This window comes from Vitis vinifera, chromosome 5 (genome assembly GCF_030704535.1).
Source record: "Vitis vinifera cultivar Pinot Noir 40024 chromosome 5, ASM3070453v1".
Taxonomy (NCBI): domain Eukaryota; kingdom Viridiplantae; phylum Streptophyta; class Magnoliopsida; order Vitales; family Vitaceae; genus Vitis; species Vitis vinifera.
In genome coordinates this window covers 17,059,246-17,203,424 of record NC_081809.1, presented here as the reverse complement: position 1 = coordinate 17,203,424, position 144,179 = coordinate 17,059,246, and the positions used below count along the sequence as shown (strand labels likewise).

At 37.1% G+C, this 144,179-nt stretch overlaps 2 protein-coding genes and 1 pseudogene across 4 annotated transcripts in view; all 3 read right to left on the bottom strand.

The window, feature by feature from the left end:
- Nucleotides 1–48,354: 48,354 nt before the first annotated feature.
- LOC100255444 (uncharacterized) lies at nucleotides 48,355–119,950 on the bottom strand. The gene is made up of 31 exons (XM_010652025.3): nucleotides 119,622–119,950; nucleotides 119,098–119,220; nucleotides 117,538–117,695; nucleotides 116,570–116,614; nucleotides 109,512–109,590; nucleotides 109,342–109,415; nucleotides 93,576–93,682; nucleotides 88,948–89,130; nucleotides 78,611–78,814; nucleotides 78,269–78,485; nucleotides 78,103–78,177; nucleotides 77,630–77,979; nucleotides 77,125–77,317; nucleotides 76,683–76,929; nucleotides 76,001–76,340; nucleotides 75,021–75,201; nucleotides 74,756–74,896; nucleotides 73,652–73,913; nucleotides 73,052–73,513; nucleotides 72,030–72,493; nucleotides 67,969–68,105; nucleotides 67,699–67,880; nucleotides 67,164–67,559; nucleotides 66,357–66,482; nucleotides 65,900–65,965; nucleotides 63,990–65,809; nucleotides 63,636–63,915; nucleotides 61,839–62,072; nucleotides 51,012–51,539; nucleotides 50,654–50,786; nucleotides 48,355–48,968 (listed from the first exon to the last, which is right to left on the bottom strand). The coding sequence occupies exons 1-31, from the start codon at nucleotides 119,688–119,690 to the stop codon at nucleotides 48,712–48,714; spliced, it is 8,133 nt and encodes a 2,710-aa protein (XP_010650327.1). The 5' UTR covers nucleotides 119,691–119,950; the 3' UTR covers nucleotides 48,355–48,711.
- A 16,741-nt stretch (nucleotides 119,951–136,691) lies between these two features.
- Nucleotides 136,692–144,179, bottom strand: part of LOC100855002 (uncharacterized) — a 10,627-nt gene continuing 3,139 nt past the window's right edge. For all 3 annotated transcript variants that reach the window (XM_019219710.2, XM_019219711.2, XM_010652079.3), the window contains one exon: nucleotides 136,692–140,357. In XM_019219710.2, coding sequence (XP_019075255.1) covers nucleotides 136,694–138,943 — 2,250 coding nt within the window. In that variant the 5' untranslated portion in view covers nucleotides 138,944–140,357 and the 3' untranslated portion in view covers nucleotides 136,692–136,693. The remainder of the gene's footprint in view (nucleotides 140,358–144,179) is intronic.
- The window catches only part of LOC100258903 (aquaporin PIP1-2-like), a 5,605-nt pseudogene continuing 3,670 nt past the window's right edge, over nucleotides 142,245–144,179 (bottom strand).

Here is a 144,179-nt window from a genome sequence, read left to right as displayed (position 1 = left end):
TAGCGTCGTCCTAACCCAAAACCAGGTAGAAATGACATGCCTCTCATCATATCAAGAACAAGGGTACCACTATGCTGGTCAAATGACATGGCCACGAAATCTCTACAAAAGTCCTGAATCTCAAGGGTCTGTACCTCATCAAATGTGAATCCTATCAGAAAAAAATCATCATCACTATGACTGATCTGCAATACTGGCTCAGAGGATGAAATCATGTCTCTAGTAGACTGCACTGTAATAACCTGTCCGTCATGGATAAACTTCACCTTCTGATGAAGGGAAGATGGAATAGCTCCAGCCTGGTGAATCCAAGGTCGACCCAAAAGCAGGTTAAAGGAAGTAGGAATCCTTAAAACCTGGAATAATATAGAGAATGTGGTCGGGCCGATGAGCAAATCTATAGTCAAGGTGCCCATGACCTCCCTCTGAGTGCTGTTATAAGCCCTCACTGTCTGTGTGGAGGGACCAAAATCTGAGGGTGCAAAGTCGAGGGCTATAGCAGTGGCTAATGGGCAAACATTCAGGGCAGAGCCATTGTCCAACAAGATGGATGGGACTTTGTGGCCTGAACAAACAACTGTAATATAGAGAGGGCGAGTATGGTCAGAACCCTCCGGTGGTAGATCATCAGCAGAAAACACAATGCAAGTGGCCCTATCATCTGTCATCATATGAATCAATCCCTCTGGAGTAGTAGAGGTCTCAACACATATCTGACTCAAAGCTCGAATAAGTGCATCTCTATGGATGCTAGAAGTAGCCAACAAACTCCAAATGGATATCCGAGCCTGGGTGCTCTGCAACTGTCTCAATATCTCATCATCCTCCCTCCTGACCTCCTCACGAGATTCCGTACCACCAAATGGTCTGGTAACCGGAGGTGCAACCTGGGCTATCCTCTTGATTACTACTCAAAAAGTGTTATTTGATAGCTTGTAATTAACTCTTTTAAACACTTTTGAGTAGTAGTTATTGCCTTTTAACCCAATTAACATGTTAAGGACCCTTGCAATCAATTCTAATCAAATTGTGTTAAGTTTTGGTGTTTTGATAGCTTTTTGATCACCAAAGTAATCCAAGAATGAGGGAGAGCTGTATATAGTTCATGGCAAAGCTTTTGGAAGCTCAAATTCATGAATAACAAAGCTTTGGAGCTCCATAGCCCTTTGCCAAAGTCGTTCAAAGTATGCAAGGAAAGAACAATGGAGAGAGGAAAAACAGAGTGAAGAAAACAGAGGACAGCAGCTGCAGTCTTCTTGCGTACTTTTGGAGTACTTCCCGAAGTTCATTTTGTACATGCTATATATCATTTCAAAGCTCAGGAAGTCAACAATCCAATGCTTCAAACAGTGCACAATTTGGAGTTGAAACGAAGAAGTTACAGCCACTGCAAGTCAATCACTCTAAGCTGAAGAAAGCATTTTGCAAAAGTGTTGCGGAATCACCCTTTTGTTGCGAAATGATTTCGCAGCCTTTTTGTACAGTGTTGTGGATTCCCTCCTGAAGTTGCCCGATATATGCCGCAAGTTGGAAGCTGAGCACCTCAAGATGAAAGCCAACTTCGCAGCCCTGCGAGAATAACCTTTTGCTGCGAAGTGATTTCGTAGCCCTTTTTGTGCGTCTGCAAAATCTCGCAGACCTCGTTTTCACCTGCGAAATGGTCCTTAGTGCTTCCCGATATTTGAGACCGACACTTTGGGATATTTTTCTTCAGATATTTTTGTATGAATTTCCATTCTTCTCCTTGTAATCCACCAACCATAAGATTTCTTAGTTAGGAAGGTTGGAAAAACGTCTCTATATATATTCCCTTGTATCCACTGTAAGAGAATCATGTAATATAGATAAATCATAGAAATATAGAAAGATAAATAGATATATCATATATAGAATCAACGAACAGAGCACTTGCTCTGTTTTTCATATATATTCTTATTTTCTTGTTAGTTTTCTTGCTAGCCAAACAAACTCGGAGGATTTTTCCTCAGAGGATGAGAGGCTAGACTCTTTGTCTCTTGGAGTGAGGAAAGCCGGGTAAGTTTCCACATGCATAATTTGGAATTTTTGTTGTTTTAGTTTTTAATGAAGAGAAAGTGTGACCCGTTAATGGTTTTTATCTTTGTAGTTAACTTAAAACGCCTTTAAATCACCTGGGCCAACACTTGGTAAGGCAAGTGATCTCCAACCATAGAGATGCACTAGTTTACCCCTTGCGAGCCTTTGGGAGGTGGTTTGAAGGTAGGATTTTCTAGAATAGCCAACACTTGGTAAGCTTTTGGACTCCAAGGAGACATCCATTAGTTATCTCTTGCGAGCTTTTGACGAGTAATCCAAGGTTAAAGATCACCTTGAATGGCAAGTGCTAGGTGAGAGGTATGAGTCATTGCAAGGTGCATCAGTGAGAGGGATTTAGTGTTTGAACCCATTAATGGGAAGCATCTATACAACACCGGTTGGAGAAGGAACTACATGTTAATTCTCTAATGCGAGGAAAAGAAACAAGTGACCGGAACTCCCTTTTTGTATGAGGAACCTGAGCCTAGTGATCTAAACTCCAAGAAACATTTTTCTTTGTAAGTAAAATCAGTTACTATTTTTGGTTAGTTTAAAACCAAACCTTTTCCAGCTCATCTTTATGTTTTCTTTTAAAGCTAACCTTGAAATGAAAAGGCACCAATTCAGCTTTGAATTAATATCAGTTGCAAAGTGAAAACCCATCCCAGTGAACGATCCTAGAGCCACTATGCTATAGTAGCTTTGTCTTTGCTACCCTAGTAAATGGTGTAATAGGTTATAAATTTTGTTGATTACTCCCTCAACCAAGGAGCACCAGCTGGACACGAATCAGCTGAGACACCAACTGGGCATGAATCACCTCCCACTACGGGTCATAACCTGTACATCAACATCCTCAGGCCATAGAATAAACGGAGCAAACATGTCCCTATGCTTGACATATGATGGTGTAAAAGAAATCAACTGTAACGGGGCTCTATCCGGGATCAAACTGAATGGTGCAGGGATTGAAGAATCTGATGTGGCTCCTACAATCTCATAGCCATCGTTTGGAACAATCATCTCAGGCAATCCATCATCCCAACTCAACATGTGTATGACATCGTCCTGAACAAAATCCATGTGATGAATACCACCAGTAGGCGGAGGCACCAAATGTGTGGTATGAGCAGGTAAAGGGTTCGTGGTCACACTTGGCTGTCCCAAGTTAACCAAACCCTGATCTATCAAGTCCTGAATAGCATGTCTCAGAGTAGAGCAGCAGTCAGTGTCATGTCCTGGACCCTGATGGTAAGCACAGTGTAGGTCCATCCTGAACTGAGGTGGCAAAGGCTGAGGTGGTGGTCTCGGTGCTAGTGCAGTCAACAATTCCCCCTCTATGAGCTTCTGGAAAGCTCTACTCAAAGGCATTCCCAACTGGGAAAACTGCCGCATCGGTCTCGGTGCAGGTGGAGCCCTAGGCTGAGGATAATGAGCAAGTGGCCTCTGTGTGGTCTAAGTAGCATAAACTGGCTGTGGAGCTGAGTGTAGATATGTGGGAAACATAGGTCTAAAAGGAACAGGTGACCTATACTGCATATGGGGTGATGGTGGATAATAAACTCCAGAAGTCTGTCCAATTGTCTGATAATATCTGGGAAGCCTCGGTCTGACGACGTTGATGGCGTTGACGTCCCCTAGTCTCTGTCCAATAGTGGGTTTCTTCCCCTTCGAGTCTGAAGGGGAAGAATCAGGCCACAATCCTCTAGCAATACCCTCCTCAATACCATATAATGCCTGTACCAAAGATCCAAAATCCACGTGTGGGAACCCCATCAAATGTCTAGCAAATCGAGGTTGCAAGCTCTTCATAATCATACTGATCTGATCTCTCTCAGATGGCCTATCAATGATCTGGGCAATCTTCTCCCTCCAACGGGAGATGAATGATGTGACTGTCTCATCGGGCCTCTGCCTCAAGGCCTCCAACTCCCTCCGTGAGACATCTATGACAGTGTTAAATGCAAACTATCGTAGAAACTCCTGGGCTAAATCATCCCATGTACGACGACGTGATACATCTAAAGAAGCAAACCAACGCTAGGCCGCCCCACTCAAGGACATGGGGAATAGCATAATCATCTGAGCCTCATCCAAGCCGTGGGCCCTCATAATAGTACTATATAGTCTCAAATGAATGCGCGGACATCCAATCCCTGTGTATCGCTCGATCTCTAGCATCCTAAACTTGGCCAGTAGACTGGCCACTGGTAGTCCATCAAAATCATCCCATCCCATACCTCCATCTGATACTCTCATCTGTCTCATCTTCTGCTTAAGCCTGTCCATGCGTGCATGGGTATCCTCCGAGGTTGGAACAACCACCATGGCAGGTGGTGGGGTAACCTCAGTTTGACTCTATAAAGTAAATGGTGTAGGCTGTGGAACTGTCTGACCAAGTGGGGGAGGTGGTGGCATCTGAGTGTCCTGTGGAGCTATCTGACTAGGCGGGAGAGGGGGCGGAATAGTGGGATCATACTGCACACTCTCCTGAACTGGAACCTGTTGGGCCTACTGCCCATCCATCCTCTGACCAAGGCTAGTTATGGCCTCCTAGATCGAAGCCATAGTAGCAGCAAACTGATCAACTGTAACCACCTGCGAATCCATATCTGACTGATCTGATTGGTCTGACACTCTAATCAATCTCCCTTTAACTCTGATCCAAGAAGCTGAACCCAGATCGAACGTATCAATACTCCTACAATAGTGGAAATACTAGATAAGATACGGTGTAAAGAAAACTCTACAAGGAATGTCTATCAACTATACAAGGTAACCTGGAAGTACTCAGACTAATATCCAATTCTAAGTGAATATAGAAGAGACTACTACAAAGGTAACTAAACCTATTACTACTAACCCGGCTCTGAAGGACCACAAATGCACCCACGTGTAGGAAAGGAATCATAATAGGGCCTAAGCTTAACCTAAAAGGACAAGGTGGCTCTAAAAATAACAAGGTGGGTTAAAGGATCCCTAGTAGAAGCGATCATACCCTCCAGCGGTATGCAACCCTCTGCACGCCTCCGAAGAGACGGGGCGCTTCCATGCAAGGTGGTCATCACCTCCACACATGCACTACCTCGACATCCTAGGGGGTTTCCTATGGCGAAAGCTCTCACAATTTTCAGCACTCAGTAGTCAACTAAAGTGCACAGTGAGTGGTGTGGGTGCATCCGAAAATCCTATGAATCTAAAATAGAAAAAAAAAAAAAAACACACTGGTCACACAAATATCCATAAAACCTAGCTCTGGGCTATACATGTCTTCAAAGATCGGACTTCAATCAGTATTAGTGTGTCGGCTTTCTCTAGAATGCTCCCAAACATCAATATAGCCCGTCGCTAGACCTACTCCTAACCACTAGCTCGGTCAGAGAAACAAACACACACAAGGTCTCACACTTGCAAATGTAAGAACCGAAAGGAAGGAAATGACCGAAACCAGAGGATTGGATGTAAGGGGATATATGTGCGACCCACACAGACAAGCAACATGCAATCACACAAGAGAAGAGCAGTCATGCAACAGGCAGTCAAGCAAAGCGCAAATACATCATCCATGTCTGCACACAAGCTAAATGAGAATATGAAAATCAAGACAAATAGCGACAAAGACAACATGCTAAAAGATGATCAAGATAATATACAAGCGAGAGAATCAACAGATCCAGTCAAAATATATACAACAATGAGTCCATACAAGTGAGGTGAGCAGAACAATCATGGCAAGATCAAAGTCACTATGCTAAGACAGACAAGATAAACAATTAATGTCATCAGCACGTTAATGTCCCAAATGAATATGACAATCAAGCATAGGAAATCATCACATCAAACTCTCAATGTGCTATGAACACTCGATCATAGAAAAACACAAAAAGAAGGTATCCATCAATCGACTAATTAAACACCATATTTGCCTCAACTTAAGTTCAAGCTTGATCTTCTATGAAACCAGAGATTCTGGGTTCGATCCCCAGCGGAGTCACCAATTTGTGGACCCCGTATTTTTAAATGATGCGTTCCCACTCGATCGACGAGACTCACTTTTCGTTTATTTGGGTGAAAAATATGTTTCTTAAAAAAGACTTGGAGTCGCCACTTACTTTTATTTATCTTTAAAGGGGAAAACAAGTAAGAACAAAACCCCTAGATGGACTCCTGATTTTGTTTTTGGAAAAGCTATCTACGAAAAAACAGAGTTTGGGTCCGGGGATTAGGTTACTTATTGGGAATGTACGATAAAGACCGTAGCACCCTTCTAAGCCCCTAAAAAAGGGTCTCTACTAAATAAGGTGAAGCAAACATGACAATTAACTAGGAGATCAATGCATACCAAAATGATCATAGTTCAAAAATAAGTCATAATAACGAAATAATAAACAAAGTGAGAGTGAGAGTGTACCTTATTAGCAGGTAATAAAGCGTTGTCATGAAAACAAGGTTAGTGTACAATGACAAGTGTAAAAACAATCTCATACAGAACTAAATCAAAATCAAACAGAATGGAGAGCACAACTTACTTGAATTATTTTCGAAAAAAATGTTATGAATGTCGGGCCCCCACCAAAGCCCAATTTATTTTTGCTATGAATTAATTCTCATAAATTCCATTATTTTGGAATTATGAAAACTTATTCATTTTTAAATAAAAAAAATTTGAAAAGAGGAATTTTGAAAATTAAATTTGAAATTTCGGAAGTGTGGAATTTTATTTTATAAAAAAAATGAGTTTGAAAATTTTGGAAATCTCTTTGAGAATTGTATTTCAAAATAAATAAATAAATAAATAATTTAAAATGGAATTAAATAAAAAAAACGAATAAATAAATAAATTTTGAATTTTGGAAAATGGGAATTTTGAGAAAGGAATTTTGAAAAATTAAATTAAAAAATTGAAAATTTGGAAGGATTATTTTTTAAAAATGAAAATTCGAAAAATTAAATTTAAAAATCGGAAATTTGGAAAATTGAAATTTCGGGAATGGAATTTCGGAAAATTAAACTTAAAAAAATGAAATTTTGGAAAATTATTTCGAAAATAGAAATTTTTGGAAAATTGGAATTTTTGAAAATCGAAACATGAAGATCAAAGTTTTGAAAATTATATTTTTTGATGTATGAGAATAAAAATAAAAAATATAATAAATAAAAAGATGGTACGTAGTCGGTGGGACTCGCATCCCGAAAGTGGCCATGCAAAGCATGGGCCTGGGATGGAATATCTTATAACATAATAATAATAATAATAATAATAATAATAATAATAATAATAATAATAATAAAACAATCTCAACCTCACATACTTTAATACTATTTACACATGAAATATTGAAAACTAACAACTGAATATCAGAACATGAGAAAATTAGTTAAGGGAAACTAACCCTAAAATTATTAAGAGTATATACTAACATGAAACATTAAAATAAATTGACAACTAGGGATACTAAAAACCTAAATTAATGAGGAACAACCAAACTAATGCTAGAGATAATAAAAAAAAACATGAACTAATTTAGGTTCAACAAGAATGAATAATTGGAAAATAATAAATACTAACATCTAAGGATATTTAAATCCCAAACTAATAAGAGGTAAATAAATACTAAAACCTTTAATATTTAAAGAAAACTATTGAACAACAATGGATCAACCGAAATATCAATTAATCATTCAAAGAGCAATATATGCCAACATGGATCAGTCCAAACCAAAGACTAAAAATTCAAGAAGTAATATATACTAACATGAGTTATTAAAATCAACAATTAAAAACTCCCAGGTATATACAAATTATCATAGGCCATCAAATCAAAAACTAAAAAAATTCAAAGGACTACAAAGAATTAACATGGGTCAACCAAAATAACAATTAATAATTTTAATGACAATGCAAATTAATGTAGATTGACCAAAAATAAGAATAAAAATTTAAGGAGCAATATAAATTAACATAGATATTTAAAAATTAACAACAAATGATTTTATGAAAATGAAGAAAAATAATAATAATAATAATAATAATAAATAAACAAACGAAATTTCATGAATATTATAAAGCTACATGGATATTAGTTTTCATTTATTTCATTTTAAATTTATAACAATGTAAACCAATAACACATGATCCACCATATTCACTTGAATTTTTAATTCAATGAAACAAACCACTAACATGAAACATCTCATGGCCGGCCATTAATCTTACTTTGAATTTTTTATATTAAAAAAAACAATGCTCAAGCTTCCCCTATTATTCGAAATTAGCCAAAATTAAGAAAGAAAAAAAATCCTATTTTATAGTATTATTTTTTAAAAAAAATCTAATTTTCCATTATTATTAAAATTGATCAAAACTAAATTTATTTTTTTTAAAAAAAAATTCCAATTTTCTACTATTATTCAAAATTTGACCAAAACTAAAATTAATTAAAAGAGAGAATTTATGAGGAATAAAACAAAAATTCTTATGCCGTGAGATCAAACCGAACACTTAAAATAAAATGATAAACACGCAATAGCTTAGAACCTAAAATACAAGAGCCTATAAAAATAATAAACATTGTTCATGAACTAAGCACCTCATTGTTTCATGCATATTATAATACAAGTCTACACGCAATGCTATATCCACTATGCATCAACAATTCTTTAAACAATAAAAGTTAGTGGACTTTGAATGTCATGCAATACCATAATAATTAATAAACATTGACAATGGTCATTTGATGCATGCTGGAAAACTTTCTTGTGCCTGTTGCCAAAAAAACTTTAAAACACTATTTGGGCCAGAAAAGTAAATAAAATATATGGTTTAATAGTTTTTTCTTTTCTTTCTTTTTGTTTCCTTTTGACTTTGACAGAGGAGCAAAGTGAATGGATTGCATAAAGACGAGCTCTTGCAGGCGACGCTGGAAAGCAGTCAGTTTGCTACCGCCAGCGAGACTCACATCTAAAGACTACCCAAACAATCCTATGTATTCCGGCGAGGGCAAAGGAAGTCACTACAACCGCTAGCAGGGCTGCAACCAAGGTCGGCCACCAGAAAAATAAGCTGCAACCCCCTCCATGCGCAGATGAAGCGAGCACCTGGAGAGGGTTTCATCTCCAGCTTTCAGCCGCTGTCACCAACAATACAGCCACCTCGTTCAGACACCATATGGCTGGTTTGAAGAACATGAACCTGCCTAGCCCCAACAAAGAAGAAAATGGTGCCTAGCTCTTAACGTTTAGACATCCTGTTCAAACACTACATAGATATCATCTCATGATCATCCACGACTTCTCGACATCCCATATTCACAGGGCCCAACTCTCCATGGCCAGACATCCGGAAACAAAGGTCAAACACCCAAAAAATAAAGCACATAACGAAAGGGATGGAATGAACTACCCATAATAGCGTTTCATGTCATAGCCAGGGAGCTCAGATTGGTGGGATTGAAGCAGGTGAGTCCAAGGTCAAATAGAGACACAAACTAGAAAATGTCCAACAACCAAATTAAGACTGCATATTCATATTATATTTCTGAGCAAGACGGTGAAAGTAAAAACAAACATTCAACAATGGTAAATAGAAATATCAGAACTAGATTCCCACGGACAACAAGAATTCTTCATTGTCTATTCTCAAGCAATTTAAAATATCCAGGAATCATGAAAGAGAAAGGAGAGTGACATGGCATGCAAATTAAACAACAGGAATAATAAAATCCATACCTCGGAAGTCCTCTCTGGCTGTATGAAATATCAGTTTCCAGCTACCCCCCTTTTTTCTCAGATTCCTCCTGTCAGCTCTCTCTTTTACTTTTCTTTCTTTCTCTCTCAAAACCTTCCCTCTTACTCCTCTCAGACTTCTCTCAGACTTCTCTCAAACTCCTATTTTCTTTCTTTCTTTCTTCTTTTCCCGTTCTCTCTTTTTATCCTCTCTTGAGAAACTCTTCATTCCCTCTAGAAAATGGCCCCTACCTCTTTCCCATGCAGACTCCTCGAAAACCTCCTATCTCAGTTTCTTTTTTCCTTCTTTTGATTTCCCTTTTTCTTCCCTACTAAGGTTCTCAATCGACTCCCATTTTTTATTTCTTGTAATCTCCCTCTCATCTTTTCCTGATCAAAGCCTCTTCATTTTCAGAAAATTACTATTCCACATCAAAACCTCTCCTCCTAGTCCACCTGTTCTCCTTTTTTCCTCTTTATCTTTTTTTTTTTTTTTTTTTTATAAATAAACTAAAAGAATAAAAATAAAAGTAAAGGTAAACAAGTCTATATATAAAAAAAATGAAAACTAAAATAAGAAGAATGTAATAATAACAAAACAAACATACAATGAGTGCATTCTACTAATGATATTAATAATACTAATAATGATGATACTAATAATTAATAATAACACTAATAATAATAATAATACTAATAATAATAATAATAACTAATAATAATAGTAATAATAATGATAATAATACAAGATCCCTGACCATCTACAATTTTCTAAAAATAAATACGTGGATGAATAAATAAATAAAATAGGAAAAATAAATAAATGTCGCATGCACGTAACAATAGTCTAAATATTAAACTAAAACACAAATAAAAAATAAAAATAAAATACCAAGCTGATACAAATAAACATCGAAAATTCATCTCAAGCAATCTAAATAAAACAATAAAAATATAAATACTCACCTACTCTCAAAAATCCATCAATCAAGAAACTAATCTTATGGAATTAAGCTCACAAAAAATATCTAAGTGACCTATGTGGAAAGTGTCAAGGTGAATTAAGTGGAAACTAAACCAAAGAGATGTCCAAGTGATAAAAAAACATGCCAAGTAACCTTGAAGGTTTTAAAAATAAATGCCCAAGTGATGTAAGGTGATTAAAATGTGTCAAGTGATCTAGGAGTGTACCTAATGGGCCAAGTGCATCTAAATGGGCCTAGGGTGCAAAAGTGGGCCTAAGATGGTGCACAATGGGTCATCAGAGAATTATTGTAAAGTATCAAACAGACACGCAATAGAACATGTGCTAGTAGGACAAAATAGAAGGTCTACAGGGATCAACCCCCAATCATTTCCTTATGTGTTCCAAAATGAAATAATGGGCCATCTATGTTCGAATGGGAGTCCAAGAAGCAATTGGATCGGATGTACCAAATTTTATAAATGATGTACCAAATTTTGTGAACGATGTACCAAGGGTTCCAAAGTGGGTTTCGAGGTGGGCATTGACCTCCAATAACTTCTTTATGGGTTCCAAAATGAAATCATTGACCATCCATGTTTAGATGGGGGTCCTGGAAGCAATAGGATCAAATGTACCAAATTTTATGAAGGATGTACTTAATTTTGTGAATGATGTAACAAGGGTTCCAAACTGTGTTCGGAAGTGGGGATTGACCCACAATCACTTCCTTATGGGTTCCAAAATTAAATCATGGACCATTCATGTTCAGATGGGGGTCTCGAAAGCAATAGGATTGGATGTACCAAATTTTGTTAAAGATGTACCAAGGGTTGCAAACTGCATTCGAAGGTGGGGATCGCCGCCCAATCACTTGCTTATGGGTTCCAAAATGAAATCATGGACCGTCCATGTTCAGATGGGGGTCCTAGAAGCAATAGGATCGGATGTACCAAATTTCATAAAGGATGTACCAAATTTTGTGAAGGATGTACCAAAATTTGCGAAGGATGTACCAAGGGTTCCAAACTGCATTCCAAGGTGGGGTCAACTATGAATACCTTCTTTATGGGTTGCCAAATCTTGTGATGGTTGTGCCAAATTTTATAGAAACGCATAGACACTATTTAAAAATATGCTTTGATTAAAATGATAAGCATGACCACTAAAATAGAAATTCTGGCATCATATGGTGATAGTTGACTTCTATGTCAGATGGAATTCTATTGTTATCCTTGGTGTTTGTTGTGGCAACATTGAAGATGTAATATAATGCCTTTCAAATTAGCATACAATTGTTCTATTCTCTTATTTGTAAAACACTTGCCACATATTCCATTATGTTACGACGAGCCATTGTTAGTGAATGCCTTTGCACTCTATATAATTGTACTATTCCAAAAAGGTTATGTTTAAATTGTGTTACATTATGCTAGGAATGATTGTCCTAATATATTCTTCTGATAGAACATCACATGTATATATTTCAATATTAATAATGGTTGGAATGTATTCTTCCTGCAACATTACATTAGGTATATGTACATAGGGTTCCATATATTGTGGGAATCTGAAGAGAAATATATTCCCAACCTACACTATGTAGGTCTAATGTACCAAACAGTTGTGCATGGAAACCTATTTGGAAGGAATAGATTCCCCCTATGTGTATGATGACATCCCATTGTCTCATTAGTAGGAAGGATAAGGTTGTGGATGTACATATGGATGTGAAAGGATTGAGAGGAAGATACCACCTCCAACGACATTGTCACGGGTAAATTAAACCAGATGAATAATCAATTATATGCATGATAGAGATGTATAAAATGGGTGAGCCAACAAATAATTCATTCCATATGTAAAACATTTACAGAGCACCGCACATTTAGAGGCAAAATTTGGAGTGTTGCTTGACCAAATCCACACCGAAAAATAGTTCGGTTTGGTAGGGTAAGTGGTGGTTGAATGTGTTTAAAAATTTTGTTCGAACGTTTGTTTTATGTCAATATTATAACATATGATTCGTAGGTCTTGCAATCATGTCAATCCACTTTGTTCATGCCAATACCCTAATTTGAAATGAATTATTCTTATTTTGCAGTTATTACGGATGGCCAATGATGTATATTATGTAGTTTTCACTGGTAAAAAAAGAGGTATTTACAATGGTCAGAATGTTAAGAACAAGTCGTTGGATACAAAGGAAATGTGTATAAGTTGTACAAAACTTTCGAAAAGGCTAGACGGGCTTGGGTGTTCTATGAACCACGTTGGAACCGTACAGAAAGCACACCTACGCCAAACCTTGGAGAGAAGGTGAATCTCCCAATTCTTATGGAACATAAAGGGGATAAGGGAATGCATTGGCCAAAACATCAACATTTCATAACTCCTTTCATCATGGGTTGTCTTTGCACTATTGTTTTTATGTGGATAATATCAAAATTTTGAAAAATAAAAATTAATTTTAGGTCCTTTATGTAATATAGATGTACTACTAAAAAAACTTGTGTGCCAAAAAAGGTTCAGTATGTTGTATATCATCTTTATCAAAATTGTAAAAATTGAAGTCAAAACTAGGTGATTAATCATGTATACATGATTGGGACTAATACTGATAATATAAACCAATGGATGACAAAGTGTTAGGTAATGACAACGTTTTTGTAGGAATCGGCCTAAAAGAAAACTAGGACCACATCCTTCATGTCATACCCATCCCCAATGGTATGATAACATTGGAATCTTATGTTATATGCAATACACAAATTAAGGGCCCAACCTTTATTTCACAAGCATGCCTATGTGTCAAAGCAATATATTCATATGCCATGTACAATAGGCAAATTAGGGCACACCTTTTCTATGAGATGCATGCAAGTGGGATAAAATGTAATTGTAGTTATTCCTTGTGCAGTAGCAAAAAAATAGGCATACCCCTTGTGCAAGTGGCATGCCTTCATAGTGAGTTTATTTGACATGTGGGTTGGCCAATATGGTCAGAGGAGACGAGCCCAACGCATGAAGGGTTAGCCCTAAACGTTCATATTGTAATAAAATGCATGGACAATTGTTTCATATGTGTTGAAGCCTAAAATATAGAGCCACTACCTACTAAGATTGGAAAAATGGCAAAATTTCATCCACACCTTCAAAATAACTTAAACCAACATCATAACTAGCATCACAATTACAGATAAATATTGCATAGACTATTGACAATTGTTGCAAGAGAGTAAAAATTTTAGTGATGATTAATGAAAGCATGCATATAGATAAGCATTGGAAAGCATTAAAGTAAAATGAGCTAAGCAATTGTCTAAGAACGAGAATTTTAAAACTTATTACAGAATCCATGAAAATGTTTTACGCACACATACACATTCGGTTGTAAGACCGCCAGAAACTAACTCTTCTCCATCAGTCGATGCATCTTCGTCTTCTTCATCTCCACCATCATCATCACCATCTTCTTCGTCATCTGTCTGTCATGACGTAAGAGGCAAAGCATCAGGGTGCAATGCTTTCCATGCTGCAATGGAACGATCGCATTGTTGACACACAATCTTCAATTGATTGTTCATTGATTTGCACATTGCGTAAATATCCCCAAGCTGGGAACTTTTACTTGACCTACGTGAAGAAGAGGCTTCCGTTTGTTTGTCCATCGACTGTTTCATGCACATAGGTTGCATGCACAACATTAACTCATAAGGCAATGAGTTGAAATCCAACTCTGCATTTTTTAAAAGCAAACAAACAGTTGAACCATATGGTAATGCATGTGTGCTCACATTACTACATCGTGCCTTAATCATGTTATGGCAAATAAGTACGGGCAAATTAATTTTTGGGCGACATGCCATGTGGAACAAAATGTGCAAAACATATAGTGTAAGCTCATTAAGATGACCCTTCTTATTCAAGATGGTATGAAATAATATCAAACTTAGAATCCTATATTTTAGCAAAAGGGATCTGCGTTCAACGCTTGTACCCAACTGAAAAGAATGGTCGCATAATTCCTTTGTTATTCTGTCTGACATTGCCTTTATATCAATCTCTGGAATACAAAAGTTAATTGATTTCTTAGGTGTTTCCAAAGAGAAGGTGCATGCAATAAGGGATGGAGATACTCGCACACCAACCCCATTGAACGAAGAGTCAAACGAATATTTCTCCTCATCAACATTTCTAACATTGCTATAGAATGTTTACACAAGAGTTGGATAACATTCTTGCGTTAGTTGTATAAATGGTCTCAACTCGTAAAAGTCAAGTAACTTAATGACACCATGTTCTTGATACCCAGCAATCATTATGACACGCTCTACGATAATTAGGCATTTTGCTATGAGCTTATCACATTCGTTCTCATCTGGTGGGTGGTGAGGCATGAAAGGGTCATGTGGAACTTCCTCAGGTGCAATTGATGTTGATCCATGTCTAACCTTCTTTTTAGGAGGCATGATGTTTGCTGCTTGTAATGATACTACATGTCAAAGATTAATTAAAAATTCAGTGATGCAAGTTAGAGATGAAAACTATCGAATCATTGCATCCAACCCAACCAAAAATAGCTTAAAAAGAAATTCATGAAACTCCCAAAAGAGTGGTAGAAACGTCCAAGATAAAATATGTGTAGAATGGGAATGAAGTTAAAAAGATAATGCAATGGAGTATGAAAAACAAACCTTATTAGTGTTGTAGCGATAGTAACTGTTAACGATTATGGTAGTGAAATTCTGAGAGTGAATGGGTAGGTTAACTACAATGGAGGAATGAGTGGGTGGAAGATAATTGTTATGATTTGCAACGTGTATAGGTGGTAGAATATGAGGTGTAAATGGGAATGAATGAGAGTTGTTGGGGATGTGATGTTAACCAAACTAAGTAAATGGTTGAAGTTGGAATGGAGGTTAGCCTATGCAAGAGATGTAGCTAGTACATACATGCATTTAATGTTCCATAATGAGTGCATAGTTACAAGTCACCAAAGTTGGATGAGATGACACAACATGAATGGAATCTTCTACCACCCTACCATTTGGGACTATGATTATGTGCAATGAATGTGAAGTTATTATGTGGTAGGTGCATCATAAATATTGGTAATAGATTGGCCTCTAGTTATTAATGGTCCGCTGTGGTACAATCAAATCAAATCCAACAAAAGTTTTCCAAGCTTTTTTCTCTTGGACATAAAATGGCCAAATTCGGGATGGGTTGTTGTACACAAGGTATAGTTATTTTGTAAGTGTAATTTAATTTATATAAGTACGATTACAGATAATATTTATCAAATTTTTATAAATAAAAAAATTAGCATAAATTCATTTAATATATTTAAGAGATTTATTTTAAAATTATAAAAATACTTTTATTAAAACATATTTTATTACATTTTAAATAAAAAATTAAATTGATTTATATAAAATATTTTATTTGAGATATGATTTCCAAAAATTTATTAAAAATATGTGGTGACAATTTTTCTATTAACATTAATTTATTTAAATAATTAAAATTATTAATAATTTATCGTATCAAATTAATTTTAAGTTATAAAATATTAGGATTTCATTACTTTTTTTTTAATATTGTAGCAATTTTTGAGTGAAACTATATTTTTAATATTTAAAAATACAAACATTTAAAATTAAATAAAAATAAATGGATAAATAAAAGAAATTAATAATGAAGTGAGTCATTTTTTTAAAATAGTATTAATGAGATAAATATAAAAAGTAGTTAAAAATAAAAAGATAATATAAAAGAAAATGATAATATAGATTGAAAATAAACAATAAATTAAAAATGAAAAAATAAAATTTTTTAAAAATGATAAATATTTTTTTAAAAAAAAAACTTTCAAAAAAATCTCTGATTTTAAATCAATAAGAAATCATTTCCATCGCTTATTTGATATGAACGTCATGGGCTAACCTTTCAAGCTATCAACATGCCTCCATTTGCCTTATTGCCCAACCCACACCTCTAATCTAGTCATCTTGAAGGCATGCCTCTGATAAAGAGTCATGCCTATCTTTTTCCTATTGCACATAGCTTAACAAAAATAAGTTTTTCACCTACATTCATGCGGCTTCCATGAAAATTGTGCTCTTAGGTTGACTAGTGCACATAGCCTGCCAATATAATGGTTTCACCAATAGGTATGCCTCTAAAATCAAGGGTGTGCCCCTAGTTTGCATACTACATATACTATACCAAAATAATGTTATCATACCCATTGATTCTAAGGGTACAATGTAAAGGTTCCAATGCCTTCCCATGGTGTTAATGGGTCAACGTCCCTTTCACCGACTCCTCACATAACACAAAGCCAATTTTAAATAAGAAAAATGATAGAACTGTCTATGATCTAATAGGGAACCCTTATTTTGGCTACTACTCACTTCACACAAAACTAAATAATATGATTAAGGGTCATCAGCCAAAAAGCAGTAGTCCCTACATGTAAAGGTTGGCCACGATTATGGCCATTGGTTAACAATCTGTATTTTTTTTATTTTTTTTATATATATTTTGCCAAGGCTGCCATGTGAATCTATGTGGCTTCAATGGTCTCTTTGAACTATAATGACCAAGGTACAGATTTTTCTATTACACTTACATTATCATGTAACATATCCTATAATATTGAAAAACAAAATACAATCACAATACATTTACACCAGAAAATTACTGCATTTACAAACCCATTAAACACAAACCCATTAAACACAAACCCAGAAAATGACACCACCACAGACCATCCATGCCAAGAATAAATTACATTATACCCCCAATCCTGCTAAAAGGCCTCACAATGTTGAATTGTAGGCCATGCTCTACCCCCTTGCCTGTAAAGAATGAAACAAAATTTCAATTCAAGCCTATACAATACACATGTATGGTAAGAAACATCCACATTGATGGAAAAGTTAAGTCACCATAAATCAACCTCTAAATCAATTGCTTCGCACAGGCATAAGACCACATTTGCATCTCAATTGGACAAAAAATGCAGATGGGGAAATATTTTTTAAGGACATATTTAGTGGGATCCTAATATCAGATGATAATATAGAAATGTAATTCATTTGAACAATAACACAAGAAGAAAGAAACAAAAAATAGCATATGATGGCTTCAAAAGCAATTTCTATTTCTCATTATGCAAATAAAAATAATAAAGCAATGGAATGTCCATGATGATCAAGACTAAAGAAAAACCCCTTTGCAGTCGAGGTAAAAAATTGTATCAATTACTCTAAATCTATTAACCAAAGAAGAAAAAAATTTAAATGCAAGATAATCAGAGAGAAAAATAGTTCATGAAGAGTCGTCTGATTTTTCATACCTAATTATCAAAAGATAGTAACTATCTTCATTAAGGTGATTGTGAAAATCCTAGAAGCACTTTTTGATTGTAATAGACCATAGATGTTCAAGTTTGAACCACTTGTTGAAAAGCCTCAATCACAATTGGACCTGCTATAAATGTTGCATCTATTTACAAATGAAGTTGAGATGACTAAGATTACTGTCTTGCAAGGTGCTTATATGTATTATCCATTGGTCTACTAGTACAGAAGATTGAGAGGATTTTAAATATTGTCAATTTAGCTTTTCATATAAGTCTTGTATGGAAGTTTCAATTACAAAGAGTGAGTACAACACAACTATACTCCTAATAAACACTAATTTATGGAAGCATAAAGAAATTGTCAATAATATAACCTGAAAAAATAAATATGTCATTCACTATAGTTTTATATGTATAGAGAGGGGATATCAGCTAACCTGGTAGTAAAATGAACCATGCATGCACTAGAAGTAGAGATATTGATAACTTATCCCTTCTATTGTATCATAAAGAAGACATGACATAGCCTCAAATTCTATTATTCACTACCAATGACCAAGTAAGAGTTTAAATTAGAATGTACAGTTAAAGAATTGAATGAAATATAACAAAATAAATTAATTGTGAAGGTTTCCCAATACTATTATGCATAGTTGGTTGACCAAATATTAGCTGCAACCATTTCACCAAATTCATTTTCGCTATCAAGAACCATATGAATTGCAAATTTCAATTTTTCAAGGCTCATGTGTTCCTACACATTAAACTTATGTTAGGCCCTACATCCCGGTAACATTTAACATGTAGATTTGAAAATAAAAACATAACATCATATTTAACAACTTACAGAATTAATGGCTCTATTAAAACCATTTCCATCTCAATGTTGCATATAGAGAATAGCATACATCCTAGTATGACATCTGTAATAACAAGTATGATTTGTGACATGCTATTAACGTAGGACCCAGTTAGGATTGAAAATGAATACATGAAAAAAAAAAATTAACTGATATTTTTGGATTGCCTACAATATCTGCATACTGTGGATGTAAATTCTTTATATTCACATCATTCTGTTTGAAAGGATTTTTTAATAACTATGACATAAATTCAACAACTTTGAAAGCTTCATTTTCAAAGTGAATCCGTTGCATGCTATGATATGATGAAAGTAAATCCACCTTTTTAGCCTCCAAATTGATTACCATGATCACCTTTCATTAAATTGGAATAAGGGGATATAAAACTACAAAACACACAATCATCATAACAACAATGAAGACTTAAATATTTGAAGTATAAATTTGAAATTACAAAAAAGTTGTCATCAATCTATGTAATCAATACAATAGCCAAGCATTACCTAGTTGCAACATTCAAGATCAAAACAATAGCCACCTAATATTTTCTTTAGTGTTGATTTTGAGGTTGACTTGCTCATTGAACCACATATTTCTTGTAAAAAGTTGTTTAGATCATAGTAACAATGTATGACTAAAACTATACATGCATCTTATATTAGGGACAAGATTTGGGGTACTCGGGGAAAAACCTCATCCCAAAGTATGAAGAAAAAAAGTGTTTGTTAGAAGGATTTTCTTCTTTTGCATTCATGTATCGACAGAACATGGAAATCACCTACATAATGCATTTTCATTAGTTAAAATGATCAATGGAAAGATGAGGGTATTTTTTCTTATTTATCATAAACCTTACTGGAATATCAATGAAGTTCTCCCCTACTAAGCATTGAAATTGTTCCTGTGTCACTCCATAGCCACTGTATGCACAAAGCACCTCACTATTAATTATATGAAACATAAGACGTGAGTAATTTTATTTTTTTTAGACAAATCCATAATCATAGTATTTTAAGAAAAATACTTGATAAACTTGTGATTTGGGACTAACCTAAGATTTTTTTACTCATCAAACACATAGTCGGCAACATGTGTCTCTTCCTCAGTCAACATTTTGTATTTTGATACACATAATTGTACAAAAGGTGACTTGCATGCAACTGCTCGTTGCCTATGACGATGTGCTTTCATTTTTACTCTTTGTGGTCTTATTTCTTCTGAGGCTTGTGGTTCTACATCCGCATTTTTGTCAATGCATGATTGCACTAACACCAACATATTGTGTGGCCTAGGGTGAAGGTGATCCTCGTTTGCAAAGAACACACCCTTTTCTACATTGGGTCTTTCCAACACCCTTTCATTTGTACATCCAAGGCCATCTTCAGAAGATATTCTTTGACCATAAGAATGAACAGGTGAATGTTGTGCATTATTTGTATCAAATGGTGCACCACTTTCATTCACATTTTCATGAGAATTCGACGGTTGGGCTTCATTTGTGTGATAGTGTGAAGAGGTAAAACGAGTCCTCAACACATTCATGTCACAATTGTATGATTTAATAAGAATATTAAGATGACTTTGTGCAATGGTGATTTAACGTCATGTTGCCTCCATGCGAGCACAAATAACCTAAGTCAAACACAATGAAGGAACATTAAATGACATATATTTAAACCGAGACTTAATATAAGCTACTATTCATAGTCATTAGGTATGAAGGATTTGTGAAACCAAGGTTTGGTTAATCTCAATTTTGATGATAACAAAACAAGGTTTAGAACTAATGATTGTATTTCAAGTGTGTTTAGGCAAGACAATCTCCAAAATGGCAATCACAAAGACAAATCAAGCCAAAGAGAAATCATGAAGAAGAAGACCACCTCGAAGAGAAGTGTTTTTCAAGACCCAAGCTTCATAAGATTTCTTTGTAAGGTTGTTGGTGCACTAGGATTTTCATGCATTATATTCTTTACTTATGCATCGAAATCATCCAAGAGTTATTTTGTTTTAAATATTTTTAAAATTGAATGATTTCATGTTTTCAACTAAAACCTTGTGTCAAATGTTTTTCAAACTTGTTTAAAAAAGGTTTTAAGTTGAAAAAACTAGTTGTCAGGGCCAAAATGTTGAATCGGTCAAGGCATTGGGCTAACCGGCTCAACCGGCCAGGGTACCGATCGACTGGTTCCCCTTGTCCGATCGAGGAGTACTAAAAAACTCTCTCTCATCTAGTATCCTTCCCTTCCCGATTGAGGTTTCCTCTTTCCCGGTTGACCTTTGGTCGAGGTCCGATCAAGGCAACAGTAACCTGCCAAAGCATTAAATGCTCCAAGTTGCTAGTGAACCGGTCGACTCCCAGCTCAACCGGTCGAACCCCCAACAATTAGTTTGGTCATTTTCTTCTATAAAAAGGCTCCAAATCTTCATTGTTTCATGAACTTAACCTTCCCAAACCTTTCTTGAATATATTTGAGCCTTGGAAGAGTGTTTTTTAGTGCACCATTCAATCCTAGTTTTCTTGTATCATTTGAGCTTAAAGTTTTTGTACTAGGATTTTGTGAAATCATTTATTTGTAAGTCTTTGAGAAGAGGTTTCTCAAGTGTGGGGTATCACTTGAGTGGTTGTTCAAGAGTAGGTATCTCTTGAGAAGTGTAAAAGGTGTTTGGAGCCAAAAGTCCAAGAAGGTGAATTGGAACCATAATCCAATTGTATTGCTTGAAGGCTTGGTTTAGAAGCCTTGACTTAGTGGAACCTCAAGCTTGGGATTGAAGCTAGAGAAGAGTGGATGTAGGTCAGCTTGCGCCAAACCACTATAAAATCTTGTGTTTGCATTCTCTCTTCCCCACTTTTTTAATTTATATGCAATTGTCTTTATATTGTTTATTATATACTTGCATATAATTGTTTCTTACATTCACATAGTTTAAATTTTCAAAAAGAGACCATCACCCTATTCACTCCCCCCCCCCCCCCCCCCCCCTCTAGGGTGATTACCATAGGTTGGATTAGCCTAATTTTTCTAACAGGATTACATCAAAGTCTTCAGTCTCATCTAGGTCATCAACTGCAAGAGCCTTATTTTTTTCTGTTTGATCTTGCTCCGCCGATGTGCTAACCAACTATCATTGCAAAACATGTAAATTGTCATCCTAATAATCCAATTACAATGTTAATCAACTATCTTAATATAACTAAAAGCTAATTATACCTTAACTTTTCCAAATCCTCCAAGCATTTCCAACTCCAACTTTATGCGTTACTTCACCAAAAAATCATTTCATGCAGCAATGCGAGGAGTGGTAAGTTCCACATACATGGCTAGAAAATTAGATATTGAAAAGTAGAATTTCTATTGCATTATATAAGACATAATTAGTGGTAACATCATGGCCAACATAGTGTATAACCATTATTAAATATCAAATACTTGGACATATACTTATAAATAAGACAAATAGTTACTTGAAGAAACATCAAACACCCTCTAATCCAAACACTTTCCTTCCTCCTATGTTCATGTATAGCTTGAATAAAAAATTCTAAGACAAATTCTCCCCAATTTATGTTCCCAAGCAACTGCTCTCGGGGTGTATACCATAACGAGTGACTACCTTCCAAACAAGATGTGGGTGCCAATAAGGTTGCACATGCGAAAATCAAGAAGACCCGCTTAAATTCCTCAATATCATCGATGTCAACCATCTTTATATCCTACAAACTCGGCATTTGACTAGCTTTAACAGTTCCCTTGTCAACAATTAACTTCTTTCCCCTATGTGGAATGTCCATCGTGATCCCGACATCATAACATGTCAAAGGGACCTTCTTACCCCCAAATAACTCGAGTTGGGAATAAGCAATGTTTGTATTTTTTTTATCAACCAAAAACATAAATCTAAATTAACCTCCTTACAACCTAATTGAAATAGCCCACCAAAACCAAGTTCTCTTATTACATCCTTCTTCACTTCTTAGAGCAAATGTATTCCAAAGAGGAATCTACGGCCAGAACAACAACACCATTTGTTCATATTATCACTGCATTAAACAACCATAATTCATTAATAAATTAATCAAATGTTAAAGACATGTGAATGTGAATATAGTGTTCCTATATAGATTCATCATAATTATTACACAAATATAACATATATTAACAAATAAATGGGAAACATTTTGTTACATCATGTAAATGAAAATCATTGAGATTAGTTTCCCCCAACCTCTCAATAATATGGTTATCAATAAGGGTCAACTTGTTATATATAGGGCCACCCACTATGATACCCACTACCCAAATAAAAACACACAATGTGCATTTCAGTGGGTTAGCCAATTAAACAAATGGTATGCCTCAAATTTACATACTCATCTAACAAAATCAATATAGTTTACAGTATTACAATTTAGAAATAATAGTCGAAAGTAAAAACTAATGATTATTAAAGTGGAAACCAAATCAATATAGAGATTCTTTTTATTCATTATTTATAATTATTAAGTGTCTTGGATGTAATTTCTTAAATTTATTATTAAAAAATTATAAAGTAGTAGTAAATTTTGTATAACATTGAAAAGGTTATATATATATATAACAGTTCATGTAAATTTTGATTTTTTTTTGTAAATTAAAATATAATGTTTTCTTTATATTGATAAATAAAAGCCATATAATTTTAAATGTTTAAAACAATGTTTTAAGAACAAAGTCCGTGAAATTGGAACAACTTAAAAGGTCAATTCTCAATTGAGACCAAAGAACAAAAGGTTAGTTATGAATTTAGAAGAAAATACAGATAGATTATGTAGGAGGATAGGGCGACCTCAATGGTCTGGGAGCTTAATAGCTTTTTGTCTTCTTAGAAACTCAAATATAGAAATTAAAGACCATATTTTGGTTCATGTTATGGGATGCTATACAAAGCAACCTAAAAAATCATTGCGGTATGAGAACAATTTCTCCACATAAGAATGATGAGAAACAATGAAGAAAAAATGAAATGACTATATAAAATTTTAATTTCTCATACCAAATTAATAATATATGTTGATTCAATTATTGTACCTAAACTTGTTACCATGGTATGAATTATGTGTGTATCACCAAAATGAGATAATGTTTTAAACTATATTTAATACTTGAATCCTTAATTAATATATTCATATAGTCCATTACTTTTAGGTTGCTAATCAATAACTGAGAGCTCTATCCACCAACTTGAAAGGCACATTATTGTGCCCCTAATATGACTCAAATCCATATTTATTGGTTATTGTATTAATATTTAGATCAAGTTTTAATCATTTCAAATTAAAATCAATTATTATTCATTGAGAATAAGTTGAATCTCTTATGATACTTAAAATCACATTTTATAGTTCTGTTTCAAGAATATGACTCTTATTTACAATAATAATATTTGGATCGAGTTTTAATCATTTCATCTTAAAATCAATTGATGTTCAGTAAAGATAAATCAAACATTTTATGATATTTAAGATCATGTCTTATAGGTCTATTCTAAGAATTAGTCATCTTTAACTCAAACTTAAAAAAAAAGAAGTCATCCATATAACTCCAAATTCCAAGAAGTTCTTTTGAGGAGAGGTGAAGAAATATGCTAGCTAGTTTCCTGTAATGGGAATCCCATATCTGACTAAATATGATAAAGGAATCTAAGAGAATGACTAAACTTCACACTAAGATATAACTAATTCCACTATCTTTTATTAGGTCCCATTTCATCACTAATTTTTTGGATTGCTTCAATAATTTAAGAAAAAAATTTCCCTAATCAAACTGATTTTCTATAATCCCATACCAATGATGGAACTTTATCAATCTAACACACTCCTAATTTTCTAAGTTTCTCACTATTCAAAATAAAGACATGTTCTCAAAATGACCCCTTAGTTCATGATTGTGACTCCAAAATGATACAAAATATATTACAAATAAGCCAAACACACCATAATGTGGGTAACCAATTTTGAAGCAATGGATCCCAAGTTTGTCATCTTTTGGTGATCATATCAACTCACCATCCAAGAATTCATCACTAATTTAAAAAATAATTGATATGTGAATCCCATCATTGTCTGATTCCTCCTCAAACCCCTTCATGCATATTTGTCCTATAAAGACAATCCCACAATACGGAAAATGATGCCATTTTCCATGACTAATGAACAACCTTTTTAAATCGTTCCATAGTATTTTAATAAAGTGCCTAACACATGATCGAACTTTTTTTCATATGGACCCAGCTCATTTTCTCACACCTGAGATCAACAAATTATTGAAAAATAAATGAATTTTCTTGATAAAAAAAAACCCTAAGTCATAGCTTTTTTTTTATTTTCTAAAAAAAAATACTATTAGTTAATTAGCTAAAAAAAATTATTCAACCAATGGATTTTTAAAAAATATAGAATAATTACTTTTCCATCAATGTCCCATTAAAAAGAAACTCATTTAAATATATATATTAGAAAAGTCGGTATAAGGTAACTAGACAAAGGAGAGAGGCATGTCATAACATTTGGAGTTGAATAATTGATGATAGTAAGATGGATTCCTACACTCACTTTAATTGACAACAAAATAACAAATTAAAGGGCATGTTTTAAATGTATTATGCTGTAGAATCATTTAGGAGCTGATGATAGAGTTCAAACAAAGCTAATACAAAAGTTTAAGTATATGATTAATGGCTCATAAATGGAAAAAAAAAACATGTTGTTTGGCCACATTAGCTTCTTACCTAATAGAAAAAATGACAAATTAAAGACCAATTACATTATATAGCACATATAAATGCCTTGATCTGATAGACTGGATTTATTTCTAGATTAATTAGAGTTGACATGTTAGAAGATAATGGTCTCTCTTTATGATGTGGTCAAAGTATATCTTGTGTTTTTATGACACCTCATTAATGTTCTTTTTTGTTATGCTGCTACATAAAATTAGGTCTCCATCTATCATGTTCTAATATTATACAAAATCCTGATTCTATCCCATAATGCCCTTAATATTCTAGCCCATGGATGATGTACCTTCCATCTCATTAGCAATTCGAATTTCCACGAGTTATTGAATAAAATAATTATTTTAGAGTCTATAAAATATAAGTCACATCATCAAATAAGAGATTAAAAATTATATATTTCAAAGTCATAAAATGAATAATTAGTTACTAATTCAACATAGCTAATTATTCATAAAATTAATTTTTGACTATAAAAAAAATTTAGCAATTATAGAAAAAAATAAACTTAATACTTGAATATAATTAAAAACTAAAAATGTTAAATTTTGTCTTATCATTTTCATTTTTTCATAATTAAAAATAAATAAATAAATAATATATCAATTCATATTTTGATAGGTTAAGCAAACCTTCAAAGACGTCATAACCCTAATAGTTTCATTCAAACATTGTCAATGTCAATTCAAACACCGAATTAAGTACAACTTACATGGGTTGGAACCACCCAAGTTGCAACCCTATTTTTCACTTGTTATTTTCTACACTACCAACATTGTTATAGACTTTACACCTCAAACCAAACATAGCATAAAGGAAACTCAATGGATATATCAAATTGGTAATATCTTTTCCTTATTAATGTTAACTCCAAATTAGAATTGTTTTAATAATTTCCTTTTGATATACATTAAGTATTTAGTTTAATAAAATAAGGTGAAATAAAATACATAAAGAAGCACTTATTTAATCATGACAATTTTAAAGTTTTTTCCCAATAGTCATTAAGTAATAGAAGGGTCCACACCCATGATGATTAAAGGCATTCCACCACCAGACATGAGAGAAACAAATATTGCTTCAAATGCTCATGCAATAGGAAAATGAAAATCACTTATTTTTGGGGAAAAAAAGGTTCCCCCCTATAACCCACAATTTTATTTAATAGGGGGTTGTTTGGATGAGTCAAGGAAAAGAAATCACGTATTTGTCTCTCGTTTTCCGTTTTAGTTTCCTTTACTTTCTAGAATAGGAGCAATGTGCCAAACAACATATGGTAACTAGGGCTACATGATAACCCGACTCTTGGTAGCTTGGCATGTAAGGGTATCAACAAAATTTATACCTAAGGTCCTTACACTAAAGTAGCAAAGCTACTATAGCATAGTGGCTCTAGGATGGAACACTGGGAAGGGTTTTTACTTTAACTGGTGAAGTTCGGAGGATGGAGTGAACTTTTCTTAATAAAAATTAGGTTAAGATGAAAACATAAAAAGATGAAGGTGTGTAAACTAAACTAACATGAAAATAGGTTAAAAGATGGAAAAAGAAGTTTCTCAAAGCTTTGGATAGCCATGCTTAACTCACTGTGTAAAAATGGAGATTTTGGAACTTTTCACCTCGAGTTGGGGAAGCAACTAAGGTGATGCTTACTTCCCGAACCGGTATGTGTTTAACAACTGAGTTTTAGTCCTTGAAAACTTACAAAAAGGGTAGCTGAACCTCATAAATGCTCTTTTAATGATATAGGTCATCTCCTCGACTTGCAATACAATGGCTCGTAGGAGATAACTAATGAACGTTAGTGGATCTAACAATAAGAATCCACTGAGACCAAAAGGTTATCATGTATTGGCCATTCAGAGCAAGTCAGAGGGATTAAAAGCTTTACTTTGAATGAAAACATTTATGACGCTCAGCTACTTACATTCATGGCTTGGAAATCTCCATCCTGACACATGGCATCCATTACTTCAAGAAACTAAAAGGTTTTAGCCTCTCATCCTTGTGGATTTCATCCTCCAAGGGTGTTTGGCTACTAAGAAAATGAGAAAGAAAAGAGAAAAGAAGCTTCTGAACAAAAGTGCTCTTATAACTTATAAAGTTACAGGTTACAAGATTAGATGCCCATTGTCTGAGGCTCTTCACCTCTATTTAAAGACAATAACAAGCTAAATTACAAGAGCTATTACAAAAGCAACCTATTCATTGGTTGATTACAAGGGTAAAATAGGTATTTACAAAGCTAAAAATCAAGCAAAATATCTTGGAGAACCGGTAGTGGAATAACATCAACAACGTCTCAAAACAGGGGATTCAAAGGAATTTTGCAATGTGCCTAAATCCTCCTTGCGAAATTTTCGCAAGGTGTTTCTTCATGGTGCGAAGTGGCAAAATTTCGCACCATGAAGAAAATCTCCTTGCGAAATTGGTCATTTGACATGATGCAGTTGCCTTCCAAAGGCCATATCTTCCTCATTTCAGCTCCAAATCATACACGGTTTGAAGAGTTGGATTCTTGACTTCCTAAGCTTTCAAATGGTATATAGCATGCAAAAAATGGACTTCGGGAAGTGCTCCAAAAGTTCAAAGGAAGACTGCAGCTGTTTTCTTCACTCTGTTTTCCTCTTCTCCATTGCTTGTGCTCGTGTTTCCACTTGAAATTCAAGCCTATAAACGTACAAAATCCTTGCTTAACTCGCCCAAGTAGCTCCTCCATCAATTGGCATGCTTGAATCGATTCATAAGCTGATAAAAACATGTCAACTTTGCCACAAAAAGGTTAAAACCAATTACTAAGGACCTTAATGAATTAATTGGGTTAAATGAATATGATTACTACTCAAAGGTGCTTAAAACCATTATAATTAGGTCTACAAAATAGCACTTTTTGGTAGTAATCACACCCCCCAACCGACTCATTGCTAGTCCCTTAGCAATGGAGGAGATAAAAACTAAGTAAATTATAATAATATACATAAAAGGGATCATGCAAATCACTCCAAAAAATAATTGAGTGGCATGACTGAAATCAAAACACATCTCACATGGTGAACTAAAGATACGAAGATTCAAAATGCAATAGGAGTTGTCAAAGCTAAAACTTAAACAAAAAGTACAAAGAGTGGAGATTATGCAATTAAGTATCAAAAGAATCTCTACTCTCAAGGTTCCGGATCAAACTCTTCCATAATGAGCTAAGTGTTAATGAGATTAGCTTCCGGATATAGTATGCACAACTATCCTCTCCCCCCAACCTAAGCTTTTCTCGGACATTGGCAAAATTAACCAACTCTTAATAGGTTAGGAACGCACCTTCTTATTCACAATTCTTTTTACTCACTAAACTTAACCAATTCACCTATGTAGCAAGCAGAGGATCGATGACTCCCAACCAATCAAGGTTTAGGGCATCGGGTTTTAAAGGCTTTCGCCACCCCTTCGGATCATGCTTAGGTTTCAAGGAAAGAATAGAAGCTTATTCTCTTTTTCTTTTTCTTTTTCTCTTTTCCTTTTTCTTTTTCTTTTTTTCTTTTTCTAAGACTCATTGGTCTTTTTGAGGTGTCCCAACACTATTAAAAAGAGGTTAAGTAATAAACCAAGTCAAAATTTTCCTAAGCTTAGAGGGTGAGAAAGTTTTACATCGTAAATCCGGGATCTAATGTGCATGGTGTGTGTAAAGCTTGAAATGGAAGAAATAAGTTCGAAATCAAAGAGGGCTTCAATAGATTATCAACTTTGAAAGCATAAAACAAACTCTAAGACTTAAGTAATTAAGTTAAAACTCGACTTATCCTATTTTATTTTGAGAAATTATCTTTAACAACCATAGAGAATGAAACAAAAAATTTTGAAAAAAGGCAAAAACTACTAAATCAACAAAATAACTAACTAGAATAGGAAATACTTACTTCCTCAACTCTCCCCCCAACCGAGATGAACATTGTCCCCAATGTTTCTATCGAAAAATACGAGGAAGGAATGATATACCTTATGGTGATGTGGTATTCAAGGCGTGTGAGTGCATCCACATGATTCAAAAACCATAAGAAACGTGAGAGAGGAAATAAGATACAAAAAATGATGCTTATATAAACTGAGAGAGTTGAGTACAAGATATAAGCATGAGGTACATACAATCTCAGAATATAAAACATGTACATATACAAAAAAACATATACAAAATGGAGATAGAAATATCCAATCATGGATGTGGCTCCTGAGGTGGAGGAGGTGATATGCCCAAGTGATGGTGGATCTGAGAGAGCATGGCGGAGTGCTGGAAATTTCGCAAGGTGAAAATTCACCTTGCCAAATTTTCGCACTGGCTACTCCCCTTAAAAACCAATCCCAAGAGGTTGCATTTTGATATTTGCTTTGAAAACAATTTCGCAATGTGAAAAATGACTTGCGAAAATTTTCGCACTGGTTACTCCTTGCGAAAGTGCAATCCCGAGAGGTTGCATTTTGCATCTTGCCAAAATGTGCATTTCGCAACTCACTTTTTGAGTTGCGAAATGGGCTTTTAAGCTTGGACTTAGATATATTTCTCCCCTATTTCACCTTTCTATCCACATTTGTGAGCTTTTGAGCTTTCATACTTGCTATTGGACATCAAAGCTCCATTAAAAACATAAAAAAAATCAAAATCAAAACTAGGAAACCTAAACAAAATATGTGCAAAAGTATTAAAAATGCAAAGTAAACAAGAATGTAATACTAAAACTAAAACAAAAAGAGATGAGCACTTAGCTTTTCATGCTAAGCTCATCAACTTACCACACTTTCTCAAGGATGTGATAGGTCATGGAGGATGAGTACCTCCTTGTCACGGGAAAATGGCTCGATGTAGGGCTTGAGTCTTTGCCCATTTACCTTGAAGGTCTTTGCACTATTTGAGTTGACTAACTCAATTACTCCATGTGAGTGTACTTGGTGGATGACAAAAGGCCCTACCCACCTTGATTTGAGCTTTCCCGGAAATAGGTGAAGCTTAGAGTCATATAGCAAGACTCTTTGTCCCTTGAAAAATTCTTTCTTGGTCACCAACTGATCATGCCATCTCTTTAGCTTTTCCTTAGCTATTTTTGAGTTGAGATAGGCATCATTTCTCAATTCCTCAAGCTCATTTAAATCCAAACTCCTCTTTAGCCCAGCCTTAGTTAAATCCATGTTGAGCTTTTTAATGGCCCACCATGCTTTGAACTCGATCTCAACGGGAAGATGGCAAGCTTTGCCATAAACAAGATGGTATGGTGACATCCTAAGGATAGTCTTATAAGCCGTCCTATACGCCCATAGGGAATCAAGGAGCCTAACAGACCAATCTTTCCTATTGGTGTTCACCACCTTCATCAAGATGTTCTTAATTTCCCGGTTGGCTAGCTCTACTTGGCCACTCGTCTGAGGATGATAAGGTGTAGCTACCTTATGCTTAACTCCGTACTTGGCCAAAAGAGCTTCAAAGGGCTTGTTGCAAAAGTGAGTGCCTCCATCACTGATGATTGCTTTAGGCACTCCAAACCTCGAGAAGATGTTTTCTTTTAGGAATTTGAGAACCACTTTGTGATCATTGGTTCTACAGGGTATAGCTTCAACCCACTTTGAAACATAATCAACTCCTACCAAGATGTAGGAGTGGCCAAAAGACATAGGGAAAGGTCCCATGAAGTCTATGCCCCAAACATCAAAAAGATCCACTATCAAGATGGGGTTCAAAGGCATCATGTTTCTCCTTGAAAGCTTGCCTAGTCTTTGGCACTTATCACATCCTTTACTTACCTCATAGGCATCCTTAAAAAGTGAGGGCCACCAAAAGCCCGATTGAAGAACTCTCATTGCCGTCTTTTGAGAGGCAAAGTGGCCTCCACATGCATTCCCATGGCAATGAGATAGGATCCCATGCTTCTCTTGTTCAGGCACACACTTCCTTATAATTTGGTCCGCACAATACTTGAAGAGAAAAGGCTCCTCCCAATAATATGCATGGACCTTGGCAAAGAAATTCTTCTTGTCCTGAGAGCTCCATTCACTTGGTATTTCTCCCGTGACCAAGTAATTGGCAATGTGTGCAAACCATGGCACTTCCTCCACAAGCATCAAGGATTCCTCAGGGAAATCATCATTTATGGGAAGTCCATGGGTGTCATGAGCAATGTTGAGCCTTGACAAGTGGTCAGCTACCACATTCTCAACACCTTTCTTATCTCTGATCTGGAGGTTGAACTCTTGAAGCAAAAGTATCCACCTAATCAACCTAGCCTTGGCATCTTGCTTGGTTAGCAAATACTTCAAAGCTGAATGATCCGTGAATACCACAATGGAAGACCCTATCAAATAAGCTCTGAACTTATCCAAAGCATACACCACAGCAAGTAATTCCTTCTCAGTGGTGGTGTAATTCTTTTGAGCATCATTCAAAGACTTGCTTGCATAGTAGATCACATAAGGTTTGCCATCTTCTCTTTGTCCCAAAACAGCCCCAATAGCATAATCACTTGAGTCACACATCACTTCAAATGGCAACTCCCAATTTGGTGCTCTCACAATGGGCGCTGATGTCAAGAATTGCTTAAGAAGCTCAAAACTCCTTTGACATTTATCATCCCACTCAAACTTGGCATCCTTCACCAATAATTCACAAAGAGGTTTGGCAATCTTGGAAAAATCCTTTATAAACCTCCTATAGAACCCGGCATGCCCAAGGAATTGCCTTATTCCTTTTACATTGGTGGGAGGTGGCAACTTCACAATTAGTTCCACCTTAGCTCTATCTACCTCTATACCCTTCTTTGAGATTACGTGCCCAAGAACAATACCTTGATTTACCATAAAATGGCACTTCTCCCAATTGAGTACGAGGTCTTTCTCTATGCATCTTTTCAAAACATCTTCAAGATGTGACAAACAATCCTCAAAAGAAGTCCCATACACAATTATGTCATCCATGAAGACTTCCATGATTCGTTCAACCATGTCACTGAAGATGCTAAGCATGCATCTTTGGAAGGTAGCAGGAGCGTTGCATAATCCAAAAGGCATCCGCCTATAAGCATAGGTGCCGAATGGACAAGTGAAGGTAGTCTTCTCCTGGTCCTCCACATCAATCTCTATTTGAAAATACCCGGAATACCCATCCAAGAAGCAATAAAAAGGATGCCCAGATACTCTCTCAAGGACTTGATCCATGAAAGGTAAAGGGAAGTGATCATTTCTCGTTACTGCGTTCAGCTTCTTGTAGTCAATGCACACCCTCCAACCAGTTGTGAGGCGTGTGGACACTTCATCTCCATTTTCCCCCTTGACTACGGTTATCCCGGACTTCTTTGGAACAACTTGGGTTGGACTCACCCAAGTGCTATCCGAAATGGGGTAAATGATGCCCGCTTGAAGAAGCTTCAACACTTCAGCCCTTACTACCTCTTGCATATGAGGATTCAATCTTCTCTGTGGCTGACGAGTTGGCTTAGCTCCCTCCTCCATATAAATATGGTGCGTGCAAATCAATGGGCTTATCCCCTTCAAATCAGAAATTTGCCATCCGATGGCCTTCTTGTGCTTTCTAAGGATTCTTAGAAGATTGTCCTCTTGTGAAACGGTTAAAGAAGAAGAAATTACCACCGGGGCTTTATTGCCTTCCTCCAAGTAAGCATACTTCAACTCGGCAGGAAGGGTCTTCAATTCAAGCTTAAGGATTGCATCCTTAGCTTCTTTCATCTCTTCCTCATCCTTGAACAAAGGGAGGATCACTGGCTTTTGTCTCCAGTTTGACATAACGACATTCATTCCCATGGGTTCAGCTAACCCATCATCAAGATCTTCATGGCTTTCATCTGAATTCTCTTCAAACTGATCAAGGATACTCTGATTACAATGCTCCTCCACCAGGGTATCTATCATACACACTTCTTCCGGGCCCTCATCTTCTTCAGGATGGATGTGCTTTTGACATAGATGGAAGATGTTGAGTTCCAATGTCATATTCCCAAAAGTGAGTTGCATGACCCTATTCCTACAATTGATGATTGCATTGGATGTTGCAAGGAATGGTCTTCCAAGGATGATTGGAACATAGTTGATCCCTTTGACAATGGGATCCGTATCAAGCACCACAAAATCTACTGGATAGTAGAATTTGTCAACTTGAACCAATACATCCTCTATTACCCCCCTAGGGATTTTCACTGATCGGTCAGCTAAGGATAGGGTGATTGATGTTGGCTTGAGTTCTCCCAACCCCAGCTCCTTGTATATAGAGTATGGAAGCAAGTTAACACTTGCCCCCAAATCAAGCAATGCTTTCTCCACTTGGGTTCCTCCAATATTGACTGAGATTGTAGGACACCCCGGATCTTTGTATTTGATTGGAGACTTGCATTGGATTATAGCACTCACTTGCTCGGTTAGGAAGGCTTGCTTTGTAACATTAAGTCCTCTTTTCACAGTGCACAAGTCCTTCAAAAACTTTGCATATGTGGGTACTTGCTTGATCATATCAAGTAAAGGAATATTCACCTTCACTTGTCTTAGCACATCAAGAATCTCAGAAGCATTCTTGATCGGTTTCTTCACACGCAAGGCTTGAGGAAATGGAGGAGGCATGTGTTTCTTCATCATGCCTTCCTTTAAAAGAATTTGAGGTTCCTCATCCATGCTAGGAATGATGCTTTCTTTCATCTGAACTTCCTTTTCCTTTTGTTCATTCTTCTTTTCTTCTTTTCTATCAGCCTTATCTTCTTTGGCTTTCCTCTGATCATGCTCCGGCTGATGCACTTCCTTACCACTTCTCAAATTGATAATAGCTTGCACGTCCCTCACCTTTGAAGAATCCTCATCTTTGGATTCCACTTCATGTATCCCCTTAGGATTTTGGTGAGGCTGAGAGGGAAACTTCCCTTTCTCATTGACAGTGTTCAAATTTGTGAGCCTTGAGATGGAATATTGGATGTTGTCAATTTTCTGAGACAACTCATTATGCATCCCATCTATCTTCTTGTTCAATGTACTCTCTACGTTGTCAATCTTCTGATTTAGTTGAGAGTTGATGGATTTTTGCTCACTCACAAAGTCACCCATAACCTTGCTAAGGCTTACGAGTGCTTGCTCAACTGAGGATTGACCTTGACTCTGTTGGCTTGATTGGGCTGGTGACTGATATGGGTTTGGCCTTGGCTTCCATGCAAAGTTTGGGTGGTTCCTCCAGCTAGAGTTGTACGTGTTGCCATAGGGAGCATTTGGATTTGGCTTCCATTGGCCAATCAGGTTAGCTTGTTCCCCGAACATTTCTCTTGCTGCCGGAATGGTGGGACATTCTTCCACCATATGTTCAAATGACTGACATATGGAGCAAGGATTGGCTTGTTGTTGAGGTTCTGAAATAGCTTGGACTTCGTGAACTTTTCTCAACTCCATTTCCTCTATTTTTCTAGCCATGGCAGCTACCTTGGCTTTCATCTCCATGTCTTCACTCAGACTGTACATCCCTCCTCTTGACATTTGCTGAACTGGCCTCTTCCCCATTTCTCTACTATTGGGCTCATCCCATCCACGGGAAACCTCTGAGACATAACTTAGGAAGTCCATAGCCTCCTCAGGGTTCTTGCTCATGAAATCACCCCCACACATTGTCTCCAATATCTGCTTCATTGAAGATGACATGCCATCATAAAAATAGCTCACCAAAAGCCATGTATCAAAGCCGTGGTGAGGACATGCATTGATGGCCTCCATATACCTCTCCCAGCATTCATAAAATTTTTCATTTTCACGTGCTGAGAAGTTGGAGATTTGTCTCTTCAATCCATTTGTTCTGTGAGTAGGGAAAAACTTCTTCAAAAAATCAGCTTGAAGTTCTGTCCATGTTCTTATGCTTCTCGGCCTCAAGGAATTGAGCCATATCTTAGCTTTGTCCTTTAATGTGAATGGAAAGAGCTTCAACCTCATAAGCTCAATAGCTGTTCCCCCTTCTTGAAAAGTATTGCACACATCTTCGAATTCCTTTATGTGCGCATATGGATTTTCACTTTCCATCCCATGGAAAGTAGGAAGCAGAGGCACGATGTGTGGCCTGATAATCAATTGCTCTGTAGGAGGAATGATGCAAGATGGTGCACTCATCCTCGGAGGGTGCATCCTGTCCCTCATGGACCTATACAAGTTCGGATCATTCCCCTGCCCGTGTTGTGAATGTTGATCCTCTGTCTGATTCTCCATGACTTCCAAAATAATTTCTAATTCAGTAGCTCGTGGAGTCTCTATCCGCACTAACCTTCCCTCTTGGTCTCTAATCCAATAGGGCATGCACGGATTCAGCTGGAACAAAACAAATAAACAAAACAAAGAAAAAGAAGAAAAAACAGAGCATGCGGAAGGAAAAACAGAGTATGAAAAATAAACTAAAAATGAAAGTTAAAAGCTAAAAGAAACTTATCTAAACTAAGTTAAAAATGTTCTAAAACTAAAATAAAAAGTTAGTAAATGAAAAATGAGATAGAATTCACCTCACTCATGAGAAGTCTCACAAGTTACCTCCGGCTGATTTATTCACAGTGAAGTAGCACCCTCCCCGGCAACGGCGCCATTTGATAACCCGACTCTTGGTAGCTTGGCATGTAAGGGTATCAACAAAATTTATACCTAAGGTCCTTACACTAAAGTAGCAAAGCTACTATAGCATAGTGGCTCTAGGATGGAACACTGGGAAGGGTTTTTACTTTAACTGGTGAAGTTCGGAGGATGGAGTGAACTTTTCTTAATAAAAATTAGGTTAAGATGAAAACATAAAAAGATGAAGGTGTGTAAACTAAACTAACATGAAAATAGGTTAAAAGATGGAAAAAAAAAGTTTCTCAAAGCTTTGGATAGCCATGCTTAACTCACTGTGTAAAAATGGAGATTTTGGAACTTTTCACCTCGAGTTGGGGAAGCAACTAAGGTGATGCTTACTTCCCGAACCGGTATGTGTTTAACAACTGAGTTTTAGTCCTTGAAAACTTACAAAAAGGGTAGCTGAACCTCATAAATGCTCTTTTAATGATATAGGTCATCTCCTCGACTTGCAATACAATGGCTCGTAGGAGATAACTAATGAACGTCAGTGGATCTAACAATAAGAATCCACTGAGACCAAAAGGTTATCAAGTATTGGCCATTCAAAGCAAGTCAGAGGGATTAAAAGCTTTACTTTGAATGAAAACATTTATGACGCTCAGCTACTTACATTCATGGCTTGGAAATCTCCATCCTGACACATGGCATCCATTACTTCAAGAAACTAAAAGGTTTTAGCCTCTCATCCTTGTGGATTTCATCCTCCAAGGGTGTTTGGCTACTAAGAAAATGAGAAAGAAAAGAGAAAAGAAGCTTCTGAACAAAAGTGCTCTTATAACTTATAAAGTTACAGGTTACAAGATTAGATGCCCATTGTCTGAGGCTCTTCACCTCTATTTAAAGACAATAACAAGCTAAATTACAAGAGCTATTACAAAAGCAACCTATTCATTGGTTGATTACAAGGGTAAAATAGGTATTTACAAAGCTAAAAATCAAGCAAAATATCTTGGAGAACTGGTAGTGGAATAACATCAACAACGTCTCAAAACAGGGGATTCAAAGGAATTTTGCAATGTGCCTAAATCCTCCTTGCGAAATTTTCGCAAGGTGTTTCTTCATGGTGCGAAGTGGCAAAATTTCGCACCATGAAGAAAATCTCCTTGCGAAATTGGTCATTTGACATGATGCAGTTGCCTTCCAAAGGCCATATCTTCCTCATTTCAGCTCCAAATCATACACGGTTTGAAGCGTTGGATTCTTGACTTCCTAAGCTTTCAAATGGTATATAGCATGAAAAAAATGGACTTCGGGAAGTGCTCCAAAAGTTCAAAGGAAGACTGCAGCTGTTTTCTTCACTCTGTTTTCCTCTTCTCCATTGCTTGTGCTCGTGTTTCCACTTGAAATTCAAGCCTATAAACGTACAAAATCCTTGCTTAACTCGCCCAAGTAGCTCCTCCATCAATTGGCATGCTTGAATCGATTCATAAGCTAATAAAAACATGTCAACTTTGCCACAAAAAGGTTAAAACCAATTACTAAGGACCTTAATGAATTAATTGGGTTAAATGAATATGATTACTACTCAAAGGTGCTTAAAACCATTATAATTAGGTCTACAAAATAGCACTTTTTGGTAGTAATCACTACAACCTAAATGGGTTAGGTTGAATTAGTGATTCATTCAACTTATAAATTAACATATTTGACACTGCAAATAATTTGTCATGGTGGAGACTTCACTTGGTGAATTGACATTGTTGGGTTACCTCAAATGGTTCTTAGGAAGGGATCATGAGGTCAAATCACACTCTCTCCCACCTCCTTACCCCCTCTTTTTCCTTTTTTCTTTTTCCCTTGATTTTCTCTCTCTCTCTCTCTCTCTCTCTCTCTCTACACACACACACATAGATATATATATATATATATATATCATTCATGAGTTCTATGATTTCCTTTATCAATTCTTTATCTTGCTCCTAGTTATATATATGTATGTACGTATATACGTATATTTGACCTTTAACCAAACCCAATAAAGCTTAATTCATTTCTTCTACTTTCCATATACAATCACAAACAACCTTTTACTATAGAGGAAAGGAACATCTTTGTTTAAAATTTATGTATAGAGATTCAGCTCCATCACCTAGTACAACCTTAAGGTTTTAAGATCCAGTCATTTTGCAAATCAATCCATCTATGCTACTAAAGCTTAATATTTCTTATATGTCAAAGGTTGACCAAGTATGAACTCACCCTCACATTTATAAATCAATTTTTTGTTTCAATTAAGTACTGGTGAGTAATATACCATTAGACTATGTAACATCTATGGAATGATGTAGAGTTTGAGTGAGGGTTGTTGTATTTGATTACTCTTGTAATAATAATAATAAAAAAAAAAAAAAAAGAGGTCTCCTCTTTTTGATAGAGAACAAGGGAATTGAGGCATGGGAAAAGCTAGGACCATTTAAGGGAAAAATGAAAAAACCCACACAGCCGAAAAGCTTCTTAAGCATGCTATAATTTTATGGATCTAGCAAATAATCGGACTGAGACGTTTGATTCCCCTAGAGAAAAGAGAAAATAAACAGTTGATGGAGCCTTTGATGATGAAAAAGATGAAGAAGAAGAAGCATAAGACTCTTCGATACTCAAAAAAAATACCAAGGTTAATTTTCTCATAAGTACACCCTCCTTCTTATACTGTAAATGAGTCATGTCATTGGCTTAAGTGGACAACTGATTTGGACCTTGCTTATGTGGCTTTTTCACGCAACTGATTCAACTAGGAGAGTTGTTAAAGTGTAGGAGGGTATTTTTGGAAGGGCTTCAACATCACTATTATAGTGTATGAAAAGTCATTTATTTTCCCCAAAATCCACTGATTTTGAAAAGTAAAAAAGCAAAGTTTCTAAAAGGCAAAATTTTGCCCCTTTGTGTATGGTTACATAAATTTCCCTTATTTTTTTCCTTTCTTTTCTCTCTCCTCTCTCATCTCTCTTCTCTCCTATCTCCTCTCTCTTCCTACCTTTCCCCAACTACCCCACCCACTTTCTCTCTCTCCTACCATATACCACATCTCACGGCCATAGCCCTATTTCCCCTATTGATTTTTTTTTTCCCTTTTGGTCTTCTTCTTCTTTCCCATTCTGCTTCTTTTTTTCTCCCTCCCCCAATTCACAACAACCGCCCATCTCTCCATTTCCTATATTCCATTTTTATTTCTTCTTCTTCCTCAACTCCCACAAAAACCGGCCCCCATATTTTCCGTTCTCCTTTTTCCCCAATTTTTTTTCTCACCCCTAAAACACCACTCTCGATACTCCATGACTCTCATTCCCAACCGGCTGCCCCCTATTCCACTTTTTTTTTTTTCTACTTCCCCTCCCAATTGACACAGGCCGATACTTTTTTTTTTTCCTTCCCTATTTTTTTTCTCCATCTTCTTCCTCCTCTACAGCACACACTTCACTCCAAACACCCACACAAGGCCAATCCTCATTTCCTCTTGTTTTTTTTTCTTCTTCTTCCTACAGCCCTAACACCCATTCCAACCGACGCATTTTTCAACGCCCCTCCATCCCCCTTTTCTTCCATCCCATGTTGGGTAACGAGGAAGCAATGTTGCCTCAACCTAAACATCACTGTTTCTTCATTGAAACAAGCTCTGAAGGAGATGACAAAGGATGCTATATAGAAAATAAAGTTCCTCTGACAATTCCTGAAGGTAGATAGACAATTTGAAGACATGGTTGAAATACATACTAAAAACATAGATGCTAGATGAAGGGGACTTGAGAGTTACAGAAATGAGGAAGGCTAGATCCGATCTCAACAAGCAACGATAAGAACCCAAATGAACTCATAAATCCATTACATTCGTACTTAGGAAAGCTCCTCTCAACTCAGGCCACTTCTTTCTGTTTTCACTGTCAGCTCCCCTTGCGAATTATGGCTGTGAAAGAAGGTGAAAGAATATGGGTTTTTGGAGTTAGGGTTTAGTTCAAAAGAGAAGAAGGGATTTGAGGGTTTTGTTCAAGAGATAAGGGATTTGGGGGGTTTGGTTCAAAAGAGAAGAAGGGATTTGAGGGTTTTGTTCAAGAAAGAAGGGATTTGGGGGGTTTGGTTCAAGAGAGAAAAAGAGATTTAGGGGGTTTGGTTCAAAAGAGAATAAAGGATTTGGGGGTTTGGTTCAAGAGAGAAGAAGAAATTTCGGAGTAAATCTCACTATCCATTTTGTTATATTTTAGTAAATATTTTTAAAAAAATCAATCCACGTGGAGTGACTAGTTGGACGGTGACATGTAAATAAGCCATGTCATTGGCTTAAGTGGACAACTTATTTGGACCTTGCTTATGTGGCTTTTCCAAGCAACTAATCCAACTAGAAGAGTTGTTAAAGTGTAGAAGGGTATTTTTGGAAGAGTCTCAATCACTATTATAATGTATGAAAGGTTATTTATTTTCCTCAAAATCCACTGAATTTGAAAAGTAAAAAGCAAAGTTTCTAAAAGGAAAAATTTTGCCCCTTTGTGTATGGTTACATAAATTTTCCTTCTTTTTTCCTTTCATTTCTCTCTCCTCTCTCCTGTCTCTTCCTACCTTTCCCCAACTACCCCACCCATTCTCTCTCTCTCCTCCCATATTCCTCATCTCACGACCATAGCCCTATTTCCCCTATTGATTTTTTTTCCCTTTTGGTCTTCTTCTTCTTCCCCATTCTGCTTATTTTTTTCTCTCTCCCCCAACTCACAGCAGTCACCCATCTCCCCATCTCCTCTCTTCCATTTTTCTTTTTTGTTCTTCCCCATCTCCCACAGAAGCCAGCCCCCATATTTTTCGTTGTCCATTTTCCCCCATTTTTCTTTTTCTCACCTCTAAAACACCACTCTCAATACTCCATGACTCTCATTCCCATCCGGCTACCCTCCCCTATTCCACTTTTTTTTTTCTACTTCCCCTCCCAACTGACACAGGCTGGTACTTTTTTTTTTCCTTCCCTATTTTTTTTTCTCCATCTTCTTCATCCTTCACAGCACACACTCCACTCTAAACACCCACACAGGGCTAATCCTCATTTCCTCTTTTTTTTTTCTTCTTCTTCTCCCTACACCTCTCCACTCTAACACCCATTCCTGCTGACGCCTTTTCCGACGCCCCTCCATCCCCATTTTCTTCCATCCCATATTGGGTAACAAGGAAGTAATGTTGCCTCAACCTAAACATCACCGTTTCTTCATTAAAACAAGCTCTAAAGGAGATGACAAAGGATGTTACACAGAAAATAAAGTTCCTCTGACAATTCCTGAAGCTAGATAGACAATTTGTGTGGCAAGGCATAGTTGAAATACATACTAAAAACATAGATGTCAATTAAAGGGGAGTTGATAGTTACAGAAATGAGGAAGGCTAGATCCGATCTCAACAAGCAACGATAAGAACCCAAATGAACTCATAAATCCATTACATTCGTAAATGGGAAAGCTCCTCTTAGCTCATGCCACTTCTCTCTATTTTCACTATCAGCTCCCCTCGCGAATTGTGGCTGTGAAATAAGGTGAAAGAATATGGGTTTTTTGGAGTTAGGGTTTGGTTCAAGAGAGAAGAAAGGATTTGAGGGTTTTGTTCAAGAGAGAAGGGATTTGGGGGGTTTGGTTCAAGAGAGAAGAAAGGATTTGGAGGTTTGGTTCAAGAGAGAAGAAGGAGTTTCGGGGTAAATCTCACTATCCATTTTGTTATATTTTAGTAAATATTTTAAAAAAAATCAATCCACGTGGAGTGACTAGTTGGATAGTGTCATTGGCTTAAGTGGACAACTAATTTGGACCTTACTTATGTAGCTTTTCTAAGCAACTGATCCAACTAGGAGAGTTGTTAAAGTGTAGGAGGGTATTTTTGGAAGGGCTTCAACATCACTATTATAGTGTATGAAAGGTCATTTATTTTCCCCAAAATCCATTGAATTTGAAAAGTAAAAAGTCAAGTTTCTAAAAGGCAAAATTTTATCCCTTTGTGTATGGTTACATAAATTTCCCTTCTTTTTTCATTTCTTTTCTCTCTTCTCTCTCCTCTCTATTCCTACTTTTCCCCAACTACTCCACCCACTCTCTATCTCTCCTCCCATATCCCTTATCCCACAGTCATAGCCATATTTCCCCTATTGATTTTTTTTTTTTTATTATTTCTTTCCCTTTTGGCATTCTTCTTCTTTCCCATTCTACTTCTTTTTGTCTATCTCCCCCAACTCACAACAGTCGCCCATCTCCCCATCTCCCCATCTCCTCTCTTCCATTTTTCTTTTTTCTTCTCTCCCAACTCCCACACTAGCCAGCCCCCATATTTTTCATTCTCCATTTTCCCCCCATTTTTCTTTTTCTCTTCCCCAAAACACCACTCCCGATACTCACGACTTTCATTCTCAGCCAGCTGTCCCCCCCCCCCTCCCCATTCCTTTTTTTTTTCTTTTTTCTTTTTCTACTTCCCCTCCCAACTGACACAAGCCAGTACCCAATTTTTTTTTCCTTCCCCATTTTTTTCTCTCCACCTTTTTTCTCCCCCACAGCACACATTCCATTCCAAACACCCACACAGGGCTAGTCCCCATTTCCTCTTGCTTTTTTTTTTTCTTCTCCATGCAGCTCTCAGCGCCAACACCCATTCCCATCAGTGCCTTTTCCGGCACCCCTCCATCCTCATTTTCTCCCATTTTCTTCAATCTCATGTTGGGTAACGAGGAAGCAATGTTGCCTCAACATAAACAACATTGCTTCTTCAATGAAACAAGCTTTGAAAGAGATGACAAAGAATGTTACAAAAAAAAAATAATAAAGTTCCTCTGACAATTCCTGAAGCTAGATAGACAATTTGTGCAGTAAGGCATGGTTGTAATACATACTAAAAACATAATGTCCGATGAAGGGGAGCTAACAGTTACAGAAATGAGGTAGGTTAGATCCGATCTCAACAAGCAACAATAAGAACCCATATGAACTCATAAATCCATTACATTTGTACTTGGAAAAGCTCCTCGCCACCTCTCTCTGTTTTCACTGTCAGCTTCTCTCGCAAATTATGGTTGTGAAAGAAAATGAAAGAATATGGGTTTTTGGAATTAGCGTTTGTTTCAAGAGAGAAGAAGGGATTTTGAGGTAAATCTCACTATCCATTTTGTTATATTTTAGTAAATATTTTTAAAAAAATCAATGCATGTAGAGTAACTAGTTAGACGGTGACATGTAAATGAGTCATGTCATTGGCTTAAGTGGACAACTGATTTGGACCTTGCTTATGTGGCTTTTCCAAACAACTAATCCAATTAGGAAAGTTGTTAAAGTGTAGGAGGGTATTTTTGGAAGGGCCTCAACATCACTATTATAATGTAAGAAAGGTCATTTATTTTCCCCAAAATCCATTGAATTTGAAAAGTAAAAAGCAAAGTTTCTAAAATGCAAAATTTTTCCCTTTGGTGTACGATTACATAAATTTCCCTTCTTTTTTTCTTTCTTTTCTCTCTTCTCTCTCCTTTCTCTTCCTACCTTTCCCCAACTACCCCATCCACAGCACACACTCCACTTCGAACACCCACACAAGGTCAGTCCTCATTTTCTCTTGCTTTTTTTTTCTTATTCTCCTTGCAGCTTTCTGCCCTAACACCCCTTCCCACCGGTGCCTTTTTCAGCACCCCTCCATCCTCATTTTCTTTTCTTCCACCCCATGTTAGGTAACGAGGAAGCAATGTTTCATCAACCTAAACATTACCGTTTCTTCATTGAAACAAGCTTTGAAAGAGATAACAAAGGATGTTACACAGAAAATAAAGTTCCTCTGACAATTCCTAAAGCTTGATAGACAATTTGTGTAGCAAGGCATGGTTGAAATACATACTAAAAATATAGATGTCAGATGAAGGGGAGCTGACAGTTATAGAAATGAGGAAGGTTAGATCCGATCTCAACAAGCAACGATAAGAACCCAAATGAACTCATAAATCCATTACATTCGTACTTGGAAAAGCTCCTCTTAGCTTGGGCCACCTCTCTCTGTTTTTACTGTTAGCTCCTCTCGCGAATTGTGGTTGTGAAAGAAGGTGAAAGAATATGGGTTTTTGGAGTTAGGGTTTGGTTCAAGAGAGAATAAGGGATTTGGGGGTTTGGTTCAAGAGAAAAGAAGGGATTTTGAGGTAAATCTCACTATCCATCTTGATATATTTTAGTAAATATTTTAAAAAAAATAATCCACGTGGAATGTAGTTGGACGATGACATATAAATTAGCCATGTCATTGACTTACATAGACAACTGATTTGGACCTTGTTTATGTGGCTTTTCTAAGCAACTGATCCAACTAGGAAATCTGTTAAATTGTAAGAGGGTATTTTTGGAAGGGTCTCAACAATCGTTATTACAGTGTATGAAAGGTCATTTATTTTCCTCAAAATCTATTGAATTTGAAAAGTAAAAAGCAAAGTTTCTAAAAGACAAAATTTTGCCCCTTGGTGTATGGTTACATAAATTTCCCTTCTTTTTTTCTTTCTTTTATCTTTCCTCTCTCCTCTCCCTTCCTACCCTCCCCCAACTACCCCACCCACTCTCTCTCTCTCTCTCTTTCCTCCCATATCCTTCATCCCACGGCCATAGCCCTATCTCCCTTATTGATTTTTTATTTATTTTTATTTTTTTTCCCATTTGGTCTTCTTCTTCTTCCCCATTCTGTTTCTTTTTTTTTTCTCTCCCCTGACTCATAGCACCGCCCATCTCCCCATCTCTTCTCTTCCATTTTTCTTTTTTCTTCTCCCCCAACTCCCACACAAGCCGACTCCCATATTTTTCCTTCTCCGGTTTTTCCCCTATTTTTCTTTTTCTCTTCCCCAAAACACCACTCCCGATACTCCACAACTCTCATTCCTAGCCAACTGCCCCCCTATTCCTCTCTTCTTTTTTTTCTTTTTCTTTTTTCCCTCCCAAGTCACACAAGCCGGTACCCATTGGTTTTTTCCTTCCCCATTTTTTTTTTCTTCATCTTCTTCCTCCCCCACAGCACACACTCCACTCCGAACACCCACATAGGGCCGGTCCCCATTTCCTCTCGTTTTTTTTTTTTTTTTTCTCGCAGCTCTCCGCCCCAACACCCATTCCCACTGGCGCCTTTTTAGGCGCCCCTCCATCCCCATTTTCTCCCATTTTCTTCTTCCCAATTTTTTTATTTTTATTTTATGATTATTATTTTCCCAAAAATCCATCAATCCTCATTGTCGCCGGTGCCACTATCGGTCGGCGACCCCCACCCATTTTCTCTCATTCTTTTACTTTCCCATCAATAATAATAATAATAATAATAATAATAATAATAATAATAATAATAATATTATTATTATTATTATTATTATTATTATTATTATTAATTAATATGGAATTTGGGTTAATTTGTTGTTGGTAAAATTAATATGATATTTAGAATAATTTATTGTTGGTGAATTAATTTGAAATTTGTTAATTTGGGTTAGATTAGTTGATAATTTATATGGTTGTACTCATTTGAATTATTTAATTTAGGTATGATATAATATTGTGCTATATTTTGGATGTGGGTTTGCATATTAAATTGGATTGATTTTGGTTGTGGATTTAGGTTTGCATATTAAATTGGGCTTGGATTGTGGGATATTAAATTTAGGCCTAATGAGATTTATTTTAATTTATCATGTTTTGGGTTTGATTAATGGAGCTTATATTTTGAGTATTAATTTGAAAATTTTGGATTAAAACCTATGACATGTGAGATATTTTTGTTGGGTTATATTTGTTAATTTGGGCCCATTTTTAATTGGTGAAATTTATTAGACTAATTTAAAGTTTGAATTTAGGCCTGAATATTTATTTTGGGACTTTGTACATTTTTGCATATTTATATTTGGGCTATTTTTGTTTTTGCATGAGCATATTCTACAATTTTGTTGGTTGAGTACAGATTTATGACACATGGTGTATGGAATTTCATGGAAGAAAGTGAAACTTAAAAAGTTGTAGGAAGACATTGAGCTTGTTGTAACCTTGTTTGGATACGCATTTTATTTTTCACTTTTATTTGGTTTTATTTTTATTGGTTTTTGTAAATATTTGTTTGTATATATTTATTGGGTGCGTACAGAATTGAAAAAGAACAAATCAAAAATTTTATTTAAATAATAGGAATAATTCAGTAAATATGTTTTAATAAAATAATAATTTTAAAATATTCTTCTTAATAAAAGAAAGTTTTTTTTTATCAAGAAAATTGCTTTTAGAAAAAAAAAACAAAATTGTTTTTAATAGAATTTGAAAAATTGTTTCTAATAATAATTGTCCAAAAAAATGTTTTTTTAAATGAATTCTTTTTCCTTGATTAAAATGGGATTAAAAGTATTTTTTAGAAATAGAGGATTTAATTTTTTTTAATTAAAAATTATTTTGAAAATAAAGTTATTTATTTATTTTTTATTTTTTAAATTTGTAAAAATCACTTTTTTAAAAAAGAAAAAAGAAAATGAATCAAAATACTTTTGTAAAAAAAATTGTAAAAATTCATTCTTTTCTAATAAAAGCAAGTAAAAATAATTCTTGTATCCAAATTAAAATTCTATAATAAATTCTTTTGATACAATAAGTGTAAATAACTTTTTTGAAAATTGAATACAAATGAAATTGAGAAAATAAATTGACTTTTTTTTTTTGTAAATAAATAAATTGAAATCATTAATTCAAAATCATTTTTAATAAAATCCTTTGAAATTTCTTGAAAACTTTTTTTAAATAATTTTTTTATTTGGTTCAACAAATTATTTTGCATAATTCTCTTGTCATTTATTTTGTATATTCTTGTAATTAGATTTCATCACTATTTTTTTGCATATTGATTTTCACTATGACTTGTACATACTCATTTGCATGATTATTTTTTTTGGTATCCATAATTAATTAATTAATTACCACAATTCCCTTAATTTGTTTAATAGAGGTCGTATGTATATGGGCTTAGAGGGGTGCTACGACTCATCACCGTACCTTCCCAAACCTAACCCCCAAACCCAAATTTGATTTTTGCAGACATGTCTTTTCTAAATAAAGAATAGTTTTCTTTCTTGTTTTGTTTTCCCTTTAAAAAAATAAAACAAAAATAAGTAGCGACTCCAAGTCTTTTTCAAAAAATCAAATTTTCAATAAATAACAAGCAAGTCTCGTCATTCGAGTGGGGACGCACATGAAAAACGCAAGTCCACAATATCTTATATCAATTTTAAGATATTATTTCCATTGCAATATGATTTTATTAAATATTATATTTAATAAAATAATATCTTAAGGTATTTATATCCAATGAGTTATCTTATGTTATGTTTCTATTTAATTTATTAAAATAATAAAAAATAAAACAAAATTTTAATATTAATTTTTTGAATATTAATTAAATTATACTTAAATTGTTGAATTAAAACTTATTCCTTAATTTTTAGTTTAAGTATTAAGATTGTTTGATAAAATTGATTTTAAATCATCAAATTGACAATTTTATCCTCATAAATTATAACTAGAGTAAAATTATGCCAAATAATAATAAAGATCATAGGGTAACGAAAGAGATCGGAAATAAAATTGGAACAAATAAGAGTAAAAAAATAAAATAAAAATACAGACTTAAAAATAAATTAATTGTTTTTACTTAATACTTAAAATTGTTTTTACCATTAAATTATCTTACCAAATATACTTAATTAAATTAAATTATTAAATCACTTTAAATTATTAAATTGATTTGCATAATAATATTTTACAAAACATACTTAACATACTTAATAACTTAAATTAAACCATTAAATCATAAAATTAATTTACAAACCCATCATTAATGGCTTAATAACTTAATTTAAGTTGCAGAACTTGTTAACTATATTTCACAAAATAAATTAATGGCATATATTGTTGTGTATGTAAACAGTAAACAAACATAAGGAAAAGAAAAATGAAGACTCAAAAACAAGAAGCATTAAAGCCTTGGACTTGAAATAATTAAAATAAGCAAAGCGAGGCACCTCAACCCTAACCTCTGTGTGAACTCTTACCAAAATTTTGATACACAAGAATATTCCTCAAAACTTGAATTTGAGTACATATTTTTGTATATTTACAGAAATTAACAACCAAAAAAGGGGGTATTGCAGCCAGCTCACACCATTTTGTAGGCTCCCTCTACTGGCAAAATGAGTGAATGCCTTCCATTGTGGATTTTTGTAGCCAATTGCTTCTGTACAGCAGGCAGAGTACTTGTGAAGGGTCATATATGCTACTCAAAAGACAGGGAAGGAGCCAGAAAAGAGCATCATCTGAGCACAAGCAACCTATAGACACAATCAAAAGGCTCTTTTCCGAGTTTTAACGAACCCATCTCCCCATCTTCATTGTCATTATTTTCCTTTTCTTGTGAGCTCGATGCTTGGCTGCAATCCTCAGCTTCCTCTTTGCGTTCCGCATTGGGTTGACCACAGCCATAAGCTTTTCTTCTTGTTTCCTCTTATCTCTCTTTGCCTTCAGCTTCTTCCTGATATGGCTGTAAACTTGTACAAAATTCTGGATTCCTAAGGTATCTCTTATACTTTCACTAACTTCCTGTGCTAATTGCTTCACCTCATCTGAAACACATGATAAACCACAAGAAAGCAACTGGTCAAATCAGATTGGGGAGAGAAGAGAAATATGAGAGAGACCATCATTGTAAAATGATACCTATGATTTAGAAGTATGTTCCCCAAAAGATAAAATCAAAATGAAAGGTGGAAACTAGAAAGTACAAAAAAAAAAAGAAGACATGATTAAGATTAAGATGGGAATAAGATTCAAGTCGTGCAACTACAACTAATTTTAAAATAAAAAGAACCATCTATTTTTTGTATCAAAGGAGAGATGGATACCACACATAGCATCATAAGTCAATAATGCATGTCCAAACAACAATACGACGTAAGAGTGTAATGCAAGGGGGACATAGAAACAAGTTAAACAACCATAACTATAAAGTTATTAAGTTCATCTCTGCCACGAAGGAAAAGAATTTATCATAATTGAAAAGCTCAAGAATCAGATTATGCAGTGATAAGTGTAACTTGATGAATGGCAATGATTATTACATGAGAAGGAGGAAATTTAGTTCCAACTGTCAAACCACTTTCCCTTCTTTAGGATTACCATAGGGCAGCTCTAAATAACTCACTTAGTCAAATACCACAGCTTGGTTCACAATCCTCTGAAACAAAATAGCGAGCAAGCTTTGTACAAAAGGTCAAAAACTGTTTAAGGGGATTAATGGCAAGGATTCACATAATGAGAATCTTATAATTTTTAAGCATATTCATCTTTCTATGAAGCATTGGCGTAGCCAGTAAAGCCTCAGGCCCTAAAAATTAGGAAACAATCCACCTTAGAAGATTTTCTTTTGCAAGCACAAAGATAAAGTCCAAAAAATGAAAAAAAATAAAAAATGCCAACCCTCGCTCCCTTAAAATTTAGCAAAAACACAATTTATTAAGAGATTGCCCCTCAAAAAATTCCAATAAAGAATATATTTCAAAATTAAAGGGAAAAAAATGCATCAATATTTTTTACACAAAAATCCCTATTTTTTTAACTTCTATCTGCTTCATCTTTTGTTTATTGTGAAAAAGAAAATATTTATAGAACTCTTGCCAACAAATATTCACTCAAACTCACCCGTTAGGGTAGCCCAGTTGGTCAAGGCGAACATTGGGAAATGAGGTGCCCATAAGTGGCACATGATCCTGGGTTCGAATCTTGCCATTGATGATACCTTGAATTTACCCAGTGTTGGTTGCTGCGGGACGATCAGCACCCCGAGGTTTGGGTCCCCATGGAGAGTCCTAAGGGCTTAGCCATGGAAGCTTCCTCGGTTATAATATATATATATATATATTCACTCAAACTTCTCAGATTATTATATTAGCCAATACTATTATTATTAACTACGAAAGGACAATTTTTTAAGGTGATATCATTTAACAGGGTGCAAAATCAAATATCACACTTCAAATAAAAAAAAAAAAAATCAACAGAAGGATTTGAATTAGAATTACTTGATATCCTTCACAAAATAAATGAGCAGAAAGCAAAAGATGAAACATAAAACAGGGATCAACTAATCCTTCTTTCAGACTTGCTTGAGAATAAAAGGTATCCAGGCAAACACCAAGCAATAAGGTTTGATTCAATCTAAGGCAATTCTATAATTATTTCATTCCTAAAAGAGAAAGTTTGTTGAGATAAATTAATTATAGTACAGCATACAACAGGAATATGAACTCACCTGAAATGACTTTCCCAGAAAATCCTTCACAAACTTTGTACAATGGTAGCAGCATTTGAAATGCATAATGCTGACACTCCTCTTGACCAATTGTTGTTGAAATTGTTCTAAAGCTATTGAAGACAATTTTCATCTGCAAGAAACGCTTGAAATATTATCAACAATATGACATTTAAAAAAGACAGAAGAACGAGAAAGAAGTTTCATTTAAACAAGTACTGACAAAGTAATGGCAAAAGAGGAATGCAAAATAAGTAGAAACTTTCACAGATATTGAGACGCGGAAATTTCACAGAAATCTTCAACAAACATTTGTGAATTAAAATAGTTTGTAATCCTACATCCTCTAGAAGTATACCTGAATTGCCTCCATTTGAAGGGCAATCTTTCCCATTCTTTTAAGCAAACTAGAGACAAGCAGATGTCGGAGATCCTCATTGTTTCCTTGGTCATTGAGATTGTGTATACGACTAGACATAAAAGATTCGAAAATGCTTCTTCCTTTTCTTGAATCAAGCAACTGAAAAGCTTTAAGAAAATGCTCTTGCTCGTGCTGTTCAATGGCACTCCAAAACTGGTGAGGATCCACATGTTCTTTTTGCCCCACGAAAGAATGCACACCACAAATTGCAAAGACGAGATTTTGTGTGATCAGGTTGCTGGCTGCATCATCAGCGAGTTGTGCCTTCAGTTGGCAGCAGAGGGAAACAGCTATCATGAAAAGTCTACTTGGTCTCACAAGAGAAAATGTTTCTATTGACTTTTCATTTTTTTCTCTGTTAGCCTCATTTACTGCAGTAAAGTAAAAGGCCACAAGGCGGCTGGAGATGTTTCGTAACCACATGTGTGGGTGCAACAGAAAATCACAGATCACTTCCCATATATCCTGAAAATAAGGGTGCAGGAAAAACATTTATTAAAAGAACAAAAGGATATCACAAGTATTCCTACTTTTTTCTCGGAGTTTGTATTTACCAAAGGATAATTCATCCTGTCAGCATTCTAATGCAATGAAATGAATCAATTGTTTCTGATTTAAGAAAATTTAAAGGAAACTGAAGATGAAAGAACCTTCCATGGAAAGAAGTTGAATTAGTGAATCATTTTCAGAGCAAACAGACAAAAAAAGGTCCATGGGCTGTAGGAAAACTTAAAAAATAAAAATACAAATAAAAATAAAAAATAAAAAAATAAAATGAAATAAACACAGAAGCTATAACTCCAGGTGATAAAGTTTGCAACTTAACGCCGCCTTATCCTAATAAATTAAATGAAGATGTTACCATTGCGGATGACAAAACTTATTTTATTAAATCCAATTCAATCATGAATAGAGTATAATACAAGTAAACAACATTTTAATGAGAATGGCTTGTAAAAGAACTTCAGAACTAAGAGAAAGCATAATAAATTCAATGAATTGTCTCAATCTATAAGAATAATGAGAACATGATCCACAATGCATATCAAGTTATCGGATGCAATAATTCCAAAGATACACCAAATTAATTTAGTGCAGAAAACTAGAATTATTTGTTACATAGACTGAAAAGCATCAATAGCACTGTTAAAGAATTTGACAATGATCTTAATCCAAAATCATAAGCTTTAAGTACCCTTTTCTAGCATCTGAAAAATGCTCAGTAAGCATAAAACCTTGAGCGATCCTCAGATAGTAGAACTGTGTGTAAAAATGATCAATAAGACATGTATGTGGTCATTTAACAAATCACACATACATACACACACACTCACCCACACACACACACATATATATATATATATATATATCCCTTGGGACAAAATAAGGCGTAAGCCTCAACTTAAGCAACAACAATAATAAAAACAACATCAAGAAGAATCATAATAATAATAAAGAGAAATAAAAAAAAAACTCAGAAATCAGAAAAATACTAATAAACTTGCATGAACATTAAAATAATAAGAACACCATGTAATTCATAATAATCAAATTAATTGCACATCATCATCACTGGTTTATAATTTAGTTCATTTTTCTCTCTTCTAAAATCCAACACTTTCTCATGGCTTCATCAAATATTCAACACTACCATCACCATCACTAGTAGGATCCTCCAATAGAGTTATAATTGGTAGACAGATAAGTCCTTCCTTTGTAAAATGTTTATCTTGAACACAAGACAAAACTTATAAATCTATACCAAACCCTCCACCCCCTCCCCCTCACAATTCGTTGAGACCATTGAATATTGAGGCTAAAACCTCTTGTAAAAAAGTACATAAAAATCCCATAAATGCCCTAAAACCATTAACACTTCTGAATATTTGAGGCTTAAGCCTTAATAGCCTCAAGGCTGTAAGCCTCAATTACCCTATATTGAAGCTATAGCATCAAGGCTAATTTCCTCAGCCCTGCCTTGAGGCTAGTCTCAAGGTAAGGTTCAATAACCTTTTAAAACACACACACATATAAAAAAAATACAATTCATAAAATTGCTAAAGTATATTTTATTAAAAAACATTTTCTTGAATTTTTGTTACACTCGACTCATTCATTCTGCTATGATTGCAAAAAATAAGGGTCTATTTAGAAACTTTTCTTGAAAATGGTTTTCTATTCTAAAGAATAGAAAACAGCTTTCCAGCCATAAAAAAACAGTTTTCCAACTTAAAAACCATGTTTGACAAATTTTGGACTGAGAATAGTTTTTTAGGAACCCATTATGAAAACATGGTGATTTTTCCGAATAAATTTGAGACACACGAAGAATAGGCTAGGAACTTTTTGCATTGTTCATAAATGAAGAGTGCCTTCATGGAAAATAGGCTGAGAAAATTACTTTTCATGTTTAAGTTCCTAAACAGAATTGAAGTTTAATAACTGAAAACATTTTTTAAAAGTTGTTCTCAAAAACTAATTTTTGAAAACTGTTTCCAAAAATATTGTTAAACATGTCCTAATTTATCACCACTCATCATTTAGTACTATATTCATTTATTGTATCATAATGCGAGTTCATGCTAAGCTGTAAGCTCACCTCTCTCCCCCTTCCAGTCAGTGATGATACAGGTGAGGATTACTAATCATGTGAAGGGAAGAGGTTTTTGTTTCCAGTCCAAGGCTTGGGAGCAGCTCCAGTTTCTTGTTTAATTTTATTTGATCTAGTCATTGAGAAGAGAGTTAGATTGTATGTGGTCAGTTTTGGAATTTAGGTGGTTGGACCTTTGAAAACTAGATTGTTCATCTAATGATTTTAGATTGTTGTCACCTAGGGTGAAAGAAAGTTGTCACCTCGGCAACTTGTTCCAACCCAATACAACCTTCAAGCTAGTTTGAAATGTTGGGCAGATTCATTGACAGGTCAGATTAGGCTCAGGTTGATTTTAGTCAATCTAAACCTCAATCTGGCTTGCGCTTGCCAAAGGGGTTTGGGTGAATAAATTCATGCAAAAGGTTTGAGTAAATTAGATCATTATTACCTTAATTTTAATTTTTGTATTATAAAAAAGTTGAACAAATATATCTACTCTCATTCTCTCCCACCAAAATGAACCCTAACATCTTTCTCTAACTCTCATTATCTACAACCAATGCTATGCCTCCAAGAAGCATTTTTGATCTTGCTGTTTGCATGTGCCCCTTCCACCTCCTGGACCAACAGCCAGAACTAGCTCCTCTTCTTCAGTTTTCTCTCTATATTGCTTCTCTTTTTTGTTTTGAACAGCTTTTACCAGATTGGTCTCTTCTTATTAATGCTGTTCAGATCTGAATTATAAAGTTTCCATTCAACCCTCATGGGTCTCAATGCTTTCCCATTCCAAGATCTCCATGTCTTTCATATGCCTTGGGGCCATTGAAAGGGCTTCAATAGGAGTACACTTAGAGCTGATGGAACACTTAGAACTGGTGAGGTCGCATCAGCAAAAGAAGGGTACCCATCAATCCAATTCCAGCTTCTGTCCAAGATGAAGTTGTTCTTTCTGGTATCAGTGGGGCTTGTAGACTTGTGACAGTGGGGCTTGTAGATTTGTGACACTGGGCCTTACTGACTTCAGAAAAATAAGCTTAGGTTAAGGGGCTGTAGACCCTCCATTTCATCCCTTTAGCACATGTCTTTAAGTTTACTTCTAGTGCTTCACAGTATTTCTTTGATGGCCCATTACTACTCATGTAGCTTATCTTTTCTGAGCCACTTTGGAGACTTGAGTTGAGGGGTTTATCCGGCTCCAAATTATGATCTTGACTGCCCTTCAAGTTTAGATTAGGCTTCACTTAGGTACACTTTAGGTTAGACTTAATTAGGCCCACCTAGTCTCATCCTAGACCCATATAGGTATACCCAACCCATTAGGCACCACCTTAAGCCCATTTAGACACCTTAAGTCCGTCTAGGTTCACTTAGGCTCACTTAGGCACACTTGGCTCATTAGACATTCTTAGCGTGACTTGTATGGTTGCATGACTCATTTATCTCATTTATTTATTTATTTTTATTTTTATTATTATTATCAATCACTTTTATTTAATCATTTATTATATTTTTACTTATTTATTTATTTTAATTTATTTTCATTGTTATCAATCACTTTTAGTTATTTAGTTATTTATTATTTATTATTTAATTGTTTATTATCTTGTTGTTTATTCATTTATTTATTATTATTATTTTATCATTCTCTAATTTATTTATTCATTTATTTATTTTATTCATTTATTTAATTTAATAATTTGATGTTTTTATAGGAAAATCTACCAACCGGAGGAAAAAGAACTTTGAAATTGGTAAGACTTGAAAAGGAAAGGAACTCTTCCAGAGAGTTAAAATAGGGATGAAGGAGTTTTTGGAAAAGACGGGACTCCTTATGTGATATGCATGGATTGGTTTTTTGAAATTTAAAAGGGATTTTTCTGGTAGATGAGACAGAATTCGGAGAGAGGAAGACTCTTGAGGTGGAACGGTTGCCAATTGCTATAAAAAGCACAAGCAGAGGGGTTTTTCTGGAAGCTAAGAGATATAGAAGAAAGGGAATTCTAAGATTGTCTTCGTAGGGAGAGGAAGGAAGCATGGCAAAGCAGAGTAAGAGATCTGAGCGGGATTTTGGGTTTTGTCTGGATGCTTGGGTGTAGAATGACAGAGGTTATATGTTTGTTTGCATTGGTACTTGATTGCTTCTATAGATGTTGATTCTCCCTTTGGAGTTCTCTAGTTTTGGTTTACGGCCAAAAAGGAAAACACAGAAAAGTTTTGGGAAAGAAGCTTGACTCCATGGAAAGGATACAGCGGGTGGGATAACCAACACGCATAGAAATTTTCAGGAGGCATTGTGGGAGGACGCACAGGTCTGGGCCGATGAGATTTTCAGCGTGAGAAAAAGGAGATTCAGTTCGGGTCTTTTGAGAAGAGATGGAGGTCAGGATTTGGAGGCGATACAGTCCGCGGTTTGGATATTGAGTGGAGCGTTTTTGAAAGAATATTCAAGCACGATTCTGGGGATTTGGGTTGGTTTTTGAACCATGTGCATGCCATATTTTGGGACTTTAATAATACACTTTTAGGGAGATTGAGACGCCACATCATAGATTGAGATTAGAATGACTTGAGAAATTGGAGAGGAAGAATTTTAGAGGACGGCTGCATAGGAGAGGAGATAGATTAGAGAGCGGGCTACTACATGGGAAAAAAGAGGACTTTTTGAGAGAGGATGATTCACGGTTTTGGGTATTCAAGGGAGGGATGACAGCCACTTAACACTTAGAAAACATGGATGATTGTGTGCTTGAACTTTGAAGATGCAGTCATCACTTTGGATTTTTTTTTTTTTTTCTTATGTCACTAGTGCTCGGATCCGTAGAGATGCCACCATGCTTTGACGCCACTTTCATGTTGAATGTTAGTAGAGATATGTACATTTGATGAAGAGATATAACAACCATATTTGAGAAGAATTGCAGCAGCCACTTTGCCATGCTTAATGGAGAAAAAAATTCATGGCATATGTGTGAGATAAGTGGCAATCACGTAGTGCTTGGTGTTGGGAGGAGGAAGAAGTTTTTTTATAAAAGAAATTTTCAGCTTGTGGAGGAGAGAGTAGATGGAATGGAGTGTTGCTCTTTCTAGTGATATCCAGCATTCTGAAGGGGTGAAGAAACAGTCCACCTAGTGTCCACATACAGCCAGTCCACATGTCGTTAGGAAAGGTAAGTTAAATCTTATATATTTTAGTGTTGATTCATTACTTTGGATTAAAAAATTAGGATTTTGTTTAGTGTAATTTTGGTTCATTATTTTGGATTAAAAAGTTGGAATTTTGTTTACCTTGGTTTCGATTCATTGTTTTAGATTAAAATTTTAGAATCTTGTTTAGTTTTGATTCTTTGTTTTAGTTTAAAAAATTAGAGATCTGCTTAGATTGACTTTGATAGTTTTGATTCTTTGTTTTAGTTTTAAAAGTCGGAATTTTGTTTAATTTATATGTTTTCATAATTTTAGTTTATTAATATAATGGATTCCATGTGATAAAGTTCATGTTTTAATATTTGCTTTGACTAACTTTTGATCCAACTTATTTATTCTATTTTGATTCACCCCTTTTAGTTCATGAGCTTTTAGAATTTAAGTTGATTAGTTTAATTGGTTCCATGTCTTTAGTTTCATCTTTTAAGTATATCAATTTTCATTCTTGCTTGATCATTAGTTTCGACCATGTGTTTTTCTAAAATTTTGATTAATTAGCTTAATTGATCTTATGTTAGTTCTTGATTGCTCATCTCAATATGTGCTTGATTGATCCTTGTTAATTCTTGATTAATATCTTGTTAGTTTTATCTTATCTACAGTCATTTAGTTTATTCCTTTGTTGATTGTTTGTTAAATTTGACTTTTAGAGGTTCTCAGAAAATAATGAAGATTAACCTCCATTCTCACCACTTTAGTCGGCTTGGTTGTCTAAAATTTTATTTTGTGATTTTGTTTTCTTTTGGATTGCCTATGTTTGATCCTTGAGTATTGTCGTTTGTAAATGATTTCTTTCCTTTTAAGAAGAACCTTTTCTCAAAATGTTCCTCATTTAAATGCATTTCAAAAGTTTATTTGGAGTCCTTAGAATCGAAATCTCATTTTTTTTTTTAAATAACATGCAACCATGTTTTGATCGGTTTGCATCTTTCTCAGTTTTCAATAAAAACTATGGTTTTGAGTAAGACATGAATCCAAGCTTGTGGTTCCAAACAAATGGGATAATTCTAAACTAGATTTGTGCATATCAATTGGGGAATTGGTGGAACCCCTACATAAGAAAATCTTTTCAGAACTCATCTTTGCTGCCACCTTTGCTACTTGTTGTAATCATATCTATATATTTTTTTATGAATTATATACAAGATGTATGTGATAATTGATTATTTCGTTTGCTTTGATAATTTTTGCTATGCTAATTAGATAACAAGCATGCTAAGATTTCTTTATTTTATTATTTATTATATAACCCCTTATGTCTTGTGGAAACATGTTACAAGTTACCTATGCTATTCAAGTACGCTTCTTACCTTTGTATCTTAATTCCATAAATTATGTATTGCTTTATACATGATCGTTATGTATTGCTTTGTATGCGATTGTTAACCTGTTCAACATATCTTTTTTATTGTTTGTTTAGCTTGTCATGTTTGATTAAGAGACTAGGGTAAAATACATATTGTGTGTTTTATTTTTCAAACTAACCATTGATGTCTTGTGATAACGCTTAAGAAGCGGTCCATGTACACCCTAAATCTTCTTTATGATTTGTGATTGGTTTTCTTGTTTGGCATACTATTTTTTGAAATCACCTAGCCTACCTAGGTATCTATAATCAACCAATTAATTGTCTCATTTCCCTCAACTTAGTCAGTAGAAACATTTGTAGGGCTTAAAGGGGTGCTACCTTTTAGAAGTACCTTCCCAATAGGTAACCTGATCCCCAGACCTAGACTCGGGTTTTTCAAAGACACACTTTTCCAAAAAACTATGGAGTCACTTCTTTAGGGTTTTCTTTCTTGTTTTATTTTCCCTTTTAAAGTAAAATAAGTGGCGACTCCGACTTTTCCAAAACTAATATTTCACCATATAAAAATGAGTCTCGCCATTGAGTGGGGACACATGTGAAAAATGCAAGTCCACAAGGACCTAAAGTTGGTCAAATTGGATCTGGCTCCAGGCAGAGGCTCTTAGAGATTGTAATGAGCTTCGGTCATTGTCAAAACTCCTAGAGGAGATAAATTAGAGGGGTCACCAAGAACTGGCTCCAAGATCACTAACTAGTCTCAATAAAAAACCAAAACAAAAACATCAAAAAGCAAGAAAAGGGTTTGCATTCTAAGGCAATCATGAAGGAAAAGAACCCTAGAGAGAACAAAATTCTTCAGAAGCTCGATAGTTTCCCCTAGAGAGAGAGAGAGAGAGCAAATAAAAGTAGGAAGGAAATTATGAAACTTTTAATAAATTAGTTCATTTTAATTTTCAACTTCAACATTGATAATACTAAGGAAAATTGACTCAAGTCTTAACAAAGTTTAGTTGGCCTTAGTTTTACAAAAGCAAAGTGGATTGGAAACATCCATTGAAGTGAAACACAACCTTCAGCCTTGAGCAGAAAGATGCTTTCAAGGGCAGCAGAACTGTACAAGTCCATATCCTCTCAGAATAACTACAAATTTATAACTATGTTTGTTTAAACAATTGAAAAGTAGTTTATTTAGGTTTATTTTTCTTTTCCTTGAGTGATTAATAATTAGTCAATGAGTATTTTTTTTATTTTAGGAAACTAAGAAGCTTAGATTGGTTATATGTGTAAACTGATTTCATATCGGATGGGCATTAACTTTATAGTCAAGAATAACCTATCAGGAAAAAAAAAGAAGTCAAAGATAAAGCATTGTCAGAGGCATTGACTGACTCTAACATCCCCGCTCAAGGTCTTAGGCTTATCCTTAAACAACTATAATTCCCAAGACTAATCAATATATCACACCAATCAATCCCCTTCAATGAGAAGATTAGAAAAGCTCTAAACTTTCAAGATAACTAATCTACAACATAAACGGCCAATAAATAGTCTTGTTCTCAATCAATTCGTTTCCTTTTTTTTTTTTTTTTTTTTTTTTGATAGGCATTCTTGATCAATTTGTTTATCAGTTGATAGAAACAGTAGGAACTGATTTAAGGAAATGAATGACAACTCTACTAATAAGACGGCATAAAATTTAGGGTGCAATTCGGGTGGGTCAGATCAGGTTGGCAATCAATCAATCCAAGCTCAATCTAAACATGAAGCTCATTTGTCTAAAACCAAAGTTGCCAAATCCAAGCCTCTTTTATGAACTCAGGTTTTAATTGAGTGAGGCTCATGTTATATCTTTGGGTTGCACAAGTTGATCAAGTTGGACTCATAAAATTGATTGGGGTCTAGTCGGGGTGAGCCTAAAAACAAGTAATTAAATTTTACGTCTATTCAACAAATTGACTATCAATTAACTTACATTTGATGCACATTTAATATTGATTTGACAACGAAATTTCAAAGCTTGAAATAAGAATGGATGCCCAAAATATAATCAAAATAAACCTACAAACAAATAACTATTTATAGAAACTTCACATCTCACTAAATCTTTTACCAATCAATCCACATTTGATAAATAAATAACATCTACTTAACTAAAAGTCTAAAACCTTTGCAAATCAATATGATAAATATAAATTTATAGCATTCATTTGCTCAATTAACCTAATAACTAGGGTTGCAACTTGGTAATCCAGCCCGTGCCTAGGTTTGACATGAGCAAGGTTTAAACAAGTTAGTATTGGACTTGGGTTAGAAAAATATCAATTGAAAAATAGTAGGGTTGGCCTGCACTGTAGGGACAAACAACTCATCGAAACCTAAACCTGCACATTGTTATTATTATTTTAATTATGAATAATATTATTTTATTTTAAATATATAAAAATAAAAATAAAAACAAAGAAATAAGGAAAGAGCTCTAACCTTTCTCATTTTTAAATTATATTAAACTAAGTGTCCACTTGGACACTACCTGTTTTATGTTTTAAAATAAAAAAATAGTAGCAACTTTTATATAAGATATAAGAACTCTTAGGGACTTGCATTGAAAAAGTAATCTTTTCACTAAAAATTGTCTAAAAAATCGAGGAATAAAGAACCTTTTACTACCTCATTTTTTAAAATTTCTGAAAGTGATTTTTAAAGACATAAGATAAATTTATGTTTTTTTTTACAAGATGCTTCACTTTCATAATGAATTTTTTTTATTTTTTATTTTTTATTTTTAAAAAAGGAAGTGTATCCAAAAGGACACTATTATGTCTATTTTCTTTTTTTTTTCTTTTTTTTGTTGGAGGCTTGGCATGGGTTGAGAAGTTGCAGCCCAATCCAGGGTTGGATTTGACATGGGTAAGACCCATTGATAGGTGGGTGTAGCACAGTTAGCCTTTTGAACCTACCCAACCCGCCCAAGTTGCAACCCCACTAATAACAACCCTATGCTATAACCAATAGAATTAATAAAAAAAATCCAAAATAAGAATAAAATAATAAAATAATATGGCACAGTTAGCCTTTTGACCTGCCCAACCTCCTATGTTGCAGCCCTACTAATAACAACCCTATGATATAATTAATAGAATAAATCAAAAAATCGAAAATAAGAATTAAAAAAATTCAAATAATACACATACATATATATAATTTTAAATTTATATGAACATATAATCAAGTTAGGGAATTTAATTTGAGTTGACATTTTTCTATCCCAGCCCAATCCAAATTGCAAATTAAGTTGCCCAAGTCAGTATAAAATCGGGTGGGGTTCAGGTTGAGTTGTACTGCCAAGTTGTAGCCTACATAAAATCAAGTTAATCACCAATCCCATCAGTTCTTAGCCTACAACCTCTCCTAGTTAAAAAACATTGTTAATTCTGAACCCCATTCTAGTTGTGCACATGCCTAATTAGTGTTCTCAACCCAATCAATGTGCTTTGGTACCAGGGCCTTCTAGCTACAACCACCCAGGCCTTATGTTGGCACTATTTGGTCACTGGTCCAGCTAAGAAGGGAAACATTAAACATAACTTCAATCTACATTAATTACTAAAAACATAAAAGATACATTTATGCATCCATGATATGAATGAATTGTTTGTACCTCAAGCTCCCTTTGCAAGCACAATTCATGGAACTGTTGTAGCATCTTTTCCAACATGACCAAAGAATAATATGCCTCCTTCCAGAGAGGAATTGCAACATCATTAGAAAGATCTAGTTGGTTATCAGTACCACATTTAACAGCCAACCGCAAAATGCTTCTCATCACCGGTAAAACACTCTCAATATGTCTTTGAAATCCTTTCTTCATGACCTCAATCATGAACCCCAAGACCTGAAGGAAAACATTCAGAGGTCATTAAACAAATAAATGAAACCACTATATTTATATAAAAAATTGGAATGGCACAGCCAGTGTGGAGCTTCGTTTTTCTGCATTTTCCTTACATCCTAGGTCTTATAGTTTCAAATTTTGAATCAGAGCATATGTCAGATTGACAGATTTGGAACTTTGTGTAGTTCCAAATCCTAACATGATACATACAAGGAAAATGAGGTTACAACTCTAATGACAATTAACTCATGGTTTTTTCATCCCATATTACTACTATTTGAACTCACTTTTCACTGTAACATATATGCTCCCCTTTAATGTCAAGGATGACTAATAATCAAATATAAGTAAATCAAAAAATAAATAAATAAATAAAAATACTTGGAGCATTAAATTCAACATTCCAAAAAACAAAAAAGTCCCCTCATTCGAACATTATTTCAAATTAGGTAAATTTAGGATGAGCATACAGTTCCACATTCTCTTATCATATTGGTCAGGTGTTCTTTTGAAAAATGCATTCCTTCTTTTCCATAATTTTCCAATTTTAATTTTATCTTATAATTTTTCTTTGAAATATTTGTTATCTTATACACCTAGTATTCCATCTGACAACTCAAATGATCTTTTTTTTTTTTTTCCTTCTTTTGATTCTTTAATTACCAATAACCAGTGTTATGGGTACCTTTTTATAGGGAACAGAGTTTTATTAGAATAAAGGATGAGAAACCCTTCATACTAAGGCAAAGATATTCAGAAAGGGAGAGAGACAGGAAAAGAAAAAAAAAAAAAAGGCACTCCACACTCCAATCCCTATCCTCCCCATGCATCACCCCACCCCCTCCACCCCGGGTCAAAATAAAAGGAAAAAAAAAAATCCACCTTAATCCCACGATGGTGGCAAATGTTTTACAATCAATCATTCTCATGCACATACTTTTGTTCCTGTGTAATTTTCCCCTCTCTATTATAATTCTTAATAAAATCTGCAACTTTCCCTTCTCTCAAACAACTTTATCCTTCACTACTATAATTTCTTTTCCCTTCTCTTAATAACTTTTGCCCTTATTATTATAGTTTATAATTAATTTTTTCCGTGTATCATGGATACTCTTTTATGGGAAACAGAAAGTTCTATTGTAAAGGGGTGAGTGTCTCTATACTGTATTTCTGTGGGTCGCTATTTTAGGGCCTCTTTGCAATACAATTCTTTTGCTTATTGATAAAAAAAAAAAAGGCTGACAAATCCTTCATACTAAAGCAAAGATGATTGAGGAGGTGAAGAGGGGGGAGGAGGGAAGGTTCCCCTCAAGTAAAACCCAAGCAAAAAATCAAATGCTTCTCATGTTGGACATACCATCTTCTCTTAATAACTTTTTTATTTACTATTATAATTTTAAAATAGAATTTGTATCTTTTTTCCCCTTCTCTTCATTTTTCTTTATATTTCCCCCCTTTTTCCATTTCTATCTGAAGCATAGGTTCATGAAATCAGCTGTAATCCTATACATGAACTCATACACTTACCATATAACTCTTACAAATACAATTTCAATATTTTACCTGTGCTGCAGCACTCCATAGTTGCTGCTTTTCACCCAAATACCAAGAGAGACTGTACTCAATAATGGGATGAAGTGAATGTGGGCTTATACGTCCAATCAAAAGCTTTATAGCTGCACCAATCATGGAGCGGACTTTATTGTCTTGATCATTAGTCAAGCAAACCACTAAATGGACAAATAATGTCTGGGACTGCTCATCCACAATGCTTTTTGGAAACTTGATTATAATCGTATGGATCATTTCAAGCACAGTTTCTCTTCCGGTTGAATGCTCATATCTGTAAAAAGAGAGAAATCATTATAAGATAGAAAACTAAATAAGCATAAACTTTGTGTACCATCAGATACTTGCCTGAGATTCGCAAGCAAGAAATCCAGATGTTGTTGCAAGCGTTTTTCAGAAAGATGATAATCAAGCAAGAATTGCAATAAAATTTGACTGCATTTCTTACGAATTGGCTCCACTTGACTTGTTACCATCAATTCTGCAACTCGAGTGACAACATCATATATCTCATGCACAACCAGCTTGCGGCTAATAATTGCCTTTAAGAGAGAGAGGGCAATAAAAGAAGGATTCCTTTCAAGATCAACAAACAGTGGAAATTGGATCAACAGATGTAATTGATCAGTGGAAAGGGTAATTTTAGTGCTCCGCAGAAGTGCTGTTAACAAACTTAGACATGACTGCATCAGAGGACTGTTTGCATTTACTGAACTTTGGGCAATATCCAGTAGAGCAGACTTTATTCCATCAGCTTGGGTTTCAAGAGCTGGCAAAGGCAGCCTAACCAATAAAGCAATGCATCTAAGAGCAGCAGATAATATATCTTCATACTTAGAACTTAGGCAGCTTCCCAGTTGTTTGACAAAAGGGTCCAACATTGATAAAAGTTGTCCATCCTTTTTGTTCAGTTTCATGTTCTTGATACGGTTGTGCAACAGCCCAAGGGCAAATACCGTAATCAGATGTGCATAGTGTGACTCAGAGCCCACAACCTTCCCTAGAGAAACTTTCTTCCTTGGCTCATCAGTCTTGCGTTTTTCATTTGTCTCCATGACTGCTGAATGTTCACCTCGACAATTTTCTTTAGAAATCCCATCTTCAACAAGGCCATATACAAAGATGAATAGATCAGTCTGGTCTACAGATGGATTGCATTCAATACCAGCAGCTATGTGATTTAACATAGTTTCCAAGTTCAACTTCACTTTTGGTGTCAGATGGTTCTGCAGATGAGCTATAACAGGTGAAAGGAGCTTCAGGGCATGGCTTTTGAACATGATGCTTTGAGCAATCAATTTCAAGGTCTCAAAAGATTTGCGCTTTCTTGTCTCTTTCATTTTTGAAGCTATCTTTTCAACCTCTTTTTCCTCAGCAACATCTCCAAGAATATCATTCTTTACTATAGAAAGGAGATCTTCCAAGCAGTAATCCAACTTTCCACTTATAGGAAGACACTTTGACAAAATGAAATGGAGAGTATATCCCAATACATGCAGCTCATATCCTCGCTTCAAGGTAGCTCGCAAGACACTGACAATGAACTGCAAGTATTCCAGCCCAAGCTCCTTCAAACATGCAGCCAAAGCAGACCTAGCATCATCACGAACACTTTCTAAGCGATTCCTTAGGAAGTTTGAAATGCGATGGATAATACTTGAAAGCTGTGATTCCATGATATCCCCTGGAAGCAACTTTAGCAATTTAAGTGCAGCAAGGCTGATATTTACATTAACCTTATCTGAATCAGAATTCAGCAATTTCTGTATCCTAGGGAACACAGTATCATGAAGGCATGTCTGTATCTCAGTGATTGTAACAGAACTGGTGCAACTGTGAAACATAGTTGAAGAACTAGCTTCAGCGGTGCAGGTACTTGAAACATGATCCATGGAATCTTTAGCTTCTTGACTTGAACAAGTTTCCAAAAAATGAAATTGGTCCAGAATAGAACAAATTAGACGCAATAACACCTTTTGTTTGTCCGGTTTAACAGTCATCTCCCGAAAGCACCTCATTAATAATGCATAATACGATTTCCATTCCAAGTGACCGCAAATAGAAGCAAGGGTCTCCAAGCATGCACTTCTGATATGTTCACCCTTCCCGTCTTGTACATTAAACAACATATTTAAGAAAAGCGGGACAAAAACTTTATTGGTGATGACCTGGAAAGTAATACCAACATAGCAAGATTCCCGTAAGTTGTAAGCACTATGAAAAGTAGAACAATAAGGGAACGGCAAAAGAAATAATACCTCTGGAAGACCCTCTACATTGATGGCATTCCTGAAGCGTGATAATGCCCTTGATCTCCTATGCTTCTGCAAGAAGGAATGTGAACACATGAGAGGAAACAAAGAGCACCTTCTCGTAATTATTCTTTAGGTTCCATCCATCTCAAAGAAACATATCATGGAAATTTTATTTGTTACATGAATATGGCAGGATGATAGCAAAAATATGACAGGGAAACTACAGCAGTCAACTTGCATCTTGTCATGGAGAAAAACATCAGACACCACTCAGGAGGGATTTTTACAGCGAGGAAAAATACTTCAGATGAAATGATGTGTAACTATTTGTAAAAAGAAAATATTTAAATATTGAAGTCCACAATGTTGCATCCTAACACTATGAATTGAATGTTTACCCAGGGAACGATATACACATTAACATATGGAGCCCCATGAGGAAATGATAAGAGAAACTCACCTGTAAGTGAAGAATATTATTGAAAAAATCTACTTCTGGGTCATCACTGCACAAAATCTTGAAGGAGTGAAGGTTTGGCACCTCTGGAAGCTTCAACACCATTTCTCTTAGTAAATCAATCCATTCCTGAGGACAGACCCAGCCATTTTTTAAAACCATGCCAATATTAATTAGTCATAAAATTTGAAGCTTTTTTACTACCAGAAACAAACCATCTTCATTCATCAATCAATTGATAAATACAAGAAGGATGATCTATCTTTGAAAAAGCTGGTTAAAAAGTTACCAAGAAGCCAGATCCACCATAAAATTTGAAACTCATGAAAGAATAATAGTTAAAATTCCAATAAACTTTCAGTACTTAGTAATACTCTTTATATCAATTTTCAACTCAACTCAAAAAAAGTCTTATACCGAACAACTTGTGGCAGGCTGCAATTTCTTTATCTGTATCAGCTATATGGACACTACTACTCCAAGAAAAAAGAAAGTTGTATTGAACTAAAATATTATTAAGAAACAATTTTATGCAACCTCTCTCTGTATCAGCAACATGAATATTCCTATTCTTTCACAACACCAACCCACACACCCACCCACACACACACACACATAAAAAAAATGGGGGAAAAAAATAAAAAAAACAATAGCTGTATTGAACTAATATATGGACATTCCCATTCGATTGATAAATAAATAGACTGCATTCTAATATTTTGTTCAGGAGTAAATTCATGCACACAAAAACACAGCTCTTTTGTAATTCAAATTAATAAGTACTAATCACAGGCAAAAGAAACAATATACCTTCTGAACAGAAGTTTCCTTGCCCATTGCATCTGCCATATGCTTCAAAAGGAATTTGTTTATCATGCGCTGAATGCATGCTTCAGTCCAACAACCATCAGCTATGGATGTTACCATTGCTTCAGGCATTTCATGGCCACTCTTCACTTCAAGTCTAAGAATTTGGATGGAGAATTCAACAAAAGAAACCAGTAACCTATATGCACTGTGCCTTAAGATCAGTTCATTGGATGACATATCATATACACAATGCGACAAAATGACCAGTGCCTGATTCTCTGGGATAGTATAAAAGAACTCCATGCTCATCTTTTCATAAGCATGAACTATGGTGTCATAATCCAGGCCACCCATTTCCATAACAGAGGTCGCATTCAATTCACTAATGAGTTTTGCCTGCATTAACAAGAAGGACTATGAAGACAGCTACAATTGCTGAGTTTAAAAATCAAAGAAATGCATACCAGTGGAATACAGAAATGAAGAATTAAAAGTATAATAAAATAATTAAAGAAACAAAAACAAAAATTATTACCACAGAGAGTACCGAAGGGTCGGTTTCAGCAAGAACACCAAGAAGATCACAAATAGCCAAACGCATATCCAGTCCAGCAGAAATTAGAAGAGGAGAAACAGCATTCAAAATTTTTGGAGAAGTTTCACTCCCTGAAACTGGTATAATATCTCGAATAACTTGCAAAGCTTCCACACATGCATCTGTAAGAAAAAAAAACAGGTTTTCATGGACATAACAAATGCTTATACAACAAGTACCAAGATAGAAATTGATGAGCCATTGTCTTACCAGAATTCTGAGCTTTCTTTCCTAAAAAGGGGAGCAAGTTATCAATGAATTTCCTTGCTTGCAATGGATCCTTTATATATTTTGACAACAATTTGAAAATTCTAAGCTCTGTTTCTCCAGGATATTTGACCAATTTCCTATTACCATCAAGAAAGGTTAGCCACAAAGAGAGTTCATTCAACCACAAGATCATAATTCCGTATGCACAAGATATATCACTGAGAATAGAAAACTAAATTGTTTCAGCACTTGTAAGGACTTACTAAAAACCTTTTTGAAGTGAGCCACAAAACAATGGATATTGACACTTAAGAGTAGTCTACCTAAGGTATGAAAAATCCAAAGAATGAATACTACTGAAAATTTGCTAAAAAAATCCAAGGCACAAAAAATTTGCTTTATGACTCCTAAAACAGTGAATCTATTTCATAATCATAAAAGTTAAAGTCAGACTGCAAGAAAAGGATACATGATTACAATTCCATATTCTTTTTATTAACCTTACAAGTAATTCAACAGAAAAAGAATGTTACTCTTTCAAAACAAGACATACATGTTGAAACAAGAGGAATTTTGTTTTCTTCATTATAAAAATCAAACCATAGGAAAAGAGTTTTTCTGTTAGAAAGGAGAATATGGCTTATTTCTAATAAGAGAGAATGAAAGCTTACACGGCTTTATATTAAACAAAAAAATAATAATAAAGCTAAGCCAAGACTATTTCATCTAAACTAAATCCCAAAAGGAAGTTAAACAGTCACATCCACCTGAAGACAATTCAACCATTACCCAATCACAATTTATATACATCATTCTACACTTTCCAAGTACAATCTGTCCATATCAATATAAAATAATAAGCTCAGGACCATGACATTTAAGTGGTTAAGGGAATGAAAATCAAGTTCATTCAGATTTGGTGAGCCTGACCAATCAAAAGTCTTTTCCATCATCCCAAAGCTGTCACCGATAGAATGACTAAAATTATCCGATGAATCATCTCTCTCTAGGTAAACTTAATCTACTTATGGTACCCATCAATTGTTGACCGATAGAATGACTAAAATTATCAGATGAATCATCTATCTCTAGGAAAACTTAATCTACTAATGGTACCTGTCCATTTGTGGATCACACACCCTAAGCCTCCCTCCCAGAAGGCTTCACATTCAAGATCTTCAAAGAGATCTTTCTTTTCTACTGAAGAATACATAGCACCAAGAGCTGCTAATATTCATCTTACTGCACAACCCCTATACCCTAGCACCTCAGACAACCCATATTATTGGCAGAATTCCAAGAATGAATGCTCCCAAGCATATATCCTTTCAGAAACATCAATTCCATCCAATATTCTCCTTTTATGTTTCCAACAGCAACAACCCAGGCATAATGGGTCTGCACGCTACATTTTCATATGCCTTCTAAGGAACTTTTCATTCCAGTTTGCAAGCACTCTCTCATCAATCTCAAAAAGAATCAAAGTAATCTAAAAGTGCACAAAAAAGATGGGGAAAAAACCCCCACAAATCCCAATTAATCAAGAATGAAAAGGAAAATGGTTAAAAATTCACTTGATTTGTACATGCAACAATAACTAACCTTGTTTCTTGCACTCTAGACACTTTCACATAGTACTATTTTTCTAATATTAATGCTTCTGCATCTTAGGTTTGCCCTACAGCAGAATGACTAAAGAAATAGGATCACCATAAAGTGGGTAGTAATACCATCTAACTTGTAAAAGATTCCATTCCCTTGTCTTGATCTAAACTTGTACATTGTGGAAGGATGTCTTGTCCTTGTTCTTTTCAATTAACAGAAAAGATCTATTGGGTTTCTGGTTTTTTTTTTTTTTTTAAATATTCAGCTTCATTTGCATGGATCCAATTCTTCCTATGACAGAAAAAATCACCTACCCAGGACATTGGTTGTACAACCCGTTTCATGGTCTTCATTGTCCCCTGAGGAGGAGAGTCGTAGCTTGGCTATAAAAAAGGTATGGAGGTGACCACATGATAAGGAACTTGAGTCTTGTAGGAATGCTAAAGTGCTAAATCATATCTTAGTAGTTGGGAGTCACCAAATTATCTCATGTATAGTGTTGAAATAATAAAGCGCCTCCAACCCCCCACCCCCTCCCCCACAAATATATTCTCCTTCCTGCTGTCCATGGGACATTTCAAAGGAACTAAGTTAACTTAGGTTTCACACAGGTGCAGTGAGGCCTAAGGGCCACCTGAGCTGGGATGGAAATTGCCAAAGCTACATTAGACCAATATGCTTTAGAGCTCCCTTATTTACCAAGGCTCAATTTCTGCAGTCAAAGTGAATCTGAAAGGAGTAAATGAAATTACAAGGCAGGAAGACTTTCACCGAAAGCTATCTTTTTGACTTAGTAGCGTATGAGTAAAGATTCCTAGAATAGATTAGTTGAGAGGGTCCGGATTCTAGTGAATTGGAGTTGCATATGCATGCCTGGTCAGGAGTTGACCAATCATATTCCCCTTCATTATGAGGTGGCTAGCTCTCCTTGGACTTCACCCTCTTTCTTTGGTATGTCATGTGCATTGCCTCATCCTGTGCTGCATTTCTTAGCCAATTGGGAAGTGTGTTTTGTGGGGAAAAGGAGCATGAAAGATCAGTGAAGTGTGCCCTTGTGCTGGTTTTCAGTGCATCTGGAAGAAGTGGAATCAGAGAATCTTTTAGCGGATGGAGCTATCAATTTTTTGATGGGAAAAGCTTTTGTCTTCAATCTTTATTTTTGTAGTCTAGGGATTCCATAGGAGAGGGGCGCTTGTCCTTTTCAGATTTCATTCATAAGTTGGAGTTGGCCTAAAGGCCTAAAAGTCCACCTCCTATCTATTTCTTTTTCTTTTTTTTTTTTTTTTCTTTTTGATAGTTAAATTTTTGTCCCCATTGGGACTTGCACCTGGAACCTCCCACAAACCTTCCCCATCCCTTTACCACCTGAGCTAGGCCTCAAGGGCAAGTCCACCTCCTATTTATGCCTCTTTATATTTACCTTTCTGTGTTTTGGTCTTTCCTTGCAAACCCTGATGTTCTTTCATTCATGCCCTCATGTGTGTAATAAGGGGGGAAGGTGGAGAGGAAAGAAAGGAAGAAGATGGCATGAAGCATTTGGAACTCACCTTCATGCACCACAGAACAAAAAGAAACCTATCTACAGAAAAGAGGATAAGGAGCTCCATATGAAACAGGATTCTTTTCATTTTAACATCCAATCTCTCTCCCTTAGGTTCCTAGGTCTGTTGTGTTATAAAGCTGCCCTTTGTCTTTTGAAGCTTAAATTCAATAGCTGCTATTTGAGCAATCTAGAAAGGATAGTTATAGGAAGTTTAGTGTTCTAGCTTTTGCAAACTGATGGGTGAAGATTTTGTCATAGAGAAAGATTCCTCCAACTTTGAAAGGCCTGAGGGAAGTTGGTGGTCTTTGGGTGGCTGACGAGTAGATTGAGGGGGAAATATCAGTTATTGGTCCTGGAGACATGTTCATTTTGTGGGATAACTAAAACATCTACCTACCATGGCTGAAATTAACGTCAGATATTGGCTAGATGATCGTATTCATTCTGGAACTATACAACCCAAGCTTAATTTAGCATTTTTCTTTTTCCATCTTATTTGCACTTTCCACAATGATAATGTGGAATATTTATCAGTAACAGATTTCTCCTCTTTACTTATTGCACACAACAAATTGCTTAAAATGCAGTCCATGTTCCTTTTAATAAAAAAATCCAACCTAAATCATGTGCACATATCATAAGATGTAAGAAATTAAATGTATATAGAATTAATAATTTTTCCTACATATCATGAAGTAAAGATCAGATGCATACACTAAATCTATGATTCCATTAATAAGCTGCATAGAGACCCTACTCCTATCTCAGAATAGGAGTATAACGTTAGCAGATCCAATCATCAATATGTATTAAAATTGATATTTCACAACATTTGACAAAATAAATAAATAAACAAAAAGTACAATGTAGACACCAATATGTAACCAAATTATTCAAAGGGCACAATTCTTACCTTTTTGTTGCATTACAACTTTGGAAAAGACAATGCAAACTGCAGATAAGAGTCTCAATGTTCGGAAGTAGAACCTTTTTGATAGTGACGTCTTCGTCATCCAATTCGCTATCAAGGTTCAACAGGTTCTCAATAAACTTAAGAACACAAGATATAATAGCTTCAGATGCTGTTGTAACAGTTAAAATTGAAAATATATCAGCAACAAGATTCTTTTCCCTGTACAATAATGATACAAGATTGTGGCTTCTACTCATAGCAACAAAGCAAGAGAACAGTGAACTTGGTTTCTCACTACTAGAACCCTCCTGCTTGAAACCATCAACCAAAGGCTTCACTGATGTAAAGAATAGGTCCCAGAACTCATAACCAAAATCATGATCCTCATACTTATTAAGGGCAAGAGAAATGATCTTCAAGGTCAAAGCCCTCAAATCCTTCAACTGCTTCACAGCAGTGCTAGTCTGCAGAAAATCCAGAGTCGTGGTCAGAAAGCCATTTTGCTAGACAAACAGGAACATCAAGAGATTCAAACCCTATACCAACCCAACCTCATCCACCCTTTTACCACCTAAACCAAGGTTCAGAGGATATTTATGGTTAGAAAGCTCCCTCACTTTCAACTGCTATTCAGAGCTACAGATGGAAAATGATTTATAACTTTAACAAAATATGTACAAATATTTATTTACTTCCAGTTTAATAATACTTTTATTCAAAAAAAAAAAACAAATCACTGCACATGCCAATAAACCCAAGAAAACACATTGTAAAAGGAAGGTGGTAATGAACCAGACTTGCTCTGGAAAGAAAAAAGCACAATTCTTTAAACATGACTGACGGGTTCGATGATTTCAACTGGCCTAACAAATAATTGTAAGAAATAGCTTAGTTCTCTTCCTTTTGGCATTAAAGGAGGCCAGTAACAAAATTATTGGTTAGATAAGGCAGTAATAATCAACTTTGATAGTAGAATTCTTTACTATATCTGTTCATCATTTTCAGCATGATAAAAATGTTACCATGATTGGATTTGCCACTACACCATCTTTCTCAGGTACATTGAGGTTGACATTAGAATAATTTTCCACCAGAGAATATCCACAGCTCTTTGCACTTTCAAGACTTGATGTGCAGCTCCCCAACACTCGTACAACACAACCCATTAACAGATCAAGAAAAGGTATAACATGGAATTCATCAAAAACTTCAAGAACATCTTCAATAACATGCAAAAAACCGTATCTCTTCTTCCAAGAAAGGGAATTTATGTTATCCACAGTGAAAAACTTTAGGACATTGAATGCTTGAAAGTCATTCATGTAATTTTCATGTGAACTCCAAAACCAGTCAGCAGTAGTATCACTTCCCTTTGATATAGACAGCAATGGCTTTAGTAGCATCGCAAAAAAAAGAGCCAGCTCATTGACATCAAGTTGAGCTATAAAAGCCAGAACTGCTTTTCGGTGATGTACACTCGTGTGCTGACAAAAACAGGATAAATCATGAAGACTAATTTAGCCTATTTAGGATGTTATAACCAAAAACAGAAAGTGGAAAACCCCACAATACTAATATCAATGTTTTACCCTCAGAAAAAATTTAATTCAAATAAAGTATACCTTGCGGGAGGCGAGAGTTTTCAATTTTCTGACTTTTGGTACCAATAATCGAATAACTACAGGCACAAGACAAGTTCTGTGCTGCTCTTCAACAAGATTAGATTCTCTGGATAAACTCCATGTTGTGAGTTCCTCTCTCAAATTTTTTGAACTGATCAGGTTTTTCAGATGCTGATCATATGGTAGTAAGAAATTATCTTTCCAAAATAACAGGCAATCAAGAACTTGCATTTGTATTTCAGCATCATTTTCATCGAGAAGCCTGGTAAAAACACCCAAATGAAATTGAAGCAGTTTCAGAGAAATTGCTATGTTGAAGTTCAATCTTTTAACTGAAACACTTGAATACAAAGGAAAAGTAGTGGAAGAATTACAAAAAATGTAACACCTAAAATAATGCCAACCTATCACTGCTAAACTGGAACCCAGTAAGCAGATCTACTAGGTTGTTTGAAGAGATACTCCCTACATGGATGCCTTATCTATTGGCAGCATCAAGTTGAATTTTGATGGATGTTCTTCGGGTAATCCAGGACAATTGGGAATTGGAGGAACACTTACGGATCATTATGGAACATTAATGAGAGCATTCTCTAATAATGTGGTTACAACCATCGAGGTGGAGATAATAGTGTTGTTAGAAGGCCTAAAACTAGCTAAAGCTGAGGGTTTATCCAACCTTCTAGTAGACAGGGATTTTGCAGTAGTCCTAAGGAGAGACGATCACAGAGGTTTGATGGATGGCTATGCTAAATTTTTTTATATTACCCTAGTGTTGGGGTGTTCATCTTGCTGGATTCCTTGGGCAGCTAACCATATGGTAGATATGTTAGCAAAACAGGGAGCCATTCAGTTGATTTCTTTTGTAGGGGATTTTCTAAACCCCCCACCCAAAGCATTTGAGCTTGTACCTGTAAAGATCTTTAGATATGCATTTCCAACAATATATAGAGTAGATAGTTGTTTCTCACTTTTTATCAGAATCATGTAGTGGTTGTCATTTGGGGAAGGATTTCTCATCCTTCTTTATATTTACTTAAACTATTGTAATAAAATGCTTGTTTATGATAAAATAATAGGAGTAATAATAATAATAATGCCAACCTATTTTGAAGAACATCTTTAAGAAATTGACTTCGATAAAAAGACTTGGGGTTCCGCATCACTCTCAATAAGTTCAACCATTCTTTAAGGACTCCCTTCCATTCTTTGCCTTTACAAGCATGTGTATGGAACGATCCCACACTGCAATCAAAAAAGAAATGATATTTACAGTTTTAAAAGAGAGACTTTGAAAGGACTTCTGCACAAGATTAAATGGAAAAAAGACAAATATCCAATTAAAGGAACAAGCACAGAAATTGATTACCTCATGATATCATCATTAGCATAGCCCAAAAATTTCAAAAATGAAGGTATAATTTTTCGGGAACGAGATTCTACGACAACTGGAATTTTTTGTAAGCACCGGAGCAACAAGGATAATACTGTTGCACATGGTGTGCTATCTGATGCAGGATTCACAAACAAATTGAAACGTTCAACAAGTTCTGAAAATCAAATCCAGACTAAATATTAGACTCCCAATGGATCAATAGAAATACCAATAAGGATCAATAATGCACTAGTTGCTTATTTTAATTTAAAAACAAAAAAAGAAAAGAAAAGAAAACACAAAATGAACCTAAGAACATGCACCATCGGTGACAGAGCCAGAAAGTTTATCAGGGGGCTATGAAATTCAAATCAAATCATAGTAATTCCAATATTTTTTTTATACCCCAAAGACCTATGAAAAATTTTGGGAAATTATAATTTCACCAATAAATTTTAATAAGAAATTTTAACAAAATTTTTATATAAGAATACCAAAATACAATCACAAATAATACTAAAAAAGGTTTATAAACAAAAAAACAAAATACTGAGAGAAATCGGAAAAGTGGTACAAGTGCAGCTCTTTATTGGGAAGAAGTATGCTTTTGTTAGAGATATTTCCAGCATGGGAATATGGTCATTTTCTGGTTAGAACCTTTCAGGCTAAGATTATCATCAGAACATCAACAATGTGATTATCTGTACCACAGTGGTAAATTTTGAATCTTTTCCAGATTGAGAGATGCAGTACAAGGGCTCAAGTCCATTGTCCAATAATGAGAGGGACCTTTTGCTCCCTAAATCTTTAGTGGCCTAGAGGTTTAGGGGGACATGTGCCCTCCTTTGCCCAACACAAATCCACAACCGTGCACCATAAAACACAAAAAGCATCAAGACAAGCATCCCTCTAAGGTTAAACACACATGAAAAGTGAAAAGCCCTGCAAATAGAAAACATCAAGTTAGCACATACCACTTGTCTTGCCGCAGACTTCAATGTTAATCCCTTCTGATAGATCATGAGTTGTTAAAAATACAGATTGGCATTGCTCAAGATAAGAAACAAGTCTGTCCCATACAAGTCCAACATGTTTGCTAATCAGCACTGAGAGGCACTCAATTGCTGGATCCCATAAATAACTAAATCGGTTGTGGAAAATGCCAATAATCCCGTTCAAAAGAACTGGTATATAAGCTTCACAAATCCTAGCAGCAGAGAGGTCCATCTGTATTTTAGAGATGGATAGAATAACTTTCCTGCTGGTAGAAATTGAAAGAGGAGTATCTTCAATGGAAAAGAGGATGTGAAGAACCTGAAATTTGGAACAAAGTCATGAACTAATAAGAACACAGAAAATAATAGGGATATTTGACTAAAAGGGCCAAAATAATTCCCATTTTGGAAAAATAACCCTCACCTTTTTAAAACAAGAAGAAAAATCTTTTGTTCACAATACCCTTCACCAAACTTGTTTATACCCATTTCACATCAAAACACTTGGTGCAAAATAACATAAGCTGTATTTTTGCCTATTTGAGGACATATTTACAACGTATAAAATATGAAGGTTATTTTTACAAAGTAAGAAATATTTTGACTTGTGGCCCAAATATTCCAAAATAATAATAGCAGAAATGGGAATAGAACTACACACATTATTGCGCTGTATTTCCGCATAAGAAGTAGGAGAAACTTCAGTTTGCATTTTCTTCTCAACAGGCTGAACATTTGATTCACCATTCAGAGGTTCATAGTGACACAATATTCTCAGAGTTGAAACACGAATACCCTTGTCTGGGTGGCTCAAATTCTCAGAAAACATGTCAAATGCATCCACAGCCTTCTCTGCTTTGAGCTCTGGATGAAATTTCATATGACCATTGTTTTCTTGGATTGTAGACCTGCCATTAATATGATGAGAAAAGGTGATCAAAAGCACAAAGAAAAGGTCATAAAGGCCTTTTTAAAAGGAAAAAAAAAAAACCACTGAATATTTTAAACCATGGTCCAAAATTTAAGAAGCACTACAATAGACATAATTAAGTAAACAAAAAAAAGGTTTTAAACTATATCAATATTGAGATAAATCAACTTACCCATGCATGGAATCCAACAACTCAGCCACAGAAAATAATACTTGGGAAGATGATCTGTATCGTTTGGCAAGATGCAAAAATTTGTTTGTTTCTTCAACTCCAGATTTTTTAAAAGAACCTAATTTATGAAAAGAACCTAAAGCCGCACCCATTAAGCTTTGCCAAGTGCTTTTAGGAAAACCTGCAACATTGTCTGAAGCAATTTCATGTTAATCACTTGTGAGTGATCACAAATAAATCCAGAAGCTATGCAATCCCTCTAAAGAAGATACCACTCAATTAGCTTGTTATAACCAATTGGTACTATCAAATTCATTCATATGGCTGAAAAAAAATGATTGGAGTCAGAATAAGGACTTCCATGCTTGTATGAATCAAGAGATTCAAATCTATGATCAGAGTCAGAAGTCCGCAATCTGAACTAATTCTCATGATGAACCAACAAAATGCACAGGTTCCAGGCAAAGCCATGATAAACAGTATATTGTCCGTGAAGATAACATACCTGCTTCAATCATCAGAAGTTGATCAAGAGCATCTACCAAACCCATTAACAAGGAAGGGTCTGCTTGGATACCTAACATATGAGAACAGCAACCAATGATTCCCCACAGCATAGGTAATTTCACCTCACAAGATGGAACAGATGATAGATCCTTATGCACTATATTATTTATCACCCCAGTCCAATACAATAGGGCCTCCTGCAAGAAACTGCAGATCCTTGAAACTCCCTCTTCTGATGCCTCAACTAAGAAACTAGAGCTTTGCATATCCACTTGCAATCTCTCATTGAACATCAGCATCAGAAATATAACTTCTTCTGGTGAAGTTTCTATTAAAGAATTCATTGCGCTGAAAATACAAGGACAAAATGTTAACAATATGAAGTCATTCCTGATCAAAAAAACCAAAAATTAACAATATGTGGACAGGCAACAAACTACAAAAAACAAGAAATAATAATGACAGTATTACCTTAAAATATTAATTCTGAAGGTATATACCATGTAAGGGTCCTTGGAAAGCAGTGATTTAATAAAATTTAGCAAACTGAAATCCAAGACAGAGTATGTTAAAATAAGAAATTGGATAGTTGCTTGAAAACAAAATAAAACCAAAACAATTTCAGCAAAGGTGATACCTTGGGTTCCTTAATTCAAATGCAGGTGCCCATTGCGACGAAAGGCTAGAGATAGTTGACATATCATTAGAAATATGAAGTCCATCAAGAATGCAAAGCATTAACTGCAGAACCTTATCAACAATTTCAGACAAATGGTCCTCTGCCACCACAATATTAGAAGGTATGATAAACGTTCGCACAAGCAACCTCACAAGTTCAAGCATTGGTTGGTAATCTGCACAAAAATTTAACAGGTCATGTCCTTAGCAACAAGAGAAGCACAAACATAGCTGAAACAATAATCCAACCCAAAAAAAAAAAAAAAAAAAAGCACGCTTATGAAACAATTTTATAAGTTACCAGATATCTTAAGACCATTATCAATTTGAAGAGTAGAAACAAGCAGAAACAACAGGCGTGTCAGATGCATGGAGCATCCATTAGTTACACATTCAGTTATATCCTCATAGAAGCAATCCCATAACAAATTCAGTTCCTTGGACTCCAGCTCCTCACATAATCTTTGAAAGACGGTAATTATGACTTCAGCAACACTGTCTGAACCTGTGAGAGAGGCAGAGGAAAAGAAAAGAGACAGAGAATTCAATTAAGTCCCAAAATCATAAGCAGACATATGAAGGTCCACATATAACATGAACATATCTACCCGTACTACTAAGAACCAACAAAAGAGTAAATAAGGACTTGGAGAACCTTAGACAGGCCAAATAAGAATATGATCATGACAATTCAGGAATCCCCCAAAACTAATCACCTGATAAAGGCAGATTAACCATTAAACTAGAATTATTCTCCATGGAATATGAAGGCCATGAAGGCCATTTTAAAGGGTGGTGGCAAGGTTTCAGTTTCAGCGGATCCTTTAGCTTTATCCTTGCAGAGAAATTAAAGGCTTTGAAGGCCATTTTAAAGACTTGGAACAAGGATGTTTTTGGGAAGGTGGGGGTGAATAAGAGTTTGGCTCTAGACATAGTGGCTTTCTGAGACTCTAAGGAGAAGTTGCGTTCTTTATCGATGGAGGAGTTGGAAGCTAGAAAGGAAGCAAAAGAGGATTTTAAGAAATGGGCTCTTATGGAGGAGATTTCTTGGAGACAAAAATCAAGAAAAGTGTGGTTGAGGGAAGGTGACAAAAATACGGGCTTCTTCCATAGGATGGCTAATTCCCATAGAAGAAGAAATTGTATGTCTAAGATCAAATTGAATGGAATTTGGCTAACAGAAGAGCAGGAAATTAAGGGGGGCATGGTTAGTGCTCTCCAGAACCTTTTGGTAGATCCTAGTGATTGGCGCCCATCTCTATATGGATTGGATTTTTATAGAATTGATGTTGAGGAAGCTGCTAGATTGGAGGAGGTTTTTATAGTGGATTAGGTTTTTTCCGCTCTCTCAGATTTGAATGGGGATAAGGTTCTCGGTCCAGATGGTTTCTCTCTAGGTTTCTGACAGTTCTGCTAGGATTTTGTGAAAGATGAGGTTATGATTTTCTTTAAAGAGTTCCATGAGCAGGGAAGATTTGTAAGGAGTTTGAATTCTACTTTTTTGGTTTTAATCCCAAAAAAAGTGGGCGTGGAGGACCTTAGAGATTTCAAACCGATTAGTTTGGTGGGAGGCTTGTACAAACTATTGGCAAAAGTGTTAGCTAATAGGCTTAAGAAGGTAGTGGGCAAGGTGGTGTCTTCAGCTCAAAACGCTTTCATTGAGGGAACACAAATTCTTGACACTACTCTAATTGCCAACGAGGCAATAGATTCTTTGCTGAAACGGAATGAGAGTTGGGTGTTGTGCAAGTTGGATATAGAGAAGGCGTATAATCACTTAAACTAGAATTTTTTGTTTTTAGTGATGCAAAGAATGGGTTTTGGGGAGAAGTAGACTGGTTGGATTTCCAAGTGCATTTCCACTACAATGTTTTCTGTTTTGATAAATAGCACTTCGACGGAATTCTTCAACAGTTCAAGGGGACTGCGTCAGGAAGATCCCCTTTCTCTTTACTTATTTGTGATCGAGATGGAGGCTCTTTGTAGGCTCATCTTTAGAGTAGTGAAAGGGGGGTAATCTATCAGGCTACAGGATAAAGAGAAGAAGTGGAGATGGGGTTTTGGTCTCTCATTTGTTGTTCACTGACGATGCGTTGGTCTTTTGTGAGGCTTCCCAAGATTAGATGGCTTATTTAAGCTAGTTGTTGATGTAGTTTGAAGCCATCTCAAGTATGAGAATCAATTTGGATAAGAGTGAAATTTTGTCGGTAGGGAGAGTAGAGAATCTGGAGGCTTCAGCTCTTGAGTTTGGTTGTAAAGTGAGGAGGCTTCCAACTTCTTACTTAGGGCTTCCTTTGGGTGCACAACACAAGTTCGTGGCTACTTGGGATGGGGTGGAGGAGATATTTCGGAAAAGGCTTGCCATGTAGAAGAGGCAATGTATCTCTAAAGGAGGGAGAATCACTCTGATTCGCAGTACTTTGTCTAGTATACCCATCTATTTGATGTCTTTATTGTGTATTCCAAGAGTGGTTAGATTAAGATTAGAACAAATTCAAAGGGATTTTTTTGTGAGGAAGGGGAGCTTTGGAGAGGAAGTCTCGTCTTGTAAAGTGGGATACCGTCTGTTAGGAAAAAAGGAAGGGTGGTTTGAGAGTTAGACGTCTTTCTACTCTTAATAGGGCCTTCTTATGTAAGTGGAATTGGCGCTTTGCGAATGAAAGGGAGACTCTTTGGAAGCATGTTATTAGTAGGAAGTTTGGGAAGGAAGAATGGGGGTAGTGTACTAGGGCGGTGAGGAAGGGGTTTGGCGCAGGATTTTGGAAGGAAATCATGAAGGAAGGGTCTCTTTTGCAAAACAAAGTTGTATTTTCTGTGGGGGATGGCAGAAGAGTGAAATTTTGGAAAGATAAATGGTGTGGGAACTTTGCTCTTTGTGAATCTTTCCCCTCTTTGTATGCCTTAACGGCTTCAAAAGAGGCTTGGTTAGTAAAGTTGTGGAACTCATCAAAAGAGGAAGGGGTTTGGAGCCCTAGGTTCTCTAGGCCTTTCAATGATTGGGAGGTGGAGGAGGCAAAGAGGTTACTTGTGACAATACAAGGAAGGAGACTTAATCCTAATTTGGAAGATAGAGTGTTGTGGAAAGAGACTAAGGACAGGATTTTCTCTATCAAATCTCTTTATAGTGCTCTAGATTCAAGAAGTGTTGTTCAGTTTCCTAATAGCATCATTTGGAGCCTTGTGTTCCTACTAAAGTGGGTTTTTTTGCTTGGGAAGCCTCTTGGAGTAATGTGTTAACTTTGGATCATCTTAAAAAGAGGGGGTGGACTTTAGCTAATAGATGCTTCCTTTGTTGTGCAGAAGAAGAGTCTATTGATCATATTCTAATTCATTGCACCAAGGCAAGAGTTTTATCGGAGTTATTGTTTGCTCTTTTTGGCGTAATGTGGGTCCTTCCTTATTCAGTTAAAGATACCCTTCTTGTTTGGCATGGTATCAATATGGGCAAGAAGCATAGTAAGGTGTGGATAGCAGCCCCTTTATGTCTTTTTTGGGCGATTTGGAAGGAAAGAAATAGAATTGCTTTTGAAAATAAGGAGCTTTCGATTCATAGAATGAAAAGTTCTTTTGTATATAATTTTTGGGTTTGGACTAAGTCGATTGTAGATGAAGGACCTCTTCCTTTAATCAGCTTTTTTGATTGGTTGGGTTCTAGTTGAGGGCTGATGATTTTTTGTATCCCCTCTTCTTTTTGTTCTTGCTTTTTGACGACTCTTGTATAACCCCGTATGCTTTGGGTCAGCCTTAAGGCACCCTTTATTCTAATATTTTTTTCTCTATACGTTTACTTATCAAAAAAAAAAAATCTCCATGGAATATAAGCTTTACAGTCAATATAATCCTGTAAAATCAATTTCCAAAACTACCTGTGAACATTTAGCACTGTAACTTACAGTTAAACCCCAAAAACAGTAACCAGATTAATACATACGTCCATCATTCGTAGTCAACTACTCATTTGGGAGGAAAGATGTTATGCCACACCTCCAAAGCAAAAGGACAATTGAGGAGAGAAATAGAACATACCAATTTGGGATAATATCCTTTTTTGGGGTCTCCTAAGTTATAGCATATTATTAGTATGTTCCTCTTTATTAGTCATCGACCAAGAAAGTGTCCAGATCTTCAGGAGTTCTAGATGTCCAGAAGAACTTGCCTTGAGCAAAAGAAGGAGAGTCAATTCAGAAAGGACTAGGAAGAAATATTTAAGAGAGAATGGCATTGGAAACCAAGGTCAAACACCTTTCTCATCCAGATGGCCTGTGGAAAGGAACACTGGGCAAAAACAACAAAAGGGCTTACAGATCTTCAATTTCTTTATTTAAATGACTTCAACAAAAGATCAACATTCCAAGATGGAGAGTCACACAGAAAGGAGTAGATTTTCACAAGAAGGAGACCTTTCATCCTAGGAAGGCAATAAAGACAAGGGAAGCCAGATTAAGGCTGATCTCCCCACTACAGATCCCCCTAAAGAAGAACAGAGGAACCATCACCAACAAGAAATAAGGTCAAGATAAGCTTGGGTTGTAACTTTCCAAGGGCATCAAAGTGAGTTCCTAACAAAGATGGTAGCACCCACCCATTATCATGCAAATTGCACATATTCTTAATCACCTTATTCCATAAAGAGTTTACTCTCTAAGGAATTACCACAAGCATTACCCAGCGAGAACTAATATTCCTCAAAGAAATCCACCTCAACCTATAATTTCCCATGGACGTGGCCCTGCTAATGTGGTCCCATCAAACAAGGTGGCTTCTCCAACCAACACCTAACTCCAACTAAAAGAACTCTTTGAATTTCTTGATACAAGACTCTAATGGGAATTTTAAACAGACATACAGTAGGTTAAGACATATGCCAGACACACTTGAATTACAGTGATCCTGCATCCAAGTGACAGAGAGGCTTTCTTCTAACCATCTAGACATTGGGAGACCTTCACCACTAGAACCCAGAAGTGAGACGCCCCAGGGTTCCCTTCAAGGGGCAGACCTAGTTAAACAAGGAGTCACAACCCTGTCTATATCCCATAAAGGCAACTAATCTGTCTATGCAGTTTAAGCGATTGATACCAGTAGCAGCTACAGTTTTTCAATGTTGATCTTAGAGCCAAGCACAACCCTGAAAAGCTTGAAAAAGTCTAAGGTTATCTAAACATTGTTCCTTTTTTTTTTTTTGATAAGTAAACATTGTTCCTTTGTTGAAAAGGGGGAAAAAAAAGGTCACATTCTAGCCTTATCTATGACAACCAAAAGAAAAAGGGTAATAAACAACTACCTTGAAAAGTCTTTTTTTTCCCTAAAAAACAAAGATGTATTAAGTATGAATAAAACGTTTATGAGAAGGATGAGCAATCCTTCCCATAAATGCAAAAACTTTTCAAAATATAATTGAACTCCAAACTATACAAAATAGGTTAGACCACATAAAATTGTTGTACATAGACATCATCTTCTCAAAACTAGACTAAGCTCCTCTCATTGTTGACCAAACCCTTTTGATCTACATATTGGATGGCATTGAAAGAAATGTGATTAAAAGCATCAATACAAGAGGCCCAAAAAGAGGAATAGAAGTGAAGTAGATCCCACATCTCTAGCATCCTCCACCTATCCTCAAAGATCCGAGCATGTCTCTCTTGTCACACAACCCAAAGCAATGTGAAGCGGTCTGCTAAAGGGCTCTATTAGAGCTTAGAGCTCCCTAAACAAAGTGATCACCATTTCGCATTTACTCATAGGTTGAGCTCAATCCATCTTTTCTTATCTGAATAGATTGTGTCACAGCCCTAAAGTTATTGGACAATGTAAAAAAATATGATCAATCAACTCTCTTTACAATAAGGGTTAACCTTGCAAAGTCCTTTTAAGGTGTCATGTGATACATGTATACTTCATTTCAACCAAAATACTCGTGCCAACACGATATGACATGGGTGCGGGTGTGAGATCCATGTCTAACACACTTGGATTGCAATGAATACAACTTTATCCTTTTCTTTATTTTATTTTTTTTAAATTTCTTAATTTTTTTTCTTTTTAAATAACATCAATATAAGTTATTTGACTTTTATCTATTTCTAATTTTTTAAAATCATAATAATTATCTATGTTCTTTTGAAAAAATACATTAAATTCAATTTAATTTTATCAACTTCAAATAACAAGATTCAAAAAATATATTTACACAAAAATTATGGTTAAGTTGAACTATAGCAATGTTAAGATAATAAAACTTAATTCATAAAATTTAAAAATAAATTAGCTTCAATGTAAATAATTAAAACATAAATTTTTTGAAATTTTCACCTAATAAAGGTTCAATCAAAAACAACTACATATTTAATCCACTATATATTTTCCTTAAAGTTCTCAACATTTATGATAAATAATAAATATGTTCCCATTTAGTTTCTTAAAGCTTCTCTCACAATCCTATTAAAATAAAAAAATTATCATAAATATGTTTCACATTTACAATTTAAAAAAAATTCAATAATGTTTAATAGTTAAAATAAAAATATATATGATAATTAATAACATACAAAATTTAAAGATAAATATAATAATTAATATAGTAAAAAATAAGTACTAGAATTAATATATTAAAAATCTAAAGATAAGTAGAAAATTTCCAATAATGTTTAAACATTCAATTAAAATAAAAAAACATGTGATAATTAATGTCATAATCAATTACCCGCACCAACAATTGAGATCCTTTTTAGTTGAGTCCATGTGTCCTAAGATTTTGGGATGCAAAGAATTTGACACCTAGACATATAACACCTAGAATTTGCACCCAAGCCCGTGTAACATAAAAGGTGTCTAACTAATCTTTGCACTCACATTAATAAGCACTATAAATTTAATAAATGAAGAGATCTTCGGATCCACTTTCTCCACCAACTGTTCTTTCTCCTTTGCATAGATAGAATTTGTTCAATATGCTTCATCATCTCCTTTTGAGTTGATCTAATTTTAGTATCCTACCCCACATAACTTCCCATGCGAAAAAAGTAACCCTCGATGGTACCCAAGAATTTCAAACAAGACTATAAAGGAACATATCCATCTTTTGCATGATAAAGAAGAATAGAGAGACTTAATATAGAAAATGTCACTCTTCGTGTTCAGCCAAACCACCTCTATATCCCTACTAATAGCCTGCACTTACAACCTCCTAAAAAAGGTTTTCATCCACTCTAACTCTAAATCATGAATATATCTTGCCAACCTATGGTTCCAACAAATCCCCTTCCCATCATGCTTCCACATCTCAGCCACTCATGCATCTTTGACAATGGCTATCCTAAAAAGCCACCTTTAAGGATACGTCACTACACCATCTATCTTTCCAAAATTCCACCCTCCTCTTATAGCCCATCTTGAAGTCGATTTTACCATTAAAGGTCTTCCACCCACTTCTAATTGTCTTCTACACACCCACCTAGAACCCTTCCCTCACTCATTTAGAGCAGCAACCCCCCTTTGCCTTCAATATTTTCCTAAAATTACCCGTTTCCAAAAGAACTCCCTCTCAATCGCAAATATCCAACACCATTTTCCTAGAAGAACCTTATTAATAATGGACAATTGCTAATTCTAAAACCCCTACTCTCTTCTCTTTCCTCCCTTAATTCTCATCTCCTATCAATTACTTCATTTATCATCAGTATATCATGAAGAATGTCTCATGAAGGTGTCTATAAAGAACCTTCACACTTATCTTACAAAGGCTATAAACCAAACCTATAGGCCTAAAATCTTTAACCTTAAGATTAATAGAATTCTTTTGGACAAGTGCAATGGAAATTGAGTTTGTACCCTATTTGATTATTCTACTATTGTAAAATTCCCTAAAAACACAAACTAAATTCTCCTTGTTAGGGCATTATGTTTTGTTTTTGTCGTTGATAATTTTGTTCCTTTTCATTCTGGAATAGGATCTTTTTAGACGGTGACTTATTCTCCATTGAAGATTCAAGGTTGTCATCTAATCAACTGGACTGTCTCAGGTAAGTCTGAAAAGGTTTGAGTAAAGGCAAGTTAGTTTTTTTGACAAGGTAGGGTTGGATCAAAAGTTTTAAAATTGAGTTAAAATGTCTTAATTAATTTTTGGAAAGTTGAGATTTTATTTTTTAAGAAAATTTTGTTTCCGAACCTCATAGGTTTTTGGACCTATATATACCCTACCTAAATGTGTTTTAGGATCAGATGTTTTTATTCAAGAAAAACCCTAACTTACCTTACCATTTCCAAAGGCTCTCAAAGGTTCTTTCAATGAACTCTAGGTTGTTGAAGAGACTTACATCCCCTCAAAGGCTGAGGCAAATTCATTGGAGCACTCGAAGTGCTGCGTCACGGACGTAAATCATGATATAGGTGTTGGAAAGCAATTCTTTGGTAGCGTATTGTCACGGACTTAGTTGTTTACTAAGCTCGTGCGGCACTTAGGCAAGTCAAGATGCTTGATCTTGCTAAGTCAGCCTTGATCCCCAACGCTTAGCTTGCTCGGCTAAGACACTCGCGACTTGAAAGCTTATGAAGCTTAGTAGGCAACTCCTTAAAGAATGGAAGCTCTTTATTATTCAAAGAAATCTTTTACAAGTGCTTGGAAGCTCACTTGCTTGGTTAGGAAGTGATTTGGGTGGTGCCTTAGCCAAATGAGGCCCTCACCTATTTATAGGCACCAAGGGAACTCTCTAGAACCTTGGAGGGTTCCTTACAAATCAAGAATATTCTAGAACATCCTACCCTATTCTATGTACAACCCTATGTACAAGAATATATAAGAGATTCCTAGAAGTCTCTAGAAAGCCTTGGACTCCTCCCATGCCTTCCACCATAGTGTAGAGATGTGTGGACATCTCTAGGCATTTCTAGAACCTTCCACACTCTTCCCACCAATGGCTTAGTGTAGATGGCTCCAGGAGTCTCCAGAAGCTTCCCTCCTCCTATATAAGCCCATGGGGGAGGGTCATTTGAAGCATCCTGTGACAGTATGCTAGGTAAAATTGTGTATTACAATTTCGTATAGTGGAATTTTTATCTAAGGTCTTAGACCCCGTGGTTTTTTATCTTCACAAGTAGTGTGAGAGTTTTCCACATAAAAAACCTTTTGTCTCTTGTGTGTGTTAGTTTACCATTAATTTATTTTTTTTATCATAAGTTTGCCATTAATCATTCCTAATTTCTTACAGTTTTTAATTGAGTTAAAAAGGATTAAATAATTCTTAAAGATTTAATTGGATTAAAAATCTCAACTCTTATACTAAACAACAAGCTAAAAGGTAACAACAACAAACAAACTGTCTTAGCTAGACACCCCATTGGAACTACAAACTGTTTAGTTTGCTTTTGTGGGAGAATTCTGTTTGCTTTTGTGGGAGAATTCCTCATCCTTTTTTTGTACTTCTTAATTCTTTCAATATATTTCTTTGTCGTTTCCTATCAAAAATCTCAAATCTTATACTAAAATCTTTGAAATACATCCATGCACCCCCCTTTGGGTGTTACCCTATTGGAACCTTGGTTTTTTGCTCCTTTAAGATGATATGATAGTTTTGGTAAAATGTCATTGTCAACCCACCAGGGTCCAAGGCTCTATCTCATCCATTTGGAAGATGTTTCTCTAATCCTATCCTCTTGAAAAGGTCTATGTACTCATCTTGGACCAGTCTTATATATTGAAGATCGCTTTTAACTGTCAATCATCGATTTCTCAACCATCTGCCTTTCTAATGGGCAGTGATAAAGCTTATAATCTCCTCAATATTAAGTCCTGATCCTAAAATCGTGTTCAGTATAACTATAAGTTCAAGTAAAGTAGTTCTTTGAAAAGACTAGGGTAAAGAATGGGTAAATTTAATAACAAAAAAGTTAAATTAAACTAAATTCTGAGACCTTTTTCTGTAAGCTCTTCCACAGATACAATACATCCACAGCTTTATTCAAAGTGCTTTTAGGCCTTAAAAGTTTTCTTTCGTAAAGTGTTTGGGTGTCTTAACTGAACACACAATAATGCTCTTTAGCAATCATTAAGAGTTTTTAGATAATAAAATAGCCACACCAGATGTGACTAAGTTTAGCATTTGATAATAAAAATTCCAATACAACTTGAACACATAGAAAGTGGTTTCTATGTTCATTATATAATGAAAGTTAACCAGCATCCTCGCTTTTTATCACTCCTCACCAGTTTAAGCTGAGGCAAATCTGCCATTTTCTAGCCCTCACTCTATCAAGAGCAATATTTTTCTCAATATAACAACTAATTATTGTTTTTGTGGTTTTGAAGTTTAAGGTGTACAACTAACATACATCATTTTATTCATTGCATTAGAAACATCCTTCAAAATGTTTCCCATTTTCAAATTGAAATTTTATTTAAAATACGAAGTGTGAAACTTAACCCTAATGCATTCACTATTTAGGCTTCTTGAGCTTCGAAACCCACAAACCCAGACTACAAGCCTTAAATTGTCAAACTAATACATTTTAAACTTTTCAAATTGTGAAACACATTTAAAATTGTTATAATTGTGCAGCATAGCACCTAAATGATCCCTCACTGTTAAAAAATAATAATAATAAAATAAAATATATAAGCCTTTTTGAGAGATTGCTTGCCTTGTGTGAACTCATCACCAATTCCAACAATGGAACTATCCATCAATAACCGCAATACTTTCTCTGCTCTTGAATGAAACCTGGATGAAGTTCCTCTCATAGCATAATAAAACAAAGCACAGACACCTGATTTTCTCATAAGTAATGGCTTTTTGACAGCTTCCAACATGATCTTTCTAACACCTGTCCCATTCCAGTGATCAATAATGTTATCAGTCCACAGACAGAGGCTCAAGTACAACTCCACAGAGCCTTCTAACAGCTATTTGGTAGCAGCTAGAAGAATCTTGTTCCACCACCCCTCTATAATTAGAAGTAAATACAAACTAATGACAAGTACAACAATATAAAAAGTATATATTTATGCAAGCTGAGCACATAAAAAACAGAGAGATAGGTGATAAGGAAAGGTACCATAAAAGGAAAAAATAAACAGCAAACAACACAATACGCACACATGCGGTAACAGCTCCACCCCTTGTAAACCGAAAAGGAGATATCATATGACATATATAGTTTTTGCTCTTTTTTTCTGATGGATAAAGAAAGCGAATATTATAAAGAGTAACACCAAAAAAGCACCTCAAAGTACATAGGGAGTCTACAATGGATGCCTAAAAGTGCCATCAAAAAACAAAGAGGGACAACAGAAAAGGGCACCCCCTCAAGAAGACCTCATCCAATCCACAAAATTTATAATAGAAGGGACAAGAGCTATAAACAATTTGGACCACACCCAAATATTACAAAGAAAATAATGTTTAATCCCTTGCACAGAATACTCTTTGTTATCGGATGCCCTATTGTTCCTTTCCTTCCAAACTGTCTAGAAAAGGCATAGAAAAGTGGCCCAACACACCTTTTCCCCTTTCCTACTTATGAAAGACCCATGCCAACTTAAAAGAGTCTCTCTATTACCAATGAGGGAAGCACCCATGACACACCAAACAGTGAAAACAAGAGATGCCATATTTGTTCAAAATTTTTGTCCTAAGAATTCATTATTGGAAGACAAAACCAACAAATATAATATGCACAACTATGTTATCTATAAAACAAACACCATTTCTTCACTTTGCATGTCAATTCACCAATGGATGAGCTCAATTGCTAGACATTTTTATTAGCGACTTCCCAACCTTAAGAGCTTATGTAGGTCATTGGTTCCTCTCTAGCAAGTCTGATGTTTTCAACACATATTTTTGGGTTGCATGAAAACTTTTGTTTGTAGTTCCTGTCTTCGCTTTGCCTTGAAGGATATGCCCATCCTTTAGGAACCATTTGTTTCTTTTTATAGTTCAATAAATTATATATTTACATCCAAAGGGAATGTGAGAGTAAGGGTCAAGATCCTCTTCAACAATTACAAATTCCCAAATCTATGGTTTGATAAGATGTCAATCCAATTCTTATCTCACAAAATATTTATTAATGTAAATTATATATTTTCATTCATTAGGAAGTAAAAAGCTAAATTTATATAACAATAACTAGTATTTTTATAATAAATTGTAGAATATTTTTTAAAAAATTATGTTTCTCAATTTACCAATTTGGTTTTCCATATTTCATGCATTCTTAATTAAAAAGTTTTTGCAATTCAATTGACAAATAAAAAATTAAACTTTAATTCAAAGTTTGTTTTTCCTTCCATTTATAAGTTTACCTTAAAAAAATATATTTTTTTTTAAAATTTGGAAAAAAATAAATAAATAACTAACAATTTTCTTCTTTATCTCATCATTGTATTTATTGAGATGGGTCATTAGTTCGCTTGGATGATAGGATGGGAGGCTAGGGATCAAAAAGTTGTCTCTCTGAATAAGTCCCTCAGGAAATGGAGCTGGAGATTTGCATCTAAGAATAAGGCTCTTTGGATGCTAGTGATTGTAGGAAAGTACAAAGAGGAAGAAGGGGGGTGGTGTTCCAAAGCTTCGAGGGAAGGTTATAGGGCGGACCTTTGGAAGGCAATCTGGAATGGGTGGAAGGAGTTCAACAAGAAGGTTGGTTTTAGGGTAGGAAATGGTCACAGGGTGAGGTTTTGAAAGGATAGGTGGTATGGGGAAGATCCTTTGGTTGTGGCTTTCCCAAAGTTGTTTTTAATTGCCACTTATATAGAAGCCAAGGTAGGCCAAATGTGGGAACAGGTTAGGAAAGGGGATTGTTGGAACCCGATGTTCACAAGACAAATAAATGATTGGCAATTGAGAGAGGTGGAAGAGTTGCTTAGTAGGTTGCAAGGGCAAGTGATTAAAAGAGGTGTTGAGGTTGTCATGTGGTTAACAAAGAGAGGCACCTTTACAATGAAATCCTTTTACTCCTCCCTAGCAGCGCCTTCTATTGTGTGGAATCCATTAGTCCCAATGACAGTCAGCTTCATTACTTAGGAAGCAGTCTGGGAAAAAATTCCAACCCTAGATCAGCTAAAAATGAGGGGTTGGTGTCTTCCAAGTAGATGTTATATGTGTAAAGGTGAAGAGGAGTCAGCAAACCATATCCTCCTCCACTATCCTAAGGCAATCATGTTGTGGCACCTTATCTTTGCCCTTTTTAATGTTTAGTGGGCAATGCCTTTCTCAATCAAGGATGCCCTCCTTAGGTAGCGGGGTGCCTTTGTTGGGAAGCTCATTTGTACTTATTTTGGACCTCATGGAAGGAGAGAATCAAAGAGCCTTTGAGGATTCAGATTTGACAAACCAAATCATATTACTCACCTTTTTATGTACATGTTTTTGGAGTGGATCAAGGTACATTTAGGATCTAGCACATTGTCAATATTTGACTTTATTGATTGGTTGGACTATAAGTGAGGCGAGGGTGTTGTTTTTTTGTGTATCCCTCCCTTTTTTGGCCTTGTATACATCGTGTATACTTTGGGCACTTTTCAGGCACTTTTAATACAATTGCTCTTACCTGTTAAAAAAAAAATGTATTTATTAAGAGCACAGATAAAAAAATCTAAGTAAATTAAAATGAACAAATTGTTCATTTCTTATTTATTCATTTTTCTAACCTAGTGAAAGATAATGTAATTTTTTAAAGAAAAATTAATGTGTCTTTTTCCTAAACCATAGATTTAGGAATCTACCACAAGCCATGACATCATAGGAAAGATAGAAGATCTTTTATTCTCCTAAGGATTGAGGAAAATCTTAACACAAGAATAGGAGAGTGAGTCCATATGGAGTGTACCTTTAAAAACTATGTACAAGACATGCAAGCTATCAGAGGTTCATGAATTCTAGACTTCCTAGAAATATAATTGCTACAAGTACCAGAAAACAACCTTCAAGTCAATATTCTTAACAGCCCCTAACAAAAAGAGACACCCGAGTACACAAGTAGCACACAAAGGGCGTCAAACAGAAAGGAAAAAGCAATACATAAAGGCCTGCAGATAGTATGCAAAGACTTGCACATCCTTATAAGACCAGATAGACTTTGCACATATTACATATGGAAACAAACATACATCACATAAGCTTCAGAGATGAAAACAAACAAATCAATGCCTTAAGATTTACTTGTTTTTGTTTCTGGAGACAGGCCAACCCAACATAATCTCATCCCATCCTCACTACCAACCAAACCCCACTACCACCCTTACAATCCAAAACAGGCATCTTATGTTAATAAAGAAGAGAAATACAGAGGACAGAAGATCCCTGAAGCAAGAACATTAAAATAGATACGGAAAAAAAAAAACAAAAACAAAAAAAAACAAAAATACACACACACAACACAAAAATAGACAAACAAACCTAAAAAAAAAAAAAAAAAAAAAACCAAACAAACAACCTATACTATGATTCTCCAGGAGAAAGGCCCCAACAAATTCCATGAAAAATGAGACACCTTCCTTCATGGGAAATGAAGTATCTAAAGGTGTAAAAAAGAACATTTATGAGGATGCAGAATTTCCAAGGTGGAAGCTGAAAGAGATCATAGTGAGACAATCACATTTTGGATGTTTTATTTCTTTCTTTGCTTGGATGTGAAAATGGCCCTTTTAGTGGTGGAAGTTGAAAGAGGTCATGGTGAAACAATTATATATGTGGCTGTTGAGAATATAATTGAGGGCAGTAAATTCTTCATATGGACATGGAACATGCCATTTTTGCAGTGGAATTGGAAGATACCATTGTGAAAAGTTGTGGATGTAAAAACTATGATGGAGAGTAGTGTTTTCTATTTTATTCTTCATGTGGACTTGGAAGATGCCCTTGTGTGTGTGTGTGTGTGTGTGCGCACGTGCGTGTGTGTGTGTGTGTGTAAAAACTATGATGGAAGGGAGTAGTGTCGCGCGCGCACGCGCGTGTGTGTAAAAACTATGATGGAGGGGAGTAGTGTCGCTCGCGCGTGTGTGTGTGTGTAAAAACTATGATGGAGGGGAGTAGTGTTTTCTATTTTATTCTTCATGCGGACTTGGAAGATGCCCTTGTGTGTGTGTGCGCCTGCGTGTGCGTGTGCGTGTGCGTGTGTGTGTGTGTGTGTGTGTGTGTGTGTGTGTGTTTTCTATTTTATTCTTCATGCGGACTTGGAAGATGCCCTTGTGTGTGTGTGTGTGTTTTCTTTCTTCTTTTTTTAACTGATAATCTCCACTCCTGCCTATGAAAAAATGGTAATACCTTTTATCAGCTGTTCAACTGGTGCATTCCTCAGTAAGAATGATACTGCCTCTGCCATAAATTCTTGAACGTAGTCCTTGGGGTAATATCTTAATTTAACTGTAACCCTACAAAAATAGATTGAACATCAGTAAATTAAAGATAAACAACTCACATACAAGCATTCATTTGCATTTGTTCTTTTGTAAATATTCTCAAGGAATAATGAATCAGCTCAGATCTGTCCTTTCGATTTACTCCATTTCAGGCCATTATCCCAAATTGTGACTCCACCGAAATTTCTTTCCTGAGTGTTCAAGTTGGACTATGTTATTTTCATGGTTGTGCACCATGCATAAGATGATAGAATGAAGGGCCCTTTGGTATGCAGATATCCACAACATAAAATAAACATTTTTTATAGCATAACCTCAAAGAAACACTCAACAACATAAACCTTTGCTCAGCAGAACTGTTTGTGCTTATCATGTATTACAACTGTAAGATATTAACATCCAATTCCAACTGGAGAAAACACAATTTAAGTTTCATCAGCAGAAGGGAACCAATTGTGCTCATGATCCATCTGTCCTATAAGAATGGGAATATTATAACTATCGCACACAATAAAAACATGGTCGGTCCCTGCTAATCTTCATGTTGGATAAAAACAATGGATAACGTCTTTCAAAACTTCTTCCTAAAATGATAAATAACTGGACATATCATGGAAAGTTTTACCAACAGAATAGTTATCTTGCAAGCTAAACCCTCTAAAAGGTTAGTTTTATCCATGAAATGTTTTCATTTGCAACAAGAGAGCCTTTAGATTTAAGATTTTGACCAAGTCAAATTAAAAAACATGCAAAAATAAATTGTTTTTTGATGAGGATGAATATTCAAGATATATATCAAGAAAGGGAATTAGTATTAATTGTAATTAAAGTAGGATTATTATTACTTGGAATTAAATTAGGATTAATATTTGTTGGAGTCTAATTAGGATTAGCTAGTTGAGTTATAATATAATTAGAATTTGAGTCAAAATAGGTTATTAGAGTCCTAGTAGAATAGGTTATTAGAGTCCTAGTAGACTTTGGATTTCTTAGAGAAGCCTATAAATAGGCTAATCAATGTAAATCAAAGGAATGAATTTTTTATGAATAATATTATACTTTCTTTCATTGCAAGGTTGCAACCCTCAATGGTGAGACTCCATTGATTTTCTTCTAGGTGAGACTCCTAGAAGGCCTTAGTGAGACTCTAAGGTTTTCCATCTTTTCTTCATTGTTTCTTCTTTCTCTCTATTTCTTATCTTATAATTTTCTCTACCATAAAGTTTATTCCTTGTTCCTCTCCTTACACCCTAAAAATAAAACCCTAGCCCACCTACCCTTGAGTGTAGGCAACCATCCTAGGGTTGTAAAATCATATTCATTAAAAATATGAGAATACAAGAGAAGGATGTGAAATCCTTCCCTAAATTACAGAACCTGATCAAAACACTAGGGTTGATTGATTAGATAAGGCTAAGAAGAAAGATCTCATGTTAATGCTAATGTTAGTTAACTATGTAGAGTTGTCCAAAGAGGGAATCAGCAAGAAGAAAGATTGAGAAACAGTTCTTCTTTAAGAGGAAGATGAGTATATGTCTAAAATTTTCTAATTATCAAAATAGATTAAAAGTAATCTCAATAATTGTCTTTCTTAACTGCAAAGATTTATAGGTACTAACAAATTTTAGGATTAGTTGACATTGTTAAAAAATTTATCATACATCTTGCAATATACGAAGCATAGAAATTTTGGTTTGCAATTATAGCCTAAGAGGATTGAATTATTATCACAAGCAACATAATTTGATTTAAAGCAGTAACGAAAGGGAACTTCTCCCTGCCTTGTATTTTGTATATCATTCTCTTGAGACCTGATTAATGAACATGATGCAAGACAGAAAAGTAAAATGCAAGGAGTGATGGTGTAGTTGAAAGAACTCTAGGAATCACTCCTAGAAACCTTTAGGCTTCACACCCCAGTACTCTTTGTATCACACAAAGAAAATAGTGGCTGCTGGAAATTTTATCACTCATTCATTCATTGATTCTTTTCAAAAGATAGATCACTACTATATAGAACTTCTCTGGGGACTTAAAACTTCTTGGACGAGTCACATAGTGGTAATGCAACTTGAAAATAACAAAAACTTGGACTGACTACTAGACCACATTAAAGAATCTTGGAAAATGACAAAATTAATGACTGAAAGTAGAACCTACGGCCACTGACTAGGCCCATAATTTCATTTCTGGAATGTACTTTCTAGGCTGAACCCATATTGAATTGTATTAGATCCCAACTAAGCCTTTTTTTTTTCCTTTTTTCTTTTTTTGATAACTGAGGAACCTTCCATGGCCAAGCCCTTAGGACTATCCATGGGGACCCAAACCTCGGGATGTTGACCGCCCCACAACAACCAACATCAGGTAAATTCAGGGTATCATCAGTGACAAGATTCGAATCTAAGACCATGTGCCACTTACTAGGACCACATTTCCCAGTGTTTGCCTTGACCAACTGGGCTACCCTGGAGGGTTAGATCCCAACTAAGCCCATTATCATCCAAAGAATGCCAAATTAAAGTTTGGGCCTCAAAGCCCATTCCTTTGTGCCTTTGATAAACTTTTAAAGGTGATTGCCACTTGTCTCTATCAGAACATCCAAGATGATTTTCTTGAATCACAAGTGCACCTTCTTTTTTCACACAAGGAACATTTATTCAAAATATAGTACTCAAGTGAATGTGTACTCTTGAGTAATTGGTTCCAACTTCCTTGTCATAATAAGCTAATTGTATTCTTGTTTTCTTATTAAAAATTAGTATTTTTAGGAGTTGTCCCTATTTGTTAGAAGAAATAAAATTATGCAATAAACTAACGAAGTATATGAATGAGAGAACCTTCTTGCAAAGAAAAAAAAAATGCCCAACCATATAGAAAGCAATCAGTTTATTTGACACTCCTGAAAGAAGCAATCCTGCAAAAGCCTCAAGGAATCTAACACCCATCCTACTAGCAAATCCACCATGCAATTACCAAATCCACTAAAATATATATATATATATATATATATATATATATATATATATATATATATATTTAAAAAAAAGAATAGAAACTACCATCTTCATTTATCTTAAAAGGATAAGTGAAAGAAGAATTAGAAATCCTTCAAGGATGTACAAAAAGTTATACAGTAACCAAGTGTCAAGCCCAACTAAGAGAAAGAAATACAAAGAAGAGAAATATAGCACACTCAAGGAAGAAGAAAGTATATAACAAAGGAGGCCAAATGCATAGCTCCTTTTCTAAATAACTAGTTTGTGATTTGGTTGGCTAAACAGGGAACCTAAGAGAGGGAGCAACCTAGCTCACTGACAATATCTAAGATTTTGTGCATCCAATTGTCTAACTTCCAAAAACCTCTTTCCTCATTAATGACCGTCAATATAACAGTAGCAAGGTTTCCCTCTATAGTTAGGGTGGAGAGCCCTAAAGCTTTTGCCTGTAGCAAACCCTCCAGCAATACCAAAATATTTGCCTCAATAGCCAACCCACACTCACTTTCTTAGAGAAAGCTCTCAACAATGTACTAAAGTGATCTCTAACCCATCTGACTAGGATTACCTAAGCAATAACAATGATATATCTCTCTTAACAATCAAACTCGTCATTGTCATTAGAAAAGATCTATATTAAGCCATCTAAGAGAGCTAAAAGCCCAAGACAACCATTTAAATGGAAATCCCAGACAAGTTGGAAAAGTCCTAAACAAAGTTTCTTTTGCAATCTCCAATTTCCATCAGGTTTGGATTTTCTAAAAGGTACTCTTCCGATTTGCCTTAAGATTTTTAGGTATAAATGTCAGATCTAGGTATGTGTCTAGGTGTATAATCCTTCACAACTCAAATTTTAGCATGTCAAGACTCAGCTAAAAAAGCATCTAAATGAGCATGGGTATTAGGATATGGCATAATAAAAGAAAAATCCATTAAAAGTAAATTTTTTTTTTTTTTTATCTCTAATAAACAATCTAGCCCAACTCCACAAATTACATACAAAAGAATTTTTGAGTTTCTGTACTGCTAAAGAACCCCCCCTAAAAGCTAACCTATTTCTTTCCTTCCAAACCATCCAAAAAATGCACAACGGAATGAATTTCCAAATCTTTTTCCTTTTTTTTCCCACAAAAGGGCCCCTCCGGCTAATTAACCTCTTTTACTGTTTATGGGAAGACCCACTGAAAGCCAAACAAGACAAGGGCAATGTCCCAAAGAACTCTGACCACTATACAATGTATAAGTATATGATTTACAGTTTCTTCTTCACAACCACACAAAAAGCAACAATTAGGGAGTTGTCATCCTCTTTTTTGGAGTCTATCTAAGGTAAGAACCTTCCCCCACGTAGCCTTCCAAACAAAAAAAGCAACTTTGGTTGGGACCCTATCTACCCAAATGTAATTCTTCGGAAAGGAGATGTCATTGGGTGTAATCAGCAATCTGTACGCTTCCTTAACACCAAACTGCCCATTTCTTCCACCCTTCCAAGAAACTAAATCATCCTCCAAAGTTAGCTTATATCCCCTCAAGACAATAAGCAAATTTCCTACCAAATCCAACTCCCAATCATTAAAAGCTCTAAAGAATCTTAGATTCCATCCTCCTTGACCAAAATTCTGGTCCCAAACTTCCTCCACCGTAGCATTCCTATGGACAGCCAAAGCAAATAACTGGGGGAAACTTTGGGACAACACTACAAGGCCACACCAATGATCAGTCCAAAATCTAATTTTAGTACCATTACCAACTGTGAACATTATATTTTCCCAACACCAATTTGTTTCCTTCAAAATCTCCTTCCAAACCCCCACTCCAAACATCCTATTAGCCTCATTTGTCCTCCAACCAAGGCCCTCTTGCCCATACTTCACCGAAATCACCTTCTTCCAAAGGTTTTCCTTGTCACATGCAAATCTCCATATCCATTTGCCAAGCAATGCCTTATTCAAAAGAGCTAGCTTCCTTAAGTCTAGCCCATCATTCTCCTTATCCGCACATACCACCTCCAATTAACTAAGTGGGCTTTCCTCTTCAAATTTCCCCCTCCCCAAAGGAAATCTCTTTGTAATTTTTCTAATCTTCTAGCTCCTACCTTGGGCATTCGAAAAAGAGACATCTGATATATGGGCATACTAGCCATCGTACTCTTTATGAGTGTAATTCTCCCGCCTTTAGAAATATATTGTCGTTTCCAAAGCGCTAGTCTCCTCCGCACTCTCTCTTCCACCCCATCCCACGCAGAGAGAGACTTGTTAGGAGCCCCTAAAGGCAGTCCCAAGTAAGATGAGGGCAAAGACCCCACCCTGCACCCTAACTCCACTACCAAAACATCAACCTCTTCCACCTCACCAACTGGAATGATTTCACTTTTGGCCAAATTGATTCTTAAACCTGACGCAGCTTCAAACCAAAACAAAGTCCAACTCAAGTGAGTTAAATGCTCTTTCTTTGCCTCACAAAAAATAATTGTATCATCAGCAAAGAACAGATGAGAAATATTCATTTCCGTCCCTCTTCTTCCTCGGATTTTGCACCCTGAAAGAAAGCCCCCTTGAACAGCCCTGCTTATGAGAACACGCAGCACTTCCATTCCCATAACAAAGAGGTAAGGAGATAGCGGGTCTCCTTGTCATAGCCCCTTGGTACTCCAAAAGAAACCAGCCGGTACCCCATTTACCAAGACAGAAAATTTAGCTGTAGAGATGCATCTCCACATCCATCCCATCCACTTTAACCCAAACCCCATCTTTTGCATAACCTTCATTAAAAACTGTCAGTTGATGCTGTCATAAGTTTTTTCTATATCCAGTTTACAAATTAGCCCTTTTTCTTTTCTTTTTTGCCAAGAGTCAATCATCTCGTTTGCTATTAGAGAGGCATCCAAAATCTGTCTACCCATCACAAAAGCATTCTTATCTAAGGAAACCACTTTTCCTATCACTTTCTTAAGCCTATTAGCCAACACCTTAGCCAACAATTTATACAACCCCCCTAACAAGCTTATGGGTCTAAAATCCCCAAGGTCCTCAGCCCCTCCTTTCTTTGGGAGTAGCACCAGAAAAATGGTATTAAGGCTCTTGAGAAAAGAGCTTTGTTCATGAAAATCCTTAAACATTTCCATGACCTCCTCCTTCACAAAGTTCCAACAGTCTTGCCAAAAAGCCAATGTGAAGCCATCCGGGCTTGGAGATTATAGCCATTCATTTCCATCAAAGCAAAGCGGACTTCTTCCTCAGAGAAAGGAAGCTTAGAATTCTCAGCTTCTTGAAGACTCGGGTGATCTAACTGCAGCCCCCCAATATCAGCTTTCCATTCTGCATTTTCTGACAGCATCTGATGATAAGCATTAGCTACCCCTTCCCTCACGTCTTGCTCCTTTGTCAACCACACCCCATTTATCTTAATTTTATCCAAGGAATTATTTTTACGGTGGGCATTTGTCATTCGGTGGAAAAAACCTATGTTCTTGTCCCCTTCCCTTAACCATAATTCCCTAGAAAGCTGTCTCCAATGTACTTCTTATAAAAAACCACTTTTTATAATTTTCCTTTGCTTCCTTTTAATTATGTTTCCTCCTCTGACAGGTTTCTCTCGCTTTCCACCAAGTCCCAAAACTCCACTTGTTGAAGAGCTGAATTTTTATTGCATTCTAGCCTCCCAAAAACATCCCTATTCCAAGATTTAATTTTTTGTTTAAGCTCCTTCAACTTTGCAGCCAACCTAAAACTAGCCCTACCTCTTACAACAGTCCCCTACCACCAGCTCCGTAGGAGATCCTTGAAGCCTTCTACTTTAAGCCACATATTTTCAAATCTGAAAAGGGAGGGTCCTCTTCTTAAGCCACCGCCCTCTAGCAAAATAGGGAAGTGATCTGAAGTAGGCCTAGGCAGCCTGCTCTGAAGGACTCCACTAAACTGATCAAGCCAATTTTGAGTCACAAGAAATCTGTCCAATCTAGCCCAAGACTGATTATTTTGACCCCCGTTCCAAGTGAACAAACCCCCTTGCAAAGGTAAATCAACTAACCCTAATTCATCAATTATCTGAGCAAATCTTCTCATCGTTGTTGTTAACCTCCCTTGCCTACTCCTTTCCCTTTGAAATAAAATGATATTGAAATCACCCCCTAGACACCAGGGTTCTTCTCAAATTCCTCTAATCACCCCTAACTCTTCCCACAAGCATTCCCTATCCTCTCTAGTGAACGAACCATAAACTTACGTGAACACCCAGACAAACCCATCTTCCACTTTCTTGAATCTACAAGAGATTGAAAATTGGCCCACCTCCAAATCAAGAATTTCCAATGTCCTTTTGTCCCAACATATCAAAATTCCTCCCGCTGAGCCAAAAGCATCCAAAACCCTCCAATCTAAAAATCTCCCAGTTCCCAAACTCCTCACCACACCCTCGGTCGTTGTTTGAATTTTCGTCTCTTGAATACAAAATAAATCCACCTTCTGTTTTCTTATAATGGCCTTTATTATTTTCCTTTTGGAGCTGTCGTTTGCTCCACACACATTCCAACTCAACAATTTGAGCTTCATAGGACTTCTGAAAGTTGACACTCTTTGCCCTGCAAGGGGGCTTTCTGCTTCTTCTCTCCCTCATAGTTAATTGAGCACTCTAGTCTCTTTAACTCCCTTTCAAATTTTGATTTCTCCAATAAACCTTTACTATGAATTCTCTCCCTTCTTTTTCTAATTTTGACCAGAAAATCTAGAATATCCTTTTCCAACCCCTCTGTCAAGAAACCCCAAAAGTGACTAAATCTTGCTAGACTGCTTTCCTCCCATCTATTCTCCTCCCAACCCCTAACTTCTTGTGACTCGGATTGGGCTGAGCACAACTCCATTCCTCTTTCCTTATTGCTGCCAATATTCATCTCTATTAGACCCCAACAGGCAGTGGTTGCATCCTTTGTAATTCCATCTACAGTAATCATACGCAACGGACTCTCTCCCTGAACTACCTCCCTTAATGCCCCAGAATGGTCGTAATACTCCCCCATCGGAGTCAGACCAAAAGAAAAAGAAAGAGAAGGAGAGGACTCAAAATCCCTTTTTCCCCAAGAAACCAAAACATTCCCATACCTCATAGCCTCTTCAACTAAGGCAAGATCTGTCGTTGTTTGTTGATCTTCTACTTGCTGCTTCCTCATAACTTCCGTCTCCCAAAGTTTAAGAAACTCTGATTCTAAATTGCTCCAGTTTCTAAGGCCAGACCAGGCCGAAGGATGGGCCTTATCAGATTGGGCTCTGTCCTCTAGGTGGATCTGAGAAGGGCCTGGGCTTGAATCCCCTTCCAATACATCTAACCCGAGAGACAAAGTATTCTCCTCTTCGCTAGCCCACCACTCATCCTTTGAAGACGACGGGCCAGCTTCAACCATTGCAGGTCCTTTTGATTTTAAGTCCGCTAGTGGGCCTAACAAAGAGAGCCCACCAGCCAACTTAAAGTCTTTTTTTTTTTTTTTTTGATAGGCAAAAGCAGAAATATATTAGAAAAGGGCACTAAGAGGAAAACCCAATAGCATACAGGGAGTATACAAAAGGACCCTTAAGGCACACCCAAGAGAAGAGAAAAAACAAACCCGACCCTCATCTAGCGCCTAGCCAATCAAGAAAACTAGGTAAAGTGAGAGGACCTTCATTTACAATTGATTTTGTCCACACCCAAAGATTACAAACAAAAGAATTTTTCAACCTATGAACCGAAAAGTCCTCATTATCGAAAGCAATCCTGTTTCTTTCCATCCAAACCGCCCAAAAGAGGCACAACGGGGCTGCCTTCCACACCTTTCTATGCTTCTTGCCCAACATAAAGCCCCTCCATTCAATAAGGGTCTCTCTAGCCGAAGATGGGAGGACCCAACACACTCCAAAAAGGGCGAACAATAATTCCCATAAAGCTCTTGCCTTGGAGCAATGTATAAGAATATGATCAATTGACTCCTCTTCCTCACAGCACAGAAAACATCTATTAGCAACAGCCCACCCCCTCTTTTTAAGCTGATCCATAGTAAGCACCTTACCCCAAGAAGCCTCCCAAGCAAAGAAACTCACTTTGGAAGGCACACTAGGGTTCCATATCAAACCATGAGGGAAAAGACCAGCTCTTCTTGAAGATAGATCATTATAGAGTGATTTAACTGAAAAACTCCCATTCGAAGTCACTTTCCACATCATTCTATCTTCCATAAGAGGACTAAGCCTTGCACCTCAGATTGTCAAAAGAAGCCTCTCCACCTCCTCCACCTCCCAATCATTGAAGGGCCTAGAAAATCTAGGACTCCAAGCCCCTTCCACTCCCGAAGTGTCCCAAAACTCCTCTACCCAAGCCTCCTTAGAGGAAACAAAAGCATACAAGGAGGGAAAAGAATTGCATAAGGGGAAGTTCCCCCACCATATATCTTTCCAAAATTTTACCCTTCTACCATTCCCCACTAAAAAAGCGACTTTATTTTGCATAAGGGCACCTTCCTTCCTTATTTCCTTCCAAAATCCTACTCCATAACTCTCCCTAACCTCTCTAGAACTCCAACCCCCTTCTTCCTCCCCGAACTTCCTACTAATGACATGCCTCCAAAAGTTCTCCCTTTCAATCGCAAAACGCCAATTCCACTTGCAAAGAAGGGCCCTATTAAGGATGGAAAGGCGTCTAACTCCCAAACCCCCCTTCCTTTTATCCATGCAAACGGTATCCCAATTAACTAAGTGAGGCTTCCTCTCCAAAGCACCCCCTCCCCACAAGAAATCCCTTTGAATTTTCTCCAACCTTAGACTAACCACTCTTGGCATTCGAAGTAAAGACATCAAGTATATAGGCATACTTGACAATGTACTCCGAATTAGAGTAATTCTCCCTCCTTTGGAAATAAATTGCCTCTTCCACAAGGTCAGCCGTTTCCGAAATCTCTCTTCCACCCCATCCCAAACAGCCACAGACTTGTGGTTCGCCCCCAAAGGGATCCCCAAATAAGAAGAAGGCAGCCTCCCCACTTTACAGCCAGCCTCAAGAGCCAAATTCTCCACTCTACCAACCGGTAAAATTTCGCTTTTGTCCAAGTTGATTCTCAAACCTGATATGGCTTCAAACCACATCAACAACCAGCTTAAGTGGACCATCTGATCTTCAGAAGCTTCACAAAACACTAACGTGTCGTCAGCAAACAGCAAATGAGAGACTAAAGCCCCATTCCCACCCCTTCCATCAACCCTACAGCCTGATAGGAACCCTCCCCCCACTGCTCTATGGATCAGCCTGCTAAGGGCCTCCATTCCTATCACAAAAAGGTAAGGGGATAGGGGGTCCCCCTGACGCAGCCCCCTTGAACTGTTGAAGTAGCCTTCCGGGGTGCCATTGATCAATACTGAAAACGTTGTTGTAGAGATGCACCATGATATCCACCCAATCCACTTCTCCCCAAATCCCATGCTTTGCAATACAAACAGCAAAAAATTCCAGTTTATGTGATCGTATGCCTTCTCTAAATCCAATTTACATAACACCCCACTCTCGTTTCGTTTCAACAGAGAATCTATTGCCTCATTGGCAATAAGGGCAGCATCAAGAATCTGTCTTCCTTCAACAAAAGCGTTTTGAGCTGAAGACACCACTTTGCCCACTACCTTCTTAAGTTTGTTGGCTAACACTTTTGCCAACAGTTTATACAATCCGCCCACCAAACTGATCGGTCTGAAGTCTCTAAGGTCCTCGGCGCCAGGTTTTTTTGGGATTAGGACCAGGAAGATCGAATTTAGGCTCCTAACGAATCTGCCGCACTCATGAAAATCTAACAAAAAACCCATAATCTCTTCTTTGACAACATCCCAGCAAAATTGCCAAAACCTAATGAGGAAGCCGTCTGGACCTGGAGCCTTGTCCCCGTTCAGGTCTGAAAGAGCCTTGAGGACCTCTTCCTCTGAAAAAACCTCCTCCAGTCTAGCTGCATCCTCATCTCCAATTCTATTAAAGTCCAGACCTTCCATAGAAGGGTGTCAGCCCCCCGGGTCAGTCAACTGGTCCTTGAAAGCTCTAACCACACCCCTCTTTATCTCCTGCTCCTTTGTTAACCATACTCCGTCAACTTTAATCTTGGACAGGCAGTTTCTCCTTCTATGGGAGTTAGCCATTTTATGAAAAAAACCAGTGTTTCTATCCCCCTCCCTTAGCCAAACTTCTCTTGATTTTTGTATCCAAGAAACCTCCTCCATTAGAGCCCATTTTTCAAAGTCCCCCTTTGCTACCTTTCTAGCTTCCAATTCCTCCAAAGATAAGGGGCGAAGCTTCTCCTAACCATCCCAGAAACTCACCTTGTCCAGGGCCACTTTCTTATTGACACCCACCTGCCCAAAAACATCCTTATTCCACGACTTTAGAATAGCCTTCAAAGCCTTCAACTTCTCAACAAGGATGAAGCTAAACGAGCCATTAAAGCTTAGACTCTGCCACCACCCCTTCAACAGATCCTTAAATCCCTCCTCCTTAAGCCACATATTTTCAAACCGAAAAGGAACAGGACCTCTTCTAACCCCTCCCCCATCCAGTAGAATAGGGAAGTGGTCGGACACAGGCCTAGGAAGAGTACACTGCACCGCCCCCTTAAAGTGACCCTCCCAATCCTCCGACACCAAGAAACGGTCTAACCTGGTCATAGCTTGATTGTTCAGACCTCCACTCCAGGCGAATGGACCCCCCTGAAGGGGAAGATCCCTCAAATCCAAGTCATCAATCACTTTCGAAAATCTTCTCATTGAAGAAGACAGTCTTCCCCCTCTTCTGCTCTCATTTGGAAACCTGATTAAATTGAAGTCACCTCCGATACACCAAGGATCGCTCCAGAGACCGCGGATGGCCCCTAGCTCTTCCCAAAACAGCTCTTTATATCTCTTTACGGTAATTAAAGTCTTTTGGAACCACAGCTAGGCCTGATATGGAAAGCCCGCTCACCAAATTAAGACCATTTAAGGGTCGGGCCCCCGACCCAACTTGGCTCCGACTTGGGTCCTCTTTACGCCCTGGTCCACTCACCTGCCTACCCGTCCCTTCTACTGACTGTTGTAGAACCTCGAGCCTCGCGTCTTCCTCCTCTTCCACCACGCGCGGGCCAATGCGTGCAATAGCATCACCCCCAACCTTGCCTCTTGAGCAGCAAGCCTTCCCTCGATTGTCAAACGAGGCCTTTCTCAATGACGGCCTGATCTCCCACCAAAGAAAAAGGGAGTAACAGACCTCTTCGATCCAGATCTCTAACACATTAGGTAGTTCTTCGCCGTTCGTCTTCACCAAAATGCGGGCCCATTGTAGCTCCTCCAATTTCTTCGTCTAGGGGTCAAGTGCTAAGAAGCCACAACACTCCTCCACCACCCTTCTCAAAATGATCGGGTCCCATAAGGAGATTGGTAACCCTACAATTTTCACCTAAACCTCACTTCTTTTCTCACCTTCATCCAAACACCCAGTCTTAGGGCTCCAACTTTCCAGGCGCAATTGAATCCCTCCAAGCGATCTCTTCCCAGAACTGAGAACTCACTTAGCTTCGACCAAAGATTCAAATTCCAACAGCACCTTGCCTTTTTCCATCCTTGCCAACACTAGTTTACCTTTTAGCCCCCAAGCTTTTGCCATTAAAATCCCCAATTTTTCCAAATCTTCTCCTCTTGCTGAGCTAGGGTTCCAACATCCAACAAGGCAATGTTCCAATTTACTCAAATTTCTGCTAATTTCCTCCTCTCTTACCTCCACCCTGACTAAATTTTTGCCTCTGCTCCTCGCATCTTCACCACTTCCGCATAAGACCTTTCCATAATAGGTTTCACCGAGGCCAACTCTTCCTGCTTGCTTTCCTTCCTTCCAGTGACTACTCCCATTTTCCGTAACATCTCCACCATAGAGAACCAGCCCCCCTTTCTCCTCTACCTTTCAGGATGAATATACTATACCTCTTCATCTCCAAGTCCATAACACCTAACCTGAGGAAACACCCCGCCCTATTCTCATCTCGCACCAGGGAGTAAGATCTCCATTTTCCTTCCAGCCCCTTTCCCATTTTCCAACTTTCTCTTCTTTAATGCACTGGTTCAAGCTTTCCAGGAAAATCCCTAGGCTCACCGGTCCCAACCAGACCCAGGAAGAGATTCCCCTCTTTCTCTCCACTATAATAGCTTGAGGTCTTCCATTTCTCTCCTCTACTCCGAATCTACGCCCCTTCAGTCTCCTCCGCTTCTCCGATCTATTTTCTCTCTCTTCGCAATCGCTCTCTCACTCACTCTCTCCCATCACAGCTTTCTCCTTAAATCCATTAAAAGTAAATTGGAAACAAAGATATCCTTTTCTAAAAGCTCTTATCTTTTTTCCTCTTATCATTAAATATTCTTACAAGAATTCACTCTTTAGCTAACTCTACTTTTTCTCTAATGTAATTACTACTAAGAAAGCTGATAGAATAAAATGATATCAACAAAAAAAATCAAACAGCCATACCCAAAGTAAAATAAAAGTGTCCCAGTCCAACAAGGAGCCCATGCCCATACCCATGACATGTTATATCAACATGGGGGTACATTGGGTGAAATTGAAGGATTCGGGTATCATAGCTTAAGACCGCTTATAGGGAAGTGGAGGTGTCCATTGGCATCAAACCCACATTCATTTCTGCTCAAAAGAGGTAGTTGATTTGCATCCCCAGAATCTAGTTCACTCAAGGTCTTTAATTCTCAACATTTGCATATTGGAAAAAAAATTAAAAAGAAGGGTCGGTCCTCAATTCTCGACACCAAGGGAGGTATTGGCAGCAGAGAAACACCAAGATGTTGATAACCATCAACAATCACAGCAAGTCTCAATCATGATAGGATAGAGTCAGTCCACCTTCGCCACAAGGTGAGATCTCAAAATCAAACATACTGTCCTCTTAGGAACAATAGGTTTTTTTTTTTTTTTTTTTTGGTAGACAACAAGAACATGAATTAAAAAGCACCAAAAAAGGAGGGGGGGTGCCCTAACTACTATACAAGTTGTATACACAGAAACAAGCCAAAACACACCTTAAACAAAGAAGGACCACACTAACAAACAAAACAAAGCAAAGCTAACCACAAAAAAGATTATCTAGGAAAATCAACATAGAAGGGAAATCCAACTCCAAAGAGTCCCTAGCCCACTCAAAAAGAGTCTAAATGAAGAGATCGTTCAAACATTGGTCAGAGAGTTCTTCATCTTTGAAGGTCCTTCGATTATGCTCTTTCCAAACACACCAAAATAAGCAAATGGGAGTCAAGCGTCAAACTACTCTATTCTTCTTTTGAAACCCCTTAACTTTCCATTAAAGGAGGAGACTTCTCACTGAATCTAGAAATACCCAAGCCACTCCAAAGAGGGCTAATAAAAAGATTCATAGCTCTCTTGTCTTGGTGCAATGAATCAAAATGTGATCGGCTGATTTTTCACTCTCTTTACAAAGATTACATCTATTGACCATTAGTCATCCCCTCTTCATTAAAGTATCTACAGTTAAGATCTTCCCCCAAACAGCTTCCCAAGTAAAAAAGCAAGTTCTAAGAGGAGCATGGGATCCCCAAACCTCCTTACTAGGAAAAACAACATTGTTCTCCCCATTTAGAGAACAATAATAAGACTTGATACTGAAAATTCCCCTCCTATCTTCTTTCCAACATAAAGTGCCCTCACCTTCTTGCACTTTTAACAGGTCAAGAAAACCCAAAAAGCAGGTCACCTCCTCTACCACCCAATCTTGGAAGGGTCTTCTAAAATGAACCTCCCAACACCCTCCATCCCCTTCTCTTTTCCAAGATTCTGCAACTGTAGCATTTTTATGGGATACTATCCTAAAATAGTAGGGTAAACATCTTTCACCTTGGAGTCCCCCGCCCAAATGTCCCACCAAAAACTTGTACGGATACCATTTCCCATATAGATAGAAGTTCTAGCATTAAACTCTTCCCACCCTTTTGTAATGTCCTTCCAAAGGCTCATCCCAAAAGAATCCCTCCACACCCTAGTAGTCCAACCCCCCTCCAACTCCCCGAACTTTCCACAAATGATCTTCCTCCACAAGCTCTCATGCTTAACAAAGAATCTCCATAACCATTTGCCTAGCAAAGCTACCATTTCCTTAGGAACAATAGGTATACCATCAGCAGGAAAACTAACTTCTATTTTTTGTGTGCACTCTGCTTCTCCTACTATTTTGTCCATCTCTTGAGAGGACTTGATTCATCATGATTCCAGGTGACTTAAAAGTATGGTTTTTGAAAGCTTCCCTCTTTATATGAATACTAAAAGTCTATATGACCATTAGGAATTCCACAAAATACTGAAATACCTATACATATACCATGCAAACTGTTATCTCTAAATAAAATCACATATCTTCATGAGGCTTTTTTTTTTTTTTTTTTACAATGCAGTTAATGGCCTGCAAGAAGGGTGCTAGGTTCCCAGAAGTTTTCATAGGGGATTTTTTTAAATTCCCCTAAAGTTGGGTGCTTGCAGTAGGCATTAATCTACTGTCAACTAGTTTCCTTGTTGGTTTCTTTTGAAGTTCCTCATCCTTCGTCTGTTTTTTCTTCCTTCTATTGAATTTTTGTTCCTACCAGAAGAAAGAAAGAAAAGAGAAAAAAAAAAACTAATATCAAATTTACTTACTTCAGAACATGAACAATGTCTCTTATCAGATACTTTTGTAAATACATCATAATATAAGACCATGATGTAAAAATCTGCAAAACAAAGGCAAGAGTCAACATCAGTTTTCAGCCAGATAGAAAACAGAAAAAAGGAATAGCAAAGAAATTCATAGAAACCATAATTTGGACCTGTTCAATAATTTCTGGTTCCCTGTCGGCACCACTTTTGAGGAGAGAGACCAAAGAACCAACAACTCTCTGCAAAAAGCTGCATAGATTCAAGAAAACGACAGAATTAGAGATGCAAATAATGATATGTCTACAAGCAAAAAGCAACACAAGGATAAAATACAATAAAAATGGTAAAAATTTTAAAAAGAGTGATTGGAAGGTTGTAAAAAAAGAAAACATGGCAGCCAACACAGTATCCAAAAGCAAAAAATCTTCCACAATAGCCAAGGGCAGAAAGACAGGATACTTAGCATCCCTAACCAAGTGTGGTTTCTTATAGATACAGATAAAAAAAATATATCAATAGAATAAATGATAAAGAAGAGTCAAGAGTAATTCTAAGGCTTCACCTCATCCAAAAAAGACTCCCAGTTATCAAAATATGTCAGTTCATATTTTTGAATTTAAGAATTTCTTACTGAATTTTTCAAGCCATGGCCAAATTAGGTATTTCATGAAACCCAGATTTCCAAAAATCTTCAGGCCAAACAGACAATTTCAATTTTCTATCCCAGTTAGAATTTTCCAACTTCCAATGGATCTCTTCAATTTTCCTTTGACATTGTGTCAAATTTATCCTCAGAAAATTTTTTCAAATTCCAATGGATCTCTTCAATTTTCCTCTAATATTGGGTCAAATTTATTCATAGAAAAAAAGTACAAGAAGATGAATAATCCTTCTAGTATAAAAAAAGGAGCCATAAAAAAGAAAGATAATTCATCTTCATGGCCCAACCATTTCCTCTAATATTGGGCGGAAGATGAAATATCCCTCAAGAAAGATTTCTTAGGCCGTACCTGTTTTGTGGCAAGGGATGAGGTAAGCATTCGCTTTGGGAAGACCTGTGGTGGGGGGATCAACCTATCTATTCTTAATTTCGAATTATTTCAGAGTTGTAACAAGTAGAAACTCCTTTATCTCAACTGTTCTTGAAACCTCCTTTCCTTTTTCTTGGAACCTTATCTTTTTTTGTAATCTCATTGATGTGGACATAAGAGGATTTGGAAAGACTAATGTCTGCTCCCTCTCTTGTGTGCACTTGATTCTATTTATCCTAGATAAGAGAGGTTGGTCTTCATCTTCTTCAGGCATATTTTTAGTAAAATCCTTCCATTTAACCTTGTCCAATCTACTAGCTCTTGTTCATTTCTTCCAGCAAAATTCAGATGACAATCTAAAGCCCCATCTAAGGTCAAGGCTTTCACTAGGCTAGTGGTCAATAAGAAGGTCAACACCAATGACTTGCTATAGATCAAAAGACTCCACAAAGCCCTTAGTTCTAACAGTTGCACTATCTGTATAACGAGTGGTTAGATGATTGATCATCTCTTTTTAAATTGCCCGACAACTATAGTGCCTTGACATAGATTATTCAGCCTAATTAGACTATATTGAGTTCCTCTTAGGAGCATAAGTAATATGATGACCATTTGGGAGTATAGAAAGAGGGAAAACTCTTTGGAAAATTACTCACCCCACTTTGATTTGGATAGAATGGCAGGAGAGAAATGCAAGGATTTTTTTGGGATAAGTGGAAAAGTATAGAATCAATATAGGATATCTCCTCCTTTTAGCCTCAACAACTTAAGATTTCAGGGACACTCCTCTTAGTGTTATGCAGCACAATTGGAACTTGATGTGTATTAGAGGTTTAAAACAACAAAGTAGGATATAATTTGCTTCTATTCCTCCTTTTAGGTTTCAACAACTTAAGATTTCAAGGACACACCTCTTAGTGTTATTCAGCATAGTTGGAATTGGAACTTGATGTGTATTAGAGGTTTAAAATAACAAATCTTGAAGCAAAGCTTCAGTCTCCTTTTGTAGATGCATTAACTTCTTAGGAGAACAGAACCTCACTTCTTTTGTTTAATTGTGAGTGATATATAGGAGACATTATACATCAGATCTTGACATTAAAGTTTGTATATTTGGGAAAGGTTTCTTATCCTTCGCATGTACTTCTTACTCGGTACTAATGAATTTGTGTTTGAAATTATCAAAAATAAAAGAACCAAAAAATTAAATAAAACAAAATAAAAACAAGGAAGTTAAACAAACCAGCAACAAAGTAACCACAAAGCCCACCACAGAGCCAAGTACACAACTGAAGAGGTAAGGAATGTCCTAAAAACCTCTAGCTATGAGACAACATGCTTTCCCAACTTATCCATTGCCTGGTTATCTAATCAAGAGATCCAAGTGGAAGGGCCCTCAAAACTCTAGGTAGATCAATGGTCTTATGTTGCTAAACATCCAATTGCCAAGGTCCTTGCTTCTTCTTCTATGAGACCTAGGATATAAATGTGGCCAGTACCCTTCCAAAAATAAGTTGAAATCTAGAGAATTTTCTTGAATCAGAGCTTTCTAAAAAGACTAGAATTCCCGACTCTATAGCTAGCCCCTAGCCGTCAAGCTTAGAGAAGGCTCCAAGTCTCCAACCCCTATGCCCCCCATGATCCCCAAATATTACACTCCACTAATCCTTTCCTATCCAGGTTTACTGGCAAGGATCCAAGTTAAAGTAACCCAATATGGTAATGTTCCCACTCAGTGCACACCTTAACTCTCCCACATACATAGAAACAAATCTTACAAGCTAGGCATGGTACCCAAGGGAAGAGTTTTACCGGCAGTGTTTTTTGTTAGGTACATTGTAGGTGATTTGATTTGAGAGGAATAGAAGAATAGTCAACAAGTGATAGAACCCAATCACTGGGCCATGGAACTTGACTCAATTCTTGACTTCTCTACGACCTCATGTAAGGAAAGAATTCATGGACATGCTATTCAGCATGATATCCATGGAATGGAAACTACGGCTTCATCGTGCCACAGAAGGAGAATTACCATCTTCTAGTGATCTCCTTCTACACTAGGTGGCGTCCAATTTAAACCTACTTGATGTTCTCTTAGCAATCCAAGGGCTCCTTCAAAAATCATAATAAAGTTGTGCCTATTAAAAAATAAATAAATAAATAAAGTTGTGCTCAGACTTTTTCTAAGCTAGCTAGTATAATTAGGCCTTTGGGGCTGAGATATGAGCAGTGAACACCAGTAAAAGCCTTGAAACAGTGCTAAAATTTAGTTTTAGCAACATCTTTGTAGAAGGGTTTTCTCCAATTGCTGCTTGAGCGTCTACTAGATGAGTGAACCATGGAGCTTGCCCATCTACTCAAGGAAAATCCAAAACTCAAGAGAGAATGATGGAGATCAAGATTAGCAAATCTAGAAGCAGACAAGCAACTAACAGGGAACCTTATGCTTAAACGGAATTTCTGCTTCTACATTTGCTCACAATCTTATCATGTAACAGGCATTTTATCTTTCCTCTTGTTTTCTCTTCTCTTCAAAGGTCCCCTCATCATTGTACCTCATCTAGAGATATCAATAAATTATTCTTGCCTACTAGAAACAATTTATTGATGGCAGGTCCATCAACTTTTAAGTCGATGACATACAACAAATTGACTTTCACCAACATTCTGCTTAGTTAGGCATTTTTCCTAAAGAAGCATCACGTGTAAAAGTAATGTTCAATTGACCATTCTTTCATCTGTTAATAGGTCATGTCTTATCTCCAGTTTTGATTAGTGTAGGAGTGGCGACATGTCAGGTAGTGCCCCAAGAATTGCATTTCTTTCTATCAAAGTTCTTGGTAGATAAGAGAGGGGTGGAGTCCTATGAACCTATTAGTGTTATTAAAGGCGACCACCTATGTCACCTAGGCCATCAGGCTAGGCGGGGTAGATGAAAATCGCCTCTTAAAACCTCAGGGAAGGCAGCTTCAAAGAGGCAACACCTAGGCGATCACCTTGGGATAAGGTGTAAGGCATAGAGGCGATCGCCTTTGACCCATGTGTTCAAATTAAACATACTTAGATTATAATTTCACTCAATCTAATATTGGATTAAACAAAGTATAAGATGAAATATTATATTATCAATCAAAGAGATAATGAGATGGAGGGCTATCAATCTAGTTTTGATGGAAGTGATGACAGATTTAATTTCAAAGATGAAACTTAAAGCTTCTCTAGAATGTTTATTATTTTATTTTGTTTTTTATTCTGATTTTTAAATGTCTAGAAAATTAGAATATGTATTTAGACAACATGAATTTTTCTAAACAATATGATGTTTCTTATGATGTGGGGTATAATATTTAACACTTTGAATAATTATTACTATTTTGTTAATTTTATAAGATATCATGAAGGATGAAAAATAAATAGTATTGATTGTTGAAGACAACACTTATATTGGTTAAGTATCGAATAGGTAAATATATGTATATTTTTTATTGCCTTATTATAATTTATAATCAAACTATTGCCTTTTTTTATGCCTTTCGCCTTATGCTAAAAGGAGTTTTATCACCTTGAGATACCTTTTGCTTTTGACAACACTGGAACCTATGCAATCTTCATAATGATTTTTTTTTACCAGAATCTTTATAATAATGTGGCTCCTTTGGATTAAAAGAAATTCAAGGATTTTGCTGTCCAGGACTTCTTTAATAGAAGCACTTTTGGGCAATGTTTTAGAAGACTAAAGACGATCTTGAGGCATTTTGCCCAAATGAGGCGAAGCCTAAGCCTTGAGGCAAAAAGAGGCATAAGCCTCAACTTAAATGAATAAATAATAATAAATTATCAAAAAAAAAAAACATAAAAATACTCAAAGTCACAAGAAAATTGAATAATTAGAAAGGCATAAATTTTGTAATGATAAAATTAATTATTTTTCATTTTTAATAGATTCTAATATGGTCCTTTTTTCTCTTTTAAAATTTAGCTCTCTCTCATGGTTTTATGACATAATTTTCAACATTACTATCACTATCACTTGTAGGTTCCTCCAAGGAATATAATCATATCCAATGGCAATATTATCCTCCCTATTAGTATTAATAGCCACCCCCATTCTTCTTCTTGATCCGTCAATTGTAGTGGTGCTTTTTCTTATCTATCAATAATAAGATAATGATTATATATCAAATCAGTCACTAAGACAATCAGCAATTCCTCTATTTTTCCTTTTCAATCACTCTTTTTCCTTTCCATTTAAAAGATTAATTGGAAGTCAACTAAAACTATTCATAAAAAGTTCAAGTAAGTCGAGACCCAATACAAAACACATGAAATTTGTATCAAAAGCACACAAAAACATGGATTGTCATAGAACCCATTAAAACTCATTGAATATTGAGACTTAAGCCTCTTATAAAGTATAAATCAAAAACCCATAAAGGTCAAAAACCCTTAAAGGTCAAAAACCCTGTGGATATTTGAGGCTTAAACCTCAATAACCTTGAAGCTATAGCCTCAAAGCTGTAAGCCTCAACAAGGTGAGGTGTAAGCCTCAATTAGCCCAACAAAAGCTATAGCCTCAAGGCTAATTCATACAGCCTCGCATTAATAGCCTTTTAAAGCATTGCTTTTGGGACAGTTATTGTTTATATTCTCTAACAGACCTCTTTCACAAGAGAGTTGGCTAATGTCCCAGTACATATTATTTTGTTTTACTGTTTCTCTTTTTGCTCTTTACAATTCCAGAAGGCCCTATTACACAAGAAAATGACAACAACCATTCAAGTGCAAAATGACTTTGATTTGACAGTTGCTCCAAAAGAATTTAGGTCAATTCTGGATCAAGGGCTTGTTCCAAGATCATGTGGAGAGGCCCTCTGTTCCTCCCCCTGACCTAAACCAGCTGAGAGAGCAGATCTTTTCATGGGATCCTTTTATAGGTGGCTTTAGACAATGATAATATTTTCTTAAAAAAATATGCATTGTGCCCCTTCCCACAATATCACTAAAGGGATTCACATGTTCCCCGTGCTCCCTGAAATGTCACCAACTATGGCACCTCTCTCCTCAACTACTCTACAAGGATCAGATATAATTCATTTGACAACGAAATTGGACAGTGAAATAGGACATTGATTTTTCAGAAAAAGGTATGATAGCTACCTTTTTCTATATTAGAAAAAAAAAAAATCATGGATATGAATTACAGGGTATAATAAAAACCAAGAAATCCTTCCAAAACTTGTAAGATCTAATCAATAAAAAAAGGGGGAAAAAGAAACATGCTCCAACACAAAAGCAAAACAAGCTATACAGCTTTTCAACATGACAAAAATGCACAGAGACACTCCACAACTTTGGAGGGGGTAGTGAAGGGTTCACTACAAAAGACACCAATGAGCCGACTCTTGGCTTGGCTAAGCGATCTGCAACATGATTTGTTAAGTGAGGAGTCCAAGAGGAGCAATCCAAGTCTCAAAGCCTATATCTATAATTTGGTAAAGACACACAATACTTATGCCCATGAAATAACAATTTCCTGTAAAGGATTATTAGACACTAGTTCAAATTGTCTGAGATATTTCCCATTAAGTGATTTATATGAATCATTGATCTTCCTTTCAAGGAGTTTTTCCATTTTTTTAATCTAATTTCATTTTTTAAAAACATCAAATCATTGAAGTGCAATAATCAGGGAACATCATATTCATACCCGAGGCTTTACTACTTCAGATCTTTGAACCGAAATGACGCATGCTTCTCACCAATCTCCACAAAATCTACAATGGAACTTCCCTAGTTGCCATCACAAACTATCTAAGGTACACTCTTATCCAGACCATTTTTATGTTATCTTATTTAGATTACTACCATCACCTAATTAACGTCAATTTTGGTTTATTGCTAGCTCAATAGATGGTCTAAAATCTGGATGTCTGGATGAAAGCTTCCTTTAGGAGCGCCAATGATCTGTGAAATCATCCTCTATTTTAGAGTAAAAATGCACCATCCAAATAGATGGTTATGTTTACATGTCACTAATTCCTGCAAAAATATGCAACTCACTGGACCTAACATATTTACTGTCAATGGAAAGAAAAAAAAAATACACTAGATACCAGTTAATATAGAGATGAGCAAGAGATGAAACTTAATGCCCATAGCTACATGATAAATTCGATCTAGAGGAAGAAGATACTCACGGGAAGAAGTCCTCCAAGAGATCTCTTGATAAAGCTCCAATCAACCTGAAGATACAAAATGATCATTTTTCACCCTTACAAAACATGGTGTTTAAAAGAAATAAGTTACAAAGACACTAACTCAGATTTATATTTTAGTCAAAACTATATGCACAGTTGCATTAGGCTTTAAAAAGAACAAAAAAAAAAAGTGTCAATTAACAAGACAAACATGTGTTACACACACACACACATATGCATGCATCTTTTTAAGAATGACAGAATTTTCTCCAACACATGAACTACTTGATAAAATAATTTCCAATTCTATAGTACCACATTAATTGAACCACATATGAACATCACATTGATGCTTTAAATTGATACAACACCCATTCTAAAGAAGTTACAAAAATAAGCTCTAAAGGCTAATCCAGTACACACATCACTCAAAAGAAGCAGGTTACTTAAAATTGTCAGACTACCTTGGCCAAGAACAAAACAAAAAATTAGTTCAAAGAACCTTGAAACCAAGACCTTGAAAAATCAAAGTTTCAAAACCACATCAAACAATCATTTGCTCCAAAAGTGAAAGATGTTAAAGCAATGGACCAATGATAAAGAATAATCTAACAAAGGAAAGACTAACCTTCCAGAAGTAAGGTATAAAAATTATGACAGGAAATTCTAACCACAAACCAATCAACTTACCTGGCCCTGCCTCAAACAATTCACATGACTGACAATATATATAAGATAGTTATTGTAATGCAATTGATATATTAAAAGAAACTAGTGTACAAAATAAAGCATGACCTACGAATATTTCTAGAATCTAAAATATCAGGATAGCGAAAAAAACTCTATCACTACAGAAAGAAGACAAAAAAGGAAATAAATAACAATAACATATGATTCAGAGAGTGTTTTCACTCCATGTCAAACATTTTACTGTGTAGTATAAATAATTTTATAAAATGGAAACATACCTGAGCATAGGCTCAAGTGATAATCTTGCTGTCATTTCTAATCTAGCAAGAACCTTTGAGATTATCAATTCCTTGTGCAATAGCACCTGGGGTAGTGTTTGTACCAAGGGCATCATTTCCTCATAGAATGAAATAAAATCCTCTGCAGTATTTAATTCCTGGGTTGTGATGATACAAATAAATCATCAAGAACAATATAAAAGGAAGGAGAAGGGAAATAAAACATAGATTAAGATATTTAACCAAATAAAAGTCTTGGAGAAATTTAATTGATCCATTCTAAAACAGAATTATGACAGGCAAATCTGTGTAACTTGCAGGGATTCCCATTAAAGTCAAATAAAATAGAATATTCTAGGCCTTTCATGAAAGTCCTAAAATGCCCATTGTAAAAATCCAAGACAGCCTACTTTCAAACAAGTTTGTTATATTCCATATTTCTTGCTGACAAAACGCAGTTACATGACATAACCTTCCATATCTAATATTTATTAATACAATACAAATGATGCTGCTTTTCCAACTTCTATTAACTTCCACAGGGCGTGCTTTTTTTCCCATTGGTTAAAAAAAACAAAAAAACAAAAAAAAACAACCAAACCAAAGACGTTTCAATTACTATTTCAAATTCAGTCGATATATTCAATTTCCATGAGAGCTAAAACCCCTCGATTCATTTCCATGAAATGCCTAAAAGCCCAAGCTGCAAATCGAACAAGTTATTTCTATTTTTTAAGCCAAAAGCATAAAATTAAAAAAATATATATAAAAATAAAATAAAAAAACACAGAATATTTTTTAAAAATTAATATTAAAAGAAAAAGAAAAAACTAAGCTCATGTTAATGCCTGTTTGCACAGTTGGTTGATTGTTTGAGGCTTTGAGCTCTTAACTAAAAGATTTAGACTCCTTCACACTTTTTGGACGTTGTCTGTACCAACTACTCAAACTCAAATCAAATAAGCTTAACTCCACAAAGCCTTCACTCTCAATTACTTTGGCTCACATACATGATTCCTTTTTCACAGCACAATTCTATCCTGGTATTACCAGAAATGCTTATGATTGTAAATAGCTCTTTGAATGAGTGAATGAATCACATCAAACTCAAAGCCACATGCCATCATGCTTCTTCTTATTGGAACCAAGATTTCTTTGGGCCTATGTTTTTAATCACCTCAACCTTATTGCTATGATTGGTTCCACAAAAGTACCAAGGAAGGAAAAAAAAGGTTAACGAAAATGATTTTCCCATGTTTGGTCTTATTATGGACAATGCGAAAGAAAATCAAATATAATTAAAATTAATTAAAAACTTATTCATTTTAAAATTATTTAAATTTGATTTTATTTTCCTTCACTTTTTTCATTCCTTTTACTTTTCCTCTATATTTTCTTTCATTTGCATTATCCCTCAAAATTTCCTGGAACCAAACATAGCCTATAGCTTTTAGCTAACATTTTCTCCACTTATATATAGATAAACAAACAATTCCAACTATCACCACAACAATTTATAAGTAATGAAAGAAAGACTGAAATAAATAAAATACGGCATACCCTCCATTGTACAAGGCAGTCACGGAAAAAGGATGATCCCTCAGATGGCTCGGTCTTGAGAGGATCAAGGCTCCTAAAGACATCGATTTCAATTTCCTCTAGCCGCTGAGAAAAGTTCTTGAACTATACACAAAAACCAATTTTAACCAGTTATCACCAAACAAAAATAGGAAAATACATAATTGGAGAAACAAAAATGTATATGAAGTTTCTGAAACAGAAGACGAACGGATATGCTACTTTGGATTTTAAGAAACTGAAGGAAACTCAAAAAGGGGCAAAAAAAAAGGTCATAAAATCTTAATCCTCTAATTTTTCATTATTAGGATTGAAGCAAGCAACGGAAAATTCAAGCCTTGGACAGGAGGCAGCAGAGAGCAGCATTTGGCTGCTTCAGAAAAAAGAGAACATATTGGAATTTACTTTCTTTCGTTTTCCTTAGGGCTCAGTTTATTTTCTGGGAAAGCAAACAAGGGGCAAAGAGATTAGGGTTTAGGGTTTAGGGTTTAGGTGAGAAAACTTACTACAAAACGCTTGCGACCGGAGGATTTGTTAAGGGACTTGACTGCCTGAGCGTGGAACGACGTTGCCATTAGAGAGACTGAGTTGTGTTTTCTTTCTCCTCACACTCCTCTTCCTTTCGAATGCTCGTTTTCTTCTCGGAGGTTCCCCCTTCAGAGAACTTGGCGGCAGCTCAACCAAGGACCCCTGCGGCTCTTCTAACTTCTAACTCATAATTTTTTAGCAGGATGATGGGTCAAAAACACCCGAAGTTGGGTTTGGATTTTGGAAAGAGGATCCGAATCCCAACTTCTGGGCCTAGGGTCTGCCAGCCCATTTGCTTTCTTTTTTAGGGAATTTCTTTCTTCTTTTTTTTTTTTTTCTTTTGTTTTCAAATCATGCTACAATTCATGCATTCTCATAATCTCCTCCTCTAATTCACAAGTAGCCATCACACTCCCTTCCTCCTTTCCTTCTCGTTTTCTTCTTTTTTTCCCTTCAACCTCGGCCTCTACACATATCCACACATTTTTTCTATTTTCTATTTTTTTCACATTAGGATCTATTTTTCATTTTTATTATTTACATCTACTCATTTGATTCCCATATCCATCAATAAAGACCCTGTGGACCCCGCATTTCGGCTCATGCGTCTCCCACTCGATGGCGAGCTCGATTCTTAATTTGAAAAATTGATTTTATTTGATTGAGAAAACTGACTTGGAGTCGTCACTTATTTTTGTTTTATTTTTAAAGGGTAAACAAAATAAGAAAGAAAAACCCTAAGTGTGACTCCTTATTTTGGAAAAGGTGGTCTGTGAAAAATCGAATCAGGTTCGGGGGTCAGGTTACTCATCAGGAAGCTACGGGTCTCTACTAATAAAATGAAGTAATCATGACAATGGACGAGTAAATCAATGAGTACCCAGAATAAATCATGCACACGTGAGAATCAAAATATGCTTAGACAATTACCAAAGTGAAAGTAGGTGTGTACCTGGGCAACGAGCCACCATGCGCTATCAAGAGAGAGGGTTAGTGCACAATTAAGGAATAATAGCATGCATGTCACAGAGCAGAATAAGATCAATCATGCATGGCAGTTAAATTAATCAATTAATCAATTATAAAGTCACTTATGTGGGGCCCCCACCAAAGCCCGTTTATTTTTGCATGAATTAATTCCATAAACTCCATTATTCGGAATTACGGGATTGAATCTATGCTTATTTCAAAACATTTTAAAAAACAGAAGAGTTGTGAAAATTGCTTGCCAGAAAGAAAGATGACAGCAAAATTTTATTGGAAATGGGACTCTTGGGTGATCTTAAAAACTCTAAGGATGAAAGATAGGATGCTTTGAAATGGTTTAAAAAAAGAAGTCATAAAACGAGGATCCGGACATGTCTGACGGGGGAAGTTAAATCGCCCCCCTCTCCCATCTGGCGTCAGGCGTCGGATGTGAGACATCCGGAGAAGGTGGGATGTCGACGGACAGAATTCCGGATGCGAGGCATCCGGAGAAGGTGGAACGTCGACGGACAGAATTCCGGATGCGAGGCATCCAGAGAAGGTGGAACTTCGACGGACAGAATTCCGGATGTGAGGCATTCGGAAGAGGTGGAATTTCGGGCTGACAGGATTCCGGATGTGAGGCATCCAGAGAAGGTGGAATGTCGGCGGACAGAATTCCGGATGTGAGGCATCCGGAGGAGGTGGAATGTCGGGCGGACAGGATTCCGGATGTGAGGCATCCGGAGAGGGTGGAATGTCGGCAGACAGAATTCTGGATGTGAGACATCCGGAGAAGGTGGGACGCGCTTGCATGAGAATAGAGATAGGGGTCATGCAGAGCGAAGGCATGGGCATGGGCATAAACACAGTGGGCAGGGCACCAGCAGATGCCTCCACGTCTAGCCGACGAATATGCCTGGTAGTATGCAACCTTGGGTATTTGCTGACTGCGAAAGCTTGGAGAAAATTGAAAAGGCTTGTTCTCATCATCACTGAAAACCCAGATTCTAGCCACAAGGAGGGCATGGCTTGATGCTTCACGGAAAGCAGATGAGACTTTGGAGCCTTGAGTATGCACTCAGGGAGGAAAAGAAAACAAGGAGATAACAGGATAGCAACAAGAAGAAGAACATGAAGACTTTAACCAGCATATCGGACCCATTTCATCATTTCATCCATGGGTCCAACATCCAGTGAGTTAAGATGGAAAAATACTCGTCAGAATAGGGCATAAAATACAGCAAACTCTTCCAATATTTAATCAGTAATCACCAAAACAGAACAACCCAACAAGCAGAAATGAAAAATCACTGAGAATCAGACCTAGACAGTCTGAACAAAAATGGAAAATATACAAAAAAAAAAAAACAAATAGTCATACCTGGAAATCTCCCTTCTCAGCTCTGTGTCCTGGACTCCCCAGCAACTCTACGCTCCTCTGTTCTTAGTTTCCTCTTCAAGTTCAACCCATACTCTTTCCCTCCTAAAAAACCTCTCCATTTTTCCCTTTTTTCTTCTCTTTGTGTCTTTTCTTTTCTTTTCTTTTTCGGTGTCTCCTCCTATTCACCGGTCACCAAGCATGGCTTGCCCAACCACTCTCCCTGCTGCTGCACGCCTGCTGCAGCCGACATCAAGCCCTCAGCTTCCTGGCTACCTGTCCCATCTGGTCGGGATTCATGGTCAGAGAGGGGGGGGTCCCCCTCACACCTCAAAAGAATAACCAAAACTGCCCTCTCCCCTCACAAAAAGCTTCTCTCTAACAGTCAAAAAGCTCCTCTGAATCTCTTCCAACAAGTGTCTCCACCCCATTGCATTTCCAACCCACTACCTGATTCATTGACCACCCAACCAGGAAGCAGCATCTAGCTCTTTAAGAGCCCTCCACTTGGCAAGAAGTTTGACCTGCAGCAAATGAAAAAAAACAAGCCCCATATGGGGGTCTACAGACCCCTATATTCATACATTTTTCATTTTTATTTAAAATTAAATAAATCATACCATATTCTAGATTGAGATTTTTCAATAGAATATTTAAATTGTTCAAAACTGTTTAACAAATTTAAAATACTAAAAGGGTTCAAATCTAACATAGAAAAATTGATCTTGAAACTCTAAGCTCTCAAACCTTTAATCTTTCGTTTTTCGATATCTTTAGTCTTTGTGTTATAAACAAAAAAGTGAAAAAAAAAGGCTTATTATTTATAATTGGGGTTTAAGTTCCTACTCCTTTTGATTTATTTTATTTATTTCTTTATTTTAAAATTAGGATTTTACACCTAAAATTATGTTGTCTTCTTTGACAAAACCTTGAGTTGCCAATTGTACTAATTTTATTAAAATTATTTTTCTTTTTTCTTTTTTTTTTGCATTACCATAATAAAAAGAAATTATTAATTTTGCTCTATGAAAAAATTAAAGTTAATAGGATTAAGATAGCAAAACCAATTTGGAACGTTAAGAGGGAAATTTTTTTTACCTCCATTTACCAATTAGATCCTTTTATGATGAGTGGTGTTATCTTCATTCTTTCAAAAGATTCTTTGTTTTCTTCATCTCTTTGATGTAGATTTTTTTTTTCTTCATTTTTTATCTCATTTTGCATTCTCCTCCATTTTTTCCTTGTTATTAAATTAAGCTTCATCCACATTCTATAAGAATTTTCTATGGTCCATGTGTAAATTATTATGTGATATTTATTTAAATATCAAATTAATTATAGTTTAATAAATAATAAAGCTAAAATTCTATTGGTCAGTTTGCAATAAGCTAGTTTCCTAAATTAAAGACACTTTTATGGAAAGTGTACTTGTGATTCTATAAGGAAAACTGGTCCTCTCTCTACCCTATAAATAAGCATTCTATCCCATCAATAATGTGTATAAGAGAAAACCTAAGGGTGAAGGCATTAAGGGGGAGAAACACAGTTTCTATTATGCTTATTATTTGGTCTCTTCAAAAATCCCCTAAGGATTAAAGGTATGTTTTTGCTTTTCTATCTTAATAATAGAGTTGTGAAAATCATATTGTTCTAAAATCCTTGTAAAAATTAGGGTTTTGATTATTCCGTAGGAATTAAGGTTATTATTATTATGCATAAATAAAGAAAACCTAACACATTGTTCTTCAATCCATAACTCATCATCACTTTGATAATCTCTTAACAAAGAGGATTTTTTTCAAATAAAAAAATCTATGAGATACTCCATTATTGATTTAAATTAAGTTTTTCTTAAAAAAAATTATTTTGATTTAAAAAATATGAAGCACTTACATTCAAATGATAGATCAAAAAATGATGTTTAAAATATCTTTCTCAAATATGATTTATATTTGGTAAAATAATATTACTAAATACCAATGATCTCTTTTTTTGCATTGTCTCCGAGGTAGACAAATCTTCCTTTCTTCTTTGTTGGATTCTAACAAAACATATTTCAATAACCTTTGATAATCATATATTTTTAGGTCCTAGAAGGTTTGTGTTCCTATTTTTTGAAATCCAACCTAATTTATAATTAGATACAACATGAGAGGATTTTCTTAAAAGACGGTTAACACTAATACGACCTCCTCTCTCGTAATAGTTATAAATGATACCAGGCTTATGATACAAGGCTTACCACTTAAAAGCTCATTTCACAAAATAGTTTTTATGATACTTTGCAATTTTATAAAGCTAAAAACCTAGTCTTTTTTTTTAGGCCAAAATACATTTTTTGGCTTACTAAAATCATATTGAAAACTTTTTGCCTATTTGAAAATTTTTCAAAAGAGAATGTAAACCATTATTTGTTTTGTTCAAACTTTATTTTATCTTTCAAAAATAATATTGGAAAATGTTACTTATCTTAGTAGTTGCTAATGTTGCACCAAGGTTTTTTTTTAGGCTTTAAAATGGTTGGGGCTTGTGCACTAGGCATGTCTTTAACTAATTCCAATCCGAACACTTTTTTAACTTCCTCAATTAATTAATGAATCTAGTAATTTTTAAAAATAATTTCAAATTTAATAGTCAAATCGATTAATATTAGAATTTTCAAAACCAAACTATTCCAAATGATGCTAAATTGATAAGTAATTGCACATGTGTGGACCCCGCATTTCGGCTCATGCGTTTCCCACTTGAATGACGAGCTCGATTTTCTTATTTTTGAAAAATTGATTTTTATTCATTAAAAACTGACTTGGAGTCGCCACTTATTTTTGTTTTATTTTTAAAAGGGTAAACAAAATAAGAAAGAAAAACTCTAAGTGTGACTCCTTATTTTGGAAAAGGTGGTCTGTGAAAAACCGGATCGGGTTCGGGGGTCAGGTTACTTATTGGGAAGGTACGGTAAACACCGTAGCACCCCTCTAAGTCCCTAAAGTCGGGTCTCTACTAATAAAATGAAGCTGACATGATAATTGATGAATAAATCAATGAAATACTCGGAGCGAATCATGCACATACGGGAGTCAAAAAATGCATATAGACTAACCAGAGTAAGAATTAGTGCGTACCTGAGCAGCGAGCCACTATGCGTTATTAAGAGAGAGGGTTAGTGCACAATAATGATCACAACTACGTCACTTATGTCATCGAACAAGATAAAGAAAGCATTAATAGCACACGTAGCCTTTCATTCAAATTCACTCTTATTTTGAAGAAAATTTATTTGATGTCGGGCCCCTACCATAGCCCGTTTTATTCTTGTATGAATCAATTCCATAAATTCCATCACTTGGAATTACATAATTTAATTCTTACTTATTTTAAAAAACATTTTAAAAAACAAAGAAAATGCAAAAGAGGCTTGCCGGAAGGAAAATGGCAACCAAATTTTATTGAAAATGGGATTTCGGTATCCAAAAATTCTAAGGATGGAAAATGGGAAAATTTGGATTATTTGAAAATCAGAATTTGAGAAAAATATTTACAAAAGGGGATTTGAGAAATCATTTTCAAAAATCAAATAAGAAGAAAACCAAGAATGCCACATGGCCCAAAGGTGGCCTTGCAAACCATGCAGCAGATGGTCTGGAGTAGGTGGCAAACGGACTCCTGAGTCATTTTGTTTGACAAACAGCTTGTTTTCATGGTCTGAAATCCACATTGAATGTACCCAAACTTGTAGCGCTGACCTTGTTCTTCATTGGAATTTTCTTCTTAGCATCTCCTTTACCACCAGTTATGCTCATGGACTTCAATTCAGCAACCAAACGGCACTGGGCACAAACCATAGAAGGAGATGATCTTTCTCTCAACCAAGCATCAAGCATGGCCTTACCAAATCAGTCAATATCCTTATCAGTTACTTCCCATAGATTGACAACTATAACAGGGGAACCAGCTGATAGTTAGGAAAGATGAGTACCTTACGGAGTGTATTGCCCATTTAAAGACGATGATCCACTGTTGCATCCCATTAGGAGAGTAGCAGCACGATTTTCCAGTTTCTGAATCTCATGCTTGGGAATATACTGTGCCCCACTTCCATGGCCAATATATATAAAGAGGTCATGACTTTTCAAAGCTCCGGCCAATTCTTCAACTGTGGGTGAAATCCAGCTTTACCCTTTATGTTTTGATCTCTGAACCATTTCCAAGCAAACTGGTTTTCTCGCTTTGCCCAAATAAAATGGCCCTAGTTTGAAGTTCTTCTCAGCCATCGCCATCCTTGCAAAGATTGGAACTGCATAACCACCCACTCATCTAATTGTGCATATTGAAGTTATAGCAGTAAAGACCACATTGACTTTCAAGATTGGGAACCCAAGAAGAATGCAGATGACTGCACAAAGCCACACTGCATTTGAAGGAACCTTATGCTTTAGGTGAACTTTTCGCCATATGGATGAAAAAGGAATCCCTTCATCTCTTGACAAAACATATACCACTCTGGCTGCACTGGTCGTGATTGAAAGTCCACCAAAGAAGAAAGATTCCCATATGATAAAAAGCAAGGTGATTACTCCAGTAGCATTGTGATACTTTCCACGGAATGCATCATAAAGTATTTGGGCTGGCACAAAGACTCCAGCAGTCTCATTGGTTGGGTCATACAGGTAGTATTTCCTGCAAGTCACGTCATCTTTGATAAGGATGTTGATCACAGTCATGGTCATTTCTTGCAAACCCCTCTGACAACGTGATGAAAGAAACAGAGGAATTGGAGATGAGCTTTAGAGTTCTTCCATTAGCCCATGCACAACAACTTCAAATCCGTATAAGAGATGCATTATGTATGAAAAGGTGTTTCCTCCAGCAAATGCCGAATTGCTGTGGTGGTACACCTATAAATGCTGAACAGGAGGGGTGAACACAGCTCCAAAAACGGTTCTCATTTGGACCTTTCTTTTCGTCAATATGCAACCTCTTTACCCGTCTTCATCCAAGTTCCAAACAACTCTTTCATATTGCATACCATTATTCAAAAGCTCAGGGAACTCAATGATGCCATCTTGATCAGCATCAATTTCATTAACTTACACCCGTATTCTTGCCCTTCTTCACAAGCATTTCACATCTTAGCTTAGACCAGCACCTCACGTGATCATGGTAGGATGGATGGGTATGATGGATGGGGAAAGTGATGAGAGAGAGCGAGTTAATGGGGCGGGTGAATGGACATATGCAAGAGTGAGTGATAATGGATATGGTCAGTATGAACCAGACAATTGATGAAGCATTTTGGGTATAGTGGGTATGAATATGAGTAGGAAGGGATGGGCAAATGGGTGTGAAATCAATTAATGGATCGACACATGGAGAGATTTATGCAAGGGTTCATGCATGCACGTGAGAAGATTAAAAGGGAATCTGATTAAAAATGGATGGTAGAGAGCAAACATGTGATGTGGGGTAGCTATTTGGCACCAAAACTTCATAATCTAGGACACATTCCAATACTCTGTTGATGGGTGATAGCACTGGTGAAAAGGGTGGACTGGTCAAGATCACTCTCAACTTATTCTTTTCAATGTATTTTTCTTTTATCGCTCATGGAAAACCTACCAGCTGTAATATCCCCACTGTTCGTCTCAGCAAGTATAATTAGACCTCAAACTAAGAATTTGTCTTAGCGCATCATGTGAAACACGCGACCAGATATGCCATCTACAACATAAATTATGCTTGAGAGGGTACACTGGTCTTCACAGGTATTGGTCCCAATAATATATGCATATACTTTCAATCCAAGGTAGCCATTAAGTGTCCCCATAATCTTCTCAAACCATTATGTAAGCTCACGAATAGGTACCTGAATCGAGGCTTGACATTCTACCAATTCACAAATAGACTGCTCTGAGACGACTTTCTTGCAAACCCATAGCATCAAAATTATCCCAAAATATCATCATGAGATATGAAGAAATTCTGCCCATCCATTAAAAACATTCATCCATTTTAGCAATCAACTCAACAATTGCACACTCAGTAGGTAGTCGAACCAACTATGATGCTCAGTTCTTCACACGCGCCAGCAGTAGAGGAACAAAAATGGCAGAAAAGGATCCAAAACCAAAAAAACGAGGGAAGGATAAAAGAGAAATAAAGCAAAAAAAAAGAAAAAAACATGAGTGATTCAAGCCTCATTTTAGGTGATATCCATGGGCTAATACAGGTGAGGAGATCTCAAGCCAAAGTCACAAAATACGTGAAGAACAGAGTTCTATTAACTCCAAGCCAAAGCACAAGAACAACAGTAAGATCAACAACAACAGAGTATAAAAACGATCCCGAAATCAACAAAATTCAATATAGATGATCCAACACAAATTGATGAGCAATGCAGAGCAAACCAAAATGAGAAAAGAATGAGAAGAATATGAATCAAAATAAGCAAGAAACTCACCTCAAACTCACCTGCAGATGCTTATTTCCTCTGTTATCCTTCTCTATGCTCCAGCTAGCCAAAAATACGCCCAAAATTTCTGTCAAACAACCTTGAAAAAACCCCCTCCTCTGCAGCCTCAAACCTCTCTGCTCCCTCTCTCTGGTTCTCTCCCTCATACGCCCCTCCTCTCTGCTTTCTTGTCTCTTCCAGTAGCTCTCAAAAACCTCCTAAAGTAAAAGAAATCCCCCCTTCAAAATATCTCTAACGGCCTCCCCAAAAAAAATCACCCAATGGCAGCCCAGACCACCTTCCTGCAGCTGCCAGCCTCCACCACTCCCTTCATGTAGCTGGCAACCCCTCCTAACGGAAAACACGCTCCCTTCTTTTAGAAGAATCCTATACCACCTGTCAAACCTCCATTAGCATCCTAAAAGCATCATCTGATTCCGCACCAGCCTCTCAAGAGAAGACACGTGGTGGAGCAAGGCTCTTCCACGTGGCAAAATGAGCAGCTGCCAGAATGGCCCCAAATGGGGGGTCTACAAATATGCCCCTCTTCGGTTGAGTTCACGATTATAAAGAATGTGAACAATGGAGTGAAAAGAAAGTGTGAATAGTGAGTGGAATGAAGTGAACTTTACCGAAGAACCAAAAAGACCCCCACAGGGATGTTAGTGAAACACGACTCAAAAGGTTAACAGACGAACACAAAGGCTCTGATCCTAAAAGGAAAATGATGTCTCGAAGGCCTCTGAAGCCGTACTAAGGACTCAGGCTCCCTCTAAGATATCTCCAAAAGTGACTCGAAAGACCAGATCAAAGATAAGTAACGGTCAAACCACTTTGAAGAATGAAACAGACTACGCCCAAAGGAGACTACCCAATCTGAGCTACATGAAAAGGACAAATGTAAGGTGTTTAACAACACGATCAAGGTATGTGTCGTGAACTCAAGGGACTGTGTCATGTGCAAATGAACAGGAATCTGGACAAGCAATGATGAATAAGCGATACACACAGGGTGACTGAGTGAGGTGAGTGAGAATAAGTGCAAATCCATGAAGGTGAGACGTGCAATGCCAGAGAATATGAATGCTAGGAACTGTGACTCTGAATGACGGGACTGACCCTAAATGCTAAACTGAGAAAAATAACGGCTCTGGAAGCCAAACCAAAAAGCTAACTCTAAACGCTAAACTAGAAAATAACAGCTTTGGAAGCCAAACCAAAAACTAACTCTAAAAGCTAAACTAGAAAACAACAGCTCTGGAAGCCAAACCAAAAGGCTAACTCTAAACACTAAACTAGAAGAATAATGGCTCTGGAAACCAAACCAAAAAACTAACTCTAAAAGCTAAACTAGAAAACAACAACTCTGGAAGCCAAACCAAAAACTAACTCTAAAAGCTAAACTAGAAGGATAATGGCTCTGGAAGCCAACCCAAAAAAAAACTAACTCTAAAAGCTAAACTAGAAAACAACAGCTCTGGAAGCCAAACCAAAAACTAACTCTAAACGCTAGACTGAGAAAGTAATAGCTCTAGAAGCCAACCCAAAAAAAACTAACTCTAAACGCTAAACTAGAGAATAACAGCTCTGGAAGCCAAACCAAAAAAACTAACTCTAAATGCTAGATTGAGAAAATAATAGCTCTGAAAGCCAACCCAAAAAAAAAACTAACTCTAAACGCTAAATTAGAGAATAACAGCTTTGGAAGCCAAACCAAAAAAAAAAAAAAACTAACTCTAAATGCTAGACCGAGAAAATAATGGCTCTGGAAGCCTAAATAAGATGACAGTAGGGGGATGCCCTAAACAAGATGCTGGTAGGGGGATGCCCTAAACAAGCTGACAATAGTGGCTCTAGAAGCCGAATAAAAAAGCTAACTCTAAATGCTAGACTGAGAAAATAATGGCTCTGGAATCCAACCAAAAAAAAACTAACTCTAAACGCTAAACTGAGAAAGTAATAGCTCTGGAAGCCAACCCAAAAAAAACTAACTCTAAAAGCTAAACTAAAAATTAACAGCTTTGGAAGCCAAACCAAAAAACCAACTCTAAACACTAAACTAGAAGGTAACAGCTCTGGAAGCCTAAACAAGACGACAGTAACGACTTTGGAAGCCTAAACAAGATGACGGTAATGACTCTAGAAGCCTAAACAAGATGACGGTAATGGCTCTGGAAGCCTAAACATGATGACAGTAATGGCTCTGGAAGCCTAAACAAGATGACGGTAATGGCTCTGGAAGCCTAAACAAGATGACAGTAACGGCTCTAGAAGCCTAAACAAGATGATGGCTTATAAAGATCGACAAATGGGTTTGACAATCATGAAATCAGCATGAGACATGGCAAACCCAAAGAGAGGGGTGTATGACCATGGCAAACCCAAAGAGAGGGGTGTATGACCCATTAGGAAAAGCGATAAAGGGGGTATGCCCCAGTATGATGACTCACAAAGATCAAGAAATAGATCGAGTAGTGAGGAAGTACACAAAAGGCCTGATAAACTCAAGGATGGGGGTATGCCCCAGTGTGGCGTGCCGCTGCAAATCTCAATCCGCCAGAAATGGCTTAAAGGGACTCTATGAGTCTTGAACGATGTTCCACTGAGGGCTCATATCGATGAAGAGCTCAGGAATAATGGTCAGTGAGGCGAATACAATATATCTCGGCCGAATGATGGAAACTGCGACGGACATGTGAGAGAACGATCGCCTCCATGGCTAAATGAGGGAAATATGCCCCAGTATGGCATCAGATGTATCCGATCTGCCCTGATGACTCGAGAATAACGCCATGGGGATGCGTAAAAGACCTGATGTGTACCGCACTGAAATGATGACGTGGGAATCCAAGCACTCGACATAACTTCGTCCCAGAACCACGACTATATCAAAGAGTAAGAATCTGGTTGAACGACTCAAGAGAAGCTCCTCGGAGTATCAGGACAAAATGAAATCAATCATCAACCTGGTGTGAATCTCATAACCGTGGATGATCATGTAAACTAGTGGGGATCTATAAATCTCGATCAAGATGGGGAATTTTCCCTAGTGTGGCATCGAAAATGTAACATGTCGAAAAATCAGATGAGCTCAAATCATCTATGCCTGCAACTGAAGCAAACCCACATATCAAAGAGGCGTCTCTCGGAAGGAAGCATGGCGACATCTAAGCATCTAAAAGCGCGGGCCTGGCTAGAGGGCTCTCGATAAGCTCCACTAAGGAATCATCGTGAGGATAGCGAATACATCATCATCTCTACATACATCTCGCGAATAAGGATAAGCACGCAACTCCCTCATGATATGTAAATCTCATCCGAACGAAAATATGCCCCTGTATGGCATCGAAATGTATGATAGGTAGGAGATCAGATAGCATGGAATCATCTATCCTCGAACATGTGACATTTGCGAAGATCCATAAAGATCCTCTGAAACGGAATATGCCCCAGTATGGCATCTGACGTGCGATAAATCAGGAAAAACAGGTGACATCGAATCATCCCTCATCAAACACGTGATCTTGGTAATCCAAACACGGTTGAAACGGATCTAAACATCCGAGAAGTGTCTCCCAGAAGAAGATGCATGACAAATATCTAGATGTCAACCGAATCTCGAACACCTGTCCTCATAGAAGCCGTAGAAGACGATATCTGATCCCATGGCCTTAGGGTGGTCTTAAGACACGGGACGTAACGTAGGCTAGGGTGATAAGGTGATTGAAACGAAGGGAAACTAAGCTCAAATACCCGATGATCAAAATCCATGCCCTCATGTATGAAATGCAACAAGTATAGTAAATCCCATGAGCCAGGGACCCAATGGTGCCTAATGTGAACGTAGTGTCGATGAGGAGACAAATGGAACAGATCAAACTGATAATGAGATGTATAATGGTGATGTGAAGAGAATATCAAACCCGAAAATGGGTCACTGTAAGAAAAAGCTAAAATGTGGAATGAAAACGATGAATCAGGAGTGAAAACGAGGATGATGATGATGAAGGACTGAACATGAGAATGAGTAATAATCCGCTCAAAACAAATATGCAGGGAAGTCATGTCAATAACGAATGCAATGATGGAATGGATGATAACCCAGAGCTCCTAAGAGAAAGTCACTCATCTCACTCTCAAAACATATGACAAAAATGAATACAAAGAATGCAGGGTCTTGGAAAGCTCACATACGAACTCTCATCAACAAACATAATCAATCAGATGACCCTCAAACATCAACATACACAATGATAGAAAATAAATACACATAAGCGTTTTTTTTTTTTACATGCTCTGAATGCAAACCTAGAAATCCTAAAGATGACATCAGAAAAGGATAACATACTCTCAAATGTCAATGTAACATGAACTCTCTCTGATGATGTGACCTTCTCAAACTAAGGATCCCTAGACCAACGTCCGTAGGATAGATAGTGGAAATGACATGACTATCCTCCATGTAGTGAACTGAGGAGGATCACCACTCGGGGTGGAAGAAAATGATGCAAATGAGCAGTAGATAGGATAAACAAGATGAGACGAATAACACCACCGATGAGGTGAGATGAAAATGCAGTGATGCAAACATATAGAGAATATAATGAGGAGAATGCACCCCTAGGTCCAAGGCTCATAAAACTCCTAAACAATGCATGCATACACTAGAGGGCCCCTATCCCGGTGTGAAAATATGAGCAAGGCAACAAAAAAGAAAGACTATAATGGGCGTGCGAGGCTCAATGGGCTAGCAATAGTCTATATATATCAGAAGGGGGATAAAGGGATATAGCTAACCGAAATGATGGCCACCCATCCTACGACCATGGACTCAAACATAGTACCTCTTTAGCTGATCCACATTGGTTGGCTCTGAGAACTGGTTTCCATCTAAATCCATCAGCCATGCAGCGCCCTCTGGAGTAAACTCCCTGATGAAATAAGGTCCGCTCCAACTGGGTCTGAACTTCCCTCTAGGATCTCTGATCAATCCCCTGATGACTTTCAAGACTAAATCACCTATATGTAATGGTCTCGGCTTAACCCGCTTTTTGAAAGCGCGGTCCATCTTCCTCTGATAAGCACGAACGTGATCTGCTGCTCTCAACCTCCTCTCATCTAGGAGATTGAGCTGATCAAACCGAGCTTGAGCCCAATCTGTCTCGGGAATCTGCTGCTCTAAGGCTATTCTCAATGAACCCATCTCGATCTCAACCGGTAGCACTGCCTCCATGCCGTACACCAATGATTAGGGTGTGGCTCTTGTAGAGGTGCGAAAAGAAGTCATGTAAGCCCACAGTGCAAATGAGAGCTTCTCTGACCAATCCTGAGAAGTCTCGACCATCCTCCGTAATATCCTCTTGATATTCTTATTCGCGGCCTCTACTGCCCCATTCGTCTACGGCCTATACGTAGATGATCTATGATGCCGGATGCCATGTCTCTGTACTAAGGCGTCGACCTCTGCTCTGAAATGTACACCTCTATCTGAAATAAGCTTGTGAGGGACTCCATAACGAAAAATGATGTGTGACCTGATGAACCTAGCAACTCCAGCTGATGTCAATCTCGCATACGAGGCGACCTCCACCCACTTGGTGAAGTAATCGATTGCAACCAAGATGAACTCATGACGACTGGAAGATTTCGGTGAAATCTTTCCGATGATATCGATACCCCATACTGAAAACGGCCATGGTGAAGTCAATGCATGCAACTCCGAGGGCGGCACGTGAATGAGATCTCCATGTATCTGACACTCGGGACATCTCTGAACGAACTGGCAACAATCTGTCTCCATGGTCAACCAGAAGTATCCTGTCCTCATGATCTTACGAGCCAACATATGTCCTCTCATATGTGGTCCGCAGACTCCCGCATGAACCTCTCTCATCACTTGATCGACAGAGGCGCGGTCCAAACACAATAATAGCATCCCGTCAGGTGATCGCCTGTACAATGTGTTGCCGCAAATCACGAATCGAGTGGCCAACTGTCTTAATGCTCTCTTATCCTTGGCCGTGGCGGCCTCAGGATATATGCCGAGTCTCAAAAAGTGATATATGTCGTGATACCATGGCAAACCATCATCTGTCTCCATATCATCAATCAAACAACAGTAAGTGGGAACAGATCTCGACTCGATCAACAATGGGAGAATAGTGGCGTCAGTAGGTATGGCAATCATGGAAGCCAGAGTAGCTAAAGCATCAGCAAACTGGTTCTGCGCTCTAGGCAGATGGGTATATCTCAAATCATCGAATCTCCCGACCAGTAGCTCCAAATACGCATGGTAAGGCCTAAGCTTCACATCTCTAGTCTTCCATTCGCCCTGAATTTGTCTCAATACCAGATTAGAGTCACCAAACACCTCCATCTGTCTAATCCCGAGTTCGAGGGCTGTCTCTAATCCCAAGATACAAGCCTCATACTCAACAATGTTGTTCGTGGCAGGATGTCGATCCTAGAATGCCAAACGAACAGATCTGGGAATGTGATCACCATGAGGGGATATCAACAAGACGCATATCCCGTATCTAGAATGGTTAGCTGCACCATCAAAGTACATGCGCCAACCCGACAGACTAGTCACAGTAGCGACATCCTCGTTTGGGAAGTCATCATCAATGGCTCTACCATCGGAAACTGGTAATGATGCTAGATGATCTGCGACAATGGTCCCTCTAATGGACTTCTGAGTGACATAATGGATATCAAACTCAGTCAGAAGTACTAACCATCTCATGAGGCGACCGACCAGGGCGGGTCTATCAAACAAATATCTCAGAGGATCTAGACGGGATATCAAATGCACTGAATACTCAGTCATGTAATGCCTCAGTCGACGAGTGTCCCAAACCAATGCCAAACAATAGCGCTCAATCATGACATATCTCATCTCATAGTCTAACATCCTCTTACTCAGATAATAAATGACTCGATCCTTGCCCGAATCATCGAGCTGAGCTAACATGCAACCCAAAGCCACATCTGAGACTGATAAGTATAGGAGTAAAGGATGGCCTGGTGTAGGAGGTGCCAACACTGGAGGCGACAACAAGTACTCTCTGATCCTCTCAAATGCACGCTAACATTGATAATCCCAAACAGTAGGTTGACTCTTCCTCAAGAGTCGGAAAATGGGCTCACAAATGTCTGTCAATCTGGCAATGAATCTGCTGATGTACTGAAGTCTGCCCAGGAAGCCTCTGTCCTCAGTGCAGGCATGTCAAGGATGGCTCTGATCTTATCCGGATCTACCTCTATGCCTCTCTCACTGACCATATACCCTAAGAGTTTCCCAGAATTCACTCCGAAAGTGCATTTCTTGGGATTCAATCTCAATCTAAACTGTCGGATCCTCTCAAAGAACCTCTCCAGAGCTACTAGGTGATCCGATCTACCTCGGGATTTCACTATCATGTCGTCTACATAAACCTCGACATCCTGATGCATCATGTCATGGAAGAGTGTGGCGCTGCTCTCTGATATGTGGTTCTTGCGTTCTTCAATCCGAATGGCATGACTCTATAACAATAAGTACCCTACTCGGTAATGAAGGACGTCTTCTCCATGTCCTTTGGAGCCATCAAGATCTGACTGTACCCGAAAAATCCGTCCATAAAGGACAACATCGAGTGACCTGCTGTACTGTCAACTAGCATGTCGATGTATGGGAGAGAAAAATCATCCTTAAGATTGGCCTTGTTGAGATCTCGGAAATCAACACAGACTCTCACTTTGCAGTCCTTTTTGGGAACAGGGACGACATTGGCCAGCCACTCCAGGTACTCGACCACTGATAAGAATCCTACACTGAGCTGCTTTTGGATCTCCTCTTTCACCTGCAAGCTCCAACGAGGGTGCAATCGTCTCAACTTCTGCTTAACCGGTCTGGCATGAGGTAGAAGTGGCAAACGATGCTGGACGATAGATGGATCAAGGCCGGGCATGTCCTCATAGGACCATGCGAAAACGTCCAAGTAGGATCTGAGCAGCTGGATGAGGCTATCTCTCTCACCTATAGACAAATTCGATCCGATCCTCAACTCCCTAGGCTGATATGCCGTGCCAAAGTCAACGATCTCTATGTCTCCTACAACAGGTGAAACTCTTTGATCGATGAGGTCTGAATCGGAATCAGGAGATGAATCATCATCTGAATCATGCTGTGCAATCTCATCATCTATGTCAAATATCTGTGATGTGGGTGAAGATGGTACAGATAAATCAATATCACAAGAGACAGACAGATACTAAAAAATGCTCAAATCCATAGATGAAAAGTCGGAAACATAGTCAGGATGGGAGACAAATCCCGATAAAACATCAAATGAAAGAGGTGAGTCCACAAAGTCGGACACTCCCTCAATAAGGCCAACAGGGCCGTCAATCAAATCAACAACAGCTATAGCATCCTTAGTAATCTCCGGAGTAGGGGCTGTCTGGATCTCCTCAACGATCTCAATGAAAGACACCCCAAAAAGATCGAAGGGTGAAGTGAGCCCAGGATGAACTCTCTCCTCGATCGGACTCAGGCTCATCGCGAGCATTTCATCGATATACTCGTCATGTGGCCCAGCTCCGTCCACTATGTCGCTGATCTTGACAAATGTCCCATGATCATCAATCTCATCAGGGAAACAAAGCGTCATGAGGCTCGTGCGATCCGGAGAAGAAGAAGTGATCAACACAAAAGTCGAAGGGCCAGGGGCTCCGTCTCTCAATCGTAACTGTTGGACGAGGTGCTGAAGATCGGCCTCCTGGGTGGTGCTAAGTCCTCCGATGATCCCGTCAGATGGTGTGTGCGGCTCCGATGCCCTCACAAAGTAATCTGCTAGGCTCTTGGTGTACGGACGCATAGGATAATAGAAAGGAGTATGAGTCAGTTGAGCCCTCACCCTCTCCTTGCGCAATCGCACCATATAGAGATAATCGACCTCAGTGGGGATGAACCCGAGTCCGAACGGTACGTCGTGATCAGGGATGGCTATGAACTCATGAGGCCCGTGCTGACGACGCCTTAATCCCATGCCAGGAAGATAAGACATGCTCCGCATAATATTAAGCACCACTGTGCTGCTGTGTTGGTCGAAGGACATGACTACGAAATCCCGGCAGAAATCCTCTATCTCCACGGTCTGCACCTCATCGAAGGTGAATCCAGTCAGAAAAAGATCGTCATCAGTGTGACTAATCTCGAGCATAGGCTCGGCAGCAATGAACATGTCTCCCACAGACTGCACCACGATGACCTGACCATCGTGAATAAACTTCACCTTCTGATGAAGGGAAGAAGGAATGGCCCCGACTCTATGGATCCATGGTCGGCCCAGAAGTAGGTTAAAGGATGTAGGAATCCTCAAAACCTGAAACACTGTGACAAAAGTGGCAGGACTGATCAGCAGCTCGATCTCCAATGTACCCATGACCTCCCTCCGAGTACTGTCATATGCGCGAACGGTTTGAGTGGAGGGACCGAAATCAGAAGGAGCGTATCCGAGGGCGATGGTAGTGGCAAGAGGACATACGTTCAGGGTCGAGCTATTGTCCAGAAGGATAGATGGAACTCGGCGGCCTGAACAGCCAACAGATATGTAGAGTGGTCGAGTGTGGTCCGAGCCCTCCGGTGGCAAATTGTCGTCCGAGAATACGATACATGTGGCTCGGCCAGCCGTCATCATGTGAATCAAACCCTCAGGAGTGGTGGTGGTCTCAACTCTGATCTGGCTCAGGGCTCGAATCAATGCATCTCGGTGAGTACTCGAAGATGCCAACAAACTCCAGATGGAGATACGAGCCTGAGTGCTCTGTAGCTGCCTCAAGATCTCATCATCCTCTACTCTGACCTCCTCGGAAGCAGATGTACCCTCAACTGGCCTAACTGCTGCGGGAGGTGGCTGTCGCATCACTCTACCCCCTCGGAGGACATACTGGATGTCCGGAGTCTGAGAAATATCAACATGTGGAGCCCGAACCTCCTCAACATCCAGGATCAGAATGTACGGCATCTGAACGCTATAGCGTATGAATGTCAGAGGCTTGGAAGTGGCCGCCTGTACAGATGCTGCCTCAGGAACTAATCGGAATGGAGCGGGCATCTGCGGCTCTAGAGTCACCCCACTCGTCTCGTAAATCTTAGTTGGCATGATAGGCTTTGGGTCTGAATCATCCCAACTCAACATATAAACATGATCGTCGGTCTCATCAAAGTCCAACAAATGAATACCACCGGCTGGTGGAGGAACTGCATGTGTGGTGTGGGTCGGCAACGGGTTTGTGGTCACACTTGGCTGATCCAAGTGTACCAAACCCTGGCATATCTGATCCTGAATAGCGTGCCTCAGAGCGGTGCATCGATCGGTCTCATGTCCAAGCCCCTGATGATAAGCACAATGCAAATCCATCCTGAACTGAGCTGGAATAGGCTGAGGTAGTGGCCGAGGGGTGAGAGCAGTCAATAAACCAGCCTCTGTAAGCTTCCGAAGATCCTGGCTCAACGACATGCCTATCTATGAGAATTGCCTCTGCGTCCTCAAAGCAAACGGAGCAGAAGTCTATTGAGCCCTAGGTCGGGGATAAGGTGCCGTAGGTCTCGCGGTGAGCTGAGCAGTGTAGCATGGCTGCCCTGTGGCTGTGTAGGAGACTGCGGGTCTCTCAATGCCCTGAGTGGCATAAGAAGGTAAAACCAATGTTTGTGGCATGTATGTCTAATCATAAGCTGGATGAGGTGCCTGTGGCCTGTACTGATGAGGTGCATAGGAAGAATGAGGCTCGGAAAACTGTGGGATCGGCTAATGGTGTCTGAGAGGCCTCTGATTGGAAGAAACGATGGCGCTCACATCTGCTGACCTCGGTCCTACAAAGGGCTTCTTCCCCTTAATATCACTAGGGGAAGAATCTGTCCATAATTCTCTTGAGATGTTGTCCTCGACATCGTATAAAGCCATAACCAATGACCCAAAATCTGCGAACGGGACCCCGACCACATGTCTGGCGATCCTCGGCTGTAGGCTCCTCAAAACCATCTGAATCTGGTCTCTCTCTGATGGTCTATCCACTATCTCAGCTATCTTCCCGCACCAGCGGGAAATGAAAAAAGAAACGGACTCCTCTGTCCTCTACCTCAGAGCCTCGAGCTCTCTCCTCGATACGTCTACAACAGTGTTAAACGAAAACTGTCGTAGGAACTCCTGGGCCAAGTCATCCCATGTACGACGTCTCGAGGACTCCAGAGACGCAAACCAACACTGATCCGCCCCACTCAGAGGTAGGAGGAAAAGAGTGATCATTTGAGGCTCGTCCAGTCCATAAGCCCTCATCACGATGCTATATAGTCGGAGATGGATGCGTGGACAACCGATACCAGTGTACATCTCAATATCTGGCATCCTGAACTTAGCTGACAAGCTGGCTACCGGCATACCTTCCAAATCATCCCAAACAGCAGCTCCATCAGACACTCTCAGCTGCCTCACGCGCTGCTCGATGCGGTCCATGTGCGTATGTGTGTCATCAGCGACAACGACCTAGGCGACTACGGGTGGAGTGATCTCAGAATGCCCGTGTAATACATATGGTGATGCCTGATGCACTGAAGGAACGGGTAGGGGTGGTGGAGGTGGATGTGAGTCACACGGCGTCTCATCCTGAACTGCTGGTGGTCTACCTTGTTGACCACCGATCTCCTGCCTGAGGCTAGCCAAAGCCTCTTGGATAGAAGCCATGGCGGCTGTGAACTAATCGACTGTGACAACCTGCTGATCCATATCCGGTGTATCTGAAACCCGAACTAATCTGCCCTCTACTTTGATCCACGAAACTATACCTAGACTGAGAGTAAAAATCCTGATCCTGAAAGTACTCCTCCTTTGCTCTGATCCACAAAGGTATATCAAGACGAGGAACAAAGGTCCAATCCTGGAAAGCATGAAGAACGGAATAAGGATATGGCTCGGGGAATGTATAGAAGAAAAGATAATCTGAACAGGAACAAGCAAAGCATCCAAGTGAAGATGAGCGGTCCAACTGTACTCAAACTCGTCCTGATCTCAGTGCACTCTCAACTGGAGACTAAACAGAGGGAAAATCGGATCCAAAACTACGGCTATAGAGGCACGGAAAGCCCTCAGATGCACCCACGTGTAGGGAAGGAGTCCTAATCAAAGGATCTACGGCTCAACCTATGAGGTGAAGGTGGCTCTAAACGGATATGGGTGGACTTTAAAAGATCCCTAGTAGAAGCGATCATACCCTCCGGCGGTATGCAACCCTCTACACGCCTCCGAAGAGACGGGGTGCTTCCATGCAAGGTGGTCATCACCTCCACACATGCACTACCTCGACATCCCAGGGGGGTTCCTATGGTAAAACCTCTCAAACTCTCAACGCTCAAATGCCAACTAGAGTGCACAGTGAATGGTGTGGGTGCATCCAATAACCCTAAAAAGCTAAAACGAGAAAAGAAACACACTGGTCGCACAAATATCCATGAAACCTAGCTTAGGGCTATACAGGTCTTCAATGATCGGACTCCAATTGACATCAAAGTGTCGCTCTCCTGTAGAATGCTCCCGTGCATCGATATAGCCCGTCGCTGACCCTATTCCTAATCTCCAGCTCGGTCAAAGAGCAAGCACACAGAAGGTCTCACACTTGCAATAGTGAGAACCGAGATGAAAGGAATGACCGACACCAAGAGAGTTGGAGGTAGGGGGATAGAAGTGAGACCCACATAGACAGGCAACATGCAATCATACAGAAGGAGGGCAGTCATGCATCATACAGTCAAGCAGAGTACAGGATATATCACTCATGTCCACACAAAAAGCTACAACTATCAGGATGAATAGCGATATGAACATCATGCTCAAAAGACGATCAAGATAATATGCAAGTCAGAGAAAACAACACAGCAAGTCAAACGATGTACAATAGTGAGTCTATGCATGTGAAGTGAGCAGAATAATCAGGAAGAAACAAAATCGCTATACCAATCAAAACAAGGTGAGCAACCTATGATAATCGACATGTCAATGTACCAAACTAATATAGCAATGAAGTACAAAAAAAGCAACATCCGAAGCCCCAAATCAAGATGATCAATCATATCAATGTCACAACACAATATCCAAGCATACATCAAAAACTCCCAATGTGCAATCAAGAGACAGGTACTCGCTGATCGACTCATCAAATGCCATGTTTGCTTCATCTTAAGTTCAAGTTTGATCCTCTGTCATCCCCAGTGGAGTCGCCATTTTGTGGACCCCGCATTTCGATTGCTCGATGCGTTTCCCACTTGAACGGCGAGCTTGATTTTCATTTAAAAGAAATGATTTTTATTCATTAAAAAATTGACTTGGAGTCACCACTTATTTTTGTTTTATTTTTAAAGGGTAAACAAAATAAGAAAGAAAAACCCTAAGTGTGACTCCTTGTTTTGGAAAAGGCGGTCTATGAAAAACCGGTTTGGGTTCGGGGGTCAGGTTACTTATCGGGAAGGTACGGTAAAGACCGTAGCACCCCTCTAAGTCCCTAAGCCGGGTCTCTACTAATAAAATGAAGCTGACATGGCAATCAATGAGAAAATCAATGAATACCCGGAGCTAATCATGCACATATGAGAATCAAGACATGCATAGATAATGACCAGAGTGAGAGTGGGTGCGTACCTGGACAACAAGCCACCATGCGCTATCAAGAGAGAGAGTTAGTGCATAGTGATGAATACAAAAATATGTCACTCATATCACTAAACAAGATGAAGAACCACCAATAGCATGCATGACATTTCATTCAAATCCCTTTTTATTTTAAAGGAAGTTTATTTGATGTTGGGCCCCCACCATAACCCGATTTATTTTTGCATGAATCAATTTCGTAAATTCCATTAATTGGAATTACAAAATTAAATCCTTGCTTATTTCAAAACCTTTTAAGGATAGAGAAAATGTGAAAGTTGCTTGCCATGAAGAAAAATGGCGGCAAAACTTTTATATAAAAATGGGATTCTTGGGTGATCCTAAAAATTCTAAGGATGAAAGAGGGGAAAATTGGAATTATTTGAAAAATCAGAATTTGAGAAAGATTTTTACAAAATGAGATTTGAGAAATCATTTTCAAGATCAGATAAGAAGAAATCCCAGAATATTACATGGAGCAGCTTCTTGACGAGTAGAGTTTCTCTTCACAACCTTGAGAATACGTGACATAAAGGAGGTGCCATCAAGAGAAAGAGCATGTCTTGCAGCCTCTTTTCGCATGAACTCTACATAGTCAGACCCCTTTGGTTGCCTTGTAGCAGCATCAGTTACTATAATCACTTTTACCACTTCCCCAAACTCATTAAAATGCCGAGAAAGACTAACCTTGGTTGCAGTAAAATGAACATTGTTAACAAAGATGGTCCGAGAATCAGCACCCTCTAAAGGACGACCAGTAGGATATGAACCAGGAGCAGATAGCTACATCTTCTGAGACTCTCTTTGAGTATCTACAGCAGGTTTTGCATTTCCATTGCCAACCGAGACAAGGTTTCCATTTGCCATCATTAACTGCACACCAGATTTGCCAGTGCCTGTTTCATTTCCCCGCACAGGTTTCTGACCATCCTCTTCCTCAACCTCCCTTAGTCTCTGATAATGAGCTGGTTTCCATGTATTCACACTCACAGAGATATTCACGATCTTACGAGAGGTGTTTGCTAAAGCACTAAGCTGACCCTGATCTTTACTTTGCATTGTTCGCATACCTTCATCAGCATTCTTAGCCACACTGTGCTGCACCATTCATCTTCCCATGGAGATTCACTGACCACGATGCAGTCAAGTCTTTCTATACAACAATATCATCATCAAGAAACAGTATCTTATCTGACTTGGGATAAACCTCAGGGAGATAAAACCTCAGATGGTTAAGCATTGAGAGATACTTGGGATTCCTGTACCTTAGATTAGAGGAGCCTGATGATAGAGTACTGGGATACCTCTGATTGAAATATAATACTTTCACAGCAGCAGACTCAAGCTGCCTCACAACTGGGCAGTAGGATGAATTAAGCCACTTAAATTCATCAACGTTTTCCACATGGATGGTTACTTCTCCTGGGGGTTCAACGGAAACCACATATTCATGGCTTCAAAATTCAGCTCATCAGTAACCAGATAGAATACATGTTTTTCTGGTTCCTTGGCGTTCAAGATGGTTGAGTTGACAACAACCAATGGTCCAGCGCATAGACAAGCTGTGGATTCCATTAGGAATTGTCTTGGCTGCTAATTGACTCAGGAATGTGCTATGCTTTTTTCAAGCTCCTGACTTGTTCCTCTGTTGACTGAAGCATTGCTCTCAGCTTCCCAGTGGCTTGTCTGAGGGCTCTTTGGGCTCATTGATCATATCTAGTATCTCAGGAAAAGTCAAGCCCTTGCACCGGTCCAGACTGATGAGTTCTTCAACCATATTGGCATTTTCAAAGTTTATCTTGTGACTCATTCCATGCAAGCTTTATCAGTGGGTCAGATTCAACTCTTCCATTGACTTCACTTGCCACATCTACATGGACTACCCGTTTGTAGCCTTGATTTCATTTGGATTTAGACGTTGATATCCACAAGCTTTCAGACACGCGATTTCCAATGAATATCCTCACAAGTCCGACATCAAGAAAAGACGAGGAATGGCCTTCCCCACCATCTGTGAGTTCCACAGTGTAGTCTTCACCAATAAATTCCACATTATCTT

What these genes read in the sequence shown, in the direction of transcription:
- LOC100255444 (XM_010652025.3), bottom strand. Translation starts at nt 119,690, where the DNA reads ATGGCAACGTCGTTCCACGCTCAGGCAGTCAAGTCCCTTAACAAATCC. An exon ending in AAACTCTCGCCTCCCGCAAG is followed by an intron (nt 73,514 to 73,651) that starts GTATACTTTATT and finishes TGTTTTTGTCAG; the next exon opens with CACACGAGTGTACATCACCG. An exon ending in ACCCTTCGGTACTCTCTGTG is followed by an intron (nt 67,560 to 67,698) that starts GTAATAATTTTT and finishes TTGTTAATGCAG; the next exon opens with GCAAAACTCATTAGTGAATT.